General features: G+C 48.2%; 4 protein-coding genes across 5 annotated transcripts; 3 read left to right on the top strand and 1 right to left on the bottom strand.

The window, feature by feature from the left end:
- The first annotated feature begins 20,780 nt into the window (after positions 1-20,780).
- ZNF185 (zinc finger protein 185 with LIM domain) lies at positions 20,781-54,733 on the top strand. Its single transcript, XM_075720763.1, has 31 exons — positions 20,781-20,805; positions 23,383-23,521; positions 24,051-24,110; positions 26,015-26,053; positions 26,960-27,034; positions 27,873-27,947; positions 28,608-28,688; positions 29,723-29,806; positions 30,991-31,029; positions 31,664-31,750; positions 33,404-33,478; positions 34,142-34,219; positions 34,669-34,737; positions 36,650-36,733; positions 38,387-38,431; positions 38,809-38,976; positions 39,787-39,870; positions 40,386-40,484; positions 41,900-41,998; positions 42,670-42,783; positions 43,456-43,551; positions 45,149-45,229; positions 45,431-45,532; positions 46,473-46,631; positions 47,960-48,073; positions 48,343-48,438; positions 49,608-49,709; positions 51,206-51,274; positions 53,498-53,578; positions 53,940-54,042; positions 54,635-54,733. The coding sequence occupies exons 1-31, from the start codon at positions 20,781-20,783 to the stop codon at positions 54,731-54,733; spliced, it is 2,721 nt and encodes a 906-aa protein (XP_075576878.1).
- A 6,090-nt stretch (positions 54,734-60,823) lies between these two features.
- Positions 60,824-86,855, top strand: LOC104034922 (SLAIN motif-containing protein-like). Its single transcript, XM_009488049.2, has 9 exons — positions 60,824-60,898; positions 62,581-63,308; positions 74,453-74,589; positions 77,192-77,341; positions 81,530-81,670; positions 83,588-83,905; positions 84,113-84,250; positions 84,413-84,731; positions 86,744-86,855. The coding sequence occupies exons 2-9, from the start codon at positions 62,599-62,601 to the stop codon at positions 86,799-86,801; spliced, it is 1,971 nt and encodes a 656-aa protein (XP_009486324.1). The 5' UTR covers positions 60,824-60,898; positions 62,581-62,598; the 3' UTR covers positions 86,802-86,855.
- Positions 86,856-90,775: 3,920 nt separating this feature from the next.
- On the bottom strand, positions 90,776-110,303 carry VAMP7 (vesicle associated membrane protein 7). Of its 2 annotated transcripts, XM_075720479.1 has the most exons (9): positions 110,266-110,295; positions 104,115-104,223; positions 103,286-103,444; positions 99,987-100,044; positions 99,226-99,363; positions 96,495-96,585; positions 95,786-95,853; positions 92,967-93,059; positions 90,776-92,268 (listed from the first exon to the last, which is right to left on the bottom strand). In XM_075720479.1, the coding sequence occupies exons 3-9, from the start codon at positions 103,429-103,431 to the stop codon at positions 92,200-92,202; spliced, it is 663 nt and encodes a 220-aa protein (XP_075576594.1). In that variant the 5' UTR covers positions 103,432-103,444; positions 104,115-104,223; positions 110,266-110,295; the 3' UTR covers positions 90,776-92,199. The 2 variants fall into 2 exon arrangements, with proteins under 2 accessions (XP_075576594.1, XP_075576593.1); XM_075720478.1 differs by lacking the exon at positions 104,115-104,223 and having other exon boundaries at positions 110,266-110,303.
- Positions 110,304-110,412: 109 nt separating this feature from the next.
- Positions 110,413-118,835, top strand: LOC104034913 (DNA-directed RNA polymerases I and III subunit RPAC2). The gene is made up of 5 exons (XM_075720684.1): positions 110,413-110,451; positions 115,236-115,333; positions 117,031-117,107; positions 118,229-118,311; positions 118,662-118,835. The coding sequence occupies exons 1-5, from the start codon at positions 110,413-110,415 to the stop codon at positions 118,707-118,709; spliced, it is 345 nt and encodes a 114-aa protein (XP_075576799.1). The 3' UTR covers positions 118,710-118,835.
- Positions 118,836-119,074: the final 239 nt, after the last annotated feature.

Here is a 119,074-nt window from a genome sequence, read left to right as displayed (position 1 = left end):
GGCCTGATTTCTCCGGCACACCGGCATGGCAGCCTTCGCTGCCCCTTTGGCTCGTGGCCCGAGGCGGGAATCCAGATCTGCAGCAGGGCGAGGGGGCTTGGTTTTAACCTGGCACAGAGGAAAAAATGCCCCTCTTGGATTCTGCTCCTGGACTGATGAAGACAAGGGGCTTTTTGTTGTTGACTTCAGTACATTCAGGGCTTGCTCCAGAGCGATGCAGGTTCACTGTGCTGTTTCCAGATGAGGCTGGTCTTGCCAGCGAGGCCGAGTTTGGTGGTTTTCTCCTGAAGCAACATGAATTTGTCAGTATTTAACCTGTAGCTGCTAGCTTGGAAAAGCTACTACTTCGTGCAGTGGTAGGAATTATAGTTTTTCTAGCTTCAAAGTAGTATCGGACTGTAGTTGTTGCTGTATATATTAGCAAAAAGACGCAGTTTCACTCCCCCTACACACACATGCGCACACATACACTGCATATTGAATGGATTCCTAACATAAATCTGGAGTCTTTATCCCTAAGCCTCTTCTAGAAGCTAGAGAGATGATGTTCCTGGTCTGATTGTCTCAGTCAAGTGCCTGAAGTGAATTGACTTTCCCTACAGACTTACTGGGCAGTCTTTTAGCCTCTGGTCTGGAGCGTTTCAGCAGCCCTGTGGTGTGGTGCTCTTCCAGATGTCACACAGGCCTCCCACTTGCTGGCAAAAAAACTTCTGCCTCTGGCCACTGCTGTGATTTTGAAATGCCATGTCATTAAAAACTGAATATGCTCCTGTAATTATGAGGAAGAAAAACACCCATCAGGGTTTCTGTGCCTGCTGGTGTGAGTGACATCCAGCTATACTTTGGAAAGAGTGGTTTATCTAAGAGCTTAATTGGGATAAAACCACAAAGACTTGTTTGGGACTGGTTGTCCCTAACTGTTCAAGCTGCTGAACACCACAGATGTGCTTGCTGAGCTTTGCTTGCAGTATGGCAGAATTGTGAACTGTGGTGGCACGACAGCCCTGGAAATCTGGCTGAAGGTAACCTGTCTGCATGGTTGGCTGTGGTTATTTTCAACTGAACGAAGAGTATGAAAAGCCTTTTCTACAGGGGAGAAAAAGAAAAAAGAATAAAAAGGGTGTTCCTATGCTACTCTCCTTACTGGGAAATAAAAGACAAAGCTGTGGTTTACATTACTATACTTGTATACTAACGTGTATGTACATATATACTGCATTTCCCGTGGTATCTAATGTCTCTGACCCTCTGATGTTGTCCTAGTCCATATGAGAAAGATAGAAGGTCCCTTTCCATGTTCTGCCAGTCCTGGAAGACAAGTGGTCTTGAGACTTCCTTCTTTCCAGACTTTTAAAAGTGCGCTCTATCTTTCTTGCTGTTAATTGGGGAACTCAATCCTGAGAGGTCCGTGATGTTCATGCTCTCCTTGGAGCATCCGCTTCTCTGCTCCTCTTTAGCAACAGCCATGGCTAGAAGAGTTTCCCTGCTTTACTCTTGCCGCAGAAAGTGGCGTTTGGCAGCCATGTGCTAAATGGTGACGAGGGTGCAGCGTTTTAGGGACGTGATGTTGCCCTTGGTGAGCCTCTTGTGTGGACCTTGAGTCTCTGAAATGCATGAGCTTGGTTCTCCTTGCAATTACATTATTGCAAATGAAAGCAGCTCCCCTGAAGTGAAGGGCTACACTGCTTCAAAACAGATGGGAGAGAGACAACTAGAGCTGCTGGGTAGGTCTGGGGTTTTAATCACGATGATAAGCCAGTACCTTTCACACAAGGCACCAGCTGAAGCGCAGGCCTTGCCACAGTGCAGCAGTGCACTTGCAGGAGACGTGGGTATCTCAGCACCGGAGGGACCGTGGACGTAAGGGGAAGGAGAAGCTGTGTGTTGCTGCCCCTCCCCAGGACTGCAGTTCCCGAGTGAATCCTGGCTTCTTAAATAAAATGAAACCGTACCCCATTTAATGGGAAATTAGCTGAAAGGGGGAGTAGATATAGCAGAATAAAGTCCCTGTTATTCCAAGGTAGGCTGTCCATGTCTGGCAGTTGTAGCAGTATCGTAGTTCTCCCTTGGCTTTCCCAGAAAAGCCTTAACTCTCCTCTTGCTTTACTCCCAAGAAGCTGCATGAGGCCAGCGTGATGTACAGCAGCGAGTAGGCAAACGCTCTCCTTCACTCGACAAGTGCTGCTGTGCCTTACATCTCACAACTGCGTTAGCCAGCAGCTGAAATGACGTAGGTAGTGTTTGCACCAGAAAACCGTGGCTAAATTAAGTGAAATAAAACGCCTCCTTTTGTCCCTTCTCTCAGGAGCATTGCCACAGGATTAGCACAGCGTGGAGAACCCTGTGTGGGACTGGTACGGATTTCAGACTGGAGTAGCAAGGGAGCTGGCTCCTGAAATGGAGGAAAGGCTGTGTACGGTCAGTGCTGAATCAGTGGGGCTCTGGGTAGCATCAGGAGGTCGAACACGGAGGCTGAAGATTGAGCAGACTTTAGAGTCGAGTTTGACAGGGCTCGAATGGTAGTTTACGTTGTGGAGGAGAAGCGTCTTGCGTGGCATTTCTCTGTATCTCACGAGGCTACGTGCTGTGCAGCGTCTCTCGCTCACAACTTGCGTGCCCAAGTTGTGATGGAGCTGCCAGCTCGGAAGTGCATTCTCTGCTGTTCTACCTTGCCACCACACCCCTGACTTTAAGACCTTTATTCGGAAGTTTTGGAGATACGCTTGGACCTGTATTTTCAAGCTAGTAACAAAATGTTACTTAATACTGCACCTATCTCCTCTTAGTTAATTAGAAAAGCAATTCTTTGCTGCGTTCCTTTCTTCTGAGGAAGAGAGCAATGCCAATAGAAAACTAATGTTTTAGCCTGCCTGTGTGCCAGTTCAACAAAATAGTTGTCTGCATCTAGCAAAACACCACTCAGCTTCTGTGTGTTTGTTTCAGGATCTCCTTATCCATTTCTTTTGGCATTTAATATTAAGGTGCTCATAATAGGTGCTTTTTTTTTTTTTTTTTTTGAACATTCATTGTGGAACAGTGTGTTCACATTGGGGAAAAAAGCGTAGTCCTTAGACCCTGGGGTGTCCCTTCTGCTTGCTTGGCAGAGGACCTATTGTACCCGAAGGGCTGGCCAGGCTATTAGTCACTATTATTTCAGGAAAGAACCTGAACGAACCTTCAGCAAACAGTGGGATGACTCAGGGGTTACTGAAAATAAAGCTGTACTGTCAGCTGGAGCCCTGAAGCAGAAGATGCTTTACTGAGGTAGGGTCTGGGCTGCATTTTAAACAGCCCACTTCAAACATTTAAAATTTTCCTGAGTCGGACACCCCTCTGTGCCCACTCGGAGCTCAGGGTGCGGCTTTGTGAATATTACATCTTCTTTCCTCTGCTTATCTCAGCTGGGATCACCAGCAGCCTCTGGGAAAGAAAGCTCAGCTGAGCCTGCGCAGCTGCTGGTGTTGCAGCGTGAGGAGATCAGAGAGAAAGATCTGGGATTGGAGTAACAACGTTGACATCAGGGCTTTTCAGACGTTATCTTCGTCGTGCTGCTGGGAGCCAGGGATGGGTTATCAGCCCTGTTATAGCACATCCCAGCCCAGCCCGCTGGTGGTTTGCCCACCATCCTACAGCAGATCCGTCGCAGAACTGCGAGGAGAGCGCAGGAGCGCTTCTCTCCAGCAGCTCGTCTGCCGCAGACTCAGCATTACTTCAGATTACTTCTGATGGGTTCCCAGGGGCAGGGGAGGGTGTGTGCTGGTGCGTGCAGAGGTGGGAAGAGGTCCTGACAGACGCTTGGTTGCAGCTTCATCACCGCCTTCTTACCAACGCGTGCCAGTCCCGGGCTGGCGCCCCGACTTCTCAGAAGTGCTCTAAACTCACATGCCCAAGCACCGGTCTTTAGGAATTGGCACAAAGCGTATCCAAGGGTCTTGCTGTGTCCATTCAGAGACTCACCAAAGCTGGGCCTCGGGGATCTTGCGGTGACCACAGCAATTAGAAGGGGAAATAAGATGAGGAAGAGCAGAAGACCTGGCAATTTCCTCTGCAGTGAATAGCGATAATCACCCCTGTGTACCTCATTTAATTAGTTAGAACTAGACAATCACTGTTGAGTGCTAATTACAGTGCCAGTCCCTGATGCTACCTGGGTACCACTGCTGGAAGCGGCTCTGAGACTGAAGGGCTTGCCGGTACCTGAGTAGCAGTGGGGTGCCTGCTCCCCGTTCCTGCGGGGCAAGCCTGTCTGGCAGTGCTTGGCCTGAGAAGAAATTCAGTGGGGTGAGAGCTGGGGGGCTGCTCTCTGTTGTCCCATTGCAGCACAGGGCTGGGGAACGTGGCATTTGCTGGAGAATGCGAGGAATGTAGAGGAGAGCTTACAGGGAGGGGAGACCATGCCGTCTGAATGGAGAAACCTGTTTGATTCCCCTGAAGGGCAGAACACACCCAAGTCTCCTCCTCAAAACAAGGCTTGGCTTCCAGGAGCCAGCCCTCTCGATCCGCCCTTCAGGTGAGCTCTCAGCTTCGCCCACAGCCGCATTTGCTGCCAGGGAGCATCGGAGATACCTGCTGCGAGCCCTCGGCAGGCAAAAGTGCCGGGAGATTGGTTGCAGACTGCTCTGCGTCGGTCTTTTGGGGGGAAACCACAGCTGAGGAGCCTCCGCAGGTAGGGCTGGGCAGGGAGGCTGGTCCTCTGAGCCGTGCAGAGGGCAGCTGGCGCACTGCTTCTCTCCGTGCTTCACCTGTTCTCTCTGCCTGGGGAGGAGGAGGAAGATGAAGGCTCTCCTTTCCTAACCTACTGATGCAGGGATCTGGCGGGGATGAGGGAGACTTGAACCGATACCTTAAATCCTCCTCCTGCATGGGGAAATGAAGCTCTTCTCTCTAGCGTGTTGGACCAAGGTGTGGATCTAAAATGGTACTTGAGTACTGCAGGGATGCTGTTAGTACAAGTACACAAATGAGGGAGAAGAGGGGAGGTTTGGGTATGGGTCTTTGTTGCTTGCCCGTGTCTGGTCACTGGGTTCCCTCCCTGCCCATTGCCCCACATCTTTCTAAAATCTGTCCCCCTCTTAATTTCCTAGGTAGAGCGGGGGTATGGCAGTGAGCTAACTGGGGAAAAGTCTGTGTGTGGGCAGGAGTGAGCAGAGTCCGGACAACACGGGTAAAATTTGCGCCTGTGACCCTTGAGAGGCTTGGGGTAAGCTGCAGCACTTTCTGCCCCTCCAAGCCCACCTCCCCAGGACCCGTGTGGGACGGAGAGGGGAGCAGGTAGAGATTTTTCTCTCTCTCCTGCTCTGCCTTGTTTTGTTTCTCTCTGAATTAGTATGAAATCAGCACCCTGGAAAGGAAGGGATGGGAGTGGTAAAGCTGGTACAGAGGAGGCGAGCACCTCCCTCAGTCCTTGCTTCATCTCACCTCCAAGCTTGGTGAATGTCTTCTCCATTTCCCCATCCCCACCCCGCTGCTCGGCCCGTGGCTGCTCCGGGACAAATCCCTGACAGGAGGATGAGCTGGATTCAGCTGCACAGGTTGCTCCTCATCAGATTGATCAGGACGTTGTCCTTAGGCTAGTTTATTTTATTTATCCAGCCAAAGAAAAAGCACTAAATTTGTTTCCCCAAATTTATCATGTTTTAATTGAAAGTCCCAATTTCCACAAATGACAAGATTATTGTTTTCTTTTACAAAACTGGTGTTTTTTCTTGGCAAAACTCTGTGTACCGTCTCTGCGATGTCATGAAGCCTCAATGAGATTTTTTGTCCTGCCCTTTGTGGGTCTGTGATACAAATGCACAGCTCTGCCTTTGAAAGCAAAGTGAACTTTTCCTTCCTTCTTGCTTTCATCTTTAGACATCAAGGCTTAAGGTCAATGGCATGTGGGTGCCGTAAACATCCTTTACATCCTCCTTCCTTTTCAAATACAGAAATTAGTTGAGCAATTAGGAATTAATGCCTTGTAATTAGACTAATGAAACTGTATACCCAGTATAGTGAAAAATGATCTAGTAATTTTTGGCAGTAAGAGCGGCGAGTTTTTGTGTTTGAGGGTGGTCATGCTGTGGAGGTTTGTACAGCTCCTAGCACAACAGGGCCCCAAGACGATCTCTTGGGATAGGCAGGTTTGCATGTTGCTCTAATTAAGTTTATGCCACACTTTCCTGCCTTCAATAGCTCACATCTTTGCCAACTTCATCTGGTCAGACTGATTTTTTTTTTTGTGGGATATGTGGTTGCAAGTGAATTAAAAGAAACTATAATTGTGCATTTGCAGCTTTACAGCTGTTGTCTCGGACACGGCTGAAACATGTCTGCGTTGCTCGCGTTAATGAGTTCTGTGCAGGCTTCCCCATGGCAATTGCAGGTTTTCATCTCTCTTTTCCCCGTGCTTGGGGAAGAAGAGGTGTTCGCTGTCCCCGTGTAGCAGTGACCACGATCCTGAGGAACTGTGGTGCCGGGCTGCGGCTCTTCACAGAGATCCTGCACAGCCAGCCAGGCTCTGCTGCAGCTGCAAGTGCTTGATGCTTCTGCAGTTCGTATTCAGGGTCGCGTTGGCCACCCTGAAAAAGGTGGGACACACAGTTTGATGACCATGATGCGGTTTAAATTATTTGACTAGCATCATGGAAGAACTGTGGCAGAGGCATAAAAAGTCACCTGAAGCGGAGTAACCATCCATCTGGAGCACAGGCCTTACGAGGAGCGGCTGAGGGAACTGGGGGTGTTCAGCCTGGAGAAGAGGAGGCTGAGGGGAGACCTGATCGCTCTCTACAACTACCCTAAAGGAGGGGGCAGTGAGGGGGGTGTTGGTCTCTTCTCCCAAGTAGTTAGCGATAGGACGAGAGGAAATGGGCTTAAGCTGCGCCAGGGGAGGTTTAGATTGGAAATTAGGAAAAATTTCTTTACGGAAAGGGTGGTCAAGCGTTGGAACAGGCTGCCCAGAGAGGTGGGGGAGTCCCCATCCCTGGAAGTGTTCAAAAAACGGGCAGAGGTGACACTTGGGGACATGGTTTAGTCTGGTCTACCCTTGATTGGCTTAGAGTAGACTTGGTAGTGTAGGTTAATGGTTGGCCTGGATGATCTTAAAGGGCTTTTCCAACCTAAACGATTCTATGATTCTATGATTCTATGATTCTGTCCTCTCCAGCTGACACCTGGTTCCTCAAACACCTCCGGCAGCAGTTCCTGGGGAAAAGAGCCTCCTCTTGTAGCCTGGCTTCTCCTTAGAGCACCTCTGCGTGTGCGGAACAAGGTAGTGATGAGCTATTGTATTGCACGAGCCTAGAAGGGTTGATTTAAGGTTGCCTGGACTGCTTCAACTCTTGCATTCCTGATCGTTCGCAAGCTTGACTTTAGAAATCTCCCGGTGCTTCTTAAATATCACCAAGTGTGTCTGTAACAGTGTCAGTGATAGTCACTGCGTGGAAAAGGGGAAAGGCAAGATGTACGGGTGACCGTTCAGTTGGCATTTAGCATTATAAACCTTTCTGCTGTTCAGAGGTGGTTATGCATGAGTTTGTCTCCATTCAAAAGCCCACAGCCATCCAGTTGATGGTTTAGTGGGCATGGTGGTGTGGGGTTGATGATTGGAATGATGATCTTAGAGGTCCTTTCCAATCTTAATGATTCCTAGTTTTTACTTTCATTATAAATAATCCAGCCACCAAGCCAGGAAACATGAAATTGCTGCTCTACCCTTAATTGGTTTAGTGGTGGACTTGGTAATGTTAGGTTAATGGTTGGACTGGATGATCTTAAAGGGCTTTTCCAACCTAAACAATTCTGTGATTCTAGTACGGAGCTGATATCAGGACACTACATGTTATTTGCCACTGAGGCTCAGTCCAAGTCCCGGAGTGTGCCTCAGGCTGTGGGTCTGGACTTGAGAGACTGACTGACAGCCTCCCACTTCAAACACATGCAGCCACCTGCGTGCATGAGGTGGGATGGGATCCTAAATTGCAGGTTGTGAGTTCACAGTGTGAAGCCTGAAGTGTAATTCCTGTTGCCACTCGTTTCCCCAAGTGCAGACAGTGGGACGGAAGTGTCCATCCTTCCCAAGCGTGGGATGTCATTCAAGTCAGAGTTCAAAGGTGACATAAATCTAGTTTTAAGAATGCTGGCTCAAAAATGTCACAGCCACTGGGCACGAAGTGCTAACCCAGCATAAACTTCCTTTACCGGTTCAAACTTGCTGAAATGAATTTAAAGGGTTAACTTTGGCCTGGCAGGGTTTATGCTAGATCAGGTACAGTCTATCCACACTGCTCTCACTTCACAGCAGATCAGGTAACAGCTGGCATGAAAGCATAACATTGGCACAAGGTTTGCATTGTGTGCTCTGGCTAATGCAAGAGAAATGCGAGGATGTGCCCGCGCCTGATCCGGATCACTGGAGGGCAGCCTGACGGCGCGCAGACCCGGGCTGGCAACCCGGCAGCATGGATACTGCCTTTCTGGGGCAGGGTGTCTCGTGGCTGCATGTAACCTACGTGGAGAAGCTTTCTCTCCCTGGCTTTCCTTCCTGTGGGTTTGTAAAAGTTGGGCTTGATCTGCGGAGTGTTAAACCAAGGTGCTGCATTTCACCATACGGGCTGGAGAGTAGGGACTTGGACCCTGGTTTAGGTCTAGATGACAAAATTCGCAGCAGAGTTTAAGAGGTTCAAATGAAGAAGGTTCAAACCTTTTGCGAGCTTTAAATACGTTTTAATTTGAGGACCGTGAAGGTCAGAACAGGCATCAATTATCACTAAACAAGGATATTCTTCCTCGTGACTGACCTCAGTCCTGTTTACGGCTGAGGGACAGCATTCCGGTCGCTGGCCAAGTCCTCCATTAGTACACAAGTTCCTAGCTGGTGAAATGAGTTCTGTGCTTCTACCCAGGAACAGGAGGAGCACGTGAGAGCTCCTTGGAAAGCGGCGTGACAGCATGGGTGGTCTCTGCTAGCAGGCGGCAGAGCCCAGAGCTGCTGGCTGCAGGTCCTGGGTCGCTGTAGGCAGGACAGGGTGGCTTTGCAGCTGGTCGCATAAGTGATGCCACGCGGGCTTTGGGCCGAAGGAGAGTAACGCTGGTTTAGGACACAGCCTGTCATCTGTTGATGACCTTTCTGTTGAGGCACTAAGTTCAGCTCCCTGTTGCACGGCCTAGGGAAGGCAGCAGTGCTTGGGTCAGCTGCGGGGTACCTGTCCAGAAAGGCTCTGACTGATACAGCGTTTCCTGGCGCAGAGCATCTCACCCTGCAGCTCTCAGCACAGTAAAGTGAGCCCGGTGCCCCGGACATCAAAGGGAGATCCCGTCCTGAGACCGGGGAGCGAGGCACTGGGAACCCGAGTGCTGTAACATGAACTGGGCGGCTGGCCTGGGCTGTGCGGACACTTTGGGAGTCTAAAGGCACCCTGTGGCGCTCCCCGGGAAAGCTGTATTTACAGGATCAAAGCAGCTCTGCTTCCTTTCCCAGGGCATTCATTTAGTCCTCAGAACTAGGTCCAACGTTGGATCCAGCTCATCACCGAGACGAACGGAGGGCAAGGTGGCTATTAGGCGCAAAGGGGCTATTACTGCAAGTGCCCTACAAACTCCTGACAACAGCAGGCTAAAAATTATTAACATTTTAAAGTTGCAGTTGAGCCATCAAAAAGGAGGATGGCTGGCAGGTTTTTCTTCTGTGCATTTGCAGGTAATAGGAGCTGCAGTCAGCTTTTAGAGAATAGTAAGTGTTTCATCTCCTGGGGTATAATTACATCTTTTTAAGTGGCTTACACGGAAAGCAGAATCATTCCCAATTAAGCGATGGGCTGCTGATTTCAGGCACTTGGAGAATTTATTAGCAAAGAGTGCTGGTCTGGCTGTACATCGGCTCCTTCGCAGAGGACGAGTGGGCAAGGAGATATCACCCTCTCCCTCCCAGCTGCAGCCTCCGTGGCCTTAGGGACAGAGAAGAGCACAGCTGTAGTTACTCCCTTCTTCAGCCCACCAGCTGTGATCCATAGGGATCGCTCCCTGCTAAGGATAAGAGAGGAGTTTATGGTGCCTGAGCCATCTCTCGGCTCCTCTGCCGGTACCACTGATGACGGTGCCCACTGTTGTGGTTGTGCGTGGATATTGCCTGCCCCTGGGCAGCCAAAACTGAGCTCTTCAGCTTGTTTCACGTAGCGCGGCCGCCTGCTCGCCTGGCAGGGTGAGGGTTTTCACCAGGAGCTGCTCCCCCAAGCGCTGCTGAGAGACACAGACTCTCCATCCCATTAGCAGCGGTGGCATACCTTGAAGCTGCCTTAAAAACTCAAAGCGCGTTGAAATACCCGAGGCGGGGCAGGGACCACTGCAGCACCTGGGAGCGTGCGGAGGGAGAGCTGAGCTGGCTGGCTGCCCGCAGACGGACGCGCCCCGAAGATTAAAATCTAAACAAGGTTTCAGCTCCCCTTTCCTTATTAAATGGCTTGTAATTGCTTTCATTCACGTGGTGAGGATCTTCAGAGTTAGTGCCTTCAGTGGGAGGCAGCGTACCGGCAGGCGCCGTGCCCGTCCTGCCTGCAGTCGGCAGATCGACTCCAAAGCGAGGAGTCTGCCTGCCTAGCTCCGTAGGAAAGCTGCTTCTGCACCCCAGGGGTTCCCAGAGGTGGGCATAACCTGCATGGGATTTCGAGGACCATGCTTCGTCAAGGGTCTTGGTGGTGCGCCGTGCCTTTGGAAAGCGGGGCTTTCGTATGAGGAGTTAGCGCGGATTTAGCTAGCAGCTCCGTTTGAAGCGTGCAGTCTCAGGACACAGTCTAATAGGATTTCGGTCCTGTACAGGCAGAACATTTCTTTCTTGTGCTGGTGCGCTCATGTCGGATGCTTTGTCAGCAGGAATTTAGCCATCCTAACACCCATTTTTACGGGTCTCCTGTTGCCTGGGCCATCCCAGTGTTATATCCCAGGGGTTGCTGTTTGAAAGCTGAGCGCTAGTTGCAAACAGCCAGCGTGTAGGTTGAGGGACTTGCAGGGAGAGTGTTTTGGCCATATTGCACTAGAAACGCGAGGCTGAGCTGGACTGTAAATCACAGATGATTTCAAATATCAGAAGGAGTATCTAGCCTATAGCTGTCATGTGTTTGTATTGCCCAGGGATGGCCAGCCACTTCGATGCTGCTTATAGGGAAGGGCTGGGGAGAGAAGCAGGAGGGGGTAAGGGAGGCAGGCCTGGAGATCTTTCTGGCTTGTGAAGTGCTCTGCAGAATTAAGGAGATTGTAAACTGTCATAACCGGGCCAAATTCATCCCTGCTGCTCCCTGAAATCAGCCCTGCACAGCTGATGGAGAAGGAAACCTGGCTTATCAACAGGGGTTCTCCTAGTAATATCACTCAGATGATCAACCTCACCTTCTCTGGTGTGCCCGGCACATAGCTTCACCTGTGCTACATACCTGAGACTGCTATCGCAGGGAAGGGAGAGGCAATTTGGGTTTAATTGCCTGGAAGCTGGTTAGGTCCTGACTCATAAAGGGCTCGTAAGAACCTGGGGAGAGGAGATGAATTTAGAAATTGCTCTGTCCTGTAGCCAGCATGTTGCTTCTCTCCCATGTAGGACCAAGGCATTGGTGGCAGTTTTGGTGGACCCTGTTTCTCTGCTGTTATGATCCGTGCTGGAAATGTTCGGTGAGGTGAGAGCCTCGGTGAGGTGCCAGCCTGTCCGAGCCTTCGCCGTGGGCAGGTCCAGCGAGAGGGCAGGACAGGGCTGGGGAACAGGGAGATAACAGATGAAAGAGGTGACAGCGGTGTCAGGACTGAGCAGCCCACCGGGGATGAACGTGGCGTGGAGGAGCCTGCAGCAAGCTGAGAGAGCACGGTAGAAGGTTTGGAAGAGCAGAGTTACCTATTTATCCTGTAGTAGCAGGATCCCGTTTCGGAGCGGTCCACTGAGAGAAAGGGTTGAATGGTCCGTGCTTGCCCCTCTGCTCACCTGGCATCCAGTGCTGGGTGTGAAGCAGGTACAGAAGTTCCAAATTTCAACAGCCTGTCCCAACTCTGCTCCCGGAGTAGGATTTCACCACAGGCACTAATGAGGGCAGAAGTGGGCCACACTGGGTATTCCTGCAAAACACTCTCATGATGTGCGGCTCCCAGCCAGCAGCTGGGAGGAGAACAACGCTCCTGGAGCAAGGGTAAAGCTTCGCCTCTTGCCTAAGAGCAGAGGGTGGCCGGGAGGCGCGTCCATCGGAGGAGTAGAGTGGAGGCCAGCTGCATCGAAGCAGGTATGTCCCCAGGATCAGGTGAAGATACACCCTGAATTCAAAGCTTGGGCTTTGGGTAGAGCATTTGGTGAATTTTAATAGGGGAAGAGTCCCCTCAGGGGGGTTTGGGTTGTTTTTTTTGGGCTAGGATCATGGTAAAGGAGACACTGGGAGTACTTTGGGGAGGCCATAGTTGGCAGCTGCTTTGCCTTGTGAGCTCAGACTGGCAGTGACGAACCTGATGCAGCTCTGTGGTTAGACTTGCACAATTTCTCTTTTTTTTGCAGAATTAGTAGCAGTGAACCCTTTCAAAAATACATGCAAGTTTCACTAAGTTTTTGTTGCCAAGAAAAAAGAAGCTAAAACCTGAACAAAAGGCTAACTTAAGCCTTTTGTAATGAAACACTTTCATTTTATGTTTTGAAACAATGTGGGGTTTTCCCTCAATTTTCATTTAATTTTGTTGAAAACATATATAGCAGCGTAACATGTAACTAAATCCTTTGGCCGGTTTGTCGTGATCTCGTTTGAATTTTTCTGTTTGCTGAAAGCTGTGTTCTCACGTCAAACCAGAACAACCCTTTTCTATGCTGGAAACAGTGAGTAACAAATCCTCCATCTTTTGCCTGTTCCTTAATGATGCCTGAGAAATGAGTAAGCCCATAACCCACTCATTTCCCACTCCTCTTAACATTGCACGGCTGCATTGAAAAAGCAGATTACGGGCACGGAGATGAATGCCCCCTCCCTACATGCCAGCAGCGGGGCACGATTCAAGACCTCTAAAGAACGCCTTTGTGCGGGACAGACCCGCTCCGGGAGTCGAGATGGGCAATGCCACCGGCTCCGCTTGCTGTCGCCGGCCACGTCAGCGCCTCTCGACAGAGGCAGGTGTTTTCTTCGGGCTGTGTGCGGCACCGAGTAGCATGTTGGGCCTCTTCTTTTATCCTCTTTATTTAATAGACTCAGGTGGTACCTGGGGACTTGGTTTTCCTTTCCTCAAGCTAAGGCAGTCAGGAGTTAACCGCTCTTAGAACAGTGGTGCTGCCTCTATGGAACAGGCTCCTGGTCACTCATTTCAGGGCTCTTCCCTTCATTAGAGAGTGAACCTGTAGGTGGTTTTTTATTTTTTTTCCCCAGCTGTTTCCAGTCTGCATTTCCTATAGAATCCTAGAATCGTTTAGGTTGGAAAAGCCCTTTAAGATCATCCAGTCCAACCATTAACCTACACTACCAAGTCCACACTAAACCAATCAAGGGTAGACCAGACTGAACCATGTCCCCAAGTGCCACCTCTGCCCGTTTTTTGAACATTTCCAGGGATGGGGACCTATGGATACACCTTCACTGCTTGGGAGCTGAACATCCTGGCTGTAGCCTTTCCAGACTTATTTTCAGCAAGGACTTGTTCTTGTAAGCTGTCCACAGGACCCTGGGGGTTTTAAGGATCAGAAGATGAAAACTCCTGTAGGCATTTATCCTGGGAAAAAGAATCACTTTGATTCTGTTACCTCCCATTAAACCTTGTTAATGCAGACGGGCTTTTATGAAGCTCTTTCTTCAGAAATTCAGTAGCTGGCTTGATTCAGCCTGTGAGGGGTCTTTTGCAGTTAGGTGCGTTTGCTCACCAGGTTTGGGGTTTGTTTCTCACGGCCGCAGGTGTTAATGACCCCTGTGGCCAGCATCGCTGTGACAGCTCTTAGAGGTTCCCCTGGTTTCCCTCACTGTTCCCAGCTGAGCTTTCTCACAGAGCCCTGTGCTTCTGCAAGTAAAACGTTTACATCTTCATTTTGTTTTAAGGTAAAAAGCGTGATGAAATTGGCACGTATTTACCAGTCTATTTTATTTTTTTTTCTCCAAACAATAAATATTTTTGGAGAAAAACCAAGGAAACCAAAACACTCTCTCCAAATATTATTCTTAACGCTTGCTGGGAGAACAAGTCCCAGTGCTGTGTACCATTTGAAACATCCTTTCAGAGCTGCGTGTGCAGAAATACTGATGTGCAGTGACTCCACTGACTCCAAAGAAAAAGGAAGCACGTAGAATAGAAAAAGTATAATGTATTTATGCCTAACTACAGATTAAGCCACAGAAAGGATTCAGCATATACGTTCTTGGTCTAAGTGCCTGCGTGCTGCGTGTGCTGCAGTGTTTGTAACCCACAGGCATTGCTGTCACCTGTTTGGAAGGTAGGTGGTATTCGAATTTGCACCCTGTTGTGCTCTGCATGGGCGGTACACACGGCTCCATGAGTCACAGGCTTTTTAAAATAGAAGAAATTGAAATTATTTTAGCTCAGGAGAAGTCTGTAAGAAGGTGGAGGAGGAACTGAATTCTGTCCCTCGTGTTACCTAGAAATTTGCCGTAGGTTTTGTGTTTGACAGGTAGGCCACGGATGGACGTACCTGTGTCCTAAGTATTGCCTGTAGCAATGCCCAGCTGTCCCTGCTGAGGAAGGAGTCACTCACAGGCAGGTTTAGGCACCGTGCGCGGTGTGGGGGTTTTTCATTGCTTGTTTGATGTCTCTCGAGCAGGTCGTGCTCACAAGTTCCTGTCGGTCCCGTCTCTCGCTGCCCAGGTAAAAGACCTGCTGTCGTCCACCACAGCTTCCTGTAAGCCCAGGTGCCGGGGCTCTGTCCCTGTGGAAATCTGTATATAACTGGGAAGAAATCTAGTGCCTGCGCTGGCTTTGTTTCAGTAAGGAGTGAGGCGCAGCAGAAGCCCAGACCAGAACGGGGTGCCTGGGTGGTCCCGTGGTACAGATGCAACCTCGCTGCTCAGCAGCGAAGGGACTAAAGGGACATCTGTCTGCAGCCAGATGCAACTCCTTACTTTCTGTGACTGTTTTCAGAGGCCAGTCTCGTATTTATTTCAGCATCCCAGGGCACTTTGCAAACATTAAGCCCGAGGCGGCTCTGTAAGGTTGTCCAGGGAAAGTGTGTTGAGGGAATCATCCTTCAAAGTGCAGCCATTTCAGAGTAAATGGGCAAGGCTTAACGGTGCAACAGAGCCTGCAATAACTGTTTGGATCAGGAAGTGAAGAAGGATTATTGCTCATTTACATAACGATGGCACCCAAGGGTGCCAATTAGGACCAAGGGCCTATTGCACTGGTGGTGTGCAGACATTTAGTAGGAGGCACTTGGCTCCAAAGAGCTCCCACTGGACTTCTGAAGGAAAACCTTCTGTATAAATAGGGAGGGAATAGGGACTTTTATTTAAATGGATTTTTTTTTTTTGTCTTATATTTTATATTTGTAGTGAATTTTTGGGAGGAAAAAATATATTCCTGAACAGCTCTGTTTGGTATCTAAAACAGAGTGAGTTGGTGACTTACTCTATGTCCTTTTATAATAGAGATGTTGGTAGTCACGCAGCAGAAGCATTTTGTATTAGGTAATGAATAAACAGAGGACAAAAAGGTAGGTGTGTCCGGCCTGGCAGAGCTTATTTCCTAACCATAAGGCAAGAGGGAAGGGGTGGATCTAGTTTGAGGCCGAAGAGGTTTTGGTCTACATGAGAGGTGGAGATCTCCACGTTTTGTAAGCACGGTGATCAGAGTTTGTTCCTGGGTGTTTGGAAACTGATGATTACAGAGATGGGGAAGTCAGTGTGGATAGGGTTTAAAAAAAAAAAAAAAAAAAAAAGAGAAAATGGGATTCTGCAGTGGTGGAGAGATGGAGAGAGGGCTGTGGGACAGCGAAGGACAGAGATGGGTGGGGGCTGTGTGGGGGGACAGGAGTGGGAAAGGTTACAAACTCTTCAGCTGTACCTGCTTGTCTTTCATCCAGTGCCTCAAAATCTGAGACCTGCTCGTTGGTGAATGGAGATAAGGATCCCAGAGGTTTTCAGGGGACGGCCACCTTTGCGTACCAGTAAAAGAGGAAGCGAGTTGTTTGCTGCCGTGCTCCTCTCCAGTGCTGCACGCGTTTCTGCGGTGCTACAGGTCTGGAGGTTCCCGTGCCTGCAGAGCGCTCTCTGTCAGCGGTAGGATGCTGTAGACATGGGGACTTGGAGTGCCCAAAATACAGAGGGGTCCATCGCCGTGTTTCCTGTCCTGAAGCATCATTTTTGGGCCATGGCGAGTCATCTGGCCTGCGTTCTTCCCTTTTATTCTCCATTTTGCCACAAGGGCCAGGTGCTGGGCTAACGTTTGAGTTGTGTTGGCAAGAGGAAGCCAGGGAACAGCATGTCTCTAGCATCTTGTGTAGAGGAAAGGGTTTCTTCTGGGGCTTTTTTGAGAATCTGTCCTGAAAAGATAGCTGCAGTGGTGTATAGCTGGAGACTATGCTCATGGCCAGCTCCAGGGATTCACCGATATCCCCCAGCACTGCCAGAAGAGAGGTTTTGCTTTGCTCCCAAACTCATGGGCCGTGCTCCCAGCTTCTAAATGATTCTCACAAGGTGAACTGCTGCTTTTGGATCCTAAACCCTGCAGAAAAACTACCCACTCCAGAGAAAGCTGGGACTTAACCCAATGGGAGAAAAAGCCTTTGTCTTATCTAAAGTCTGGAGATGCTCAGAGCTGAGGAATTGCAGACCATGGGAAGTTTTTTGAGTGTCAATATTCTCCCCTCACCTGCTGAATTCAGATCTCCAAGGTTCATTCAAGCAGCAGATAATGGTCTTGCTCTCCAGGAGGGAAGTAGAGCTGTTGGGATCAGCTACCCTCTGTTCCGGCACCAGGCAAGTGCATTTGTTTCTGTAGCAACAGAAGAAATTGTTGTATCCTATGGCTGTAGCTAGTAATTCCCAAATAAGCTACACCAACTAAACCACTTTTTGCCCTTGTAACTTAACATCACACATGGAGGTTCCAGTAGCGTAAAAGCGTATTTTTGAAGAAACACATTCCCTAGCAACATTTTGGTAAGGAAGGTTTTGGAAGTGCTCCATGTTGTCTTGTCACAACCTTTTGTGGGAATGATGGTAGGCGAATGTTCACAGCTGAAGACACCCCCTCCAAATCTAGAACTGAGGTCTTTGACATTTACTGCACTGCAGACTCACAAAAATTTGAATATAAAGGCAAAAATGCTTTGAAACATGTTTTGAGGTCCTATAGCACACGTTGAAGCAGAAACTCGAATTTTGCCGAAGAGGGGAAGCTGTTTCAATTTCTAAGCTGTCCTTGGAGCAGTGAGAAGCACTTTCTTTCCCAGGAGCGTTGTATCGGTGCTCTAGAGCCCCACACCCTCTTGCTAATCCTCTCTGGCTCCATAAATCCTGTGCTTCTTTCTGCACAGTGGTGTAGCTTGAGCGGATGGACTGGGATGTGCTCCCATTGCAGCCTGAGAAGCTGTGTCTGTTGTGTCTTATTCTAACGACTGACTGCTGGAATATCAAAACATGGACAAATACAGTTACGAGGAAGATGCAAGCCTTTTTCCTGATAGTAGTTTGCCAATCTGTCTTTGGTTTGGGTTAGTGGGTGCTATGTATCTCTCTTGTTCTTGTTTCTTCATCGCAGTTACTATCTTGGCATCCGTAGATGTCAGTTTATCTGCCAGGTGTCACTGCCAGCTAGCACTAAAACAAGAAAATGAGCTTTTCCTTTCTCATCTGAGAAATGCTGAGTTATTCTAACTGCAGGATTCATGGTATAACCCGAGTTGATTTGTCTTTTAATGTTCTAGTCACTGAGCAGGCACTAAGTACACATAAGATCAGCCCAAAACTTCACCAAGCCCAGTATCCTATGTCCAACAGGAGCCTACAGCAGGTGATTTAAAAATACGGGCAAGAAATAGGGTACTTGAATTGCTCTTTTCTTGCTGAACCTGCTCAGCTTCTGGTGATCTTGTTTAGGCTGTATGGCCTTGATCTGCAGGTGAAAGGAAAAAATAGCCACTTGATAACGTCATTTTCGTTAATGAAGGCTATAAGGAAGCAAAGAGCTGACTCTGCTCCATCTCTCGCAGAAGAACCTTCACACGCCTCTGCGCCTGTCACAGAAGACTTGCTGAAAGCTTCGTTCCGGACTCCTTTGTTACGGTGTGGGGCAGGAGGACAGCTGGCTCTGGCCCCCGGCAGTTTCTGAGCAGTAGAGACATCCCGATCGGTCGCGCCGTGCAGGTACACCATCCAACTCTCCAGCGGGCCTGGCCTGGAGCGGTCGGGCTGCCGCTGCCATCGCGTGATTCATAGCTGGAAAAAGCAGGCTGGCAGAAAACATTTGCCAGTCCCCCAAAGCCAAGCCTAGTGAGCACCACCGACATGTTCCAACGTCTGTTTGTCAAGCCAGAAATATCAGTGGAGTACGACAGTGTTTGCTGCGGTCCCTCCCAGGATAATGTGAGCCAGGAAGAGGGAAGGCAGCGCCAGAGGAAAAGGCTTGGCCAATGTGTAGTTTCTGGCACATTTTTATACGCATGCTGAGTGCCACCCTTTGCGGCTTCGCTTTCTTTTGGGTGTATTCGTTAGGGGACTCGTGTGAGTAAGAAGCGAAGTTTCTGTTTAAGCAATAAATGGAGACGTCGTTTCTTGCAGGGCTGGTGTGCGATGCCTGCAGTACGTGCCAGGCGGAGCTGCGGTGCGTGACCAGGAGCGGAGTTCAGTCCTGCACCTCCGTGAGCTCCAGCCCTTCCTGAGAATCTTTCCTACATGCTCCTAAACCTCTGCTTATTCCTCTAAAAGATCTGTGCTGGGGGGCTGATCACCTCTCAGTTACGCTGCTAGGTGGGTAACAGCTCTCCAGCTTCCAAATGCCTCCATTATATGACAGCATGTAGCCTAGACCCACTTCTGGCCCTGATTCGCCCTGGATCGGGGCCATTATCAAACTCTTGGGATAGTTCCTTTCCACTGCTTCTCATCCTCCACTTGCTTTGGCTGTATTTTGTACTGGAATAAGGAAAGAATAAGTAGAAGAGAGCACCAAATGCACCTCTGAGTTGCAGTGAGCAGGGTAGCTGCGGGCTGAGTCCGCCTTGCTCAGATCCTGTAGGTAATGAAGCCACATGGCTTCTCTGTGTGCACGTCCAAGATGCTGCAATTTCTTTTTAACCCAAAGTTGCCAGATTACAGGTCTGTCATCTGTGCTCCTGCAGACCGCAGCCATGTCTCCCACCTTTAGGATAAAGATATCCAAGTATTTAGAGGCTCTTCGTGGATATCTAGGGCAATGTTACAGTTTTCATTTCTCTCTGAATAGCAGGGTCAATTAAACCTTGCGTGGGAAGGGGGATCTGGGAGGGATAAGAAAGGAGGTGGGCTGTCTGCTGATGGTGAAAGCTGAATTAATGTTTGGGAGTGTTAGCAAAAGGGAGAGGGAGCCTTGGGGTAATAGCAGAGGGCTTGTTCACGATCTCAGTGCAAACTGGATGAGGAGTGGATATGCAGTAGGTAGATTTTCAGCTGAGACAAGCCAAAGGAGGAGATTTTGCCAAGAAGCAATGCTATGAGATCAGCACTCGGCATTCCTTATGGGCGTGTGGCTTCGCAGCAATATTGCAGGGACAAGCCCACCAGCAGATAATAACAACCTAATTTTAGATTCACAGACTCCCAAATAGGGTTGGGCATTTTTATTAATGAATAGCATAGTCACTTAAAAATCCAGCTTCAGCAGATAGTTTTGGGAGGGAAAGAATGGAGGGTTGTAAAAGCTGGAAGTTGCCCTCAATTTTCTCCTCTGAAACAAGGGCTCATCCCACAGCTTACCTGAAAAACTTCAGAGAGTGAAAAAAGAAAAGAAACATTTCTGATAAAAACGTAGTCAGGTGCTGAATTAACCTGGGTTCTGCTAATCTCAAAACAGCGGGTCCATTTTGAGGGGTTTTGCTTTCTTTTGTTTGTTCACAAAACAAATATTTGTCTTGGCAGAATTTGAAACAACCAATTTTTTCTTTTCCTGACTTTTAGTTTGTGGTTGGTTTTGATTCACCTACAGCACTAAACAATCAGTGCTCTGCAAACTCCTAATCTCGGAGCATCTCCAAGGTTGTACATCCAGGAGTTTCTCCTTGCCGCTTTGCTGCGGTCATTTGAAGGAGGGACCCAGCTGCCATCGGAAGCAAGAACTAACTCTTGCTTCTGAGATGGCAGTAGGGTGTTCTCTCTGCTGTATCTTGGGGGAATAACAGATATCTCTGCTAACTGAAATTTGTCAAGAGCAGTTATGTTATACTCCCACTTGACAATACCACCAAGGTTCACCCCAGCAGGCTCAGCTGCTCTGAGTTCTGTAGGCTCCAGGTCTGTCCCGCCTGAGTGGCTCTGGGCACTTTTGCTAAGCTCTTTTCCACCACTTTCCTCCCAGACCTGGAAGGATGTATCTGTCGTGGCCAATCTGAAGACTTGCTGGTGTGGAGAACACACCCATTTGATTTTTCCTATCCTTGATGCTGAAGGTACATGGCATGGGGAGACATCACAACTCTGGTATATATGCCAGTCTCCTCATCCTCCAGGCTCTGTGGCTGTGACACTGTTGTGATGCTCTCCTTCCACATAGCTTCAAAGTTTTTATATCAGAACTACTAATCTGCTTTTCCCCCTTTTCATTTCTTCCAGGGACTTGTTGTCTTCAAACAGTAGCTGAAGGGGGAGGCGCTTCCGAGAACCATGATGTCCCTGGGTGTCAGTAAAGGTACTTCCTTTCCCCATCCCGAGCTGTTGGGGATCTCTCCACTGTCATGGCTTTCCTTTGCCTTCTTTGCTCGGTTGTGTCTGCTGTAATGCCTTTGCTCAACTCCCCCAGTGCAGTGTGTCCAAGGGTAGAGGACACCTCTTCCTCGTCTGGGACCTGCTCCAACCTGCAGTTCCAAAATTATGTGCATTTGGCTATAATTTCAGTATCCACAAAGGTACAGAGGGCTGGAGAGCTTATAGCCTGGCTGAGGTTCTGAGATGAGCAAAAGACTAATGAACTACCACATCATTCTCTTTTCAAGACCCTCCTTAAAATTCTCTGTCTTTGAAATGTCTACGGAAAATACAGCAGCAATTAGCAGCCAGTGCAGCAGCTGACCAGGATGACTTCCTTGTTATCTCTGTCTACCTGCACCCTCTTGTTGCCTCTTCTAGAGGTAAAAACCAAAAGTCTGTAGGCTGGAGACCACCCTCGTGCAGTGTGCAATATCCAAACAGTATTCTTAATAAACTCCTAATAATGTCTTGTTATTGAAGGAGTCTGAAAAAAATCACACTGGGGCTGCAAGTTGCTCTGAGTTGTCCCAGGAACATGCCCAAGCTGTAGAATTCTGTGGCAGACTCTGAGATTTAATTTTGAAGCCACAGATGCTCGCAGGACCTTTAGATGTGAATAGATAGGATGATGCTTCCAAATCCATAGGTAACCTGAAACAGGAATGTGGAGAAAGTGGAAATGCCTTATTCACTTCCATTAGGCAATAGATTTAATTTTCAATTTCACTGCTAAGAAAAGCAGCCCTTCCCTTTCCAGGGGCTCCCCATGAAGAGTGTTACTACTGGTCCCTAAACCGCACCCTGACGTAGATGTGGCCCTGCATAACTGTGCCTTTTAACTGCTCCTGCTAATTCCACGTGAGGAAGGGCATTCTCTTCATTGCTATAGCTGTGTTTTCCTTAGAGACCATCCAATGTGATCAGTTGTTCAAAAAACCAACCAAACAAAAAAAAGTCCTACCCCTACTACATAACATATACTTGAAGCACATGACCGTGTGTCAGAGACTGATCGATTTACTGCATGTCAGCTGCTCAGTGGTAACTATTTCTGGGCAGCCTTCTAGCCCATCATGAGCACAAGATACAGAGACTTAGCTGACCCTCCCTTCCTGGTAGCTAAATTGAACTATTTTGTGTTTGCCACAGGCTAAGAGTGTGCAGCCAGGCAGTTTCCTTGGCTTGGGTGATGAGAAGCTGTAAAGCTGCAATAACCTGTTGGTGTCTCTAAACCCCTGAGCTGAATTGGTCCAAGTGTGACGAGGAGAGCGGGCTCGACGTTTTCAGTCTTTACCAGTCACTTCCAAAATGGCAAAAGATGGAATATATTCAGAAATACATAGAAAAGGAGATTTCCTTATCTGGTCTTCATCTTACAGTTTCTCCATGGGAAACCAGCTATTTCCCTCAAAAGAAAATGCTGGATGGGGAATTTCCCAGTTAAAATGCCTTTTTTTCTTTTTAATAATATCCAGCTGCAACCAATTTGGTCCAGCAGGACTTTGGCACTCAAGGGTGACTGAAGCCCTTCACAGCAGTCACCTGTATACTTCCCTCCCTGGTGAGAGACTGTTCCCCCTTCCCCAGCCTCCCATTTCCTTCCCTGCCTGCTCCCAATATTTTTGGCTTTAATACTCCTCCTCATTAACCTGTGCTTTTTTCACCCCATCTTTTTCCCACTGGGAGGACTTAGCAGCTCCTAATCCATGACCTTCTGCAATTTCCTACATTCTAATTTTATGTTTTAATTGCCGTTGCTGACTTTCTCAACCAGAGACTGTAGTTGTGGTGCATTGCCCGAACAGAGACAAGGAGCAGAATGAGGATGGTGGCAGAGTTGCTGTTGAACAGCAAAAGAGAGACCATACAGGGTAGGATGTTTCCAGATTTGGGCCAGAACCACACCGTTAGGGAGACGTGGTTTGAGAATAGGTTTTTGAAACTGGACTTTGTAAAGGAAACGTGGAAATGAGGAAGCAAAGGACGTGTCTCCTCCAACTCTGACAGGCCACCAGAGAAAGCTGGCAGCTGGGTGTTTGCATTTTATGGCTTACCTCTATGCCCCAACGCTTGGCTCAGCTTCATGCTCCAAACGTATCGGCCTCTCCCACAAACCAAAAAAGCCTCGCGCTAGAGCTGATGTGATGGGAAATGCCAGAGGAAACTCACTGCTTTGTAAATACGTGATTAGACCACCCACTGAATGTCTTTGGTCTTCCTGAGAGAAAATTACTCATCAATGTCAAACAGTCCTCTGAAAGGAGAGAAAAAACTGGATGAGTCCCTGTAGAGGAGGTGATGCATCAGGGTAAATTGATCCTGAAATTTGGATGACAACTTGTTTCCGTCTTTCATCAGAAGTGGCAAAAAACTCTTTCAGTGTTTGAATCTCTGACGGAAAGGAGACCTGTGCTCCCTGCTGTCTGAGATTTACCCCGGCTCACCTGCTGACACTGAATTCTTGCCCTTTCTCAGCAACCCTTCTCCTCTCTCCTTCCTTTCTCTCTGCCTCTCCTAGGACGTGCCATTCCATCCACTGATGAAGACCGCAGGAGGATCATTAAGCAGATGAAGGTTCGCACCACCCTGAAAGGAGATAAGAGCTGGATCCAGCACCATAACTCAGACTCTGAGGATGAGAAGAAGAGCAGCCCGCTGTAAGTGTGGCCGCGGAGGAACGCTCCTCTTCTCCCTTCCCTTTCCCTCATCAGCCTCCCATGAGTACTCTGTTCTCCGGCCTGCAGAAGAAGCAGGTGGTGCGAGGTGCTCCTGTTTAATTTTGATAAATGCAGGCTGGGGAGAAACTCTGAGAAATGGCCTTTCCTGGGAGCTGGGAATCCAGCAGCATGGGCAGATTTGAAGTCTCAGGAGAACTCCAAAGATTTTTTTTTTTTTTTTTTTTTTTTTTTTTTTAAAGCCAGGTCGTGTTTCACCATCAAACGAAGGGGCAGACCTTGATGAGAGGGAGTTTAAGTGCTAAACCAGCCAGGTCTGCGTCTCCCCCTGCAGCCACCCCTGTGCCAGGGAACACCACAATCTGCACCAGCTTCTCTTTAATTAGAAACAAAACCAAGCCAAATCGGTCTTCTCTTAGCAACTCTCTCCAAAAACATCACTGCCACGTTCAGCAGGGCAGCTCAGCGAGACCAGAAGTGAATTATGTCATTGTGTTTTCTCTTTGCTCAGGTCTGGACGGGCCAGTGGGGGATCCCCAGCCTCAACGCCTACTGCTCCCCAGAGCGACAGGTAATTTTGGGGTCCCATCCTGTTGCTTCCCTTCTGTGTTATCTCATGGGGTCAGTGCACGCTTTCACTGGTTCTTCACAAATGTCTGCTCTTTCTTCACCTCCTCATACTCACTCACTGCTGCGATTGTGTTGAAAAATACAGCCCTTGAGGAGAGCCTGTGTTGTTCGGTACGATGCCGTGCAAACTGTCACCTCGCAGAGAGCGAGGCTTATCTCCTGCAAAGCCCGGGTGGATGAATGGATGGATTGATGTCTTTAATGCAGATGAATGGATGCCTGCAGGCCCATGATCCCACAAGATTGCTGGTGCACATCAGCTCCTGTGCTGCTGCAACAGCTGTATGCTCTAAGCCTGGGGGCTCCTCAGAGTAAGCAAAGCCTGGTGTGGGAGCTGAATTTGCTTCAGGGCCAGAGCACGAGGGCTCTTCAGGAAGCCAGGAGCTTGTAGGACTAGCGTCCTAAAATATGAAACTGTTGGAAAGGGCTTAGTCGTATACGAGAGCTCTTTGCTAGCTGCAGGGCCGTTGCTGGGAGAGCATTGCCCTCTCCCATGAGCAGTTTCCTGCTTCCTCTTCCTTCTTCTATGCCAGCTCTTGTCACATCTTGTTGCAGTTAGACAGCATGGTTTTCCTGCCGTGCCCTACCTCTTTCTGTCTCCTTCTGCAGCATAGTGCTTTATCAGGCACAGGATAAGTAAAAACAGGGACATTTGTGACACTGGAAATGAGACATCTGAAGGGGCATCTTCACACAAATGTGTGAGGGCCTGAAGTTGACAGGAGGTGAGTGACAGGGAGTCCAGGACACTCAGGATCTGTTTATGCTTCAAATTGAGGACAGGCATTCATACGCCAAGCTGGACGACTTCTCAGCTTCCCTGCAGCTCTCATTCCAAGCTCAGTGCTCGGGGAACAGCTAGGCAATGGGGCTGAGATGGGCTACAACCTGCTGGTGCCTGCTCTGAGGAGACTGCGGAAACAAGAGCTGGGGGCTGCGCTCAGCCCTCCTTGTGCTCCAGCTCATCCCATCTGGAGAGCTCCAGAGCTAGGCTAAGCCTGCAGTGAGTTTGCATTTCTGTATCTGTGAAGGCAACCGGATAAATTTGAGCTTGACAGCCACCTCAAGCATGTGGTGATGGGCAGCGTAAACCTGCCTTCCTGGTGAGCTCTGACCTGATGGCTGACCCTGCTTGGAGCAGGTTAGACCAGAGACCTGCTGAGCTTTCTTACTGAGTTATCGTGTGATCCTAAGGGCACCTGGACACACGGGAAAAGCAGGGGTGGTATCTGGGCAGGGGCGAAGGGAGCCTGTCTGAGCTCATTTGATGGGAACCAGGTCCCTGAGGCCCATCCTGGTCCCCACCTTGCTCTCAGCAAGACGTCTCCAAGACGGCTTGAAGCAGGTTCCAGGGACGCGTCCTCCTGCCCTGGTGCAAGGGGCCAGATCCCTAGCTGGTGGTATCCCGTTCCTTGCCCTCCAGGGCAGCTGTGCTGCACTGCCTTCCTGAGAATGGACCCTCAGAGAAGTTAGTGTGAAGATGATGTTTTCCTGTGATAAAACAACCAGGATCTCTACTATATCTAATTTCCTTCACTCTGTGCTGTAAATCTGCAGACTTAATTTTGAGCCAGAAAACACTGTCAGCATGGCTAATTTTAATTGGATAACTCTAAAATTCACTTTTGTTTATAAAAATCTTTTATAGAGCTTGTTCTGATGATTATTCCTTTTTAAAGAATCCTTCCAAAGTTAATTTGGGTGCAGCAGCTGAGGTATCACTCAAGGCCGATTTAGCTAGATTTTTGGCTCGATAGCCACATGGACATTTCCCTTTAATACTGGTGCTGCTGCTGTTGTTTTTCCCCATGTTTCTTAATTCACCAGTGTCTGTTCTTCGCACAGGTCTTCTGCCTCCAAGCCTCAATCCGGTTACCTCATCAGGTTGGTATAGAGTGGCATGTATTTGGGCTGTAGGGGAAGGAGAACTAGATCAGGAGCAACAAGCACGAAAACTATTATTATCGCTTGGGTTCTCCTATCAGTTAGGAACATTAGAGTGCTCAGGGAATACCTTGGTGAAGAGATAGTCCCGAGTATTTTGTTTAACAGGTGGTTTGATGGTGATGTTAACAGAAAATCAGATCTTCTCTGTATGATACGATGATCACACGTGGAAGGATTAATAATAATATGCAATAATGGATTTGAATTAAGGAAGAATAGATTTAGACTGGATATAAGGAAGAAATTTTTTACAGCAAGGGTGGTGAAGCACTGGCACAGGTTGCCCAGAGAGGTGGGAGATGCCCCATCCCTGGGAACATCCCAGGCCAGGTTGGACGGGGCTCTGAGCACCCTGGGCTGGTTAAAGCTGTCCCTGGCACTGCAGGGGTTGGGCTGGGTGGGCTCTAAGGTCCCTTCCCACCCAAAGAATTCTGTGATTCTATGATTATCGTGCTATGAAAATGTTCCACCATCCTTGTGATCAGCACAGCACCAGCCGTGGGGCTTGCGGGCTTCAGCTTCCTCTGACACATGGGCCATTGCCCGTGGAGACTCTGCTGCTGCTGTAATCCTAAACAGGTTGGCAAGCCCTGTGATACCATACCCAAGCCTGTGTGCGAGCTGATTTCACTGTGTTGTCTAAAGCCAGGGAGCAGGAAGATGGGACTTTTCTCAGGATGACTCTCCCAAGGAAGCACCTTCTAATTCTTGGTGTCCTGAGCCAGCACCTTCCTCCAGACAGGACACACAGGCACTGTTAGGCCAAAGAGTGGCTGCAAGTCTCTTAATTTTAGTTCCAAACTCTGTCCTGCAAAAACTTCAATGTGTCTCTCTTCTTCCCAGAGGGGTGTTCACAAGAACCATCGATAAGACCTCTTCCGTGCCAGATTCTTCATCTTCTAATGAAGCACGAAAAAGGTATGTGTGTGTCTTCCTCTTCTTCATGACAATGAGCTTTTAATTATTGTGGGTATTTCTAGTCAGCCTTTTACTTTGGCCAGTGCTTGGGGGCTTCCACTGAGCTCCACTAAATCCCTACTAAATGCTGGAAGACGTGGCTGCTCATTTAACAGCTCCATTCAGCAGACATGGGAAAAAGACAAAGCATCAAACTCCATATTTTCCTCACCAGAGCATGGGATGGCAGTTGGCTGTGAAAGTACTCAGGGGTTTGGGTTTAATGTGGCAAATAGTTTTGAGTTGGGGACAAATCACAAAGAATCCTTGCAAAGCTGTAACACTTCATTTTGATGTTTTTAATGTGTTTGGTTTTGGGTTTTTTTTTGAAACCTGTCTTGTGAGAGGCACTTACATTTAATTCCAGTAAGTAAGGTCTAAGCGTGGCTCTGATCTAAGCAGATGCTTTGTTGCACCTCAGGTGAAACCTTTGAAACCCCATTTTTCCCCCTGTTTTGATTCACCTGGGGAGAAGGATGATGCCACAAGGTGTCTTCTTCCTTCTCACTGGCTGATCCTGTGACGGAGTAGCACTGGGAGGGTATGCCCATACCGGCTCTGGCAACTCACAGTGGCCCTGGGGAAGCAAAGCAGACCTTAAATCCTAGCCCAAGGCTGTGAAAAGGCAGCAAATGCTGCCCTTCAATTAAATAGCATTTCCTGAATTCAGAGAGTGGATCTTTGGGATCGTCCTGTTTTCCCCCATCGTGTGGAGCACGAGCTCACCTGGGGAAGAGGGTGGCGAAGGGTGAGAGCTCAGGAGGGTCACGTTAACAGATGTGATTTGTGCCGTCTGCAGCACCGCCACGAAGGGACGCAGCCTGTGCCGTTCCTCCTCTGGCTACAGGATGACCACTGAGGATTACAAGAAACTGTGAGTGTGCAAAGGGGAGCAGTGCTTTCTGTGCGCGCACAGGCTCAGCAGCACCTGAGCCTCAGTGCTGAAGCCACCTGCACGTGCATGCCTGGCCAGGCATGGCTTCATCAGCTGAGCACTGCAGAGCTTTCACTAGAAACCGAAGCAGTTCCCCGTGCTCCCTCCAGGCCTGTGTGGGCTATAAGGCGTTCCTTGAACTGGTAACGGCCTTTGTACGGAGTGAATTTTATCAGTTGGTAGTCATTAAGGCAGCAACTGGAGGATGCAGCCTGGGGCCTTGGTTTGCAGTATTGCTGGCCTTTCTGAAACCAGGAGAAAGGAGGGGGCTTGTGGCAGAACAGCACTGCTGACATTTCCTACGCAGCTTTTCATGTCAAAGGCTGTGGCTCTAATCTGAAATGCAGCTGAGCGTTTCTCATGAACCAGCCTCTAGGCTTAACCCCTATACTAAGAAAGCAAAATCCTACGGAGACATACGTACGCCAATGTGCATGAAAAGTACAAGTGTGCATGCTTGTGTGCAACACTTCTAGGGTCTGAACCCATTTCCACATGCCCTGCCCTTGGATTTACCTTGGGTTTTGCTTGTGCTGCCTCTGTGACAGTCTACAGAGGCAGTTCCCTTACCCTGGCTCTCCCCTTCCCTTTCTATTTCAGAGCTCCATATAATGTCAAGCAAAAATCAGTGGACTTGGATGAGGAGGATGTGTCTGTTACTCCAGATGAACATAAAAAGAGGTATGCCCTGCGGGGAACCACCTTTTTCTTGCAGGGGCAGTGCCAAGCGGACTTACTTCAGTTTAACTGTTCATTGCTGGGAGGGTCAGTTCGATGATGGTTACAGCTGAGCCATTAGGGCTGATTGCAATAAAATAATAATAAGCAGATATTTCTACACAGAGCGCATCTATGCCCACAGGCGACTGTGCTCCCAACAAAATATAATTAAAAGCCTGACATGATTCAACCTGACAGCATACCCCAATTAATTTGGCAGTTGGAAATGGCTTGTGGAATCCATCAGCTGCATAGTGTCTATGTGAAAAGATAGAGACGCACAAATAGCCTGGCAGTCAGGGAGGAGCCCACCTCCCACAGCCTGCGTGTGCCCCGTTGAGTCTGGACCGCTTGGGGACTCGCGTCGGAGTCCAGATCCAGACGGGTCTCTCACTCCCATACCAGGAGTAGAATGTGTTTTGTCCGTGTGGTAGATCTGCCTCTGATGCAGCCAGCGTTCTTGTTGCTTTCAGTCAAGTTTCTGAAGATACTTTTCCTCAGATACAAGACTTTTACAAATGAAAAGTTGGTAGTTTGCCCACTGGGGATGAACCAGTAAAAGTCCTTTCAGAGATCTGCACTTCGGTGCATCTGGTGGTACTGACGTTTCTGTAGACACGTGCAGTCCACGTAGCGTGTCAGCCACAAAGACTGCATCCCATTGTTTTGTCCCGTGGTATGCAATATTGCAACAGCCCAGGTCTTGAAAAGGGTAACTCCCTCTGCCCTCCTGGAAGAGGAAGTTTTGGGATTTTTTTGCCTGACACTTTGCATCCATGTGTAAGTGCTGTGGCCCAGCGTGAATGATACTAAAGAAAAAGATAAGACGTTGTTACTCCTCTTGGCTCTGGCTGGATTTCTGCTCCCCAGAGCATGGGAGCTCTGTCAGTGTTGGCACGAGCCTCCACTGGATTGTTCACCTTTTGCCTCTTCAATGCTGCACCCAGCAGCCACTGACAGCGTGAGCAGAATGTGACCCCTTCCCTCGCTTGCAGGACAGAGGCAGCCAACAGTGTCCTGAGACGCACTGCCAGCAGAGAACGTGCTTACGTCCTCTCGGCAGCCAAGAAGAGCAGCGGGTGAGTCTTCAGCGTGCAGGCGTGGGGCAGGAGGCAGGGAAGAGGCTGCTGAAGGCGGTCTCACAGAGATGGTGGCCTGGCCCAAGACTCTCTGAAGGTGATGGGGACCCTTCCAATGAGTGGAGAAGACATAGCTGCCGTCTCTCTAGGAGTGCCAAGGGTATCTGCTGGTTTCTGCAGAACTGGGGAAATCCTCCAGGAGTCTTGGGAAGTCTTCCTTCCTGGAATGAAATTTCAGGAAGAGAGAAACCATGATAGTCCCCAGTTCCCTGGGGCCCGTGATCAATTTTCAGACTCAGTTCTTAATACTGCTCTCTCCAGTTTTGTTGCATGTAAGGGGAAAATCGGAACAAATATAAACTGCATCGAATATGGATCAGCTTTTTGCGACAGAGTTTGCCTTTACATTGTAGTTGAACAATAGCTAGATTTACAAGATCCTGATCTTAGTTGCAGCTTCGAAATAGTTCTGTGGGGAAAAAGAACCTAACAGGAATGTGTGGCTGTGTAACAGGAATGTGAAGGATGTGTGGGAGCTACTGGTGTTCAAGGCTCTGTTGTCCATCTCTTTCCTGGGAGAGGAAAAAAAAGCAGATTTCCAAGGTCTCTGATCTCCCAGGAGCCATGATAGTGACTTTTTTGCAGCTCAATTTCAATATAAATTCTTTTCCTTGTGACATAACTCGGGGTGACGCAATGAGGCACCAGGAGGTCGCTAGTGCGGGAGGAAGCAGGGAGGGGATGCGCCAGCAGCACTCAGCTGTGCCCAGAATGAGGCAAATGCTCGGATAGGATTTGTAGGGACGTTAAGGGTGTTTGCGCTGGCTGCTGGTTCCTCCGATGCACCGAGTACCGTGTGGTATGGAGCGAGGCAGGGTTGTATGCAGGAAGCAAAACAGCCTTCAGGAAGGTATAAAATTAAAAAGACCCTTTGGGGAATCTTCTTTACTTCACACGTTATAACTAGGTGCTCTTCCTATTTTTATTTCCTCTGCTCTGTAATTTGTGCAGGTTTAACACACCCAGTCGCTGTCAGCTCTGCCCCAGTGGTGTTACGTGACCCCTTAAAGCCTTGCTCAATATGGGTCGATTACGGGTCAGAGGCTCTGTGGGAGCTGCCCCCCTGCCCAAGGTGTGTCTTTACCTCCAAGCTTCTAACTGTTGCCTTTATGCTTCCTTTACAGCAGCCCAACACAAGAATTTCCACCGTTGTTTGCCAAGAGGTAGGTCACAGGCCCTCTGGAAGTGCTGCTGGGGCTGTGCGTCTGTGTACTGTACCAGGGCTGCTCGTAAATGCTGGGATGGGAGGTCCCCAGGTGTTTCAAAGCAGAGGAGGGACACTTCCCTTAAAAAGGATGCTCTGGGTTGAATCACGCTGGTTTTTGAGAGCCCACCGTGTTGTAAACACCGAGAATACAGTCCTGATGATGCTTTGGGTTATGGGCAACCTGAAACAAGGAGAGACCCGTTCGCTGCCTTTCTTATTCCGGGGAAGGCTGGTTCCAACGAGCAGGTTGAATACTCCTCAGGCTTCAGGCATTTAACTTCTAAAGCAGTCGGTTTGATAGGGAAACGATGCCTAGGGTGCTCTCTGGAATTTAAGCATTTAGGTGATGCTATTTGTAAAGCGACCGTGACAGCAAAATGCCACTGGTTTGGGCTGAAGATCTCGCTTCATTCAGCCAGTTGAGATGCTCACCAGTAGCGGAGCACAGGGAGCATGAGGAGCAGGAAAAATCTGCCTCTAGGGGAAACAGGGAAAACATAGCTTAAGGGAAAACAAGAATAAACTGCCTGAATTAGCAGTGGGGAATAGGAAACAATGTGATATTTGCCTCTCTTTTTGCCTTTTGAAAGAATTGAAATAGAAGAAGAGGAAGGCCAGCAGAGGAGGAGGAGTCCAACTGTGTCTGGTTCATGCAGGTTTACACCAGATGACAACAGGTATTTACCTCGGCCTGCAGCAGTGTGTTGACCGTCTTTGATTTTAGGGCACACTGATTTGCCATCTTTGCAAATAACTGCATTTATCTGCAAGGTAGCAGCTACCGGAACACAACTAGAGATGGAGGTTTTTCAAAGAGGCTTCTCAGAAGATCCCTGATTGCCTCTTTCTTGCAAAAAGGGAAAGATCCAAAATGAAAAATTAGGTCAGCTAACTTGGTGAAACAAATGGGCAGGCATGGGGACAGGGCCAGGGTGTCATAAAGTACCCAGCTGACAGCCCTGGGGGGTGACAAACTGCATTTAACTACAGGCCAACTCTGATGTGAGTCGTGTGGTGTAAACCTGCCCCGAGCCCCTCTCCTGATCACACTCCGAGTCCTGCCTTCACAAGGCACTCATATGCCACAGGAATGAGCCTGGTGGCACTTCTGGAAAGACAACTCACAGGAGGAGTCAGAGCAGGTTTAGAAGAGCTCACCTAACCCATCAAGCAGCCATCAGATAGTAATGATTTTCTTTTACTAGCAAACTTGGCGGCGTGAACTGACCCCATCACCTCGACATGAAATACTCAATATCTCATTATTTCCTGTCCCCTGAGCCAGCTCTCTGCTTTTGTTAGACTTTAGATTTAATTATTCTACCCTGATAGCAACAGATAGGTGTGACCGGAGAGGTTTGAGAGGTTCATTATCTTTAAATTGATCTTTGCTTTGATGGGAAATGTTAGCCTCATTTCAAGCCCCCAGCCCCTTTCACAGGCTACTCTGAAGCCCAAGCGTCTGCAGAGCTGTGCGGAGCCGTGGCAGGCAGGCCGGAGTGTTCTTGCCATGGCACATGAGACCTGGGGACCTGCTGTCCCTGGTGTAAAAGGGCAGCAGTGACACCTTCCCCCAGTCCACGCTGGTCAGGGACAGCTGGCACCTGGTGTGTGGCGGAGTGAGGCCAGGATGCTGAAATGTTTGGCTGAAATGGAAATGTTTGCCCTAGGAGGGAGAATCCTTCTCTGTTTTCAAGCAGATTCATTTAATTTGGGATTCTGCTCCTGCTCTGAGGGGTGGCTTGATGCCAGGCAGCAGCACTATTAGCTTCTCTGCCACTCTGGTCCTTAGTGGGCCCAGCAGGGAGCCCAATAAATGAGGTCTTTCAGCCCGAAATGCTTTACTTGCAGGATGAAGGAGCTGCCTCATGAATTCTGGTAGCAATTTTGTGCCATTGTGGTGCAGGTTTGAGGCAAGGCTAGGAAGCAGTTACCCTCCCTTCCTCATGTATTACACACGTGCACGTAGTGAAATCAATTTTGTGAACGCGCTGAGCTTTAATCTGTACATTTGGGGAAGCTGTATTTTAGTGCAAATTCAAACATTGGGGATGGAAACAGCTCCAGCTGTGTTAAATGGGAAAAGCTGGTTTCTAAAGACCGAGTGTTTCAGCGGAAAGGCAGATACTAGTCACACCAGCGCAACAGTGCATAGGGACAGCTGCGTGCATGGGTCCTGGCACAGCAGGCTTTGGCCTCGCTGCCCAGGAAGCGGACGCAAGGCCAGAAATGCAGGATGTCCTGTCCCCTGACAGGAGAAGGCACCTAAAAATCTTCTCTCTTTAATGCTTTGTTACTTGTTTTTTGGTTGGGTTTTTTTTTTTTGTCAGTACTAATGGGCTAAGAAAAACCACCGCTGGGTCTTCCTGGAATGAGCCAAAGACAACAGCAGTGTCTCCTTCCAGGTAAGTTTTATAGCACAGCCAGGATGTCTTGGATGTCTTTTGCAGCTGTATCAGCCCACATGTAGCTGTAGGTCAGAGACCTCTATGGGTACGCCTCTGGGAGGTGAAATGAAGCAAATTTGTCAGCCTTGTACATGACAGACTTTCCTTAGATGCAGGCAGCTGTTTTAAAAAGGTTTAATGTCTGAAATCCGTGTTATGTCCTGCAGGGATCTGACAACATCCTGTTAGAAGCACTCAAAACCTGAAAGGAAAAAACCCAAACATGCTGAACTCTTTCTCGCCAAATATGTGTAGTGGAATAACTTTCAGTTGCTTTCAGCTTTGTCTGTTTGAATTCATGACTATAGTATAAAAAACATTGAAATTGTTTCCCACAGTGCTGCAAACAGCACTTTGGTTGCTGACCTTGTTCTGTTATTTTTATTCTTTGTGTATCACTGGCAGAAAGTAGATATTCCTGGCAATATCAGTGTTTTGAATTTAAAAATTGCTTCTGATAAGATGACTTTGTAAGTGAATGTATTGAAAACAGCTATGTTTGTTTTCTATTTTATTTATCCACAGAAAGGAACACTTCAATGCAGGAAAATTTTGGCCAGCTGCAGCGGGGAGCTGGTTTGTTCAGCAATGACAGCTTTTTTTCTTTGCCTTCTCTTGCAGCACTGAAAAAGGCAGTAAGAGCCAAACCACCACATCAAGTGAAACTTCAGAGAGAATCTCCACTTCTACTGAAATCAGGTAGGTCTGTTGGCCCTGCATTATCCTAAAGCTCCACTAAGGATAGCCAGGGGCGTGCTGCGCTGGAGAGTTTGGCTCTGCTTGGTGGTGTTTTCCCAGGTACACACGATTGTTCTGGGGACAGCGCAGTCATGGAACTGTAAATACTATAGCATAGGGAATCTAAGAAAGCAGCACTTTACAAAAGCATTAGCAATCTGGGAGGAAATACACCCAGATGGAAACTGTGGGCTTCCCACAGCTTGAACATTACATGGTTCTTTCTGATGAGAATATGACCCCAAAACTGCAGGCCTTCCTATCTGCTAAACTGATCAGGCTTTCATTTTAATCCAATCTCTGCACTGTACATAGCATACTTCCAACAAGCACCTTGCCGCACAGTTCCTATGCCTCACATTGTGTCCCCTCATCTCCCTACCTAATTGTTCTTGCTGTATTGCTTGCAGAAATGGTGAAAACAGACAGGCCCCTAGTGGGAAATCCTCATCTGAAACTGTGTCACAGCATGGGGACGGGTAAGAAGTTGAGAAAGGCTGATCTGTGCTGCTGAACATAAGGTGTAACCCTGCTTTTTGCTCAGAAAGAGGATATACCTGCTAGTGGTGGCAAACAGATGGGCTCTCTCCAGTTACGGGCCTGGGCTGCACTCCAGGAGCATCATCTGCTGGCTAGCGTGCAGCTTGTCGCGTTTCTCTACTCTTCCTTCACCTCCCTCAAGGATTCTCCTCTCTAGCTCTGTCCTTAAAGAGTGTACTTCATGCATTTGGGGGTTTTTTTACCACTCCAATTGCCCTCCCACTGCCGTTCCCTGGAGAGCTTCTTCCACCTGCAAGGGATGTGTTGAACCTCAGTTGCTGGCGGCTCCTGCTAACATTGGTTCCAGTCCTCTGCACCCTGGAGGAAGTCTGAAGGGGTGGCTGAACAGTGGGAAAGTATCAAAAGCTTTGCTGCATGGAGGAAAATCTAGGAAAGAAGGAACTGATTGGGAACCTAAAGGCGTGGGTACAGGTGCTGGACACATTAAGGGGCAGAGCTCTGACAGTGCAGCTGCACAGGTGAGATGGGGAGCTTGCGGCTGAGGGCAGGGAAGCTTCTGGCCCTCCTGAGAGAGATCATTCCCTCCTTGAACCCTTATGTCCAGTAGTCTTTATCCTCTGGACTGTATCATTGAATCATGGAATCGTTTAGGCTGGAAAAGACCTTTAAGATCATCCAGTCCAACCATTAACACAACACTACCAAGTCCACCACTAAACCAATTAAGCATAGAGTAATAATTAATTTCATGTTTCCTGCCTTGGTGGCTGCATTATTTTTTAAGGAAAGTAAAAACTAGGAATCGCTAAGGTTGGAAAGGATCTCTAAGATCATCAGTCTGACCATCAGCCCAACACCCCCATGCCCACTAAACCATGTCCCCAAGTGCCACCTCTGCCCGTTTTTGAACGCATCCAGGGCTGGTGACTCCCCCACCTCTCTGGGCAGCCTGTTCCAATGCTTGACCACTCTTTCCGTGAAGAAATTTTTCCTAATACACAGGAAATGTACACAGGAGCATTTCAGATTTTAAAAATATACACCATATTAGCAGGACTCTTTGTTCTCAGTGTTACCACTCTGAATTTTTGGCTGTGTCTAGACCGAAGTAGGCAGAGTTGTACATGTGGCCTCACCTTTCACTCTGTTGTGCTTAAGCAGCTGTAGAAGGCTTGGATTCACCAAATGAGTTTCTGTAGCGTATACAGTTAATTGCAACTCACTCTCCACCTCCATCAGTGAAGATAAAGCTAGAAATGTTCCCAAACCAATATCTCAGGCTGAGGCAGTCTAGAGTGCTTGAGAAAAGGTAGAGGCTGGACTATTGTCATGGTCATCCAACTGGGGCCCATAAATATATCCTTATGTCATTGCAGGGACAGCCTGATTACAACGCACTCATTGTGCTTGGGGTCATTTGGGTCACATAGCTGTTCCTAATTGTGAGTCAGTCTCCCAGAGAAATTAGAGGATGCCTCATTACTTGAGCCACCTAAAACTGGAGAGAGAGTAATTGGCAGGGAAGGAAGGAGGCAGACACACAGCTTGACAGGTCTGGGGGAGTGAAAGATGGGTGTAGGGTCTGGCTGGTGGGCCCGTAGGAAGGCCTTTCTGGCCCGTGAGCAGCGAGAGAACAGCTGCTGTAGGGTGCTTACGCTCACCTGAGCAAAGGGGTTAGCAGTACCTCTCTGCAGGGAGCAGCACGTCTCTCTAAGCAAGCCGCGAACGGCAGTCAGGCTCGCTGTACTCGGAAGGTTGGCCCTTCCTATCCTGATATATTGAGTTAGCCCCATTTCGTGCTCCTCCTAACTAAATGTTAGTAGCCTGTTCTAGGATGATACAATATAAATGCTGTCAGGTCATATCTCACTGGTGTTTTCCTTTTTCTAGTGACAAACCTCGGAAGGAAAAGTCTGAGCCGTTCCCATGGGATGGACTGGCCCCCAGAGCAACCACGGTTTCCACGAATGGAAGGTAGAGTTAGTGTGAAATTCCTTATTGACTTGAGCATTGTGCAAATCATAAACTGCTGCTCTTAAGGTGTCTGGAAACTCTGAATGGATATTTACTGATGGAAAACCACAGTTCAACCTGTGCTTTACAGAACTGTAGCAGTTTCTCTAAAATTTTACTTGGCGGGGGGGGGGGGGGGGGGGGGGGGGGCGTGGACACGGACCCACTGCCCTCTTCAATAAAATTGTTCGATATTTTGTTCCAGTTTTTTTCTTCAGTTTCTATGATACAAAAAAATAATCACTTTTCTGCATTTTCTGGGTTTATTCCCAAATGTAAACCAATTCTGGAATGTAAATTTTTTTTTTTAATAGTATAGAGAGGTTCACACTCAATGTCTCTCCAGACCTCCAACCTCTACCTACCTATTTACTTTTGCAACAAGAGACCCCCTAAAAAAAAAAACCCCAAAACCCAAACCAAAACCCAAACACAAAAGGAAATTGCATATCCTGTAAACTGGCTGGCAAACCAAAAGGTTCAGTGATGAGGAAAAGTTGTGTCCTGACTCTGAGGCATTGTGGAGAGTAGTTAAAGATCCCATAATGAGAGGCAGTACAGTGTAGCTGAGCTGGCGGTTGTCTCCAAATGCCCAAATGAAATCCACCGTCACCGCTCTGCTTGCCCTTCACGTGTACGAGAATCACCTGCCCTCCAGGCCCTGTCCTCGGCAGGATCCTGCCCCTCCCGTGGGCGCCAGCGTTTCCGGCGTGCAACCAAGCTGACAGCCACTGGATCTCCTCAGCCTGGGCTCCACACTGTCCTGCTCCTCACCGCTGCCAGCGGGCCTTGCCGGAGGCACACCTTCCTCTAGAAAACACTGGTTTAATTTGATCCAGAAACCTCTGAGTCTGAGGGTACTTCTTGGCGATCCACTGAAGGCGACTAAAACAACTGGGTTCCTGCCCGTTCTGCGGCAGCACGTGGCAGTCTCTGTGCCGGTCCGTTTCATAGCTTTTCTAGGGAGTCTGCACCCTCACTGGGAAAAATTGAGAGATTCACAAATCGAGGAAGGTTGCAAACTGTGAAGAGCAATGTCTGCGCTTCTGGCCTGCCCGAGGCGGTGGAAGCGAGGGAGGAAAGGCATTGCCCCTGTGGTGTGCAGAAGAGGGGAAGTTCAGTGAGAGCTGTTCACTCATGGGTTACTCACTGCCCGCAGCCTGGAAACAAGCAAAGAGAAAGATACGGTTTTGGCTCAAGACACCCAAGTTCCCCATTTTGTCGGCTCCCATGAGACAAGCCAGAGGATGTCAGGGCCGTTCCTTCCCTCCTGTGCGTGCAGATGGAGGTGCCTGTGTTGCAGCTGTGGGCTGTAGGACACCCCACTGTTTTTGGAAGAGTCCTGGCTTGAATTTCCAGATGACTCCATACCACTGGCATCTGTCATATGTTGATGATGTTCAGGGTTACTACATGCTCCTTTGTACTTCATATGCACTGAATTTCCCCAAAGTTTCTTGCCATTTTTCCTGTAGAACTATACTGAGGAACATCTCTGGGAAGTTTCAGGGATTTCCTCCTCTCTCTTTTATTAAATGCATAAGAAAATAATTGTAGAACATTACCCAAACCAAACCAAAAATGCTTTCTAAAGTTGGTGTCTCTTCTTTTCAGTTATCCTGAACACACAGAAGCCACCAATGGATTTTACCCACCAAAGTAAGTGTAAATCTATTAACAGTGTAAAATTCACTTTTTCCTCTTGATTTCAGAGTGAGAGGAGTCTTGTCCTGACCTAGTACTGCCCTAACAAATGTGTTCTGGGAGCAGCAGTTGCATTCACTTGCAAAGGGGGGGTGGACCTGATCCACCAGCTCAAAACAGAGTCAGATCTTTCAGCTTCTTTCCTTGTACGAGCATGGGTTGGTCTCTGCCCTTCAGGTCCGCTGCAGGAAACTTACCCAGCTAAGCAGGAAGGAGGAAAATATGTTATGTCTGAGACAGGAAAATCTCACGTTTGATATTTTTGCTTCTTGCTCTGTTCTCCAACTTGCTAAGCTTCCTTCTGTGACCCACAAAACTCCCTTTCTTAGCAGGTCCAGCTCTGGTTGCAGGGACAGACCTGCAGATGCTACAGACAAGCTGCACCCTCAGTACGAGACCTCTCGCTGCCTGGACGATGCGAAGCCTCAGCCTGCAAGGTCAGGGCCTGGTGTTGGTACTCACAGTGCTGCTCGCAGAGGGCAGATGTGGGCGGGCAATAAGTAACTCGTCCAGAGTAGAGTTAGAAGCAGAATCCAAACTGGGCAACAAAGCACGGAGAGCCAGAAAATCGTAGGTGGCTAAACAGTGGGAACAGCATTCTTGCTGTTCACTGTTACGCATCAACTTCTTTCTACAGAAGCAGCCTGGGAGCAGATACAGCAGCTTTATCATTGCTTTTAGCATTGATCTCAAAAGTGTCTCCATTCCACATGCTTTTTAGAGCGTGCTTGCTCCCCTGACAGTGTCAGAGGCGCAGAGTCAGGAAAGAATTGCTGCTGTTGTCACCAAACACACTCATCTCCCTGAAGCTGCTTTCTTCGCTTACTTTAGTCCGTTATTTCGGGACTTGACTCCATGTATTGGCTTACCACAGGACTTGAGGTGAGAAAATGATGTCTTCAAACCTCCCAGAGGTGAGGAGGATCACAAGGTTCCCAGTAGGATGGTGTAAAACCCAAGACCTAGAGCTGCTGCTAGTAATGTAGGAACGTCTTCCCCAAAGTGATTGAGATTGTGCTTTGTCCCAGGTGCATGATCCTGTGACAGGCCAGAAAAGTCATGCATCCAGCCAAGATGTGTGTGAATTGAGGCCAAGTAACTGCATTAATTCCACTAACAGCCTCTGTTTTTTCTTGATTAGAGACAGTGAAAATGTTGTAGATTTTTTTTCTGAAGGAAAATCAGTTGATTGAGAAAACTACTTTCTGTTTTCTGGTCTCATATAAAGTGCAGTGTTGTTGTTATATACAAGTCCCCCTTGAAGCCTTTGGCACGCTATCAAGCTGTAGATTCCTTCCTTTTTTTGACAGGTCTAGCTTGCAGTCTGATGTCCCTTCTCCTCCTACTGAGAGCACCCCTGTGCACCTAGAGGACACAGAATATTCCTTTAAAGGGTAAGAGTGAGGTAAATTTAGTGGATATATGAGTAATGCTGAGGATTAAGGGAAATCTGAATGGGCAGGCACAGAAAGAGGCTTCTTTTCACAGCTTTTGTCCCAAGGATGAGGGCAACTGTGCTGAGATTTAAAGCATAGCTTGCAAAATAAACCAAGAGGTTTGCGTTGTATCCCTCCTCCATCTTCTTTGATATGAGCCAAGCACCCCAGCTTTTTTCCCTCCTGTCAGTGCTTGCGTGCTTGGTGGGGTTCAGTCACTACCTTCTTGTTCGCTGATAATCCAGTGAAATGCTACAGTGATGCTGGAGTGGCAGCAAGGGAGCTGAAAGGCAGCTGAAATACACTGAAATGCAACTGTAGTCTAAATATGGTCCCTAGAGCAAAATCCTGGTGCGGGACAGTGAATGGTAGAGATTGACACAAGCCTTGCCTGGTGAGTAGATAGTATTCAGTAGTGCAATGATTCATGTGCCAGTTGTTAAAGATGTAATGGGTCTTTCTTCGATTTTCAGATCTGTCCTGGGCCACGAGGAGAGAAGCAGCACCCAAGAGAGCAGATACACGAGTCCCGAGGTCCCAGCATACAGCAAGCCGTACTGGAATGAAGCGACGTAAGGACCTGGGGTGCTAACCCTATGTTTGCTAACATGTTCTTTCTCATTGTTAAAAGCCTTGGAAATACTGATTGCTCAGGAAATACCGAGCGCAAGAACAGCAGCATAATAAGGGCCATTTGTCTAAGCAGCTCTAAACTGCTCGTCTCTCCAGCATCTGTTGAAGTAGTAGATTTTCTGCCATGTTCACTGAAGGCTAACCACACAGCAAATGCATTTAACATTTCCCAGTTTCTTTCCAGCAGCCCCTAGCCTTGCTGCCCATGGCACAGTTCACCTCTGAACTCCCTTCGGCTCCATCTGTCTGTGCTTATGAGTCGGGGCAGAGATGTCTGCTGCATCCCGTACCAGTCCTGGGGTGGGATATGAGTGTGCATCACCTGCTCCCTTGCCTTCTGCAGGGAGAAGCCCAAGGCACGGAGCCAGATATAAGCTGGGGTGGTACGACAACTGGGCCGCACTCCTGGGAGTCCATTTGCATGGACTGGTACAGCTTTTGAGTACTTTGGATTTTGCACCCTAGTTGCAGAGATAGCGAAGGTCTCTAAAAGCTCACAGGAAAAACAGCCAAACAATTATAATCATGATGACTTCTACAGCACTGTATGGCCTAAAACCTTAGCGGAGGCAGCCACAGTGCTCCCCCGGAGGGGTTCCTGTCCCGCTAGATAAGCAAACAGAAACCCAATGAGCTAAAAAGTGTTTTGCTAAAAGACCTGCAGTGAGGGAGGAGTCACTTGACTCCCCCATCAGGAGTCTGCTGAGGAAAGAGAGGTTTTGCTCTGCAGTAGTTGTTCAGACTCCCTCTATTGCCAGAGGTGAGGAAAAAAAATATCCTTCTAGAAATGCTGAATACTTTATCCCACCCCTTTTAGACATCTCCATTGAATGCCTATTTCAGATGCCAATTGTACATGGATGGCTGAATCGCATCCTGAAATAGCAGCAGGACTAGCAATAGGCCATGTTTCTCCTCAGTCCAACATTGTTTGGACATCCGCGTCTTTACTATCATTCCTTGCTGGCATGACTTAGGTCAGGTTTCCTTGGCTAATACTCCTTGTCTGGAGCAGTATCCTCAGGCAGAAAGCTCCCGATGGCCCTTCCCACTCCAGGGGGAAAAGGTAGAACTAAACAGAGCTTTTGAGTGCTGAGTCTCATAAAGCATATCTCCAACACAGCCATTTCCCAAGCGGTTCCCTCAGAGTCTACCTCTGTACTTAGCATGCTGGAATGACTCCTTCTCCAGTAGGTCCAACTCTTCTCGGAGAGGCAGCAGCTGGTTACAGCTTAGCCCTTGGAATATCCTCCCTCAAAACCTTGTGACTTTCTTTCTTCTCAGTGTGCATTGAACTGAGCTTTCAGGTGTTTGTGCCTGGCAGCCATGAGTGGCGGTTCTTTTCCTTTGCCAGGTCTTCCCAAGATTCCAAAGAGGGGAACACGCCTAGAGAAAGGGGGCACAAGAGCACACGGGGCTCAGATGGCTATAAACCAGAGCTGATCCAAGAAGGGTAAGTGGTCAGTAGGACTCACCCGCAGTATCTATCCACTTCATAATTCTTCATGTCTTATTCTGTGCCCAATGTAACGGGGGCCACAGAACAGCTCCTCTGCTTTGCACTCAGGAGTGAGGACTTTGTAATGGCATGTTACAGCAGGCAATCCCACCCGTACCGATGGGAAACACCAGATGGATGAGAGGGACTCACACAGCGTGTGAAGTCTGAGACAGTTTCTGCACTAACAGCTTGTGACATGGGTCCTTCGGCATCAGCATGGGTTCCCTTGGTGCTACAGTGGCAGGCAGTAGCTTCTGCTGCCCAGAGATCTCCACAAGTGCTATCCAAGCATTTATGAATGCTGCAAAAGCATGCATGAGCGTGTCCTGAGGTGTTAGAAGCATCTGGCAGTCCAAGGAATTCTGACACGAGTGCTTTCTCCTGTGCCTAATGTTTTCTTTCTGCAACAGTCTTGGATGAAAGGCCTTGAGCTGCAGTCCTGCAAGCTAGAATGGGATTTGTACGTGTGATTCCCATCAGATCTGGCACCAGGGCGGTTTGGAATAGCTCTGGCCAAACAATGTCTCCTGCTCCCTGCCTGGTGGCTCCTGTCTGGGGAATGGATGTCTGCCCACGCCACCATGTTTTTTCTCCACTGGCTTAAGCTCAGATCTTTATTTTAGGTTTTCAGGCTCAACGAACCGTACTGAGAAGGGACAAGAACTTCCTGACCATGATGTCCACCCAGAGCCTCCCAGGTCAAAGGAACATACTGAACATGAACCCAGCATGACTAGGTAAGGAATCAGATAATTACCCCCCCTGCCTTTTCCTGTAGGATGAGGGTTAATTCCTTGCATGTCTTCCCCCACATACACATGCTGACAAAATCTTCTCCTGGGCTCTCCTTTCGTGCCTGATTCTAGTGCTGCTTCTGCTGAGTGAACCTTTTACCATGGTTTTATATGAAAGCCTGAGAGAAAACATCCTCATTAGCTGGAGGCATCAAACACGATCTAGCTGGACTGCCAGGAGTTGCTGCCTAGACCTTAAATTTGGAGCAGAAACTGCCTCTAGAGATATGTGCCAATAAGCAACCTAATCTGGCATGGGGTAACACATCTGTGGTGACACCGGGTCTCATTTCTGAACTTAGCAGGTCAGCGTCAGGTCTGGGGCTCTCCTCTGGTCACCCTGGCACAGGACCATTTTCCTTCCCACTGACCTGTGACTCCACTGGGTTTGCGGTGGCTGTCTCTGTGCCTTCAGCCTGCCTGGTGCAAAACAGTGCAGGGCTAATTGTCCAAATGGAAGGACTCTGTGGACTGATTGCTTTGCTTTTGTCTGTATTTTCCCCCTAAATTTGAAGAGTTGAGGCTCTCGGTCAAATTTGGCTTCCTTACACGTGTATTTCAGTGAGCAGCCCATCTTCAAAACAACTTGTAAACCAGACTGCTCTTCTCCCCCAGGTCCATGCCATGCTCCAAGGACAGCACTGATGGGAGCACGGACGTTAACAAGGGGATATCACCCTGTGTGCAGAGTGAAGAAGTCACTTCAAGAAGGCAAGAGAAATAATGGGCTTGCTTTTTCTGATGAGAGGACATGGGGAATTTACTGCGGGTGGTTCTGGAGAAGGGACTGAGGATGCTGTGTTTGGAGTTAGGAGTCACCAAGGTGGGCTTTCTTCCTGAGTGCGAGGAGAGACAGTGAGTGGTGGGACAGCAGAGTGTGTGGTTAGTGAGGACTGTGGAGGAGGGAGCTCAGGAAGGGGCTCTGGGAAGTGCAGCAGGGAGAGAGCGATGGTGTCAGTGTCCTGTCCTCCTGGATTCTTCTGATAAATGGAGCTGTCCTGGATGTACCACAAATACTCCAAACTGTAGTTCTTCATCATGCAGGGAGGCAGAAGGAGCTGTTCCCAGTCCCCAGGGATGTGAGTTAGATTGCTGAACAGAAAAGTTACAGAGAGAAAACTTCCCCTTTCTCTCCAGTACCCCCAGCAAAGTGACTGAGATGGATGAAACTCCATCTGTTGCCCACTCCATGCCTCCCCCAGTCCACAGACTTCCTTTGGATAAGCCCTCAAGCTTACCAAGAGAAATGCAGAGTCCTGATCTGAGGGTCTTAGTGCTTCCAGGTGCAGTGGCTTTGGATCAGATTTACCAAGGGAGCAGTCAGGAGTGCTTCTGCAGCATCGCTCCACTGAAGGACTTGGGAGTTTTCTCCCGCTCTTTTCATTAAATTGATTTTCAGTCTGAGCTCCTGGACAAACACGTCTTCTTTAGGCACTTAGAACATCCCAAATTGAATGGGAAACTATAGCTCATTGAACATTAGTGTTTTGCCAGAAGTAAGAACTTAAGGTATCTACCTTTGTTGCAAAGGAATCAAAATAAATTGTTCTTGCTTTGACTTGGGTGACTGTACCAATCATTTTTCCTTAGCGACCTTGCAGGGATCAAATTAATACTGGTGAAGGGAAGCCCTCAACTAGTAGCAAGTAAAGTGTAAGGGCTGCCTCCTCTTTCATCAACCTTAATGTTTCAGGGTAGGATCACTGAAAGCATTTTGAGAATTAATTTCTTATAGTCTCATTAAATGCAGTTTTGATGCAGGAATCCAAGACAGTTTCAGATTTTCTGCAGGGTATCAGTATGCCCAGAGGGGTTGGTGTGCACAAACATACAAAACCAGATAGAAAAAGCAAACAAACTTTTCCGTAGATTAACATAGACAGGTGTAAACCCAGGGTGGCGTGCAGTGGGTTTATCTAGTGGATACACTTCTGAGGTGGTACCCAAATGAGGCCAGCTCGTGCTCTTAGCAGTCTGAAATGTAATGCAGAGGTACTGAATAACCCATAATGGTCATAACTAAATGACCGGTGTTACAGTGTCAACTTTGGAAAGAGTAAACAGGTAACTGATGCTCATCAGGAGCTTTATTTTTCTTTCCCTTCAGCCTTATTTTTTAAGAGATCTGTATTTTCCCTCTTCCCCCCCCCCCCCCCCACATCTCTTTGGATTATCTGGTATATTCCCATGCAGGGCTATTGTACTTTTCTGGAGGTGGAAGGTTCACCAGGGGTTGCATCGACATCCTGCAGTAATTCTATGCGCAGTGGCTACTTCTGCAGACTGTAATGGTCTTCTGTCTTGGCAGGTCCAGCTCTCTACCTAGAGAAAGCAGCATCGCTGCTCCAGAGACCCAACGTGCAAATGAATCTGACCCATGCCAGGACAGGTATGGAGCCAGGGGACCAGGCTGTCTGGCACATCTTGTGTTCTCCCTGTCGCCCTGTTCAAAGGCATTACCGATGCTCATTTCTTGGCTAGTGAATGCAGAAACCAGCGTAATCTTGATGTTACTGCATTTACTCACCACCGTGGACAGGTTTAGACACAAGTGCTAAAGCTGCTAACAGGCTTTTTCCTCCCTGACCAGGATCACTCCAGCTTATGAAGAACAAATCTGCTCCACCACAGACAGTCACCATGAGAGCCCAGGAGACTGGAGGCACAATGAGCCTGACCCAGTGGCAGCCAGGTACAGTGGGACTATCCCTTTGTTTCTCCCCATCAATGGCTCTCAAATCCTCATCCTTTGCCATTCCTGCTTCTTAGAATCATAGAATCGTTTAGGTTGGAAAAGCCCTTTAAGATCATCCAGTCCAACCATTAACCTAACACTGCCAAGGCCACCACTAAACCAGTTAAGGGGAGAGTAATAATTTCATGTTTCCTGCCTTGGTGGCTGGATTGTTTTCTAATAAAAGTAAAAACTAGGAATCACTAAAGTTGGAAAGGCCCTCTAAGATCATCAGTCCAACCATCGACCCAACACCCCCATGCCCACTAAACCATGTCCCGAAGTGCCACCTCTGCCCGTTTTTGAACACCTCCAGGGCTGGGGACTCCCCCACCTCTCTGGGCAGCCTGTTCCAATGCTTGACCACCCTTTCCGTGAAGAAATTTCTCCTAATATCCAATCTAAACCTCCCCTGGCGCAGCTTGAGGCCATTTCCTCTCATCCTATCGCTGGTTCCTTGGGAGAAGAGACCAACACCCGCCTCACTGCACCCTCCTGCCAGGAGATTGATACAAACCTGGCCGGAGTCCTGGACCTATGTAAATTTTCCCAGTGTACGCTAATCAAATGACACTGACAAAAGGAATATTAGGTTTAGGATTCCACCCACGTATGGTTGTTCATATTTTATTTCAGTTAACAAATTAACTTAGACGACTGGTGAATCTCGCAGGGTTTCATTGTGCTGGAAATTCAGCTCATGTAGGTGAGGGGAAGTAGTACAGACCTCTGCCATTCCTGCTGACCTTAACCTATTAGCAGCGTGGTGTCCTGGGTTTTCCTTACTGCCAGTGGAAAGAGGCATGATCCAGCCTTGGCAAATTCTGAACTCTTGTGTGAGATGGTCATAGCAAATACCGTCACTGGCTTTATGGTTAAATTGGCTCTAATTCTTTAGCAGGTCTAACTTCAGCTCAAAAGAGAGCGCTCTCGCTGCGTATGAGACCCAGCGTCCCATGCCACTGTACGTGGACTGCCAGCCTTTTAACGTCAGCGTGTCAGCACCCAGTCACAGGATACCGTCCTACGCAGACAGCCAAGTATTCAGCACCAGAAGGTACGGGTTTGGGGTTGGGGTGCAGAGACAGGGAAAGCTGCTGGCACAGAAATAATTTGACAGAAACTCTGGTCCAGGTTGTACCGTCACTGCATCAAGAAGCAAAACCAGGATTTTGTTCCCGGAGGGAGCAACAGTATTGCCAGGTCTCACAACACAGGGAACAAGATCATTTTTGGACCTGAAGGGCTGAGGAAAGGATTCAGGAGATCTGAGCTGATAATTGCTCTGTAACACTGGAGAGTTCTTGGCAGGTTGCGTTCGGACCACCTACACGGTGCCTGGAAACCTGACAGATGTGTAGAGACCACATCTGCTTCCCCTCTGTAACTGTGGAGATGAGGATTCAGGAGCAGTCTGGCTTTTATTTCTCATGACCCTCGATGACATAAGAGACAAGTTGTGTACTTGTAACTACTATTTATGTACATATCTACATTCATGTGATCTGAATGTAGCCTTCACCTCTCTTAGCATTTTTCAGAAAGTTGGTGTCACAAAGCTCTCGCTTGCTTTTGGAGGCATTTGCAGACCAGGACTAGAAAAAATGGGATGGACGTTTATTGTACTTCACAGCCTGTTATCACCCACCCGCCCAGCACTGTGTGATGCTGACGTGTGTCTGCAGCGCAAGAAACTCGCGCTTCAGTCCTGCCCTTGGGTTGCTATCATAGACCAAATGTGTGTCTTGCCCAGAGTAGGCTTTTCCTCATCTTATGATGAGCTTAGCCTGGCCCTCTTTCTCTCTTTAATGCAGCATTGATTTGCAGTGTTTTTCAGCATTGTTTCACATTAAGTTATACAGTTGCCTGAAGCTTTAATCAGGACCACAATGCTGATATACAATATAAACATAATCTGTGCCCCCGGGCACTTGCAAGAAAAGAATGACCATAAGCTATAAGCTCATTTTCTCTATTGAAAGAGCCAGAGCTCTGCCCACAGGTTAAAGCCGTTCCGGTAATGAGTTCTGTCTTGGAAAACTGAAAACGTGCAGGTCTGACACCCAGATGGGCCAGCTGGTCAGCAGTTCACATGTGCAGATGGTGCAGTGGTGGTCTTGGTGAGCGCTGGGAAAGGAAACAATATTGAAGATACACCCATTTATGAACTGCTTCGGCTTTACGCTCAAGCGTTAGATTCTGAGTCTGCTTTCCTCGCCTCAGAGCTTTGTATGCATGCTGCAGCTGCAGAACCAGCACAGGTGAAACGGGCAAAGGGAGGATGCATCATGAGAGTGCCTGCTGAGGCAAAATATTAGTTAGCCAACGTGGAGACTCCAGTGGCTCCTGGTACAATGTAACCAGGCCTTTGTGCTTCCTTGCCAGACCTACCCCAGATTACGAAGGGAGAGTTTATGATGGGAGAAGCAGCCCTAGGAACAGCAGATATGACGGCGCTAGTGCCAGGGGCCACTGCGAATTTAACCCCGCAGCCGGACGGTAAGAAGTCAAAGGGTGGGATCCAGGCTCGTTGGCCCAAAGAACGCCCCACTGCTACATTTATTCAGTATCTGGTGTGTCCTGACCCGCTTCTTACTAATTCCCTGGATCTAAGCACGTGCAGTGAGGTGCCGTTTGCGTGGATGGCTGTGGTGTGTGGGTGATTTTGATGCTAAGCAGGGAGACATTTAGCCAAGATTCTCACCACTTGTGAGGATCCCTCACGTGCTCAAGTTCAGTGCTTGAGACTGTATCACTTCCTTTCATAGCCACGACTCCCTTCCCAGAGATACCACCATGTCCATTTCCCAGAGAAGCCACAGGGTGCCGTTCTACATGGACACCTTAAACTATAACAGCACCAGGTAAATGGGCAGTCTTGATGGTTGTGAGGGAAACCTCCACGAAACTGTTGTGGAAGAGAAGCTAGGAAGCAAAGCCCAAGAGCTGAAAGAGAGATGAATGATTTCCAGGGAGCGGATGTGTGATCCAGAAGCACAGAACTACCCTTAAACCATTCCTGGCAAAAGCTACGCAGCACAGGGTCTGTGATACATCCACCTCTGGTCTCTGGAGATTTTTCACCATGTGGGGTGCCAGAACAGAGTGACAGGAGAGTGAAGGGCTGGTGCCTGGCTACCCTCCCTTGACCAGAAACCAGCCTTTGCAGAGGCTACAGAAAAAAAGATTGCTAAAAGCAGAGAGATGGCGAGACAGAGGATCGCTATCTCCAGAATGTCAATGATTAAATGACTGAACTGGTCCCAGAACAAGGCTGTTGGAAGGGGCAGGAGGTATCCAATACAGAATACCATTACCCTGGCCTTTCTGCAGTCCTTCATGGCAGTGTCAGCCCATCCACAGGCAGCCTGACGCTGCGTGGAGGCACCAGCGTAGGCCTGAGTGTCGGATCTGTAAAGGGGAGAAAGCTGTGGGTGCGAGCAGGGGGCACAAGATCCTTGGAAGCCTGCGACTGGCTCCAGGCAAGACCAGCTCCATCCCTGCAAGGCAAACTTAACGGGTCTCACTGCTGAGTGGATAGGCAGAGCTGTTTTCCAAAGACATTTTAGTAGCTGTAGTTTTGCCTCCTTCCCACTTCTACAGCTTTTGAAATTATTAAGTTGGGGATAGTTGTGCTGGGGATAGTTCTGTTGGACTTTGGCCAATAGGTCCCCATCTCCTCCTCTCCTGCAATATGCTGTGTGCCCTTTCTCTCCATAGCTGCTCCCGTTCAGGCTACATGATTCACTTATGGTCTGTGCTTATTTGAAGATCTTGTTTGATCTTTTCTTCCATGGCCCTGTAAATGATACTTTTCCAAATCACTTCTCCAGGGAAGTAGTACGGTAGCATGGCAGATGTAAAAAGAGAAAGCAGCCTTTTTGGTCTGTGATAAAAATGAATTAAGGTCAAGGGCCTTAATACTGCACCCTCCTGGCAGTAGTGGGAGGTCTTTTCTTGGCTGCCAGCTTGGGTCATGTCATGGCTCATGTTTCCAGTGTCCGCAGCCTTTTTTTTTTTCTTCCCTCTCCAGGCTTCTCCCAAGTGCGAGTGAGAGGATCTGCAGTCCGATTGCCACCTTACCGCACAACAGCCCAGCGGCCTCCGGGTACCAGCCTGATTCCAGCGCTGCCGGGTAAAGAGCAATGGGTGGTCATGATCCTCCCGCTGCAATACAGGTTTTTGCATGCAGCTGTCCTCTTTGGTGAAGACAAGCCAGGCTTTGGTGCTTGGCATCTGGGCTGCAGGACATTTGTCAGCCACTTCTGGCTAAGACGGTAGACATTGCCATCGTGGCCAGAGCCTCCCAAAAGGGAGGGATGGGCTGGGTACTTTTCCCCAGGTGCCCTTTTTTAGAGATCAGGATGTAGCTCACTGTGTGAGTCGTGTCTTTTCTCTTCACCGTGGCAAAATCATGAATCCTTCATAACACATTGTAGCTGGAGGGGCACGGTGGAGCTCCTCGTGCCGTACACATCACAGGTGTGGGGCTCATAGGAGACTCTTTGCCTCGTCGCTTGTGAGCAAGCGAGCAGGCTACATACAGCAGCAAGTCTATCGGATTTCGGTGGGGCTGGCGCAGGGCCCCAGTCTGCCATGTATTACAGAAGATAGCGTCCCGTCGCGGTGCAGCTGTCAACTCAGAGCTGTACTCTGGGATTTGTGGTTTCCACAGGCTCCAGCTCAGAGGTGAAAACCACCGCACAGTTTTACACGATTTAGAGAGGGGTTTCAAAGTGGTGAGAGGTCAGCGTAGGCTTTGATGGGCAATATTTGGGTCCTCCTGGCCTTGCTACAGCCTGTTTATCACAACGCCTGTCTAAATAGGAGACTCGCATCTGAGACACTTGACAAGGGAAGTGTCTATGCTAAGTTTAAAAAAAAAAAAAAGCTTTCCTTTTCTTTCCTTAGCTGTGACATGGCTTAGTTTGCTCATATTAGAAGAGAGGATTAGTCATAGCTTATAGGCAGCAATGAAAATGCACCATGGAGAAAGAGCCTGATTAGTTCATTTCATGGCTCTGGGAAGAGAGCCGGTGGGCACGGCGTCTCTCAATCTGCGACCGAGCTGCAGACAGACAGACAGATGGGGGCATGTCATTTTGAAATCAGAATTTTAAAGAGGGAGGAATATGCAAGAAAGGTCAATTCTGTAAGAAAAACATCCCCAAAACAAACCGGTAGCAATTTATAATGGATGAAAATGCTGGAGATATTCCAGTGACTAAACAGTCGCTGTAAGTAGTGCTGTGCCAGTAGGGTTTTAATGTTAATGGGCAGAACCACAAGCTCTCTAAATACTTATTGTGTGCATAATCCTGACATGATTTGAAAAAGACTTATCCTTGCAAAACGGGGGATAACTGGATGAGAGAGTTATATTATTCATTCCATTCTTTTTAATTAACTTGATTTGTTTTGGTGGGTTAATTAGAGGGGTACGTTAGATGTTATTTAGCAGCAATGCTTGCTATTCAGTATTTATTCAAGAACAGCAGCATCTCACTCCGTGCCTTTTCACGCACGCGTTACGTGTCCGAGTGCACACATGTGGTCCCTTGCACTGTCTCTCATTAGCTCCAGTCTTTTCTAATGCAAATGCTTCTCGTTCTTTTTTCCATCCGTTCCTAGGAAAGGGGTCCTCTTTGTGAAGGAGTACGTGAACAGCAGCGAGTTATCAGCCTCCCCACGCCACGGCAGGTATGAGGAGCGTCCAGAGAGAGTCATGCGTCTACATACGTGTGCAACGCAACAGCTAACGCGCACCAGGCGAGCTCCCGAGCTGGAACAGTTAGCACCGCGTCAGCGTGCCCTTGTGCCTCAGCTAATTGGCCCTGGAGAGATTATTGCGTTGGGTGGGCAGAGAGTTTTGCTAAGGCAGCAGCGCTGCTTTGGGGACCCAAGCGGATCTCTCTGCAGTCCAGTGGGCTGCCTAGTCCCGTTGCGGTGACAGGAGGACCTCTGTCCCGCAACTCCTAGTGCAGGGGTAAACTCCCCCTCTAAGGGGGTCACCCCCTAAGGCGGGTGACGGGATGGAAACACTACGCTGCAGTTTTTTAGGCTGCCTATTTGGCACTGTCAGGCTTCACTGTGCGTTTGCACACATAAACAAACGATTGGAATTGGTGAGAAAAATGTGGAGGTTGAGGGTTCTCACTTAAAGTTACGAGTTAAAAAAAGTTAAAAAGATGCCATTTTCAAGCTTAAATCTTCAGTCTTTTGTATTCTGCTCAAAGGCAACTAAGTAAAGCTACTCCAGACTGACACCAGTGTGACTGAGAGCAGAATTTGGCCCTACGTACATCGGGCTTACATTGATGTGGCAGCCAGTTGATGCCCAGTTTGATGCCTCCCTGCTGGCATTTACCCTCCCTCAGTGCTGTGTTGGCATTGCTGCGGCAGCTGATTGCAGACTCCGTGAATCTCCGGCCTTTCCTATCGGTCGGCAAAGCAGATGTCAGCAACCAGAGATAAGCGTATTGCTGCAGCGTCCAAAAACCACAGGCAAACAGAAGGCAGAGAGGGAACACTCAGCTGGGTGAGACTAAGGATGTGTTCCGTGGCTTTTCCTGCAATAATAGTTCAGGATTTGGGAGTTTTAGCAAGCAGAGAAATTTATAGGGTCAGTATGCAACCATCGGGACCCCAGTGAAGCCAGGGAAGTTTTACTGATGAGTGTATCGGAGGCAGGATTTCACAGGTTGCCCGTCCAGCAGCTAGCATGGGATTTTGCCAATCTCATCTCACAGCCAGTGGAAAAATATGTCGGTCCCCACAGTCTGGGGTCACAGCCTGTGCATGTCCCAGCTCCAGACCTGCTGGACGGCATGCTGCGGGCCCGCGGGCAGCGCAGCCAAGGCACCCGTGGCTCTCGCTGACAGGGGAGCCCTTGCTCCCCTTCCTCCTCTCCGCCTCCCCCCTCTTTTTATCCCTGCTCCCAGCCCACCCAGTCTTGCCTTTTCTGCCATTTTAATGTGTTCAAAAAACGGGTAGATGTGGCACTTCGGGATATGGTTTAGTCTAGTCTGCCCTTGATTGGTTTAGGTGGGCTTGGTAGTGTAGGTTAATGGTTGGACTGGATGATCTTAAAGGTCTTTTCCAACCTAGACGATTCTATGATTCTATGATTCTATGATTCTAATGAGACAGCCTAGCTCACGGAGGGGTCTGATGGCTGGCAAGGAGTAAGGGGGTGGGATCATGTGGTTGGGAACGTACTGGAGGAGGGAGAGAGCAAGAGGGAGCACGATGTCTCCCTTTGCTTTGGCAAGGTTGTAAGGTCTTCTCAGCCCCCGCCCCGAGCTGCATTTGACAGACCCTCGCGTGGGACTGACAGCACCGGCTTCCTGACACCCCCTGCTCCTCCTGGCACCGAGGGTGACAGGGCTGCTGCCTGCCTGTGCCACCTCCCTCGGCCGCGGGCTCGAAGGGACCCCATTTCAGGGTGCGTGCCCCACTTTCCCAGCCATGCTGCCCTCGTCCTGCCTCTCCCCGTGGGGACAGCAGCAGCCAGACACATTTTTAAGCGCTGGGGCCGCCAGCTCTTTGCAGTCCCTGCTTGCCCTTGGAGCTGCCTGCTCCTCGCAAACCTTATCTGCCAGGCCGAGCCCAGAGCCGGCGCTGGGGCTGACGTGAGGCACGGTGATCGTGGGGCGGGGAGCAGGATGCTGCCAACCCTGTAGAGAATCTGCGGGGCGAATGCAGCGAAGATGGAGACAGTGCTGGTGACGGCCCCGCTGCATCCATCAGGGTGGCCCTCTCTCTTGGGGAAATGCCTTTTCAGAGCTGGTTAGCAAGGAGCAGCCTTCTCGCCAAGGAACAGGCAGCTGGGATGTTGCGGTTAAGACTTTAGGTTAATGATTCCATCTGAGATGCTCTTCCCATATATCACTGTCAAGTGCTGATATTTCCTTCTGTCCTCAGTGGCAGCCTTGTGGATTTGACCGATTCGGAGAGAGCAACCTACAGCCACCACAGCTACCTGTCCAGCGCTCCCGTGCAGAGGTAGGACAGTTTGGGGCTGTCTTTGGGGGTCTCAGCAAACCGTTAAAGAGGAATGACTTTAAGGTTTTGCTTTTTTAAAATGTTGGTATGTGTTTGGTGAAATAACAGCATGAAGTGTAAATGATATTTGGAAAATACAGTGACGTTGACTTAAAGATCCGTACTGCCCTGCTGTTGTGGTCTCTGCATCCCTGGGATAACACGTGTCCCTCTGCACTGTTACCTGACACAGTCAAACACGTGCAGAAGCAGGTAGCTCATGGTGAGCGGTGCTGGTGTTAGGGAAAACACCTCTGGTACCAGCGCTGGGACTGGAACCGACTTGTGTTACAGAGGAATTCACCCTTCTGTTCCTTCACAGGTCCAGTGAACCCGTTTGCAGTTACTGCAGCCGTGAGATCCGAGACTGCCCTAAGATCATAATAGAGCATCTTAACATCTGCTGCCATGAATACTGCTTCAGGGTAAAAAAAGAACAAAAAACCCTTAACTACTGATTGCCTTCTGTGCCACTGTGAAATGGAGTGGTGGGAGGAGGAATCTTGGCGCAAATTCTGTCCTCAGACTTTCAGAGTAACGTGCACAGTGTGTGCTAAATGCTCGCATCCACATGGGGACAAAAAATGTAGTGCAGTCACAGGTGTCGGCTGTGTCCCCAGAAGTTTTTCAGCTCCTCAAACAAATGCGTATTAGAACAAGAAGAATTCTTTACTGTCGTCTGATAGAGTAGCAGCACCCTCTTTCCTCACGTCCCTGTCCTTGTGGCAGACTTGCTGCTTTGTGGCCTTTGTGCCCCGGTGCAGGTCTTGCTGAATCTCTCAAACCTTGCAAAGCGCACACGTAAAGCCTGTGGAAGTGGGGAGTGTGGGAGGAGGGAAGCCTGCAGTGACATTTGTCTGTTGTAGAAAAGTTTAGCCTCAAACTAGGTCACTGCTTTGGCATCCTCACACCTTTATAAAATCATACAGAGCCTGCTCATTTCTCTGCCCCCTCCGTGCTGTCATTACTGCCTGGTGCTTTGGTTACTGTCCGACCACCTTGTTTTCCCTTTGGCAGTGTGGAATTTGCCACAAAGCAATGGGAGATCTTCTGGATAAAATATTCATCCACCGGGACATTGTCCACTGTGACAAGTGCTACGAGAAACTCTTCTAGGTGAGTGCCCCTTGACAGCATCAGCATGAACGGCTGGATGAGAGAGCTCATGGGGTGTCCTGAATGAAGAGCATTTAACCCTCACAGTTACTGAGGCACCCATACAGGGGTTTTCCTGTGGTTTTTTAGTGGGAAGCAGTGACCCTTGGTGCAGAATTAGCTAGAAACGTGCTAGAGCTGGTCCCAGGGGTCTCGGTTAGAGCCAGAATCCCTGGCCATAATGCGATAAACAGGCTGTGTTCGCTTCACGTGGGGGAGGCAAGCAGAGGGCTGGCTTGAGTGACGAGGGAAATGTCCCTTAGAGCTTGAGAGTCCTCCCTGGAGGTAATTAAAGAGTTCCTCCTCGTGTCCTGGGCTGGCCCGCGGCGCGGCGCTGGGTGCTGTTTGCAGCCGGAACGTTCCTCCAGCAAGGAGGCAGCGCGTCAGCGGCAGGCGCAGTTACTGCTTTATGTAAAGATCCTTTGAGGTGAAAACCACTGGGAAAACTAAAGAGTTGTACGCTCTGTCGACAGATCAACAAGGAAGTAGGTTGGATATGGTTTTGTTTCGTCTGATTAGCGGGATGGGGCAGGACTAAACCACAGTGGCGAGCAGAAGCCCTGCCGCTGTCGCTGCGGTTATAGAGAGGCCTCCTTCCTTCCCTCCGCCTCACGACAGAGAGGAGGGGAACGGGGCACCTGCCTCGCTGCGTGCGCGGCTGCGTTGTTCGCCTCTCAATGCAATGTGACCAGCTGGCCGCCTTCATCCCGTTCCTGCATGTTCATCTGCTCCGCTGACCTCTGCGATGCAGTGTGCTGTGTGGCACCCAGCTCCTGAGTTCACCTCCTCTTTATTTGCTTGCAGGGTTTTGCAAAGCTGGAGAAAGCAGCCAGTGGAAAGTCCTCAGCAGCACGTATCGGAATCTATCTAACAGTTCCTGACTGGCTGAGATTGCAGAATTCCTGCTCCCTCCCTCTCCGCAAGTTATTTTCCCTCTGACTGCCTCATCACAATGAACGAGTTTAACATCCGCTAGTTCATGCTCTCAGCTGCACACCAGACAAGTGCCAATGTTAACAAGATAAGGCAGTGTCATCTACAAAGATAAGCGGGCTGATTTTCCAAAGGTGCTGAGCTCCTCCGCCTGTCTTTAACTTCATTAAGATTCCAGAGTGCTCCCTGCGCTGGAAGTCAGGCAGAGCTCCTTAGGTCTATCTAAGCTAATTGCGAGAAACCTTTTCTGATTTTTTTTTTTTTATTTCCCTTTCAGTTGTGCAATCAGGCTGCAGCTTAGTGCGTGTGAGCTGGCACAAAGCAAGCAGATACGAGAAGTGTTTAACACTAAATTTGGATTCTTGGGAGGGTTTGAATTTAGTTCTTAGCAAAAGCCTATTTTTGCTTCTCTCACCCCCAAATTCTGCCTAGAAATAGCTTCTGCCTGATTTCCACTTGCTTTCCATGGGCTTTCAGGAGCACTTGCAGACTCACTTTACTCTAATTGTATGTCAGCTTTAATTTCCCTTTCCTGCCTGCTCCCTAGGGGATTGCTGCGGCAGCATGCGTGTCTGCTGTCTGTTTGGGAAGATAACACTCTCCTTCACCTGGCAGTTTAACTTGGCCTTTGATGGCAGGTGTCTCGTGGCCGTACAAAAACGTGCCAGAGAATAGGCATCTCAATTGCCTCTCCTGACAAGGAGCACTGCTTGACCAAAATCTGAATTTCCCCCCACCTCGCCAAGGCTTGCCGTGATGCCTCTTTTATTGCTGTAAATTATTTACATCCCAAAGGCTCGCTCACCGAATTGAACTTCTAGCAGATGCTGTACTTCCTACAAGTCAGAATGGCATCATTTTAGCCCTTAATTCAGATGCTGAGAGGTTGAGAAAGCTGAATACCGAAACCTGAAAGTCAGCCTCTATGCCTTGAAAGTACAGCTCTGAGTGTGTCCAGAGAGCTCCTGCGCTCTCTTTGAAAGCATCAGGAACGTCGGCAAAGCACCAAGCCAGTTCTGTAGTAGCTCTTACATGGAAACAGGTGACGGCAAAAGCTCTAATGCCGACTTTATGCACTTAGTGGTGGAAGCTGGCATGCGTGCAAAAGCTTACCAAGTTAGTGTTTTACAGCACGAGTGCTGCTTAGCTTTTTTTAGGCCGCTGTACCAGTTATTTAACCAAACTATAGGCATGACCGCAGAAGCAATTCCATGAGGGGAACTCCACTTGAAAGCAGTAACAAATCTGCCACTGGCAAGCTTCAGGTTGAGACCCTGAAGCCGTGGCTGCCACAGGGGACCGGGCAGCTCCATTTTGAGCGTGTGTGGTACAACCGGGGACCGACACCCCCCTTGAAAACCCAGTAGTCACGAAGGCGTGATTTTCAAAAATGCCTGCTGATTTTGGCTGCCTATGTTTCTAAGTTATCAGGACCTTAAAGAGATGTTCAGGAGAGGGTCACAAAGCATCTCATCTCCCCGAATCGCTCATTTCTGAAAGCCACGGCCAGCGGTTCCTTAACTGGTACCTGTAGCGGTGGTGGGGAATGACTGGTACAGCAGCTGCTACGCATCTCATTGTGCCGTGGTCAAAGGGGGATTGTTTAAAAAAGCAAAACAGATGGGCCTGGAGCTACGGATGCACTTCAAAGATGATCTGCAGAAATAACGTATTCACTCATTCCACTGCTGGCTACGTGGCCTTACGGGGAACAGGATTTGTCCATCGTAGGTTTTGCACCATCCCTCCTCAGCGCTGCCTTTCCCTGTAGCAATTGTTTAACCCCGGTATGCAGCTCTAATAAACAGTCCTAGCTCGCCTGCGGCCTCCTTGCCTGCGTCGCCGTATACACGCTCCTGTTGCGTGCCCTTCGATCTGATGGTCTGTGCCATTTTATTTTCTTTTGCTTCTCAGTAGCCTACGGGCATGACCCGTCAGTAAAGTCACTGAATGCTTTGTTGGAGGATGTAGCAATGAGCGAGCGAGAGAAGAAACGGTACCAGCGCGAAAGGGTAGTCTCAAAGGAGGGGGTGGGTTCAGCAAACTGGCCCAGCAAATTTGCGATCTGATATTCTCCACACAATTTAAGTCTGGTTGCTGGAAAAACCTGCTGTTGCCTGGGGAAAAGGGAGCCTTGGTCCGCAGCGCATATATCCGGAGCGCTCGGAGGTGCTGCCCGTCCCTTCTTCACGCGTTTCCTAGGATCAGGACCTGCCATCCCGCTGACACCTGTGCGTAGCATTGTCACAACGGGTTCGATGGCATTTCTTCCCCCTGCAAAGACATGTATCGCCCAAAAAGGAACCTGCAGCTGTTCTAAAAATAGTTTGCTTTAATTTGTTTTGGCCTGAACTTCGAAGAACTGCTGACCTACCCCTCCCTGCTCCACCCTCCTGAACAAAAAAAGAAGTAAAGCGTTTAAAAGCTGTAAATCTTCCCCTTTCCCGGTATCCCCACATCTTTGTGGAGAAAGGCTCATCTGCACGCAGATTTCTCCTGCGTGACGGATGAGGTCACGTATTTTCCACAGACACGAAAGAAATTTAATTTCACTAGGGATCCTGCTGCTTGCGGGGACAAACCTCGACGGGATTACTCCACGGGAAATGACATGGATGCATATAAAGGCTACAAGCTGCGATGCTAGCGACTGAGCAGAGCTGGAGGCGAACCCATCCTCGCGCTGAAGCCCCTGCATGGGGGCACAGAGCACCGGGCTGTCGGAAATACCGTCTTTTGGTTGGAAATACCGTCTTTTGGTTGGAAATACCGTCTTTTGGTTGGAAATACCGTCTTTTGCAGGATAAACCTTTCCAGAACAACTTTCACGAGTGTCGGTGCTAGACTTGGGTGTTCAAGCCAACTGATCTGAAAAAATAAGATTCTGCTTACAGTGCTTGTCCCTGATGACTGCGAGAAAATACGTAACACTTATCAGAAAATGCCAGAGGGTGTATTTGGGTCCAACACACACATTTTGGAGGAGAATGTGAAAAGAATGACCGTGCCTTTATTGTCGCCTGCTGATACCATGTCCTGAAGAGATGTTACGCTTACCACAGCTTTGGAAGGTCCCGGTTAATCTTTATTTTCATAGAATCACAGAATCGTTTAGGTTGGAAAAGCCATTTAAGATCACCCAGTCCAACCATTAACCTACACTGCCAAGGCCGCCACTGAACCAATTAAGGGGAGAGGAATAATTTCATGTTTCCTGCCTTGGTGGCTGCATTATTTTTTTGATGAAAGTAAAACTAGGAATCATTAAGGTTGGAAAGGATCTCTAAGATCATCAGCCCAACATCAGCCCAACACCCCCATGCCCACTAAACCATGTCCCCAGTGCCACCTCTGCCCGTTTTTTGAACCCCTCCAGGGCTGGGGACTCCCCCACCTCTCTGGGCAGCCTCTTCCAATGCTTGACCACCCTTTCCGTAAAGAAATTTCTCCTAATATCCAATCTAAACCTCCCCTGGCGCAGCTTGAGCCCATTCCCTCTCGTCCCATCGCTGTTCCTTGGGAGCAGAGCCCGACCCCCCTCCCTGCCCCCTCCTGCCAGGAGCTGCAGAGCGATCAGGTCTCCCCTCAGCCTCCTCTTCTCCAGGCTGAACACCCCCAGCTCCCCCAGCCGCTCCCCACCAGCCCTGTGCTCCAGACCCTGCCCCAGCTCCGCTGCCCTTCCCTGGCCACGCCCCAGCCCCCCAATGCCCTCCTTGTGCTGCGGGGCCCAAACCCGCACACGGTACCCGCGGCGCGGCCCTAGCGCCGGGTCGGGCCGTGCCAGGGCGGGGCCGTGCCGGGGCCGGGCCCCTGTGCCGCCTGCGGGCCCCCGCGCACGCGCAGAGCGGCCCCCTCCGCGCCGCGGCCTTGCGAGGGCGGGAGGGGGCGGAGCCTGCGTGCGCGCGCGGCGGCGGCGGCGGCGGCGGCTCCCTCCCGCCGTTTGCGAGCGAGGCTGCAGGCGTCGCCGGAGAAAGGCGGCGGCGGCGGCGGGAGCGGGCGCCCGCCCACCGTCCGTGTGTCCGTCCGCCCGCCCGCCCGGCCCAGGTACCGTGTGAGGGGAAGGGAGGGCCGAGGGTGGCCGGAGCCCTCGGCTCGGCGGGGTCTGGCCGCGCCCGAGCCCCCCCCCCCGCCCCCGCTCCCGGCAGCGCCCGTGAGGGTCGCGCCCTCGCCCCCCGCCCCCCTCACGCAGGGCACCCCCGCCGGGCTCCCCCCGCGCCGCAGCCTCCTCCCGGTCTCCCCACGGCCCCCGCTGCCGGCTGCGACCCCTCCTCCTCCTCCTCCTCCCCCCCCTCCCCGCGGTGCCGCCCTCAGCGCGGCCGTGCCCGCGCACCGGGAGCTGTCCAGGCTCCGGCGTCCCGGCCGGGCGGCGGGGGCTCGGGGCGGGGACCCCCCCTCCGCGGAGCGGGGCCGGGGCCGCCTGGGCGGGGGGCGCCCGTGGGCGGGCGGGCGGCGGCGGCGGCCCCGGCTGGGGGGGGGCACCCGGGGGGCACGGGTTCGGTCCCCCGCCCCGGCTGCCGCTCCGCCGCCGTGCCGAGCAGCCCGGGAACCTGCCGGTAAGAGCCCGGATGTCTTTGGAAAACTCCCGATTATTGTCTGGCACAGCAGCGGCTCGGCGCGGGGCTGCCTTTTGGGGCCGGCGCTGTGGGGGGCTCCATGATCTCTAAAGGACCTTTAAAGGTCTCTTCCAACCTCAATAATCCCATCATTCCATCTTTTTTTCTTCTTTTAATTCCCCCCCCCCCCCCCCAGCCCGTTACACAGCGTGATTAAGTTTTGCACATTTATATTTTTTTCCCCTCCTCCTGTATCCTTGCCGCTTTATTTGGGCGGCTTTCGGACTAAGTCATGGGAAAAGGCTAAACGCTTTTAATCCGTGTGTCCCCCCCCCCCCGCCCCGCGACTGAAAACGCCGCTTTTGACGCTCCTCAGCCTCGGAGGGGAACTGATTTTTCGGGTGACGGATCGCATTCCTGTCCCCCTGCCTTGGGTCGCTGTGTTTTTTGCTTTGTCAGTAGAACTCTTGCAGCTCCCCGCTGGCGCGTCCGGGGCGAGCTACCGAGCGATAGCTTTGAAACGCCTTCGGAAAGCGTTCTGGTGCCGTTACCCGTCGGGAAATGGGATGACTTCGTAGGAGTGAGAATGCATGCAGGGAGACTTTCGAAGTGGGCACAGGAGCAGGAATCGGATTGCTCGGTAACTGCAAATTAAATTTCCTTTCCCCCAGCCAAAACGACTTCAGCGATGCTTCTCATAGGCGTGATTTTGAGAGCTGCGTTTGGAGCGTGCTGCAGTCAGCTCTGTTCGCTTACAGCTCTTCCTGAGTGCTGCTCGTGTTCGTTACGAACTCGAACGTAAGCCTCAAATGTTCGTCTTGCATGTAGAGGACCAAAACAAAAAAACCGCTGGCAACTGAAAAAACCCCACAAACCAAAACTACATTTTTTTCGGAAACGCACTCAGCTGCTGCCGTTACAAGTAACTAACAGGGAGATGCTGAGGTGTGTAGGGGGGGTGTCTGTATTCTTAACCTTGCTTGCTTTGTGTACTTTGTGTGACATCTCATTTTTGTGGTTTCCTCTACCAGTTAGGAACCAGCTAGGTTTCCTCTACCAGGCAGTTAGGCCTTAAAAACAGGAGACATTTTCAGACAGCAAAGGGAGGGGGGAAGAACATTTACAGCCACCAAAAAAAAAAAAAAAAAAAAAAATAAAAAAAATCAGGGTTCAGATGCAGCAGTAATGCCTGCATCAAAACTTTTAAACTTTGAATTGGCTCTGTCGTCCAACTCCCTCTTCTGCCTGTCTGTCTATTTGCACTCCTTCTGCAAAACAGAAAGGATTTATAAATTTTCAGGGAAATCTATTTTACTTGTTCTGTGGAACATTAATCTCCTATTAGGGGCTTTTCAGTGAAGTGTCAATTCGGAAATGGCTGCACGCACTGAAACTGAAAACTCCCGTAAATCACTAGTGGAGGGGAAAAATCAGTGTTTGCTTATTGTTCTGGAAGCGGTGTAAAACTCGTGTGTGAAATGCACGAGCGTTATTTTCTGCCTTTTGGGAAGCCTGAATACTGGTGCGGTTCAAAGCTGCCGGGGCGATGGTGCTCTGCACGCTCTTGCTCGGTCAGCACAGCCGCAGGATGAAGAGTGGCACTTGGGAAAAGCAGAGAGAGGGCTTCATTTTATGAAACTTGTTGGAATATGTAACCTGTGGTGTGATATATTTATCAATTTTTTTTTTTTTTTCCTGCTTTTTGCTGTGTTTGCATCGGAGAGCTTGCCTCTCTCTTTTCAGTTCTAACAGGAAAACATGCCAGCAAAGACATTAGTTGTGGTTATTTTCATGTAGCCCAGTAACTCCAGTTCCTGTTGTTAGTCATTGTCGTTAGTCTTTGGTATAAGTTGACACAGAAATGTTTTCCAGTTTTTTCTCCTGTTCCAGGATAAACCTGGTAATGAACAAAGGATGTTTTTACCATTTTCTTAATGTTGTCGTCTGACGTCAGCACCTTGCTAATGATGTTTCCTGACTTTGCTCAATCAAGTGCTTTTCTCAAAGCGCTTTTTTGTATTTTGTTTGTAAACAGATGGAAACTAAACTATTGTGCATGATTAAATCACCTTCCTTTTTATACAGTCTAATTTGTAGCACAATAGTTGCACACCCTAGCTGTTTAAAATGAGTAATTTGCGTTTGTTTAAATGTTTCGTACTAATTTCAGTTGTTCTCTATCAATAGATTTTTGATTAAATTCAGTGCCCCAATGTAATTAGTTGATGCTTATAAAAGTCAGAATTTTTGGTGTTTAATTCCAGTTTTCTTGAAATATTGTGCACCTTTGTAGAGCTTTTATACATTTTTCATGCCTTGCAGTGAAACGGTGCATTTTGGATGATGGTAGTGCCTGGAAATGCCCCGGTCATACAGCAGGATCATGCTCTGGAGCCTGACTTAGGACGAGACTCGATGGAGAACTCTGCCATGGGCCCTGACGCGGAGCCGGTGTCCGAGGAGGTTGGCCCGGAGCTGGAGGAGGTGCAAAAGCTGCGGGAGCTAGTGAGGAGACTGGAGATGGAGAATCAGCACCCGAGAACGAAGAGTAGCAGGAGCGTGCTTGGCACAAACATGCAAAGCGAGAGCCGTGCTGGCGTGGACAACCATGACTCTGGTCTTAATGGGATGGAAATTAATAATAGCATCAATGCGATATCTGAGAAGCGGGAATTGCAGATAATGGCAGATCTGCACAACCAGCTGAGCAAAATAAGAAGAGAGGAAGGAGAGAACAACCGCTTAAAAAAGGGCAGAGATGCCCAGATGCAGTATAGCTGCCACAGTGCCACTGAGGAATTGTCTTCCGACATGCGTAAGACGGAAACGAGGGCCGACGATAACATTAGATGTTCTTCACGTATGGATACAAGTAATAGCACAGAGCTTGTGGGAAACTTGGTCATTGCAGGTATTGATTCCTCAGTTAAAATAAATGAACAAAATCCCAATGAAAAATGTGGAGGTCTAGACAGCCTTTCGAATAACACAGATCTGGATGAAGTGAAAGTGTTAGAACTTGAAAATTGCAATGAAGAAGAAGATAGCTGGTATGTATTTCAAAAGTTCAGTAATATATGGAACTTACGCTGCTGCGGTTGGCAATCTCTGTGTTTAGGTCTGCAATAATTTTTAAGGATATAGAGTGATTTCTGTACCGTACTTGGATATTTTAGCAGCAGCTCTCACTATTGGCTGTTCTTATTTTTAAGACCATTGTGCCAGAGCATTATTTATTTTAAGAAAATTGGTTTAACTATAAGGCTTTTCTTTCCCCCTTTCTTCCTGACACCGCTGTAGCAAGCACAGAAAACCTTCCTTTCCCCGTTAGTTTATGTATAATGCACACAAGTGAATGAATAATGGAGTTTTTTTTAAACTTTGTACATAACCATCAAATACTGTATTGAGATAAGAATCTTGTAAAACACAAGCTGAGACCTTAGACCATCTGCAATTTGTGGCTTTTGCTAGCATCTGAGACGACAGATCATTTCCACTTCCTGAATACTGTTTCTTTGCAGTTAACCCGTTTCTTTTGTTGAGAGACCTGAGCTGAAGCACATCAAGGATGTGATCCTTGACTCACCTTAATTTGTAGGACTCTCCACTTCAGCAGCTGCCTTGTTTACAACTTGTTTTATACATCAGCAGATGAATTTCCCTTGCCCTTCCAAAGCTAGTTAAAGTTTGAGGCTGATTCCAGCTCCTGCAATAGCTGTGACTTGAGGTTTTACCTAGAGTTCTTAAAATTAAGGCTCAGTAAGACAGCCTCAGGGATCTGCAAATTGTGTTTCAAAATTGTGTAGCTAGAGATTAAGCTGGCAGCGAAGACAGCATTGCAGGGTGGTTGCTGAATACAAAACAAACCTTAAACTCCAAAAATTCATTAGCTGTTATAAGTGGAGGTAAACTTTTGTTTGTTAATGGAATGGAGCTCAGTAACGTAATGATGTCGGCTCAAGTCTGAATTCAAGGTTGTATTAAAAACAGGGGAAAGCATTTTTTTGAGATGACAAATGAGGGAAGAATGATTTTTAGCATTAGTTAGTTTTGGAAAGGAATATATGTGATTAGAAGTGTTCTTCAAAATTGAGTTTCTTCTTACGCATTCTTTTCCTGGGCATTTGGGAAGTTCATTCACACACCTCTCCTGGCTGCCGATGCTACAAGTGACTTGTCATTTGTTTTTAACTTTTACTGCCAGTCATGATTTCCTCCCCCCCTGCTTTGCAGGCTTTCTTTTAAACCCCAAATACTGGCTCTAACTTGATCACTGAAACTCTTTAGCATACCTAAACAGCATTTTGAGCAGATTTCTTAAAAAAAAAAAAAACAAACAAAAAAAACCCAAAAAACACAACAAAAAAAACCCCAACAAACCCCAAACAAACCGAAAAACTCATAAGAGAATATATTTAACAAGTTGAATTTGGAAGACAGGCTTCATTATTTCCACATTAATGAAAACAGCTAGTTTTATGTTCATGTTTATATAGCCTGTGACATGAGAGATTCTTCAAACTATATTGACTTGGTAAAGAAACCAGACGGAGCGTGAGATTTACACGGGCAGTGAACACTGCCCAATGCAATCAGGAGCGATTCTGCACCCAGAGGCTCAGTTTATTAACCTTTCCTTGAGCTGGTGGCTAGCAAGGTTCTTTTTTAACAGGTACCCTTCTCACTAGACCTTGTAGAATCTTCGTGGTTTTGATAGCTCTGTTTTCTTGTCGAATTTGGTTGATACAGGCTAGCAGATTAAAAAGATGCACCCCAAGGAGCATAAATAAAGGTGGCATTACGGAGCTCTTGTGCACATTCTGTTATCATAAATTACCTTTGATCACGTTGCATTGCTTCCGTCTGTCTTGTTTTCCTCTTGTTAAACAAACCTGGTAAAACAAGAAACCCTTTTTACGATGGTTTCTTGTTCTAGAGCTCTTCAGCTAAACTGAAAGTGGGGAACGAATAACATATGTACAGTCGATAGTGCATGGCTGTGCTTATTGCCAAAGATCCTGAATTCTCTTCCTAAGCACATCTCGCATTCTGTCCGTGCAGATACTCATGCATTCCTGTCAGCAGTAACCAGAAAACAGGGGTTGGAGGGTGGGGGGAGAGGGGAGGCTTTAAAAAAAAAACAAAAAACCCAACCAAAAAACCTTACTGCTATATGGAGTTAGGATCAACTTTAATAAGGTGTCTTTGCTGATGGGGGAAATTTTGTACTGCCTGGATGGAAGTAATATCTAACCGTGTCAAGCGGTGTATTAGTCAAAGCGAATAGCTTACTATATTTTATATTTGCAGTCCTTTTTTTAATACTATACGTTAGGAGAAAAACCGTAGCTAACAGTGGAACACGTCACATGTACTTCGATACTTAGAATTTTTGGTAATTTCTGAGAAATTCACAGTGGCGCTGTTTTTTCCTGTCACTGCTGAATTGATAAATTTTAACAGCCCAGTCCTTTTGGTTTGCTGGCCTTTTCTTTAATATCCTCTAGTAGAGGGGATGATGCTTTATACCTTAAAGAATACTAAGAGCTCGTTTTGTGTTCTTTTAAAATATGAAAGTGTTCAAAATAGGGGGTGGGGAGCGGAAGGCTTTCAAAAAGAGAGGCTTTAGCTCTTACATCTTCATGTCATTCTAGTTTTAAGAACAGCTCCAAGCTTTAGGGTGGCTTCTGTTGTGGTATTGTGCTTGTGCCCCACGACTCCTTAGGAGGTTTGAAGCCTCTGGTTAAGTCTGCTGTGTGGATTTGTGCCGCTTGAGCTGGAGTAACAGCAAAACCCGCTGCCCTCGGAAGCACGCGGGAGCGGGTCAGGCTTTGCTAGTGTTCTCTGCAGGCGCAGGCAGAGTCTCGGTTTCTGCACTATTTTGAAATTGTTGGGTTTATTTGGATCTCGCTCGCACGCGTTTCTGTGCAGCTTCCCTTGGCTTCAGCACGATTTGTGCGGCCCAAGGTTTTGTTTTTAAAAACAACGTTGCGATGACTGAACGCCTGTGAAACACGAGGTGCTGCATCGCACGCCGCAGCTGTAACTCTACTTCTTTGGTGTCTGTCCCTTGACTTTGCTTTCCTAGGTCACTTTCTCAAATAGCTATTCAATAGCTATTCAATAGATTCAAAATTGTAAGTATCCTTGAGTGATAATCAAGTGAATTATAATCAAGTGAAATATCCTTGAGTGAATCAAGCGAAAGTCGGCTTTCGGTGCTGTTGAGTTCAGCATGATGCTTGACTTGGGCTTCAGTGCTGTTTGCCCGTTGCTGCTCACCAGTTTGCTCCCTTACGCTTCGCTTCAGCGCAGGTCAGCTCCTGAGCTGTTTGCAGAACGGCTGTTGCCCGTACAGAAGGGAACAAACCCGATACACCTGTGATACCGTTACCTTATTTGTCTTCCCTAGCGTTTGTCGTTCTTGGGTACTCCCCGTACGTAAGAATTGAGTTGGGGTTTTCTCTGCCTTTAGTTTATTGTTCCTCGTGCAGTGATTTGCGTTCAGCGTTTTGTTAGGCGTTCCCATGCTACTTGTTTGGTGTTTTGCCAGGTGCCATTTATTTTTCCTGGTAAGATTTGGGAGAAAGAATTTTGACTTGGGATTATGATGAAATGATTCAAATTCCAACCCCCTCTGAACTATAAAGTGTTCTTATTAATGTGTCAATGGATGAAAGAGAGAGAAGTGGCAGCAGTGTTCAAAAAACGGGCAGAGGTGGCACTTTGGGACATGGTTGAGTCTCGTCTACCCTTGAGTGGCTTAGAGTGGACTTGGCAGTGTAGGTTAATGGTTGGACTGGGTGATCTTAAAGGGCTTTTCCAACCTAAACGATTCTAGGATTCTATGATTCTAAGTGAAAAGCCTGAGATTTTTCAATACTCTTTCTCCTTTTTACTGGATTAGACTATTTTTGCCTCAGTCTCCTTTGATGGAATGAGTACCAAACTCCCTGTCCGTGCCTCACTTTTAACAACTTTCGGTTTTCTCCTTGATGGAAGGAAAGAGGCCCTTGTCCATGTCTCCCCAGTATTGCTGCTGCTGAAGATCTTGATCCCAGTGGCAAAACTGCCAGCGGTTTAACACAGGGCTTCAGATAAGCTTTTAATGTATGTGCTTCTGCTTTTTTTTAAAAAAAAAAAAAAAAAACAAAAACCCCACCATAATAATCAAGCAAATCCATGTAACAGAACCTTTTCTTTACGTTGCTTTTAAATTGCTGAGTTCCTTTTGGAAGAATATGTCAAATATGATGGGTGCGTACATGACCGTACAGGTCTACTCAGCCTAGCATGGTCCTGTTGTTTCGGGGGGTGAGGAGGAGAAGGAACCCATGTCGCTCAGGTGATTCCCTATGTTGCTGCTGCACCCACGCCTCGCGCAGCTTTCATTCCCAAAAGCCTGTCTTTCAGCTGAAACCAGGTTGTGCTGCCTTCACCTTAGTGTTGTGTTGTCTCCCGCTCGAATCCAAGAGTTGAACACAGAGAGTAGGGCGCCCTTGAAATAGTCTTTGTAGGAAGAAGGAGCATGGTTTGCTCAAATAAATTACTCTTTAGGAGTTTCCTGGGAGTGTCTATTTTCAGCCTTAGCCCCGTGTCCAGTGGCCTTCTGTAATAATGTCTTAAGGCATTTAATTCAACATACTGCAGGATATTGTCGTCGTTAGCTTATTGTACCATCAGAGATAGGAAAAGGTTTTCTGGACAAGTTCCGCCAAAGGAGGATGTGGATCTGCACGAAAATTCAGGTGTTATACCAATACAGCACTGTGAAAAATATGGCATCTTGTGCCTCTAATTTGGGGGAGAACTTTGACTCCCTGCTCTCCGTATAATCAATTCGTACAGTTCCGCAGTGGTTTGCCTGCCATCTTTCCTTGCCGACAAGACTCTACAGCACTTACTAATTTGCAAGGTCTTAGTTTCTCAGACTGGTTGTGTTACGAAAACCTTCTAGAGGTGTTTTTAACAATGGGTCGGTTGGCTCGGTCGCATTAAATAACGCACAGATGACTATCAAAAACATTTCCTGCCTGGCTTGTTAGGGTAGCGTTACCCGTTTGTGCCAGCGGCAGTTCGCCATCACGCTGTTGTGTGTGGTGCCGGTCTCGCTGGGCGCAGTCTACAACAGGTCGATGAGCTCCTCAGAACCCTTCTGTGCAGCTCTAAGATAGCATTACCATCAGCAGCCGCCGTTGCCAGTAATTGCCAGTGCCCGAGTGGCGTAATCTGAAAGGAAAAATCCACCTGCCTGTCCGACGCTTGGTGCAAGACACGACCTTTGAGGTTAAATCGCGTTTGACGGCGGAGGCTTCAAATGACCGCGTCCTTATTGAAATCCTCGAGGTGTTGGCTCACAGATCCTGCTGTAAAACCAGGTGTGGGCGCGGTGATCCGCCCGCCCAGGTGCGCTGCCGGGGTGGGGGGAAGGAAGCCTTTTTCCGTCCCTGGAGCGGGACAGCTGTGGATGCCGCTCGGCATCCTTGCGCGGCGAACGCGCGATACGCACGTATGGCGTCCCACAGGGCGCCTTTTGACCACCACGCGCTGCTGGCTGTGTCACCGGAGCACGCTAATGCGATGCCCACAGCTTCTGTGACTTGGTGACTGGATTTGGGGTGTTTTCGGCGGGATTAGTCACTAGATAGACATGAAAGTGGAGCCTTTTCTCGGTTTTGCAGTGTAATTTTTTGTGTCTCTTTCCAATCTCTGTTTCTTGGGAACGAAAGCTCAAACATCTCCCTGGGCTAATACTATAATGCTGTTGTGTAGAGTGTTTTCCCCAGGGTTTTTCTCATTTTTTTCCTTTTATGTTTCTATCATTTCAAGACCTAGACAGTATAGTTCCACTGTTACTTTCCACAACACTATATTGTCGGTATTTCTGTTCAACAGTAGTGTTTAGCTTTGAGATTAGAACAGCATAAGCACAGTAGTAAATCTGAAAATCGGCTCTCTGAAGTCTGATGTATAAAGGAAAATGAATGCATTATCTCTCTGAAATACACGCTTTTTAGAAGAATTTAGCTGCCGCCTTGGCACTTTATGGAGGCATCTCTTACAAACATAAATTGTTCTAAACATATTTAGCTACCTCGGGTCTCTTTCTCCTCGCATTGATGTACGTAACTCGAGGTTTGAAAATGAGTGTAATGTCTGCCGTTTTTGGTACCGCTGTAGCCACTGACGCTAAGTGCTGTACAAGATGTGTAATAAGCCAAGCAAGTGTCTTAAAAACTGGGGTTTGTTTTACTTTCAGTTTAATTTACTGATGGACTAGTTGTAGAGCTTTCTGCAGCCTGAATTCTCTTCTTACGATCTCTAGCTTTACTAGTGCAAATACTCTCTGTGATTAGGATCTTAAATTCTCAGGCAAATACTGGCTTGCCCTCTTATAATTGATCTGATGTGTTACTAAATTGTGAAGATGCTTTTTTTTCAGTGCAGCGCGCAAGTTGAGAAAGCCGTCAGAGTATTTTCTGGATTCTTGGGGGGGTTAATTTTAAGCAGTATTTTCCAAATCAAACAATAGTGGCCATCCTGTGACGTTGACCCCAAAAGAAAAATAGTATCCCTAAAAGATGCTCTGCTTTTAGTACGTTGGAATATGTCAGAATAAAGTGCAAAGAATCCCACAAATTTATTTTTGAGTGCCTACGTTCTTAGTGGAAGAAAAAAAAAATCTCCTGTTGTGCTTGCTGCACAACTAAAACTACTTGGCTCTTACCAGAGGTGCATTTCATAAAATGCTTTATATGGGAAAGTGAAACACATATACTAGTAAGCAGAAACTAAAGATGCTTTATCTAAGGGTTTCCTCACAGAAGCTGAAGAAAATCTCATTCATATTTAGTAAGTTATGCAGCAAACCCCCCAATGCATCAAATTGAGAATATATGCCCCAATGTTTACTTCCTGAATTTTATATTAGGCCTTGTAACTATCTAAATGACTTCTTAATTGTCATTTGCAATTTGACAAAAGAAAATATTCAAAGCATAACCTTTTGCCATTTAAACAGAATATGCTTCACACCCAAACTGCTGAGTTGGAGGAACAAAATGCAAAGTAAAGCTTATTCAGTAATCAGGTATTTGTTAAATGCAAAAGACTTTGGCTGACTCGTAAACTGGCAGTCGTATACATACTTAATGGCATGCCTGAGTACGTTTTTTCTAATGCTTATTGGATTAAGTTAACCTGACAAATCAAACAGCCTGAGAGGATAAAACTACCAGAAATTAAATTCGGCATATTTTTAAACAGAGTGAGTTTAGCATATCACAAAAACCTCTTTCAGAAGAAAGCCCAAACCTACTTAAAAAGGAAAACAGTAAACCTGATGCTGTGAAATCAAGCCAGAATTCCTCTTTTTTTTTTTTTTTTTAAGTTGCCTGTCAGTGCTCTGAAAAATGGAGTTGTGCTTACTTAATTGAGTTTAGTGAAATTATAAGCGAGACCATCTCTTGCCCGTAGACTTGTCAGCTGAAAAATGGGAGCCCTCCGGCAGCCTGCAGAGGACTGACACCCTGGGGAGCATGGCTCTGCTCCACGGGGAGATGGTTGTAGCAATCACACAAGCGCTGTCGCTTCCCGCTGACGCAGTCCGGGGTCGAAGCACAAGGAGAGGCATGGCAGGGGCTGGGTGGAACAACTTCTTCCTCAAGTAGAGCAGGACTTTCTCCCTTAACCTAAAACACGTGAAGAACAGCGTGACCTGCCCTGAGGAGGCTGTTGGCCTCTTTTTTGTTTGATGGTTTTATGGTTGCTTTTTTGGTCTGAACTGTAAAATAAATCCAGAGAGAGAGCACTTTGCTTTCTCCGTTTTACTGGATCGGAGTGGTTGTAATGCTCATTCACCCGTGCAGAAGTGCAGCAAGATACGCCGGTGGGGTCTTGTTATAAAGATAACATTGCACATTCAGGAGCATTTGTGTTCATGTTTCTCAGCGTTTATTTTGTCAATAGCAAATTAGCTTTTGGATATTTTTTTTTTTTTATTCGCATGTGTTTTTGCGTAAAGCTTGGTATGAAAAAGCTTCTGTAGGAGACATGACTAAAGAGACTGAATCTCTGCTCCTTGAAAAAGATGGGTCTGGCCAGGGGCAGGAATGCTGGTAGGATCTGTAAAGTCAGGAGTGGCATGTCAAGAGGCACTAATTGCCTTCCACCTGTCTCCTATCCCCCAAGAACCAGGCAATATCAAGGGCAAATCACAGGTGATGTTTTCAGAGCAAGCAAACGGAGGTGGTTCTTCCCCTGGGCATCAGAGCGTCGTGGGACACGTTGCAGTAGGGTGCTGTGGGTGCTAAGAGCAGGTATGAATTCAAAAAAGGGATTAGGATTAGATATTCCCCACAAAACATTCTTTTGAGGGCTGTTGCGTCCGGAGGTGCTCAATCTGATAGCCCTAAATTGCAAAATTGTAGGAAATCTGGGATAGTTTTCTGCATCCGTCCAGCTTTTCGATTGATTGATTGTGTACTTATCCTTACCTGGATACAGGATTATTACAGGGTAATAAGTTAGACACATGTTTTGATGCCAGTGCAGTATTTTAAATATTTAGGTGTTTGTATATTTTATCTTGGCCAAACGTTGCTTTTGTGGGTAGGACACCTGACAACCGAGTAGTATGTTTCTATATCTTTTAAACACGAGGGTTTTTCAGAAATTAATGGGATAATTACTGAAATAGCTGATGATTTATATTAGTTTTGTTGTGGGAAGGAGTATTTTATGAATTGAAGATGAGGTGTCTGCGTGAGAATGAGTAACTGGAGCAGAAGGACTTGCTGCATCTTGCTGCAGGAGTGCCAAAAGTTACTGCTAGAAGAGAGAGTAGGAGGCAACCGAAGCGCATGCAGACGTTCCTTGAAACCTTAAAACCATCCTCATGATGATTTTATGCTCAAATAGCGGGGTTTTGCACTGAGGGAGGCGAAATGTTATGCATACCTCAGTGCGAGGGCAGCTGTTGGGAGTAGCATCAGTCGTCAAACGTGGCTGTAGCTCGTTTGCTGCTGACCAAGAGGGTTCTTTGTCACCTTCGAGCCGTTCCCGGGGTGAGGCAGCACCGGGCTGGTGCTTGGGAGGAAGGTGGCAGTGGGAAAACCGCGGTTGCGTGATGGTGTGCGTGGTGGAACTCTCTTGCTCTCGCGGATTACGAACCGTGAAGCCTGTTTACGTGAATTCCCTCGGTGCAGAGAGGCGGCGGCCGTGCTCGCTGAGGGCCACGCCAGCAGCTCGTCGGGCCTCTGGAGCGTCATGGACCCGAGCGCTGGGCTTCTCGGCTGCAGGCGGCAGCTGAACTTCAGTCAGGGCCCCGTACGCTCATCCCCGAAATCTAGTCTCAGGGCGTGTCCCTTCTAGAAAGGTATTCCATATCTACACAATTCCAAAGACTTGCAAGTTTTCTTCTTCTTCTGGTACACTTAATTCTAAGAAATTAATTTGTGGACAAATTCAGTAGTTCGAAACTTTTAAGTTCGAAACTTTTAAGTTCGAACGCCCTGGAGGCGTTTAAAAAACGGGTAGATGTGGCACTTCGGGATATGGTTTAGTCTGGTCTACCCTTGATTAGTCTAGAGTGGGCTTGGCAGTGTAGGTTAATGGTTGGACTGGATGATCTTAAAGGTCTTTTCCAACCTAGATGATTCTATGATTCTATGATTCTAAGTTGAAGAATCATACGGCCTTGTTAACAAGATAAAAAAAGATTTCTGCTTTTGGAAATCTCTCTGCTTTTCTTAATTGCGTTCAGAGGTAATCACCTCGCAGACTCCTCCAGCAATTGCACAGATGCAGGTCCTTAAGTCCGTCATCCCAGAGCTTACTTTCCTACCTGTGAATCCTTTTTATGAGCCTTTGAATGACTTCAGCAGAATCCTATATTAAATATCTTCTTGTAGCAATGCATTCGTAGCACGGTGAATATATTAACGCATGCACGTGAAGATTCCTTAGCTGGAACTCTAATGTTAAAGTAAGGTATGTATAATTATACGCAGGAAAGTTACTGTCTCTGTGGGCAGATTGTGTTAATGACTGCACTTCTTGTTTTATTCTCGCCTCTCTCATGCTATTGCTTGAGATCTCGATGCCCTCTACCCAAGGGTGTTCTTCTCTAAGTGACGTGCAAGAATTAAAAACTGGTTAACTTTTATATGGACTGCTTTTCTTTTTTCCTCTCGCAAAACTTTTAAATGTGTTGCTGTTTATATGTTAAAATATAGGGTGTTTTTTTTCTGTTGGGATTTTTTTGACTTTAAAAATGCGAAGGTGGGATATGTAAGTAAAATTGTTGAGTTGCTTTTTAATCTGGCTCCTATACCCTTTGACCCTTCTTGAGAGAAATTTTCTGCTTGCGAAATATGGTTAAGCAGCTACTTTACACAAGATCAGTTGCAAATAATCCAGGACTATAAGATGATTAGATCTGTCTGTACGTAAGGCTAATCCTGTACGTATATGCAAAACGATGCTAGGTGTACTAAAACTGTCAAAAACTTAGGCTTTAGGAGAACTTGCCTAATATTACAATAAAAAAAAAAGGAAAGGTAGCAAGCATACAGTCACACTTCCTACCCATCTGAAAATGTCTAAATCTTCCAATTAAGTCGTTTATCCCTGAAATCTGTGAGTAGACTTTGTACTATTCATCCAGTGTTTGAGAAAACTGTTGTTAGGAGATAGGAGACAACTGTTGCCTGCAGTGCAATACAGGTGGAATATCCAGAGCCATGGGGTTTTTAACAAAAAATAACAACAGTTCGACTTGGCAAAGTAGATCACCTCGAATCTCAAGTTAGAAGCACCGCCTCACCCTTGCTGTCTTTGCCATGAGATGTCCCTTGGGGGGAGCGGAGGGAGAGGTGGGGGTGACAGGCGATGGTGAGTATACCAACAACTTCGCTTCTAGTAGTGTTCCTACAGCCCGGGCTTGAACCTTCCTTGCAGAGGCTGTGTACTTAAAGATGGCTTCGCACAGAAAGTGAATTTTACTATTGTGATAGTAAATTTGTTTCTGAGTCATAGGATGCAATTTAAACTTTAATTTTCCCCCTGTTCTTAATTTGGATAACTTTTCTCTTGCTTGCTGTTGGGTACACTTTAGTAAATGCCGCTGTGGTGGCGGTACGCTTTGAGTTAATGAGCATTTTCCTCCTGTCTCCTTTCAATCCTTGCAAAGGCTCTATGTGTCCCCGAGAAAATCTACCGCAGATCAGAAAGCGGACTCGCCCCTAAAATGGTGCCGACAGGTGCTGGATAATCCCAGTCCCGAGACGGAAGCAGCCTGCCGAACTCTTATAAACAGACTCGATCAAGGTACGTAAACTACAAGCGTCGCTGCTTCAAGCGTCTTTTACCTCCACTTGTGTGCTTCCATTACTGAGAAACAGTAAAGCGAAGGAGACGTGAAGTTTGTGGTCGCTGTAGCGGAGAATATCTGCACGTGTGGGGTGTGCTCTCGGTGCCTGTCTGTACAGCTGTGTGCGTTGTGCTATAAAGCCCCCTGCCTTTGGTTTATGTTGGCAATGCCTCAGCTGATGCAGGTAAGAGAGCATTCTTTAAACATTAAAAAAAGCCTATGCTGATTACAAGTAATAGACAAAACAAACTGAACTGTGGTGCTTTGCCTCTCTGTATTTTTTTTAGACGCAGATACGGGCATTTCAGATGAATTGCCAAATTGACCACCTTGCTTTCTGTGTTTTTTAATATGTTCAGAGCCTAAACACTAAAGTATATTTTAGTGTTTTCAGGATTTTGGAATTTTTTTTTTAACTAATTAAACAGCTTTAATATAAACGTATGTAGAGGAAAATAATGTGCTTCTGGGGAGTGGGGGAGAGAATCATATAAAATTATTACTGCAGCTTTTTTCTATACAGAAAGTTCTAGTGTTGTTGAGTGTTTCTAACGGTGGTTGTTCTTACCACATCTTACCATCAGTGTTATTACCTGGGTAAAGTAGTTGATGCTCAAAGCTTACAATAATGAAACATTAAAATCTGTAACTTGAAGAAATGGTGTCACTTGGAAACCTAGTTTTTCCTCCAGTTTTATCAACTCCTACAAGCACTTCATGGTGGTTTTCAGCTGTGTTACTTAACCACTGGGGGAAAAGCCCTTGCTTAATCCGCCTGAAACGAAAACGCTACGGAGCGTGGCATTCCACCACCGTAGTCAGTATTCTGGGGTCGCAGGTTTGTGCTTTTTCTTCTCCTTTTTCAGAGCGCAGAAGGATCAATCTCATATTAGCCTTTCACTGATGTAAGAGCTTTTTGAATAGACGCATAGTTTACTTCATGGCCAAACCAAGGTGGTGGTTCTGCTTCTACACACCTGCGGTACATCACCTGGAGCCCAGCTGGTGGATGTCCTGCCTTTGTCTTTTCAAACGCGCTCCGGGTTTGTACCCAAAACGTGCGCGTCCTGGGCTGCATTGCTGGTAGCCGAGAGGCTGAGGGGTTTGAAGTGAATAAGCGATCCTTTTCTATATTGTATAGCTTTCCATATCATACGGCTTTCCTACATAGGCAGCTGTGACTTACCCTGCAGCTGGAGGGGTGATAGTTTTATTATTTTCTTCTAACAACTCATCATTGAAAAGTATTGCGGAGCAGGACGCGTTGCAACCTCGCCTGCCTAGTTTGACTCGCGGGCATCTAGAAACAAAAGCTGTGCTTAGCAGTGTTTGAAAAAGTGAAGTTTCTGGGAGAATTAATGTTTTGAAGTTCAAGGATGTTCTTCACTGCTGAAAATACAACCCCCGGTTTGGTACACAAGTTGTTGTCTGCCTGGGTTTTGAGTTGGCTGGCTTTGTCTCCTATGTGAATGCAATAATTTTGATTTCAGTTTGACCAGTAATTTGAAGCCTGAGAGGCCACTGTTTTATTTTGGGGTTTTGCGGGGGGGTTGTTTTGGTTTGGGTTTTTTAAGTTTGCATACTAACAGTGTTTTGGCACTGCTTGTAATCAGGCTTATTTTGAGTTTAGCCTTGACATTCCTGATTTGTGATAACTGAATGTAGTTTGAGAACAAACTCCATTTACTTCTATAAACCGTCTCCACTTAAAAATTTGAATGAAGATTAATTTGATTATCTCTTTGCTTTCTGTCTGAAATGTGTCAGGCTTTATTTGTACTCTATCACTCCTTTTTAACTAAAAGAGCCTGACTTTATATTTGTGGGGAAATAAAAAAGAAAACTATTTATATAGTGAATTCATTATTTTCGTAGCTACTGTTCTCTCAGTGGTAAGGGTTTGGTGGGCAATTCAGCAGCCCCTTGAATATATTCAGATCATAGACTGAGTAAGTTCCTTAGTGTTGTAGCTGCTTATTTGTAACTTCAGTAAGCATGGATGCACTAAGTTTTGCTACTTGGCTTATTTTGATTGTTTCGCTCACTCGTATGCAAGTCTGCTGAATAAATATTTCAGAATGGTTTTTCATATTAATTTGCTCTCCTTTTAACCTAAAGGCATAGCTTTTGTGGTTTAATGCTGGTTTGATTCCATCATCAAAAATTCAAGGTAACACGTGCAAACATAAAGTTCAGTGGAGTTCTTCAAAATGAAGATGGGGTGTAGAAGTGACAGATATTTATGAAAACTGTCATCTTTGAAGACCAGCACCGAAACTTTCAGAAATGCATGGCTGCTTTAAAGCCAAGTTTGTCAGTCGTTACTCTGGGAATTTTTCAGAAGTGACGAAACAAGTTAAAGGGGCGAATGAGCAAAGCAAGAGGCGCGGCTTTGCTTCCTACATCTTGTAACTGACGCCGTCAAGATGTCTTATTTGAAGTACATCTGCTCCAGTATTTAATCTTGGTTTGATCTGACGCCTTTCTTTATCTTATGCTCTTTGTTTTTAAAAAAATAATTTGATAACCTTTGTGGCTTTTTTGTATTTTTCCTTCTAGCCAGTAGATGGAAAAACCTGTATTGCAGTCCGTTGGCATCACCAAGCGCGCATAATTTGAATACAGAGCCAGGCTCCTGTAGCAATGCACTAAACTCTCCCGGGCATCTCAAATCGACTAACAAAGCACTACTAACCTGTGGCAGCTCAGGTATGGCATGTCAGTAGAGGAGTGCAAACCTGTAGCGTTTAAAATGCAAGGAGTATGACTAATTGACCCAGGGAAAAGTTGTTGAGAGATGCAAGTCCACCCATGGGGTTTTCTCCTTTTAATTTGCTCACGTACTGACCCAGGTTTCATCTGTTACATGGGAGAAAACCTCCTTGCATTCTAAATGTCTTGTAGTTATTTCATGTTTCTGTTTCTGTAACTTTATATATATTTATAAATTGTACTAATTTTAAGTGACTTAGAATAGAAAGCAGCTATTGGGGCAAAAAAAATACTGCTCTAGAATAATGTTATCATGTGTAGGTGTTAACTTTAGAAAGTTACTTGGGTTCAGTTTCTCGCTTGGGAGTTTGTGAAGTTTCTTTTGAAAATATTGATTAATGTAGGCAACCGAAAGAAGCCTTGTGCTTTAAGATAAAAGCCGTAGTCTCCAGGAGACACCCTTAAATGGGCTGAGTGGGCAGCTAAACGCAAAATAACAAAAGCTTTCCGTCGGACTTAATTGTGTTTGGAGTAAGATTTCCTACCTTAGAGGCAACTTACACAAAATTCTTGTTAGAAGCCTATTTTGTAGGTACGATAATGGAAATTTTTGTTAGAGGCCTATTTTGTAGGTACGATAACGAAGCTTCTCCTGAACAGCTCGGCCCCAAGTCGGCCTTTGCGTTTAAGCTGCTGCCTAAGGAGCCCACGTGGGCTCTGTCAGGAGCTTCGTTTCTCCTTGATGCAGCTCACGCTCGGTCTCCGAGTACAAATGCTTTGCCTCTTGGCTTTATTACCAAAGGAGTCTTCCTTGATTTGTTTGGGGTTTGTGGAAACTGCTACATCCTCGTTTGCATGTTTAAAATCCTAAAGCATGTTTGACATCTGGCTTGAAACTTAATGTTGAATGAACCTTTTTTTTTTTTTTTGTAAATTAAAAAAAAAAAGGGTTGCATATGGATGTTTTCACAGCTGCAGGTATGCTTTTGAGATCTGCTGGGTTTCTGCTGTAAATAGAAATTCACACTTATCTCTGTTTTGCAAACAAAAGGATGTGTGTAGGACTGATTATTTTTGCAAGCTGAATTCTGCAGGGAAAAATTTCAATTTTTTTTCTTTTTTCTTAACATGAGGTTGGTTGGCAATCTAGATGTCTAACCACCTTTTCACACAGAAACAGTTACTGATGTGTTAAAACCAAAGTGTTCGTCGTTCACTCTGCGAATCTGCTGAAGTTGTCAAGGGTACCAAATAAAAAGCCAAGTATGGAGCAGGCTTTGTCCGGGTAGGATTATACAGGAGAGTTCACTTCCTCTGCTTGGTGGCTCTTCCCTTGTGACTTGTGTAAGTGCTAACATGGCTTTAAAGTTCACTGTCAACTTGATTGACTCAAATCTAATTTTATTTCTGAGAAAAACGGAGCTTCCCTACCATTTAAATGAAAAATGTTTAACAGTAACTTCCCTTAAAAACTAAACAAAAAACCTTTTACAAAATCCAGATGTGGTGTATTTTGAAGTTTCTGTAATGAAAACCATAATGGGTTCATCTTGCAGCGTTGAGCCACAACGGTTTTTACTGATGAAAGAATGTGAATGTTTTTCTTCCCCTCCTTGACTGTTTTTAAATAGATGTGCAATTTGAAATGCAACAACCAAACTAAACACACGCAATTGAATTTGGGAACGTTGCGTTTTAAAAAGCTGGATTCAAGATCCAGCTGTATTAAGAATACAGCTTTTAGTATTCAAGAAGGTGTTAGTTACAGCAGGAAACCTATGCTTATTCATTATACGGCGTCCTCCAGGTGCAATCCCTACTCATGTTGGCTTCATTTCAGCTGCTTGCAGTGCCTTTTCCTGACACCCGAAGGAGAGAAAGGGGATTATGTTCTGCAGCCGTGCAGCGCTAACACTGGAGCGTCCCGACTCGGAGCGTGCGTTTGTGTAACGCGTACGCGCGCACCCCCCTCACGCTGCGGTCACGCTTCTGTGGCTGCGTTATGTAGGCATCTTGAAACTGGAAGAGCTTTATCCCTTTTCAGATGAGGGATTTGAGGCTTACTGGTACAAAGCAGTTTGCTCAGTGTCCGTGTAAGAAATTTGTTTTAAACCTGGACGTCAAACGTGTGTTTTCCGCGTCACCAGTTACTACTCTTCAGAACTGGTTGAAGAAGTAACATTGGGAACCTGGTGCTTTTTCCGGCCTGACTGGAATTAACCACTCTTTGAAAGGGTTGCTCAGCAATGGGTTTTAGACATTTTGCCGAGAACAGACAAAATGCTTGATTTCTAGCGTCATTGTTGCGAATTATTCAGTAGGTGCGCTGCCTTCAAGACTTCTTGGAACACGGCAGGCAAAACTGCGTGAGCTAAAGTAAAAGTCAATGGTGAATGGCATCAGAGACGCTTTGGGAGGCCGACTTGTATTCTTGATTTGTCTGCTGGTGTGCTACAGCCTCCTTGTTGCTTTTTATTTAAGTGACGATCTCGAATCCCTGCTTGAGCAGGATTTGTATTTCTTAAGCCTACTCTAGCTGAAAGGGATGTTAAGTGCTCTTAGGCTCTTGCATATCAACTAGCTTGATCTGATCTGCTGTCAGATCGTGGGCTTTAAATTTTTTTTTTGGTGGTTCTAAATCTATATAGTACTAATTGCAGTCTTGTCTAGGAATTAATTTAAGGTAATGATGTACCCTCTCCTAAAATAGCTTTTTAAGTTATATGGTCTTATGTGTCTGTGTTCGAGGGTTAGTCATGCTAGGAGCATATTACGGTGTTTTGTAACACATGGCATAGATAAGCACGGCTGCCATGTAGAGGTTTTACATTCACTAATCCTTACGTGTTTCCAAAAATTTTTCTAGTAAAGTGGGGTTTTTGGTGGTTTGGTTTTTGGTTGGGGTTGGGTTTTTTGGTTTGGTTTTTGGTTGGGGTTGGGTTTTTTGGTTTGGTTTTGGTTGGGGTTGGGTTTTTTGGGTTTGTTTTTTTTTTTTTTTTAAATACAAAGCAGTGTGGTAGTTATAAAATGGGAAAAGAAGATGGAGGTATGCTCACCATTGCATGCGCGCTCTCAAAGATAGGACCCCGAGCCACAGTCAACGCTGATGGCGCGGCAGCAAGGTGCTCCTGCCGCTGCCTGCATCTGCAGATGGAGATAAGCTGACTGCTAGGTGATGCTTAGCCTCCTGCAGTAACAGGCATCCCAGATGCCAGGAAAAGTAGTATCTGAGGAAAGCCAAAGGCAGTTGCGACGCCACGTTGCTGTGCACAGGGCTGCTTGCAGGCCTCGCAGGCTCGAAGGATGAGTGCCAGTGTGACCCCCAAGTCACGCGGCTTGTCCTCGTCTCCCCGTTTCAGTAGCAAGTAGTTGTACTCTTATGCCAGGGAAAATACTGACTTGCGTGACTTAAGAACAAGTACTGACGGGTAAAAGTTTGCACTTGATGATGATTATGATGATATTTTTATTATTATGCTTCAAAAGGAAAATTATTTGTTCCTCTTCCTCATGCCTGACTTGTAGAAAAACTTCCCTGGTGAAAAGATCCTTCCAGTTTGGTTTTGTGACCTACTGTATGAACAAGCTGTAGCCTTCCTGTAAGAGCTTGGTTTAAGATGACAGGGAAAAAAAATGGATAAACCTCAGGAATGGGGAGGAGGCAATCTAGTGGAAACTGTACCTTGCACAAGCAGATTGCATGACTGATTTTTGAGGTACTGTACTCTGAAAGCCATTTGGATGATCTTAAAGGTCTTTTCCAACCTAAACAATTCTATGGATCCTTTTACTCCTGTGACTGCTCACCGATACCCTAGCGAGCACTTTGTGTAACTTTGCTGCTTAATACCTAGATCAATAGTTGCCCCTTTCCCAAAATAATACTGATCTTTTAAAGGATGTTTCTAAGCTCAAAATTACCAAGCACCCCTTTGCTACCTTCTGGACAGAAATCCACAATTTTTTCCCTGTACAAAGGCAGTCTGCCTCCTGAAAATTGCAGGTTAAGATACCGAGCGTTGTGTTCTCAAGTAATTTCTAACTTCTGAATTATTTCTAGCAACCATACCTCAACTTCACAACTGCACTGATTTTATTACTGGAAGAAAAACTGCTGCTCGTTCTTGTTTTGTATGTGGATGTCTAAATGCTTTTTATGTTCCTTCCTCCTCTTCCCTCCTAAAGGTTACCTGAGCATGCATTCTGCACTGAGCTCTCAGTCGTCCGTGGACAGTGAGCTGAGCACGTCCGACGACTCCATCTCCATGGGATATAAACTGCAGGACCTGACCGATGTCCAGGTTATGGCACGCCTTCAGGAAGAAAGTACGTGACGGCGATCTCCTTTGTGTTGCAGTTTCAGAATTGTAGATTGATTCCAACTGCTCTTCTTTTTCCCCTTTCCCCCCAACAAAAAAAGAACTTAATAGATCATTCGAAATGTTTGTGATTTGCAGGGGCTTCCTTTAAAAATCTGCAGACCCAAACTGCCACTTAAACTTTGCATTTGTGTAATGTTCTCAAGATCACACCTCTTAAAGCAGAGGATGGTCTTGCAAGTATCATCCACAACCCCACTTTGCTAAATACGTACATGCCCTTTAATACTCAAAAAATATTCCGTGCCAGATTGTCTCTGAAGTACAGGTGGAGTTTTGCGAGGAACTGTTCCGTAACGGTGGCATTAAGCGGCAGCAGCTTGCAGTTGCCTGTCTATCGCTTTGGGGAACTGATCCAGCTGAAAAAATAACCCAGCAAAATTTTTTACCTGTAAATTTTTGCTTCTCTGAGCAGGCTGCCTAACTGCAGCCTGAAATCGTATCAGAAGCTGCCTAGAGGACTGAATTTTACAAGTTATTTCACCGAAGATGCAAGTAGTATTTCACTGCTGTGTGGAGTAAAACCAAGAGTTGAAGAGGCAACTGAAAGAGCTGAAATGACAGTTCAAGTTTTGCTCTGGTAAAGTGCTCAGAGACGGCTCTGCAGGTTTAACTTAAGCATAAAACCTGTCTGTGTCCCAGTGGGGGGGCATTTCAGGGCCCTGATCCAGTTGCCATTAAATCATTGGTAAACTTTGTCGACTTCAGCGTGATTTGGATGAAGTCCTAATGGAAGATCAAGGTGGAACAAAGTGGCTGGATCTGTTTTTCTCTGTAAATCAATCACTAATTTGATTTACAGGAAATGGAGAATTAAGTTCTCTGTTTTTCTTTTGAAGAACATTTACTTACTTTTAGTAATATGCCTTTATAAATTCAAAAAAATACTATGATGTAGGAATTGGAATATGAGACCAAAAAGAGCGAAAGACATAAGATCTTGTTATTGCTTTATTACACCTGCGTGCAGCGGGGGAAAAGTTGTGTTAAAGTGAATAAAGCAAATAATGGCCTTTTTCTTTCTAAATGTGAATATTTTCTTATGCTTTGTGATCACTTAAAAAAAAGTCAAGGAAATTTTGTCACATTACAAAGTTTCCAGTGAAATATGAAAAGCGCTTCATCCTCGGAATGGTGGAAGCTTTTCATGTTTGCATTGTGAAAGGAGAAGAGTGGGGAATGCTTGCTTTTTTTTTTTTTTTTTCTTTTTTAATCCCTGCAATGAAGGGAACTGCACTGAGAAGAGGGTTTTTCAGATCTTAACTGACACCTTTCTCAAAAGTCCCTTCCACCAGTTTGCTGAACTAGTTCTTGGTGAGAACTTGCTTGTATTTTATTAGGCAAGAAGACCTAACTAAAGGCATAAGTTGGGGGAGAACCTGTAAATAAACCAGACAGATGCACCGTAGCTGTCCCTAAAAAGCAGGTGTGTTTTCACTTGGAGGCAGAAGTTCAATCTTTGTGCTGACCTGTTGAAATGCTGGTGGGTGTGTAATTAATTGAACTAAAAAATTCACCCTGTAAAGTAGACTCCTATATGTAGTTAACCTAGCAGAGCGTGCATGGCAATATATAGTCCACAGTCACAGCTGCCTGTGTATGTGACATAAGGAGTAATTCAGGTCAATTTGAATATTAACTCTTTGCTCTAATTAAACGGTACTGATATGGGTGACACCGTTCCAGTTTAGAGATTCCATATGCTGCGAGTGTCTTCAGTAAAGAGAGTTCTTAACTTGACCCTCCTTCCAAGGTGAAATGAATCGCTGATAAAAGCATCGCTTCTGAATCGGTGTTGCAACTGGGTAAGGAATTTCTATTTTAAAGTATGATGACTTTGAGCCACGTTGCCCTCTATCTCCAGGTCTCCGTCAGGACTGTGCCTCCAGCTCCGCTTCCGTATCCCGTCGCAGTTCCAGTGCCTCCCTTCACTCTCTGCGAAGAGGTACCTACAGCGACCAGGAGTTCGACACGTACAGCCTTGAGGATGAGGATGATTATGATTGTTCCCTGTCGTACCGGAGCGCTCACAGATATTCCCCGTCTCCGCTCAGCTCGCCCCGATGTCAGTCCCCTTCCTCCAGCGCAGACTATGGCAGGTCATCTACTTCCCGTATCCGTCCCCCGAGGAGATCCGTGCAAAGTCCCATGCAAGACCGGCTCAAGTATGCAAACAGCGAAGGTAAGCTAGTCGTGAGCCTTTGATACGAGTCAATGAACATAATTTTGATGCACACATTTCGAAAGCGCTGTTATTTAACGGAAGCTAAGAATTAGTTACGCACTTGTATACGTTTAAGTGCCTGTGCTTTTCAAGAGAGGGTCTAAGCCCTTCTACGTCCCCGCTGCTACCACAAGCAGCAAATGGAGAATTTGCTCTTGATTTCAGAGGAGATGCGCCACAGCATGCCCAACCTGGCCAGGACGAGCCTTCGAGCGTTGGAGTCTGTACGGAGCAGTCGGAGCTTGGAGTCGGATCTGCAGGTGCCAAGCAGTCGAATTCCAAGAACTCAGCAACGGTCGGCAGGTCGGTGCGACGGCTCCTCTACGCACCGCTGCGGTTGATCCCCTTTTGTTCGTTTATCTGACCTGACTAAACCCGAGGCCCTTAAAAGGCCCGGTATCCTGAAGTGTTCGTAGAATACTGTTGCCAACTGGGTTGTTTTTCCTTGTGGTTTTCCATTTCTAGGTCTGGCTCCCAGTAAGCTCAGGTACTCCTCCGGTGCTGGGCAGCCTCCCCTGACAGTGCGACAGGCAATGAAAGCGGGGTCGTGCACAAACTCTCTGTTGACACCCAGGCAGCCAGTAAAAGCCTGCAGTTACACCAGCCCTGGTAGCGGAGTTCGAAAGCCCCAGGCATCTTCGCTTAGTACGGGCTCTTCCAGCAGCAGTTGCACTACCAGAAGCAGTAACGTGGTCACCGTGGCAAAAAATTCGCCCATGAAAGCACGCGCGTCCGTTGGAGGAATCTCGGTGCCCAGGAGCAAGCCCACACCACCATCCAAGAGGTAAGCGTGAGGCTTCAAGCCTCGCAGACCTGGATGTCTGCCTTCGTTTCACAGATTAGAAACACTTTTTCTATGAAGTGATGTTCATCTCTGATTTTAAAGCGTGAGATGGGTATAGAGTTTGGTCAGAGCTACTGATTAACTTTAGATGTAGGCTTGCAGTTGGGGGGCCCTTAAAGAACGGGTAGTGCTTTGCTGCCAGATTCATGGGCGCTAAGTACTTTGCCCCCAGTCAAGAAGCAAAGGGTTGCAGTTCTTTAAATACCACTAAAATTAAATTCTGTGAATGTATGTGTGAACCGACAGGCTGGGACTCACCAGCTTCTGGGTGAGATACCGCGGTTTGCCATGTACTCTGTGACCAAACCATTCGATATTTCAGTATTCCATCTGTTTAAAAAAGTCAGTGCTCTTTTTAAACAGAGCTAATTATCCAGGGAAGTGAAGAGGCATAGGCTCAAACTTATGAGAAATGAATGTTACGGCACATTTATTTAGTGCGTACATTTGGTTTTGGGAAGGGGAAAATCTCTGCCACAGGACTAATAAACCCTCTTTACTTATTAATGTAATAATCTTCCCAGACCTGCTTTGGTGCCTCTGTAACTTTGCTACTGGTAAAATCAATTTGGTGGTTTGGTTTTTTTTTTTTCTTCCTTAGTCTTTAGTTAGGACGCTAGGTGGGCATTGTCTGAGGCCTAATGAGTTTTCAGAAGGGTTTGAAAAGTAGGACAAATGAACAAGGCCTGTCTTCAGCATGGTTCTGTATCGTTATTGTAACTTCATGCAACAGGGTGAAAGCAGAGCATATACAGTGGCTTCTGAAAACTTAACAATTTTTGTTCTTGTTGCCCAAGTCTGAACTGATTTAGGGGGCCACATCTTAATCCAGACAGGTGCAATGGCTTTTTGGACCTTTTTTTTTTTTTGGCATTTATTTCTAGCTTTTATGATTAGCTTCCTAAATATTTAGACAGTGGATATCTGAAGTTTGTAGGTAGTCTAAAGCAGCAGCTGTTTGGTTAGAACACACTCAATCTCTTGAAGGAATAAGGCCTCCGAGATGCTTCTGACAACTCCATGCACGGAGTGCTTTCCGCCACTTCAGCAAAGCGTGTTCCTATCCCACCGGCCTGAGGCATCTGCTGTGCTTTTGTGGGTGCTAAATCCACTACCAAATTGCCGACAGCTATTTTTTACAGCTGTTTGCAGTACAATTGTAGTGTAAATGTTTATGACTGAGGGAAGCTAAGCTGATTCAGTGTCAGATTAATGAGCTCTTGTTGATTTCTAATGTCCTGTTGTAGCTTTCAATAAATTGAACTGTATCTGCTTACTTTTAAAAAAAAAAAAAAAAATACTCTAAAGGGAAGTTTTAAACTCTTCACTGATGATCTTAGGGGTCCTTTCCAACCTTAATGATCCCTAGTTTTTACTTTCATTAAAAAATAATGCAGCCACCAAGCCAGGAAACATGAAATTGCTGCTCTCCCCTTAACTGGTTTAGTGGTGGCCTTGGCAGTGTAGGTTAATGGTTGGACTGGATGATCTTAAAGGGCGTTTCCAACCTAAACGATCGTGTGATTCTATGATTTGTGATAGTACTCCACATACAACCTGATTATTTTCACGTGCTCAGTCATATTGGCAGGGAAAAAAATTTCTCTTGGACTCAGTCGTGGGGGAAAAACCCACAAGGGTGTCAAGACCTTAGCAGAGCAGGATGAATACGTCACCGTTTAAGTACCCAGTAATAGCCACTAATTTCTCTGAACTGCCCGAAATTGCTGCTCTGGGTCTGCTCCGCTGGGCACGGGCCGTGCGAGGCGTGTGCGCGCCGCAGTCCACCGAAGGCGGGCAGATGTTGGCGTTGTCAAAAGGCAGATGTTGTAGATGCCCAGCGTGAACTAAAAAAAACCCTCAAACAAGCATTCTGGTGTGCGCCAGCAGATTACTGGGGGCTTTGCTCCTTGTAGCTGTTAGTGACCTTTTTTTGTTGTCTCTCACACCAGATTTCTTCAGTCAGCACAGAGCGCTGAGGACGATTCCTGGAAGGACGGGTGTTACTGACGGCCCGGGATGCTGCTGCACTGCCAAACACCCCTGTGACGCAGACCCCAGCTGGCTGGGCATGAGAACGCTCTTTGAAAATGAAACGAGAGAGCCATCACCGGGCGGAGCACGGTGTACAGTTCCTCTCCTCTTGAACGCCAACTCTCCTTACCTTCTGCTCGTCAGAGCTCTCAGCGGTGGAACAACAACTGCTTTACTGTGTCTCCACTGGTCAAAACGCGACTGAAATATGAGTCTTCACCTGAAGACTGAAAATAGCCTTATTTCACGTAAACCTCTACTTGCAGCCCTCGGGAAGGCTTGTCATTAAAAAAAAAAAAACTTCCGAGGTGACCTGCTCCCAAGGCTGCTCGCTGGTTGTCCTGTTTTGCACCAGGCAGCGGCGCTGAGCTGCTGCGTGTTGCACAGCAGCGGCCCGGGGAGGCTAGAAATAGTTACATAGGTGTTAGAAGTAAGACTTTTTAAGCTCAAACTGATGTACTCTAATATTTGTCTGAAACTCAACCGTTTGGGGTTTGTGTTTTTTGTTTTTTTTTTTTTTTTACTTCTGTATAGAATGTATTTCTGCTACTTTTTATTGTTTGTTCTAGAAGATGAAGCAGGTTTTTATAACTGTAGTACACTTCAAGCTGTTGTATTCAAGTGTGTGCGTCACAGTTCACAAGTGAAGGAGCAGTACACAATATTTGTGTGGGTTTGTGAACAGGCAGTGGCAGGACAGGGGATGCTATTTAAAAACTGTTTATCAGCATCCTCATATCCCAGATGAGGAAGTTCGAACCGGTTAAAAAGTTTACTTTTTAAAAAAGAACCCTCCCGGACTGATTTGACTTGAAGTGTTTCCCCTTTGATCTGTTTCAGCTCGCCCCTCACTGCCCCGATTTTGTAGAAGAGTTTTCTACTGTCTCTTTGCCTATGAAGGATTCTGTTTCGGTGTCCTTTTCCTCAGCAAGCGCTGGGTGCTACAAATGCAGTCTTAGTACAGAAAATATGCACTGACAGCAATGTTCTCCCTGCCATCAATGTGATTTTGATAGTGTAGTTTAATAAAATGTTATGGTGCTGAAATAGAGCTGCTTTAGTCAAACAGTGAGCCTGACTTGTGAGTGGTTTTTTGTGCTTGGAATGAGGCTTTTCACGACAGGCCCCGCCGTGCCGAAGTCTGCCTCTGCACTTCAGCTCTTGAAGCTCCGCAGAGGTAAAGCGGTCCCCAGAGGAAGTCGCCTACAATGCAAGTACTGGTATTTACCTTCAATCGCCTTGGATTTTGGAAGAACGAGGTGGGTTTTAGCAAAGGAAACCTTAATTCCCAGCACTCTGTTCATGCCTTTTCTAGGAGAACATCCACAGGTGGCCTAAGCAGAACAAAACACAGGAACCACCACACCTAGGAGCCCCGCAGGATGCTTTATGGCAGAGATCACTTGGTGCACCAAGTTTGCTTTAGAAAGGAAAAAAAAAAAAAGGGGGGGAAGAGACAGCTGGTCTCAAATTGCTGTTTCAGATTTGGCCCTGTATCACCCCATCTTTTCCCCTAGGGACTGCCGCTGGGGGCTTCTCAGCGCCTGGCACGGAAGCAGCCGCACCGCAGCAGCTCGGGGCGCGGAAGCTTCGAGGCCCAGGCTGCGTTTGTCACCTCTCGAGAGAGGCAGCTGGAGGCTACGTGCTGAAAAGCAGCGAGGGTTTCCCGCTTGTGTTCCATTTGCTCATTCTAACAAATACCGATGGTTTACTATAAACTTCTTAAGCTAGAGCTGTACACCCTTATTTTCCTGAAGTTGAAATAACCCTTTTGCACTTCAGAGCAGCCTTGTAAATCTCGGAGCCGGTTCCACCTCGCTGAGAGGGCGAAAAGGCAGGCTCCTGTCAGCCGATACAGCCTGAGCTGGGGCTATTGCTCCTTCTCGAGTACACCCACCTCCCTTCCACGTGCGAGAAGCTCGGCACAACCGGTTGTATGCAACTCGGCCGCTCGCTGCCCCCAACACAGCTCTGCAGGCTTACAGTGCTGTCCCCTACAGCTTTTCCTTTATGGAGAAGGTTCTTTTCTAATAAAAGGAAAAACCAAAAAGCTAGAATCTGAACTTATTTACCTTCCCAGCGCAGAGAAAGATAAAAGACCAGCGACACCGCAGTTCCATTTCTGTTGTTTGAGAGTTCTCCTTCTGCCTTTATTCCAAAGGTAAGAGCGTGCCCGCGTTTTCCAGGCAGTGCATTTCTCTGCAGCCTCCTAAGCCAAGAGCTGCTGCTATTTAGTGGCTACTTAACAGATAGTTAATATTAGGCAAGGAACAAAAACTTCCTGGAAAATGTTTAAATAGTTTAAGGTTATATTTCAGTTAGAGCTTCTCAGGCATGTGATGATACTGTTTCTGTGAAGCAGAGAGATACAGCTGTGGATACACATTTCTAGACAGACCAGAGCCTAAAAAGAGAAGTAAGCGAAACAGTTGACCAGGGCCTTAAGCCGAGGGTAGCTTCCGCTGGAATTCCTGGGCATTTTTTAAATACAAATCCAATAGTGCCAAGCGCTTGAAGATGGCTGTCCCACCTTGGGAGAGGGCCACCTCAGCAGGAACGTGGAGCACAAAACCCAGCTCTGTAAGAACTACCGCACTAAGATGTCTGTTATCCCTTCATTTTTCTAAGCCGTTCTTGTACCAAGTGACCTCCTTTCACATTTTTTTATATCGTGCCCTAGCAGCTATCATTGGAATGCAGCTTTGCCTCAAACCAAGACAACAATGGACTGAACTCAGACAGCTTCTGCGAGTTAAGAGGAAATCCACCTCCCTCATACGCCTGAGCCTGCTTCCAACACCTCCCACCGCAGCTGAGGTAGAGGAAAGGCGAGAGCGTTCGTACAGAGGCTCCGGCGCCAGACGGCAAGCGGCTCTGTATGCTAAACTCCTCCAGAAGCGGGTTCTTCCCGGCTAAGAGGAGAGCAGAGGGAAGGCATCCGAGGGGCTTCCCTCAAGACAGGGGTTTTACATCACTGAAAAATTGCCTTAAAACCAGTTTTCACACAGCCTTTCATTTCGCTTCCACGTAATAACGCCGCTCCGCTGAGTCATCGCGCTGCCCTTTGTATTCTCTCCGCCCACACGTGCTCCGCGCAAGCGGGCACCGCGTCCCCCCCAGCGCTCTCACGAGTTCGCAAGAGGGAGACGCAGATTCTTCCCACCACCAGGAATAAGCTCCCGCATCAACGCAAAGTCAAAAATCCTTCCAAAGCCGAGAGGTTTCACGCAGCCAGCGTGGAAACTCTCCCTCCGGGCTGCGGCATTACTCGCTGGTTTCACAGCGTAGTTCCTACCAAGACCCTACATCTAGCGCCAGACCCGCCTTCCACAAAACTAAAGAACTCCGCCTTCTGTACAGCAATTTTATTTAAATCAAGTTTAACTTTGTTTTTACACTAATGCCTCAGTGCGTCCTTTAAAAGGAAAGGATTTTCTTTAAAAAGTATTTGTACGTAAGACAACAAATCATAGAAATGAACACAGCAACGTCAACGATCCCTAAAACATGCACAATTGTACACCGAACCGCAGGTGGCGGGAAGAGCAGGAGGGAAGAGGAAGGAAACCTCTCTCTTAAGCTTTACGTTCGATTAACGCAAACAGAAACAGATGCCAGCGCCCACAGCGCTGCTCAGAGCCACCGACGCTTTCTGGACAGCAAGAGCCAATTGCCCTTCGTTACCTTTCAGCCGAGGAGAAGACAAATCCAAGCAAGCGCACAAGTTTATAGGCGAACGCTTTATCCGGCAGCTGCTGGGAAGCTCCGAGGCCGGTGTAACCTACAAGCAAAGCGCGCGGAGCAGCAGTCCCGCGTTGTTGCCCTACCCGTGGCAAGCTTGCGTTGCAGGGCGCGGGGAACACACGGCACCAACCAAGTGCTCCGATTCAGTCACCAAATTCAGCCTCCCCTGCCCCTACCTCGACAGCTTCCACCCCCCGTTAGAAGCCACTTCCCGAAGCCACTGGGCCGAAAAGATGCGGCTTCCTTTGTGGACCATCCGCTACTTTTATGAGATTTCAGTTGTTTCTATTTCACCTCTTGGCAACAAGCCTGGAAGATAGGAGACAGAAGCCCCTACGCACCTCACCCCGGGCAACAACAGCCGGGGCTCCCGGCAGCCGGGCCCGGGCGGGCGATTCCGATGTCCGGCTGGGCCAGAAGCGTGGCGATCGCAGCTTCCGACAGCAGGCGAAGCAGCCCCTGTCCTCAGAGCAGCCCCTCATCGGCACGCCTGATCCTACGTTTGGTTATTAGCCTCGGGTTTGGGTTTGGTTTGTGGTTTTTTTTTTTTTTAGTTTTTTCCCCTCCTTTCAGAGGCATACAACTTACTACATCCTCTGAAAGAGCCTTTCTTCTTCACACCATAGAGAACTCCAACCTTCCGCCCCTTCTCTGTCCTCGGTTTTTAGCGCACGCCTTCAGAGTAGAAGCACAAGCAGCAGACACCGACGCCTTATCCAGCCAGATCAACAGATTGGCCCCCAGTTTCACCTTAGCAAGTGACAACATCAGTATTCATTTTAGTCCACCCTCAAAACAAGAACAGGAGAAATGACGTGAGAAAGCAGATACATTGCTGCAACCTTAACTATATGCAACCACCTCCTTTACTGTATTGATTTAGCCACAAATTAAGGGGGGGGAAGATGAGGAAGAAGTGAGGATGAAGAGGCAGCCATTTCAAAACACTGAGGTGACCCAACACCCTCTCCTACCACCTGCAGAACGACTTCCAGGAAAAGGGAGACTTCATACATCCTACAATGCATAAAGCCCTAGCCCAAAAGCCATTCTTTTTCTTACTACCAGTATTACACTTGCAACCTCTGTGCTGAAACGCTACAGAACCACGCGAGGCCAGACGTGCAGGGAGAGGCACCTGGATCTCCAGTATTTGTAGAAAGTAGAAATTCACATAAACCCGTCTTGTCCCTCCCCGTTAGTTTGGCTCAGCCCCTCCTGACCCACCAGCACCCCCCTCACGGGTCGGACAGCTGCCAGCGGTACTGCTCTCCACTTCCACGCTCACACGAAAGTGCAAAGCTACACGGGACACACGGGCGAGCATGCACATAACCCTCCAGCGCCGGACGTACCGCCCACCCAGCTGAGAAGGTTGTAGTTGGGACAAGAAAAGAAACAAAAAAATCCCTTCAAGTAATTTAAAACAGCCCATTCTTGAGGTTACAGCTGCATGGAAGCAGTGACCAGCTGGGCCTGTTCGGGGGGATAAGGCAAAAAAGTCTGAAGTCCTGGAGGGATGGAAGAATGAGAAGGTGTCAGTAGTGAGAGATTAAGAGTTATTCCGTAGGTTGCTTCTTCACCCTCCTGTGATTCTCATCTCCAGATGACCAGCACCAGCTGCCTCCAGTTACTTCTGCACGCAGCTCGGCCACGCAAGCCCACCACAGATCGCCGATAGAATGATATAGATGATAACCTGGAGGAAGAGAACAGCCACTTCATTACGGAACTGTGCCTCCATCACTCAGTCAGCTGCTGACGGCCTGGCAAGCAAAACACAAGCCCGGAAACCCCAGGTTATCCAGACCCTAATGAACTTGTCAAAAGCCCTGCAGGACTTTGCGCCAGCGCCTCTTCCTCCACGCCCTCACAGCAACATGGGGAGGAGAACTGTCCCCCAGCGAAACACGAACGAGGGTTCAGCGGCAACAAAGACACATCTAACCTGCAATTAACCCTCAGCATCCCCACGTTTGCACGGTTGGCATTTATTATGGGCTGGAGGTACACCGTCACAGTGGAAAAAAGCTACTTTGAAGTTAAGTAACAAGATACCAACAGGACTAAGGCCTAGAAAGCCATTACAGATAGAGTAGCCATAAACTCAGTAGCGTAGCTTCTAATGGAGCTAGCAAGGCAGCTAAGACGGGCACTTCGGAGCCAGCCAGTGCTGCCTGGGAAGCTTTTCCTATTGCCTTGACAAGAGCAGCTGCCCGGCACGATGCTCCTCTCTCCTCACCTCCCACAAGACCATCAAAACACTTGTTTCGCCACTAAGACCCTTCCAGGCACAGAGCTGAGTACATGTGGGTCTAAAGACACTAACAGGCTATTGGAATTTTCCAGTAGTTAAGCCTGACTTAAGAGCTAAAGGTTATTGTGCTCCATACTTACAAGTGATACAATGATGATGACGATGGTAAGCTTGAGGTTCTTCATACACATGGCTCTAGCGAGGTTCCTGCTGGTAGTTTTGAAAGTGACTGACTACAAGAGAGAATAAAACAACTAATTAATTCCTGAAGCTGCTGCAAAGGAAGCTGCATCCCAAGAATCACAGAATCGTTTAGGTTGGAAAAGCCCTTTAAGATCATCCAAGCCAACCGTTAGCCTATCACTGCCAAGCCCACCACTGAACCAATTAAGGGCAGAGGAATAATTTCATGTTTCCTGGCTTGGTGGCTGCATTATTTTTTAATGAAAGTAAAACCAGGAATCAGTAAGGCTGGAAAGGCCCTCTAAGATCATCAGTCCAACCATCACCCCGACACCCCCATGCCCACTAAACCATGTCCCCAAGTGCCACGTCTGCCCGTTTTTTGAACACAAAAAGCTAGATGAAGAGGCTTTTCCCAGCTACTACCTCCCCAATAACCCAAACCGCTGCAGTTATCTCCTCCAGAGCCAGTGCACTCCTGCAGTCACACTAATACAACACTCCAGAGGCAGAGAAAACTCGCCCACGCTCCTTTAGGGGCAAGATCGAGCGTGCATGTGAGCCCAGAACCAGCTCGGGGTTGTACTGGCCCACGCTCAGCTTGGGAGAATTACACACAGAGTATCACGGGGTCCGTAGGCTGCCCACGAGGACTGCTTTACCTTAGAGTACTTTTGGTTGGGTTCTCATTTGATTTCCAACCTTTTGGGAGCTGAAGTGCTCCAAAATATTTATGGAACTACCGATCTAATCACCAACACATTACATGCAACTTCATTATTGCAAACACACCTGCTCCAATGAGACAACCCATGGTGCTGCTCTTGACAGCAGTTCCACAGGGGCTAGACAAGTCCTTTAATGCTAGAACTTTCCTGCGTTTTATGCAAAGCTTGTGGTCGCTCTGTTACAAGTCTCCTCTCTGTATCCTGCAATTCCACCCATTCAAAACAGGTTTCGGTCACCAAATGACCTGAAGCACCCACCACAGGCTGCATTAGCACAACTGTTCTCACCCGCTTTCCTTGCAGAGCTCCCGCAAGGCTACGCCTGCCCAGAGCAAGGCTGCGGCACCCAGAGCAGCCAACTCAGCAGCACACTCTGCTGGCTACTTTCAGGTTTTCCCCACAAACCACCCCCCAACTTTCTTAAGGCAAGGCTACACCAGGCCAGAACTGCCTCCCGGCGAACTGTCATTTTGACTTAAAGCCGATTCCCCATGCTCAGCCACCATCTGAACTTCAGGAGCGCTTCTCTTGCTCAGCCATGCGGTTTCGACGCGTGGAAGCAGACTGCTGGGTACCAGCAGAGCTCGTCCCAGCCCAGCCTAGTTCTCCAGAGGACAGGGCTACTCTGACCACCACCTCCTGCAGACCTCCCTCCCAAAAGGGGCCCTTGCCACTGTTGCTAGGAGGGGTCCAACACGTTTGGTTTATGCACAATATTCTGGTGGTCAAGGCTCATACATACAGGAGTGAGAAAACACAGTCCATCACTCTGAAGTCTGAGAACATCAGCCCTGGATCTCCTAGGATGCTCACCACTGGGCTGCAAGACGTTCACACTGGAGGCATATCCCACTCCTTCATTTTCTGCATGGTTTCCCAGAACCAACACTCCCTGGGAGACCTCCTACATGAATTCAGCCTAATTCCTGAAGGAATTCCAGTCCATTTGTCTCAAGCATTACCCAAAGTTAGACTACTTCTTACCACCACCTGAGGAAGTGGTAAGGTTTAAACACCTGATAGCTGCAGGACAGTGTTCCCTACTGGGAAAGCTCCAGGAATCGCTACTACCTCTCTAAAGCGTGAGTACTTTTTGCCAGCTTAGAGGTGTTTGGATCTCCAGAAGCCCCACACAGGAGACACTGGCTCTCCGCTGGGTTCAGGATTGCCTTCTGAGGGTCAGGTGCCCAAGGAATTGGGCACCAAGCCAGGACTCTGCAGAGGAAAGTGCTGAGCCAGGTCTAGGGATTCCCAGATGAAAGACAAAAAAGCTTCCAGAGCGTACGACACTTTACTAGGTAACTGAATGCTTTATAATTATGTTAAATTTTGGGATTTTCAGTCTTCTCTCACTTAGAAACACTCCACAAAGCTCCAGAGTCTTTTACAGACTATTTAGGTGGAACAACTCAGGTTTTTTTTTTTTTAAAACCAGCTACACTTTCCCTGTTGGTATACTAGAACAGCCCTACAGATTAACGTATTTCCAGTTTATCTGCATCAGGCTGACTTCAGACCAGGCTGCAAGAGAAGTTTTAATTACGGTCTTTAGCTTTCCTATCGCTCCAGATAAAGAGTGGGTTTTCCCCCGCCTCTGGCACAAGAGACGAGGACAAGAAACACCACCGCTCGTGCTGGCAGCGTGTCAGCCTGTGCACTGGTTGTAGCAAAGAGGAGCAAGTTGACGATGGTTCTGTAACAGGATGGCGCAGCCGGTCCTTGGCCAGCAGCGCAGCCTGGTATTGAGCAGTCGCCCAACAAATCCCAGCGGTACTGGCAGGATCCAGAGCAGAGATGCACGGGACACCTTCATTCTCTAAAAGGAGCTGCAAGGCTGGGATGCACCTTGTGAAACAGCTTTAAGGAGGGGGGGAAAAATAAGGCAGGGCTTGTGTCTGACACAGGGAAGGATTACCTGTAAATCTAGCTGCTTCAGTGTCTGTTTAAAAGTGGCTCTAGATGCCATTCTTCAGCTCCACTGCTCCCCGAGGAGCACAATCGATGCAGTAACACTATTTCCCCACTTTTAAGTTCTTCCCCAGACTTACCGAATCCACAAGATTCTCTGTTTTATCGATCAGCAACTCCAGCTTCTCTCCCCTTTGTGCCACCAGGTCTGGAGAAAGAGACAAAAATCCAAATCTGTAGGTAGAATCCCAGGGCAAAAAGCTGCTTCCAATACCCAAGCTCAGCTGCAAGCCAGGAGCTCTTGGCAGTGGGTTATTAGACATCAAGTAGTTCTCAGCCTTTCAGAGATTGCCAGGCAACAGTACTTAAGGAACAGCCTCACGTCACACAGGCTACGTTTTGGGACTGACCTGACTCAATTTTGGCCAATTCCAGATCTAACCCTCTATTTTAAGTGGTCAGATCTGTCAAAACCCAAACCAGAGTCTGACACATGCACAACAAAAAAAAAAAAAAAAAAAAAGTAAGCTACCGAGGAGGATTTTCCTCACAGCAGCGGCAGGAAAGCCACAGTGACAAAGAGACCAAATCCAGAGCGTGCTTCACCCCATCACGAGCCGTGCAAGTTCATCTCAAACAGCGTTCCTCACGCCCACGTGCCACCCTCAAACCAAGTTCAATGCCAAGTAACAGCTTGCAAACTCAGAGCTCCTCCAGCCCCTTCTTCATCAGCTCGTCCTGTCAAAAGAGGCCACCCCACCATCAGCTTCACTCTCGATAACTCCCTGCGGGACTGCTGTGCTGGCCCGGAGGAACTCTGCACGCGTGGCACTGAGGGAAGCCAGGTACCTATGTTTCGAACCATGATTCCTTTAAGTTCATCGATTTGAGCTTGCGTCTCTGCCACCTGGTCAGTGCCCTTGCTCTCCGAGTGGTATTTCTGTAACAAACGAATAGTCAGTGAAAGCAGGGACCCTCAACGTTGCGCTTCAGTTCCTTAAGACAAAAAAGGAAACTCCGGGTCACTACAGAACAGCACAGACATAAATGCCAGTTTTCAAATTACCTGCGACATTTGTAAGGGGGTAGCAGACCCAAATCTGAGTTTCTCAGCCACTTGCAGATCACATGCGCCCATCTGCTCCTGCACTGCAGGAGCTGCAGGGCAGCCAGGTGCCTGCAACTTCCAGGGAGCCCAGAAATAACAGCCCCCTTCGAAAGTCTAAGCGACTGGCAGCAAGGAAGGGAAGTTAAGACCAGAATCTGTGAGATACGGTTCAGTAAATGCCTGGGCTACTCTCAGTGGTCCCACTCCCACACACCGCGCTCACCAGCCACAGCAGAGCAAATTGAGAACCTCCTACACCACGTGTACAGCACCAGTTGTAGTTGCCCCAGATACAGATTGTGTACGAGCCCTGAAAGCCAATATTCCAAGGACATCTAATCTTTAATTCAAGGGAGGTGTCAAACAAAAAAAAAAAAAAAAAACCAACCCCAAAACATTGCTCAGGTTATGACGTGTAGGTAATCAATTAAGGACTCTTCAACAGAACATTCGAAACACTTGTCTTGTAGACCGTACAGCCTGAGGTTTAGTGCAATAATAAGGCTATTGATCATGAGTCACAGGGCAGTTATTTATTCCTTCTCTATTTTCCATCTGACTTCATTCATTTCATTTGACATTACATCTAGCAACAGGTCTGTGCTTTCCCCAGGCCCGTTTTCTCCGCAGGTGCGGGAAGTATACCCCTGCAGACCAAACACCAGGGAGAAGTGTGAACTGCAACATTCCCGCTACATTAGCAGCTCATATTTTAAGAGCAGCCCAATCCCACACCTACAGCAACTGCTCTCTGCTTTTTCTCCTCTCCCCCACAAAAAAATCCCCACTGAAGCAGGGCAGGGGGGGTGTTTGCAGACCCAGGTTACACATCAAGCCAAGGCTGCATTAAGAAAAAGTGCTCTGTGAGATGCATCTCGTTCTATAGAGGGCTGAAGGAAAATGCAAACACTACGCTGTGCACCTAAATACTTCAGAAGCTATACCGATATACTGCTGTGAATAAAATACATAAAGCGATACAGCTCTCAAATCTCTCCTGCCTGGCAGCTGCGGGCTTTGCCACACCTGAAATACAATACAGAGCAAGCAAAGTGCTTCTGTGAAAATGGGATGGTAGCATCCAGGCTGTATGAGACTGCTGCGGTAAGCAAAGTAAGCACATAACTCCTCTGCGCTTCGAGAGGGAAGCAGATTCCAGCTCAACCTTTCCCTTCAGGAGTCCAAGAACAGACCCAGCGTAGCTAGAATAGTCTTCTAAAACCCGGGAATTTCTTAAAAAGGAGATTGACAGTATTTTGTATGTGCCCCAATGACAACATCCAGAACTCGGCTTTAGTTGAGCTGTCAACGGGGCCAATAAAATCAAGACAGAAGAAGCCGGAACACATCAGGACAGCAGTGCCATCCAGTTCCAGCCACGGAAAGCAACGTGCTCTGTTGCCAGGGGAAAGCTAGGACGGACTGCTCCCTTCGCACACGGCAGGAGAGGGCTGCCACCACAGCCCTGCCAGAACCAGGCAACCACGAGAGCGGTGGGTGAGAAGAAACCTTACGCTGCGGGCAGCTGCTCCCCGACAGCAGCCTTCCTTGCCACAGCCGAGCTCGCAGCACCGCGCCAAGGTGCTCTGTCCCTTGTTCAGTGCCTGCACAGACCCCACTGACATGGGCTTCGACTTCCTTCCAGACTGGAATCGTACTGGTGGAGCAACTCGTCTTGCAAAGACTACAGTGCCTACAGTCCCTAGACTTGGAATCCAGCATCGTCCTAAACGCCACTACAGCCTCAGCTGAAAAGTGCAAGTTGAGGCTGACACAGATATTCCCCTTGCTTTTGTAGTAACCCTCACACTTTTAATTTTGGGGTTGGAAGGGTCAGAGGATGTGGGACCTTTCACAAGTCATTTATCCTGCTCCTTAACCTCCTACCTATCTTGGGAACGGAAATCCTTGGAGCATCTGTGCAAGCTAGCTGGAGAGTCTACCATGGTTCTGTATACAACACTTGACTGTAATCCAAGTCCACTTTTCTTTCCTCCTGAAAAGGATGCAGTAACATAAGCAAATCTCCTGTCACGCTCCAGCAGCGCGCTACTGAAATTACCATGAAGTAAGGAGGAGAGAAGCGAGAGGCAGTTAGGGATTACTAGATACTCAAGTTCTGAAGTTTAGTTTAACAGAAACGGAGCAACAGGCGTTTGTCTTGCTCTTAGTGACAGTGATGTTAGCTTCCACTGGATGGTCAACTAGAACTAGGTTTGACATTTCACGTTACCACTAGGATCTAATCTGCAGTGCAGCTACCTGGTACAAACAGTTAATGCATCACTTTAACCCCACCCATTTTTACCACCAAAGCAGCAAAGCAACCCGGCTGCAGCGTGAGCGTGGGGAGAACAGCCGACTCCCCTGGCTTTATACCCAGACTCAGCATGGCGCTTCAGTTCCGAGTCAGAAAATTTCTGGGGAGAAGTTTGGCTTGTTAGGGAAACCCCGTTCAGCAACGGATCTCACCAGCTGCGCAGCTAAGACACTTGAGAACTCGCTGTTCATTGCATAGGGAAGGGCTGTCTGTGCTCTTGAGCCGTATGTGGTCTGAAACCTCTTCTTGATTTCATTCAGGAAGTTGAAGGCTCTGGATCGTTCAAAGTCCTGGAAGGAAGAGAGCAGAAAACATCCAGAGCTGTGCCAAGTCCAGAATAATGAAGCGTACGGGGCACGTAGCCAGTTGTAGGGAAACTGTAATTATCAGTTCTTAACAGGCATGTTGCGCGTAACACTATGGGATTTGACTGGTTATCCTGGGGTCTGAGCAGCAGCCAGATTTCAGCCTCAGCTTCCTGGACATTGGTTTGGTTGGCAGCAGGCTTTACTGGGGTATCCATAGCTCTAATTCTGTGCCTGGTACCTTTTTCCAGCGAGGGAGAAGTTTTTGCTTCAACACTTCCAGAATTGAGGAGTAGTATTATGCACATTTCACTGACAATTAAAGGCTAGCCTCTACATCTAGATTCTGCTGCACTGGGGCTGCTGAAAGAAACCAGACAAAACCAAGAACTTAAGCTCAAAACTAACTATTCACATGCACTTCAGTTCCAGGCTTAGACTTCAAAGCTGTAAGAGATGTGAATGAGAACACAAGCAGTAGCTCCAATGGGAAAAAAAAGGCACCTCAGATTAGCACCCGCTATTGATTTCCTTTGACGTACAGATACAAAAAAAGCCAAAACCTGCAAAGAGCCTGTCTGCGCAATAGCTGCAGCCAAAATACTTACATCATCTGTGATGCAGAGGTATATAATCCTGTCCTGGCAGATGTAATGAAACAGATAACTGCAGAGAAGAAAAAAGAAAAAAAAAAAAAAAAATAAAAGGTCATTTGGAGCTGCCACAGGACTCATCTTCTAGAAGACACTACCGCCTGCGGGGCCTTCAAGGGCTGGAGAAGTAGAAGAGCTAATTCCAGTTACTCTACAGGAAATCACACAGATGCCAACATATCCCAGCCACCTTTGTTGAGCTAAGTGTCTCCATCCCTATAAGCTACACTGAATTAGAAACCACCCACATGTTAAAGAATCACTGGCCTCACACACTTCACAGCACTCCGTGCTTAGCAGTAACTCTGTGGGACATCTAGTTGCCAGCCAACTCCAGTTCCACGTTCTTCCAGTTACTTACGTGTAAACCCAAAACCTTGACAGGATACCCGGCGTAAGATTTATGTCTAATCCTAATCAACGTACATACAAGCATCCACGCACTAGTTCACATGTGAAGAGCTGCAGTTAATTGGAGTGACCAGAGAGATAACCCTCTGGTGAACCTCGCTGCTACAGTGACTTGCTTCTTCAGCCTTGTTTGTATGACCACTGGGTTGCGCTGCCTTTGGTTTTCATTGCAAAGCCCAAGAAACAAAAGCAACCACAGCAGAAAATGAATTAGATAGAACAATAATCAGGCTAAACAGGCTCGAATCATGTGGCTAGGTTAACTATTCATGTAAAGATGCCTTTGGTGGTGCTGAGCGAACACAGATGTTAGTTAAATGCAACCCTCAGTATCCTGAAAAACAGTGCAAACCAGCTCAAAGCAATATTTTCCTATCAAAATTAAACCAAGCTGTTATTTTAGGCCCACCAGAAAACAAACCCCTTAGTTCATACACAACTAAACCCAAACCAGAACTGATCAGACCATTCTAGTTCAACTCACTGGCTTTAGCTGTTGCTTTTTTATTACATGCCCCCTCACCACCATTTGGTGCTGCAGTAGGTGATGTATGCTTCCGATGAGTACAACAGGACAAAATAGGAATAGAGTTGCACAAAGGCCACATGAATAGTCTTCTTTTTTTTTTTTCCTAATGAAAAACTCTATGTATCCTTTCACTTCGACATTTGTGTATTCCCAAAAGTTTCCCCAGTAAGCATGCGGACCCTCTTACAAACTCCAGAATAAAAGCAAGTTAATGCACTTGCTGCACAGCAGTTGCCTTGCACAGCCCTAAGGGAACAGCTCAGTAGCTTTCAGACTCAGGTTCTGTATTATATAAACAAGAAGACACTGAAATAAGCTTTAGGGGTGGGCTAGAAGTATAGTTTACTGCCCTGAAGGTCTGTTCTCATGGAAAAAAAAAAAAAATCCCTGCATATCTGCAACTACTGCCCCTCCCTCCTGGAAGGAGAGAGGTAAAGCTCGTCTGGTACTACCTTGTAGGCTCCCCAGTGACTTGTAGGAGAATCTTTAGAGCAGAGACAGCATAACCCCAAGAACTCCTGATGCTAGAGGGCTGGTTTTCCTTGGAGATTATATAAGAGACACAGAAGTTCTTCTTAAAACCAAAAAGAGCTCGTTAAAAGAGTTTAAGAAGTTCAAAGTTAAAGAAACTCAACTTTTTTCCTGTTTCAGAAGAGCAGAAACAAACCTAGACAGGCAGATAACAGGGTAATTTTCTAGCCTACAGGCTGGGACCCTGGCAAGGCAGAAGGATCCCTGAAACCCTACAGAAAGGAAGAACGACAACTCCTTGTGCTCGCTCAGCTCCACAGCTTTCACATTCTGCCCAGTTATCCTGGTCAAGGAAAAAAAAGAGGCCGTTCTGTATCTCTACAAACCAAACCCCTTGCTTTTTGACAGCAGGAAGAAGTTGCCAGCTCCAGGCGTGTGTGAAAATTCCCCCCGAACAGATGGATAGGAACTCTTCCTTCCCCTCTCCTAGAGGGAAGGCAGTGTTGGCAGATTCTGACCAAAGAGGTGGTTGTGCAAATCACAGAAAATAAGCCAATGTAAGACTTGTCAGAAGAGACTCTTTAGTAGAGGAGACACTCTGATGCCAAGAGCCCAGAGCTGCAGCATGGCATCTGTATGTTTTAATAGCACAATGCAAAGCAGAACAACCACAAACTGCAGTGATCTTCTGCCACCTTTGTTAAATCCTCATTAATGAAACAGTCAGTAACGAGCAAAAGATTGCACGCTTTGCAGCATCCTTTGCAAGTGTAGATGTCTTAGTTACCTCCCAGTGCTCCCTAGCAAAGAGCAAACCAATCTCTAACACAATTCAAGTTTTCATCTATAAAAGCGCACTATGGCACTCCTAAAACTCAACTTTGTAGTTGGTTGAACAGCACTCAAGGAAAAGTTAAAGCAAAAGAAAATAACTGTACCCTTAAAATTACAGTGGGGGGAGCGGGGGAAAGATTCAGCATCCAAAGTACTGCAGACCACAGGGCAGGCAGCTTCCTCAGAAAGCTCTCCCCCAGGGACTTTTAGTGCTCCCAAGCCAGGGAAAGATGCAGGAAAACTACCCCAATTCTCTCTTGAATCCTCAGGCAGCCAAAACAGCTTTAGCACAACAGCTTGCGCAATGTTGAGAACCCAGCCACACTGTCAGTTCCCAAGACAGAGCTGAAGCGGGGTCCAGCTCTTCTAAACTTGCTTCCTCCATAGCTCTTTCTTTAGTTTGCACACCAGCACACTGACTTATCTACTTTAACAAGTCAGCACAGTCTCAGGCGATGTAACATCTAATCCCTCCATTCTCTCAACACTGACCAAGGGCTGTTCAGAGACCTGCACAAGCCTGGGAAAAAATCCTTCTGTCCCACAGACTGGATTTGCGGTAGCTCAGGATGACTCTACAACATCTGCCAGCATGACTTAAAGCAACCAGGATCCACGAGTGATCTGAGAAGGGTGACAGTTTTACCCAAAGCCACGTTCAAGCCTCAGAAAAGCCAGCAAAAGACTCCACAATCCAAATACCAGAGACTCCAACAGTTTGATATCCACAGCTGAGCACCCTCAAACTCACTTTGGAGTTGTATAAAAATAGAAAACTTGATTTCATATCAGCTGCTTCAGTACTTACTGCTTAAGCTAAATTCAAATCCTGGTTATGCCGCAAAGTTCTGGGTAAAAAAAAGTAGCTGTTGAGCTGACTGTACATTCAATCAGCACACTGATCAACATAACACATCCAAAGATTAGTTTGGCTACAATCCATTTTTTCCTGTCCTCGTGCATGTTCACTAGTCTCTCCTCCCATACCCAAAAGAGAAGCGCTACTCACTTCCCATGTGAATAGGTCAGTTTGTTGTTTTCAGACGGTATTTTTGCCAGGATCTGCTCTGTCACCTCCAGGAAGTTTCCTCCGCACCAGGCATGTTTGGCAAGGATGGTTGTGCCCCTCGCCACAACAGCAAACAGGATAGCCATGACTTCACACTACCTGGAAATAAAAACAGAGCGTGAATTGGACTCGCATTCTTCGGCAGAGAAAGCATCATAATTTTAACAGTATTCTCTCAGCCCTCAAGATAATGGGAGGGAGGCATAAGCTTGTTCGATACTTTGACAGGCTACCATTATCAGAAAGCTTCTCGTTTCCCCTTTTAGGTTGTTTCAGAATGACACCAAGACTACAATAATCTCTAGAAAAACGTTGTTCTTATTGCAACTGCATGGTGTCCTACAGTCAGTGATCCCATAACGAATACTGCCTACCTTGTTTCCAACCTAGATTTCTAGCTGTTAGTACATCTTTCTGCTCTTCAACTGACCCTGAAGTTTTTTCTTGCTTGTTATTGAAAAAATTGCCCGCAGCCAGCAAGTTCAGAAAGGAAGTAACTGTCTCGCAGCTATGTTAACAGCAGCTCATTATACAGACCAAGCCCACCATCCCTAACACGACTGTTTAGATGTGAGGCCCTGGCTCTGATTGCTATCAAACTGAAGCAGAAAAACTGCCACTTGCTTCGAGTCACACCGCACACGTCCCCTTTTAGCAGTCAAGGCACCCACTAAGCGTATGTTGTCCCAAGACTTCTGCAAAAGCACATAACCTGCACCTCTCAAAGCGAGACAGCACATTTGCAAACTGATTACCCTCAGCAACACACCATTTCTACAAGCCAACGTTCTCGCATAGGTATCAAACTGGAGAGGTCACAGCGCGCAAGTGTTCGAGGGCCAGACTTCTGCAAAGTCTCCAGAGTTGGAAAAACATGCCTGCTGTCATATAAAGGGACACAATCAGCTCAAGTGTAAGTATCATCACATTAATCTACCGACAGACCCAAGATGTAACATGTGAAACCACAGGTCAGACCACAGCCGTGACATCTGCTCGGCTGATCCAGTACATCCATAAGCAGAAAAGAGGCTTAGGAAGACTTCTGACCCTGCAAAACCCAAAAAAATCTTATTTTCCACCTTGCACTTGACTGCCGTCATACCGCCTGCCTTGTTTTGTGTCTAGAAACTTCTGCATTCTGGCTGGAAAGAGCACACACCTATTTCAGTGCAACCAGGTAGCTTGGAGACCTCTCTAGAAACAGGCACAACAGCAGAGCAGCAGCGGTTTAGCTTCAGGATCCCGAGACCACAGGCAGAACGACTGAACACAGGCTATGCCCAGCCAGACTTTCCACCCCTCCGGCACGGACTGAGGTCACCTATCGATCTCTTCTCTGTCAGGGGTCGGTCCTACCGAGCACTGCGCAGAGAGATCTGCCCTGAAGAGCTTATGCTTTCGAGTGAACTGATGCACAAATGATCACGGCAACAGTGGAAGAGGTGGTGGAGGAATGCAGAGCTGTTAACGAAGCCATGAAGTTGAGATACGGTCACTACCCCACCCCGTTGGGACTCACTTTGTCTGGGCCTGACAGATTCAGGATTGGCCAGCAACAATCAGGTAATCTCCCAAACCTCCCGCAAGTTTAAGAGCTCAACATTGGAGGGGAAAAAGAATAAACTCGTGGATTTATTCAGAGAATAGACTCCACGGCTAAGCTACAATGACCTCGGAGCACTGAGGGATTCAGAGCCAGCGCTGCCGAAGGGAACAGAAGGCAAAGGATGGGTTCGACAAGGGGCTGCAGCAAGCAAAGCAGGAAGCAGAATATTAAGAGGTCTCAAGGGACACTGCTTTGGAGCAGAGCAGCCAGCCAAGCGCACTCTAGAAAACCTGCGGGAATTCACAGTGCCAGGAAAGGGGAAGGGAGAACACAGCAAAGCCTCACCCCATGCAAACGCAAGTTCCCAGATAAGCTGTTCTCCTTTGCTCTTCCAGACCAGAAACACAACAAAAGGGCATCAATAACTGAAGGGGGGAGGAAGCACCAGAGCACTCGGCAGCAGCTCCCCCGAACAGATTTGCTGCTTTCACTTCCTCCCGGCCGAAAGCTGGCGCTCCTCCGACCCACATACGTGCCCCTTTGCCTCCACCGAGGGCACAGGGGAAGCCCCTCGTGCTGCTTTGCAGGGCTTGCTTCTTGTTTACAAGCAAGACCTGTGTTTTCTCACAGCAAGACCTATTTTCGGAACAAAGGCAACTTGTTGCATCTACCTGCTGCTCTTCCCGAGATGACGACTTCCCCTGTCCTCACCCACCCTGTCCAAGCATTCACCCACCGCTCCCACCTAGATGCCAACCTCATGTGGACACGGCTCAGGGATTTAAATGACAGGATTTACATCCAGCTGACAGGCTTGCACAAAATCTGTTAGGAAGGAGGAAGGCGGAGAGCACCCACACCACCCCTTTCGCTACTGGTGAAGGGATTGGGGTTTGCAAACAGCTGTTCCCCTGCCTTGTCCCCCTCCCTCCCAGCCCAAAGCATGCAAGCTCCAGCTCCTCTAACAATGTGGGTACAAATTGGTGACAAACAGCTAGGCTTGGTTTTGTTTCCTCCCACAGCCACAGGTATGCTGGCTTGCAGGCTCCCAACTGCCCGTTAACACCAAGCCTGTCCGCATTACAGAAAAGAACCCAAATTCTTTCATATCTAAGAGGAGATGATCTTTAAACATTAAGGCCAGGTGGTGCTTATTAAGGTCAATTAGGCAATGTCAATGTCCACCTGAAGATGAAGTTACAGAGCATGGAAAAGCAAGGGTAACAGGATTTTCCCCTTACACACTTTCTAAGGAACTCCTCAGCACAAAGACACCCAAGGAGAAAGAATAGAAAGCAGAGAAGAAAGTCGCGATTACTCACTACCTGTAATACAAAAATGAAAAGAAAGTTCAAGAACAGGTTCCAGCAGAAGGAAGTAGTTCTTCACACAATGCATCCTCTGAAGCTCGTTCCCACACGTTATCGTGGCAGAGGAGAGTTCACATGAGTGCAGGAAGTACTTGACAAGTTTATGGAGGAAAAGAATCACTATTAAATAAACATCACCCCAGCAGCTGCTCACCAGTGCCTAAGAGTTTATCGGGAGTTTCTTCTATTCTTCCACTCCTCCCCAGGCATCCCACCACAGAGCCAGACCCACCTTTGGTCTGACTGAGCACAGCCATTCGTAACACTGAGAATCACTTACTCCACAGAAGTTCAGGATTTTTTTTTTTTTTTTTTCCCAGGGAGAAATACTATGAAGTGCAAGTAATATCTTCAAGCAGCAAAGCAGGTGGCCTGCCAAGTCAGATCCACGGTCCAGGTTACAACTCTCACAGCACTCGAGCTTTAGGGCTGCTCTTCTCGTACAGGAACAATTAAGGGTTACACAAAGGCCTACGAAGTCCCAGCGCTCCCAGTTTACAGCAAATGCCTTAAAGCAGTTTAAAAACACGCTTCCAAGGCATCCTATCAACTCTTGCAACACTCAAACTACCAAGAACATCACATGACAAGCAGAGCGCCAAGTCATTTGCAAAGCCTCTTAGAAGCCCGACCACAACCTTTTCCTCCCAGAGTCACTGAAGCAGCCTGCCAGGTCTCATCTTGCCGAGAGCATTTTAGAGCTGCCCCACTACAGAAAATCCAAACTTCCTTCCAGAAACCTGTATCTAGGAGAGCCCAGAGACCGGTCAACCTGCATACACACAAACCAGCACTGAGTGTTCTGACATCTCGCCACAGAAGACTTACGTGGCCAGCCTAGCAGAGCTGGCTTTTTTTTTAAAAAAAAAGAAAGAGCCAGCCTCAAATTGCTGCATCAACCACATGTTGATTGCATGAGAGCAGGAAAAGCAGTCGCAGATCGCAGTGATATTTTTCTGCCTCCGGCCTTAAAAAGCTGCTCGCAAACTCCTCCAAGCACAGGGCTACAGACATGGAAGGCCGAGGGTCACAAAGTGGGACTCTAGTGCTCTTAGGCAAGACTCACCTACCTCTAGTTAAACACAAGCTGAGTAAGTTACTAATCACAAGTCCACCCTCCACAGCCCTGAAGAGACCAGAAGCTTTAGCCTGATGCTCACAACATCATTTAAGATCAGAGTATTTGGACACGGCATCGAGCAGAAGCGGGGATTACTCAGAGCGAAAACATAAAGGAATGAGTAAATCCTTGGAACCTTCCTGCAGGAGCCGCTACCTCCACCTGAAGAAGCCGAAGCAGAAGAGAAGCCAAGCAAAACCCCTGGCCCAACACATTTATAAACAAAGATGAAACAAAACTAAACCCTGGGTAACTCCAGTTAAATGCTTATCACACCAGAGACAAGGGCAGCCACACAGCTGATTTTGATCTCATAAAAAGAAATGATTAACTGCCATGCAACTGTTCCTAGTTTCTCCTGATTACAGCGACAGCAGCTCACTCCTGACAAGGCTACAGAGAGAGCACAAACATTCTCCCAGCAAAAAGGTAACACCTGTGGCCAAAAAAACCCCAACAACAACAAAATATTCAACTGTCCAGTCCTTTACAAGTGATTCTCTACAAGCTTAGACTCATCCCCTATCCTACACCTTAGCTTTGACTAATTTAGCCAGAAGATGCAAACTACACAAAATACACTTTATTCTGTTTTCTACTCACTCAACACCTGATCTCTTCAGGTGCTACCAACCCTGGTTTTCCTAACAACGAGGAACTGCTGAGCAGCACAAGTCCAAGAATTTGTGAACAGTTAGCACACTGATCTGCAATGATACCAGCTTAAACCAAGGGGAATTTATTACACAACCACGCGCCTTCAGATCCACCAAGATACAGTCATCTGCAACGTTTTAGCCAGTCCAGCAACCGAACCAGAACCGTGTCGGTGCGTGGTACAATACCAGGTCGCAGCCAGGAACAAACAAACACAACTAAGCCTCTTGAGCAATCGGGTGACTGTCAAGTATCAAGAAACCAATCTCTTCACATTGCAAACACTCAACGAACAGGACCAATATAAAGGAGCAGTTGTAAAAGAGAAAAAAATAAAAGAAAAACAAACCACAAACCCTTCCCCCTGCCACACACGCTGCAAAAGATCAGCAGCCTGCAAGGCAGCAAGAGACTAACCTCAGAACTGTGAAGGCCACACAAGCAAAGGGACACCTTAATTCCCAGGGCAGAACTCCTCCAGCTTCAAACTGAGGACTGCAAAGTGGTTTGGACAACTCCTAAACGTCTCCATTCTTTTAATATTGGGTATTTGCAGAACTCACACGAGTGAGGTGACAGTTCAATAGTACCTCAGCAAGGTGACACTCGTTGACGCCGTAGGATCCCGCAGTCTGGCAAGGAAATCAACTGATGGATTCACAGTCCTCAGCCTGACTTAGGAGACAGCAGCCACATACTTTGCAACCACACCTGCCCCTGCTTTGGGCTGAGCGGATTAAATGAAATAAAACAGATGAACAGGGAGCGTATTTCTCTCTACAAGCAGTGTCTCACGCAGCCCTGTAAAACTCACGCATGGCTTTTGTTAGTAATACAAATCTATTAAACTGCTGGAGGACATCTCTCCTCAGAAGCTGCAAGAGAGTCAGGAATTAAATCCCGCAAAATCAACCCCTTTGTATGACCTAAAGATCACAACTCTTTTCCAGCTAACCTTACAATACTGAATGGCTGGAAGTAGCCAAGACCAACCCTTCCTAAAAGAAAAACTCGCTTAAGAGATATCAAGTAGGCCTTGCATGGGAAGGCTCCGAATCAGGAGGGCAAGGGGGAAAAGGCTGCATTCCTCGGCCACCCAGAAAACCCCGAAGGTCTAGAATAAACTATGGGATGGCAGTTAAGATAGCTGGGGCAAGAAGCGAACCCAGAACACTGGGCCCACCCTCTGTCAGCGGCACTGCCCTTGCCAGCCACGGGGACTCGCCAGTCCTTCTTCTGGGCCAGAAGATTCACAGCCTCAGAGCCAACCACGGACGGAGGCGGTTACCGCTCCTATTTCCCGAAATCCTCCTGACGGAAAGCAAAGGCCATCGCGTTACTGCTGGCTTTAAACGTGAAGCAGGCGTAGGTGTCGCAACCCTGCAAGTTGCCGGCTGCCTGACTGCAATAAGGAGATCGTTTTAAGTGCGGCGGCGACTTCGGGCGCAAAGTAGCCTAGACTTCCCTTTAACCCTTCCTTGGCACCCGCAAATCGTTATGTCTCCAGAGGATATTCCGACGTTAAGCCCTGTAGTTTGTCTGTTCACGTGAAGCCCGAGGAGCGTGACATTCACGCACCGGCTTGAAGCAAGGTTAGCTTCCCCTCTGCCTGCACAGCTTGCTGCCCAGGCCCGCTTCACCAGCATGGAAATAAATCGCTTCAGACTGACGCGGTCTCCCTCCCAGGCCCGCCAGCTTTTCTGGCAGGCGGCGCAGCATGTTTTGGAAGAGGGGTAAAGACACAGAGCGCGACAGCTCCTCAATAAGCAGCTCGCCAGCGAGGCAACGCCTGCACCCTAAACCCCGCTCGCTTATGGCAGCCTGCGAATGGTGCCTGCTCCCTGCGAGCGCAGCCGTCGTTATTTCTCGCTCTGCGGTCTCCCAAATCCACGCTGCCAGCCCCGCCAGCAACCGGGCGCTGGGGGGTCAAGCGCAGCGCAGCAGCCCCGGCCTCTGCCCGCCGCCGCCATGTCCCGCAGCTCCCCCAGCCCCGCCGCGACATGGCGGCCCCCCCCCGGCACCGAGCGAGGCCTCCGAGCGGCCCGGGGCAGGCTCCGCCGCCCGCCTCCCCTCATCGCACAGCCCTCCCGGCCTTGCGGGCCCGGCCACTCGCGGCCCGGCCGCCCCCCGGGGCGCGGTGGGGGGAAGCGGGGACGCAGCCGCTGGCTTGAGGGGGAGAAGCGGCTCTCCCGAGGGGCCCGGCCCCCCCGCGGCCCCCGCTCACCGCCCGTCCGCGGCAGCCGCAGCCCTCGCTGGGCGCCGCCGCCCGCCGCGCTGGGTGCCCGCCCCCGGCCGCCGCGACGCGGTTCCGGCTGGGGCGGCCCGGGCGCCGCCGTCCCCGGTGCCTGCCGGGAGCTGCAGTCCGGCGGCCATGGCGGAGGAGGGCGAGGGCAAGGCCGCGCTGGAGACGGTGAGGGCCGCCCGCCGGAGGGGACGCGGCGGGGCCGGCCCCGCTCTCCCCTGGCAGCCGGGGCCTCAGCGGCGGGGCCGCGGAGGGGGGTGTTGTGGTCGGGATAAATCGCGACATAGGGAAAAGGAGGCTGAGGGGAGACCTGATCGCTCTGCAGCTCCTGGCAGGAGGGGGCATCGGGCTCTGCTCCCAAGGAACAGCGATGGGACGAGAGGAAATGGGCTCAAGCTGCGCCAGGGGAGGTTTAGGTTGGATATTGGGAGAAATTTCTTCACGGAAAGAGTGGCCAAGCCCTGGAACAGGCTGCCCAGAGAGGTGGGGGAGTCCCCAGCCCTGGAGGGGCTCAAAAAACGGGCAGAGGTGGCACTGGGGACATGGTTTAGTGGGCATGGGGGTGTTGGGCTGATGGTTGGGCTGATGATCTCAGAGGGCCTTTCCAACCTTAGCGATTCCCAGTTTTTACTTTCATTAAAAATAATCCAGCCACCAAGGCAGGAAACATGAAATTATTCCTCTCCCCTTAACTGGTTTAGTGGTGGCCTTGGCAGTGTTAGGTTAATGGTTGGACTGGATGATCCTACAGGTCTTTTCCAACCTGAATGATTCCATGGATCTGCAGCAACAGGGATACAGCCAAGGGAAGGCTGGCTCTGCGAGTTGCCCTTGGCCGCATCCCCGGGCTGGTGCTTCCTCCCGGCAGCGGGAAGCAGCAAAGATCCCTTTGCAAAGCGGCCCCATGCTGCGGTACGGCCTTTCTTCTCGTATCCCAGCCTAAATCCTCCTCGGATGTCACCCCTCAGAGACCCGGCTGTCTTCGACCCGTAAACCTGCTTGGTTTCACCTGGTGTGGAGCGGCTGCGCTGTTGCGGTGTCTGTGAACAGCAGAGGGAGAAAGAAGCTGAGGAAAGGGAGAATTTTTTCTCCTGAAATAGGAGGGACAGACAAAGGGAACGTGCCTTTTAGCTGAATTTCTGGAAGTTTAGGTGTTTGAGATTGCCCCGTAGGGCACTGAAGCAGCTAGAGGTCGGGACTAAAGTTTTTTAAAATAGTTTGAGAAAGCATTAGTCCTAACAAGCCTTGCTTTTTAAAGCTGAACTGCCCAGCACTGCATGGCATCAGGCGGCGGGTGGCTTTGCCCGTCAGCCGCAGGCCCCGCAGCGTGCCTCGTCCCCTCTCGCACCCCTGTTTTGGGCGCTGAGCCCCACGGCAGGGCTTTGTGGAGCCTCTGTCCATCTTCTGCAGGCGGCGGAAGGCTCTAGATGGCACTGCACTTCAGGCTAACGGGCTCGCAGGCCCCCAGCGGGCAATCGCGCCAAGACGCGATGACGGGGAGAGCTGACGCAGGACCGTCGGGCACTCCATGCCCCGGTCTGTCTGTCTGTCTGTCAGTGGAAAACGCAGGGGGAACTGAGCACCGACCGGGGCAGCCATACAGGGGAAACAAGCGGGCTCTCTAAGTTGCCTGGTTTTAAAAGATGCCTTTGGGGGAGGCTTAATACAACAGTTTTCCATAGCCTCTCCATCTACAGCCCCTAAACTTTTCCTAATGGTGCAACAGAGCCTAGAATGTCTTAGCAATAGTCTGGCTTCTGCTAGTTACCTTTTGCACGCTCCGTAGAGCCGTATTCTTCTCCCCAGTTGTTCAGGCCACAGGCTGAAGGCCACGGTTGCACCAGGAAGCCCAATCCTAATCCTGCAAGCCTGAGGCGGTGAATGAAGTTGAGCTTTGAAGAGCCACAGTGACTAGAGAGGCCCTTGGCAACAAACCAGCCGATTCCTCCGTGAGGAGCGCGGTACCACGCAGAAAATGGGAGGAGAAAGCGATACCGGCTCATGAAGATCAGCAAAGAACTATATATTCTGACATAAAAGACAAGTTACATGTAAACTGCGGCGAGCGTAAGAAGTGAGTTATAGGCCTGTTCCCTGCCCACTTCACGTCTAGCTGATCCCATCTAGCTCAGCGCTGTGCTAATGTATCCGCCACGGCACTACCTAGGCACCAGATACAACATTAAATAATTCATCGTCATAAAATCACAGCCCCCCTAAGCAGGAGAGCTTCTGGATGATGCGAGACTGCAGCTCTTAAGCTCGCGTAGCCGGTAGAGGAGGAGGAGGAGGAGGGTGTCCGATGCGTGGGTGGCCAGGCCGCAGGGGCTGTATCCTGACCTTGCTGGGAGGGTGCGCCCCAGGTCGTTTTGGGGGGGATGCAGGCTTTTCCATCTCTGTTGTCTCTGAGGGGCTCAAGTGAACTTGATCAATCCTAAAGCTGCCTCGAAACCTCATCAGCTTTTCCTTCTGCCTCTACCATAACACAAGAACAAGGACAATTTGCTAAAGCGACTAGCAAATCGGTGCGTAACCAAAGAGGAAAAACTCCAGAGGAGCGTAATTCCCTACTCCAGGGCTTCAGGGCTTTTTTTACAAATTGGCTCATGGGAGGACAAGTTCTCTTGTGATGTATAGTTTGATACCTGGACACCTCTGAGGGGAGACTCAGAAACACCCTGAGAAATCTCAGCCTTCTGCCTCAGGGCACAGCCCCGATTGCTGCAGGGAGCAGGGAGGAGTCTGCCCTTCAGGGGAATGTGTCGGTTTTCCTCGGAAGCAGCGGACAGCATCTGTGCCAGAGGCCAGGTACCCGACTAGGGGGGCCAATGGCTTGATGAGAAGCAGCGAAGCTTATGGTCCTGCTGAGATCCAGAACTGCATCCGAGGACACTCTACAGGAAAGAGGAGAGAGAAATGGAGTCTCTGTGGAGCAGACAGGTTCAGCACAATGCGTTCCTTACAGCTGCGTGCAAGAGCCGCGCTCTGGCTTTCATCTGTGCTAAGGAGGCAGGGCCAGCTTAAATTCATTGGGTTGCTGCTCTGGGGCACTCGCTGCAGCTCCACAAGCTGGCCCAGCCACCATGCCAGCGATGCATCCGTCCCTTCCTTCCTATGCCCACATGTTCCTTCAGCTCTGGGAAGGGGTCTGAAGTCATTGCAAGGAAGGGGATCTGAAGCACTGCGTGTTAAACCCCCAGTTATCCTATTTTTCAAGTAATTTTTATGCAACATGTGTAACTGCTGTAAATATTTGCGCTCTCTCTGGAAAAGCATCTCTTTGTCCCCATGCGTGCAGAGCTACACCTGAGCTAAGGTGTAACTCCTGTCGTGTGACCAAGCTGCAGGAGCGTCACTGTCCCGATGACCAGAGCTGTACCTGGCTTGCGGTGGTGGTGGCACTTGGGATTTTGGCACCTGGGCACCCTTCTAACCCTGTGACTGGGTGCAGGGAGCAAACTCGGGGCCAAGCAACCTGTCCTGGCATCCGTCTGCCTCCGGAGTTAGTCTGCTCTTGTTTGAGCCTGTAGTCTTTGGAAAACACGAGCTCTTGAGTACAGCTGATGCTAATAATTTTAATAAATACTTCCTTGCAAAGCCCCACAGTAGGAGAGGCTGGGGCCAGCAGCAGCTACGTTTGGGAAGAGGGTGCTGGGTCTAGCAAGCGGGAGAGCAGGCAGGGCGTTTCATCCATGCCACTGGCTGCCCGAGTGACCCGTGGCAAGTCACGCACTGTCCTTCCACGCCAAGGGAAGGTGTTTTTGCCACTCACTGCCTTGTTTCAATCACTCAGCAAGCCTTACCGCTTTGGTTGTGGATTGTGCGATGCTCGGAGGCAAGGGAGACCCTATCAGTCCAACATCCCCGTTGCTGAGGTGATGTTGCTGCATCGTGCCTACCCTTCTGCAATAGCTGGTGCCTTGAGTTGTGCTGCAGGTCTGGGTGATCTCTTCCTCTGTGCGGAAATCAGTCTTGTGTTTTCCTTCTGAACTGCTGAGTCAATTCCCCGTACCTGCAGAAGGAGGAATGGGACTGCTGAGGAGGGTATTAATACCTGAGGGGAAATGTGAGGGGTTATAAAACCCCTGGAGCAGTTGGGGATTTGGCCGTGGGTGGGATGCGAAGAAATCAGCATTTGTCTTAATGCGGCTCCACACTTACCTTGAAACCTCTCTCTGCTGCCGGGAGAGGAAGCAGCTGGGGGCTGTCTGGGCACGTCAGGCTCCACGGTGGCTACGCTGAGCCTGGGGAAAGGTCAGAGGCTCGGCAGCCCTGTGACAGCTAAGCGATTAATGAGGTGACTTGGTGGTTTTGGAGGGGATCCCAAACCAGTCTTCTCAGGAAGCGTTAGCTGGTAAAGCTTTTTTGGGCACCCGAGCCAAAAGCAGCAGGAGGGTTAGGGGCTGGCTGCTGGCATTGCGGGGCTCGTTACGTGCGGGGCTCCCTAGGCTCATCCTAAGCATGTGAATTTGGGCTTACAGCTCCTCTTGTTTAGAGCTGGGATAAGATTTACCTGCTGACAGGCAGCATTCCTCCCTGGGAATTTTTTCACTGTCCCTCTCATTCCTGTCTAGCCACGGGCTGGTGGTGGGAGCTGGGATCACGCCAACCTGAACAGTCGCTCTCAGCTTCTTTCCACCACGGGTCCTGAGGCCACAGCTTTCTTTGGGCTCCTCTTCTCTCCTGTGAAGAGGAAAGATGCACAGGCACTTTGATAACCAGGGAGAGGTTTCTCTGAGGTCTGTAATTTTGCAACTTTCCCTCCGCTGCAAAGGTGCTCTTGGACATACTGCAGCACCTGAGACATGAGCACCAAGGTGGCCCAGCCAGACCTGCAGGTCCTCCCAGTTACTGTGCTGAAGCTGAGCACAATAGTTTGTTCTTCCCCCTAGGGCTGGTATTCATTACCTCAGAGAGCCTTACAACATCTCTCCTTTCCCCATTTGTGGCAGATCCAGGCGGATGGGACAGATGGGAACTGCGTCACGTTCGTGTTGCACGACGAGGACCACACGCTCGGCAACTCCCTCCGATATATGGTCATGAAGAAGTAAGTGGAGCCTCTGCGGTGCCTGGAGTCACTGAGGGTACCTCTGTCTCCTACTCTGGCCTTTTCCTTACTGATCTGCATCTCAGTCATTGCTGGAGCAAGGCAAATGATCAGAAACTACCCCATGCATGCCTGTTAGAGTCTTTATATCAGACACAGTGCCAAAGACTCCTTACCTACTACCTCTCTTCACAGGATTAACTTTTTCCTTGTGCTGTTAATGTCAGGACCCTGAGAGCACTTATAGGCCTTAATGGGCCTGACCAGCCACACCTGGGGCCTCCACCAACACCCTGCCCATGGGCCCAGGAGCCCCATTTAAGCTCAGCTCAGGGCTTTCAGTCCCTCCTGAGCTGTGTTGTAGGAGTATGGGTCTCCAGCTCAGCCTGTACTGGGCTGTAGGCTCTATTCTCCTGGATGCTGACCCACAGACTGGCTTCCTGACCTGCCATCAGCCCTTCCTCATCATTGTCCACCTGCTTGGTGACCCTGGCTGGTGTCCGACCCTCATTACCCTCACCTGGCATGACACTGGCCTGCAGATTGACTTCCTGGCCTGACCTTGGACCTGCTTCATCCCCACCTGATGATTTGGACCCTTGGCTGACCCTGGCTACCACCTCTGCACCCACCCTACTCCCTCGCTTGGGTGCTGTGGGACAGGGCTAGTTAGTGAGGCCTCTGCCCCCTTGGCTATCTTACTATTCATGGCTTCCAGCTTCCCATCTCTTAGGGAAGAGCCAGCCCTTGCTGCTCCTTGATGGTTAGTTATGGAGGAAATTTAATGCCTGACATGTGAAAGGCTTCCAAACGTCTTATTTGGCCCCAGGTAAAACAATACGCAACTCTGTGGAAGTACACGTGGTCAGGCAGTATCTACGTCTCCTTCTGGGACAAGCACTGTCAGAAAAGAGGGTAGGAACAGCCAGTATTAAGCAAATTGATCACCTTTCATGCTTGCATGGAGATGCAGGAATAGATGCTGGGAATTAATTATCCTGCTGCCCCCATCAAAATATACAAATAAGTTCCCTCTGGTTGCCTGATTTTATTGAGCGGGGCAGCGCTGAGGGTTTGTGAAGATCTCCTGGTAAGCCTCAGCAGAATTACAGCAGGAAGTTCAGTGCATCATCTCCAATGGCAGTTGCATTGCAAATGTCATGTGAATTCCTCTGATAAATCACCACGACAAGAGAAACAGCGGGCTTCTTGCGAAGGGCTGTTCTTTCTGCTGGGCGCACAAATGTTCTACCAACCGCCTCAGCTTACGAAGGCAGATCCCGTGCAGCCTGCAGACCATCGCAGTAAATCCTTGCGGTGCCCTAGACCACTCAGCCTCTTTTGCCCAGCAGAACTGCGACAGGTTTGCGTACGGTGAGGTTTCCAAGCATCCAGGACGCCCTGTTTGAACTCTGCAGGCCTGCCAGTGGACCGCTGGTGGTGCCAGGATGGTACCTACGATCGTGCCAGCCATGTCCTTCCCCTGCAGAGCTCCAGCTGCAGCTCAGAGACAGCTGGGGGCTTGTGAATAAGGTTACACAGGTAGTTTCCCTTCAGCATATCCCTCCCCCTCAGTCATTTTAGAAACATCCTGAGCCCCAGCAGGTCTGGGGTGGCCTGAGCCTCTGACTTCCCTGAGATTTGCTGTGGACTGGCCTGGGTTTCACTGCTCTCTTCTCCTCTCTCCTCTCCTGCAGCCCCGATGTGGAGTTCTGTGGCTACTGCATCACACACCCCTCTGAAAGCAAGATCAACTTCCGCATCCAGACCAGAGGTATGGCTGTGCACATTTTCTTTGGGTCTGGGGCCCTTTTTTTGTGTAATTCCCCCTGCTCATGTCAGGTTTCCACCATGAGTCATTTAAATACAGAAAAAAACCACTTTTCTCCCTCTTCTCAGCTAGCCACCTGCAACCGCTGTGCCCTGTTGCTCAGCCGGACGGGCCGCTCTGAGCCATTATGCTACAGCTCTTCTGTTTCCCAGCTGTAGGGCTGAGCCAGCTGAGGCCCGAGGAGCCCACAGCCGTGCCTGGTCCCAGGGATCTGGGTTGGCTGGCAGCAGGCACCGAACTGTAGTGCCGGGGTAGAGTAGGTCTGCTGCTCACTGTCACAGGTGATGGGTGCTCCATCTGCTCCTAAAGCAGCACGGGGGTTGGAAAGCAAAGCCAAAGTGCGCTGACATATATAGCTGCTGTGAGATAATTTGTTTCTGCTTCTCCTTCTCAGCTGTCTTGCAGCTTTGGTCATCAGGCTATGACCTGAAGCTCTTTTGAAAAGCCTCATCAGTCTGTGCTGTCTTTTCACTTGTCTCCCAAAGAGGACTTTGTTCCCTGGTGATAGATAGCACTGACAGCTCTGAGCCTCTTGCAGTCACTCACTCCTGCCAGCACACCAACCCCTTCAGCTCCGTCCGCTGCCCTTCATCCGGGCCCTGCAAGCTCCGCAGCTTTGTCCGCTGCCTAGAGGGACGGTGTTACTTCATTCCTTCCTCATGGGGCTGTTCCCTTGAGCATCAGATACGTAGAAGCCGCTTCCTGGAAGCAAGTATCTCGTTTGTGCTTGCTGACTCTTTGATTTCCTAAAAATAATTAGTGCTCAGGCTGTTTGCCTTGCCAAGGGAATCCCTTCCCCACGGGACTAAGTGCAGGGTAAGCGTCTGCTCTTCCCGCGCCACGGCCTGGACCACCGCCCCGAGCTCAGTGCTCCGGCTGCTGGTGGTGGGCTGGCAGGAGGGACACATGTGGGCACATAGCTGGTGCGAGAGCCTCTCCCTGTCACGGGGGCTGCCCTTGGGCACGGTGGTAACAGCCAGGCTGCCTCAGAGCGGCAAGGGAGGGGGCTACCAGCCCCTTTGGGAGCCACTTCCCGTTTCATTAACTCATCTTCTTTCCTGAAGGGGCCCTTCCTGCTGTTGAGCCGTTCCGGAAAGGGCTGAATGACCTGATGGGTGTTTGCCAACACGTGCTCAACACCTTTGAGGTGAGACTATTCCCAAAGAGCTCAGGGGCCTTTTCTATCTCTTGGTCTCAGAGGGTAGAGGAATGGGCTGAGAACTGTGTTATAGGCACTTTTGCCTTGAAAAACCTGATTATTTTTTTCAGACGTTCTCTGCCTGACCTGCGGCATGGCCTGGCTTCCTTTCCCTTGGAGTGACTGTAAAGCTCAGTCACTTCTGAAAGTACCTGGAGCTCTGTCAGAGCTTCTCAGGTCCCTCAGCCTTTCCAGGCACTGCACAGAGAAGTCACAGCACAGACCAGGGTGGTGGCACTGTGGTATCCGAGCCACTCATATATATGCTGTTAACATTTGTCCTTTGCTCTTGTTTGCAGAGGAGCATGAAGGAATACAGGGCCCAGAGGGAAGAAGAGATGCAGTAGCGTTTGGGGATGGCAGTCCCCATGGATGTGTGTAATGTCTGTGTGTTGAATTCCCTGTGTCAAGAGTTTTTGTTTGCTTGGCTTTTTTATGACCTGTATTTTCTATAATAATAAAGTTTATGAAGTTTGATGCTGCAGAGGTGATGCTGCGTTCAGCTCAACACGGGTATGGAAAATGACAGCTAGAAGGCAGCTCTTTCACTCTTCCATCTTACTTCTTTCCCAAGTGTTGTTGCTGGTTCCTGCCCAGGATTTTCAGATCACAGAGTTCGCAGGCAGTCTGGTGCACAGAATTAGTCTGCCCCAGAATCCACGGGGAGCAAAGTGGTTCAGTGCTGTGTAAAATCAAGCTTTTAGAGAGGCAA

The sequence above is a fragment of the Pelecanus crispus genome, chromosome 13 (genome assembly GCF_030463565.1).
Source record: "Pelecanus crispus isolate bPelCri1 chromosome 13, bPelCri1.pri, whole genome shotgun sequence".
In the NCBI taxonomy this organism is placed as follows: domain Eukaryota; kingdom Metazoa; phylum Chordata; class Aves; order Pelecaniformes; family Pelecanidae; genus Pelecanus; species Pelecanus crispus.
The sequence above is the reverse complement of the archived record's forward strand: the minus strand, read 5'-3'. Positions and strand labels throughout refer to the sequence as shown.

Excerpts from the sequence above, each read along its gene's own strand:
- VAMP7 (XM_075720478.1), bottom strand. The coding sequence starts at position 103,431 with ATGGCTATCCTGTTTGCTGTTGTGGCGAGGGGCACAACCATCCTTGCC. Across the intron at positions 100,045-103,285 it reads CTGACCTATTCACATGGGAA|TTATCTGTTTCATTACATCT; the intron begins GTGAGTAGCGCT and ends TCTTCTCTGCAG. Across the intron at positions 99,364-99,986 it reads ACCTCTGCATCACAGATGAT|GACTTTGAACGATCCAGAGC; the intron begins GTAAGTATTTTG and ends TCTTCCTTCCAG.
- ZNF185 (XM_075720763.1), top strand. The coding sequence starts at position 20,781 with ATGATGTCCCTGGGTGTCAGTAAAG. Across the intron at positions 27,035-27,872 it reads TCTAATGAAGCACGAAAAAG|CACCGCCACGAAGGGACGCA; the intron begins GTATGTGTGTGT and ends TGCCGTCTGCAG. Across the intron at positions 28,689-29,722 it reads CCAGATGAACATAAAAAGAG|GACAGAGGCAGCCAACAGTG; the intron begins GTATGCCCTGCG and ends CCTCGCTTGCAG.
- LOC104034913 (XM_075720684.1), top strand. The coding sequence starts at position 110,413 with ATGGCGGAGGAGGGCGAGGGCAAGGCCGCGCTGGAGACG. Across the intron at positions 110,452-115,235 it reads GCAAGGCCGCGCTGGAGACG|ATCCAGGCGGATGGGACAGA; the intron begins GTGAGGGCCGCC and ends CATTTGTGGCAG. Across the intron at positions 117,108-118,228 it reads CTTCCGCATCCAGACCAGAG|GGGCCCTTCCTGCTGTTGAG; the intron begins GTATGGCTGTGC and ends TCTTTCCTGAAG.
- LOC104034922 (XM_009488049.2), top strand. The coding sequence starts at position 62,599 with ATGATGGTAGTGCCTGGAAATGCCCCGGTCATACAGCAGGATCATGCT. Across the intron at positions 63,309-74,452 it reads AATGAAGAAGAAGATAGCTG|GCTCTATGTGTCCCCGAGAA; the intron begins GTATGTATTTCA and ends ATCCTTGCAAAG. Across the intron at positions 77,342-81,529 it reads ACTAACCTGTGGCAGCTCAG|GTTACCTGAGCATGCATTCT; the intron begins GTATGGCATGTC and ends TCCCTCCTAAAG.